The following is a 144,179-nucleotide window of genomic DNA, read 5'->3' on the forward strand; positions in this document are numbered from 1 at the left end:
AATATAGGCTTTTATAGTAAGATCTGATGATTTTTTGAATTTCCTCTGAATCTGTAGTTATGTCTCCCTTTTCATATCTGATTTTGTTAATTTGGACACACTCTCTGTGTCCTCTCGTTAGTCTGGCTAAGGGTTTATCTATCTTGTTGATTTTCTCAAAGAACCAACTTTTGGTTCTGTTGATTCTTTCTATGGTTCTTTTTGTTTCTACTTGGTTGAGTTTGATTATTTCCTGCCTTCTACTCCTCCTGGGTGTATTTGCTTCTTTTTGTTCTAGAGCTTTTAGGTGTGCTGTCAAGCTGCTGACATATGCTCTTTCCTGTTTCTTTCTGCAGGCACTCAGCGCTATGAGTTTTCCTCTTAGCACAGCTTTCATTGTGTCCCATAAGTTTGGGTATGTTGTACCTTCATTTTCATTAAATTCTAAAAAGTCTTTAATTTCTTTCTTTATTTCTTCCTTGACGAAGTTATCATTGAGTAGAGCATTGTTCAATTTCCACGTATATGTGGGCATTCTTCCCTTATTGTTATTGAAGACCAGTTTTAGGCCGTGGTGGTCCGATAGCACGCATGGGATTATTTCTATCTTTCTGTACCTGTTGAGGCCCATTTTTTGACCAATTATATGGTCAGTTTTGGAGAAAGTACCATGAGGAGCTGAGAAGAAGGTATATCCTTTTGCTTTAGGATAGAATGTTCTATAAATATCTGTTAAGTCCATTTGGCTCATGACTTCTCTTAGTCTGTCTACGTCTCTGTTTAATTTCTGTTTCCATGATCTGTCCATTGATGAGAGTGGGGTGTTGAAATCTCCTACTATTATTGCGTGAGGTGCAATGTGCGTTTTGAGCTTTAGTAAGGTTTCTTTTTCGTATGTAGGGGCCCTTGTATTTGGGGCATAGATATTTAGGATTGAGAGTTCATCTTGGTGGATTTTTCCTTTGATGAATATGAAGTGTCCTTCCTTATCTTTTTTGATGACTTTTAGTTGAAAATTGATTTTATTTGATATTAGAATGGCTACTCCAGCTTGCTTCTTCTGACCATTTGCTTGGAAAGTTGTTTTCCAGCCTTTCACTCTGAGGTAGTGTCTGTCTTTGTCTCTGAGGTGTGTTTCCTGTAGGCAGCAGAATGCAGGGTCCTCGTTGCGTATCCAGTTTGTTAATGTATGTCTTTTTATTGGGGAGTTTATTGGGGAGTTTTATTGGGATGTTGAGAGATATTAAGGAATAGTGATTATTGCTTCCTCTTATATTCATATTTGGATGTGAGGTTATGTTTGTGTGCTTTTCTTCTCTTTGTTTTGTTGCCAAGACGATTAGTTTCTTGCTTCTTCTAGGGTATAGCTTGCCTCCTTATGTTGGGCTTTATCATTTATTATCCTTTGTAGTGCTGGATTTGTAGAAAGATATTGTGTAAATTTGGTTTTGTCATGAAATATCTTGGTTTCAAAAATCCCTGAAAGAATTCCAGGAAAACACAATCAAACCGTTGAAGGAATTAAAAATGGAAATAGAAGCAATCAAGAAAGAACACATGGAAACAACCCTGGATATAGAAAACAAAAAGAAGAGACAAGGAGCTGTAGATACAAGCTTCACCAACAGAATACAAGAGATGGAAGAGAGAATCTCAGGAGCAGAAGATTCCATAGAAATCATTGACTCAACTGTCAAAGATAATGTAAAGCGGAAAAAGCTACTGGTCCAAAACATACAGGAAATCCAGGACTCAATGAGAAGATCAAACCTAAGGATAATAGGTATAGAAGAGAGTGAAGACTCCCAGCTCAAAGGACCAGTAAATATCTTCAACAAAATCATAGAAGAAAACTTCCCTAACCTAAAAAAAGAGATACCCATAGGCATACAAGAAGCCTACAGAACTCCAAATAGATTGGACCAGAAAAGAAACACCTCCCGTCACATAATAGTCAAAACACCAAGCGCACAAAATAAAGAAAGAATATTAAAAGCAGTAAGGGAAAAAGGTCAAGTAACATATAAAGGCAGACCTATGAGTATCACACCAGACTTTTCGCCAGAAACTATGAAGGCCAGAAGATCCTGGACTGATGTTATACAGACCCTAAGAGAACACAAATGCCAGCCCAGGTTACTGTATCCTGCAAAACTCTCAATTACCTTTCTCTTTAATGTGCTATCTAAATGAACAATGGCCATGGTCAATTTTATCAGTCAACCTTTTGTTGATGTGAACAAATGTCATGATCGATAACTTTTTACAGAAGGAGGAGTTTATTTTAGCTTACAGTCCCAGAGAGAGATCCCGGTAAGGGAAGAAGAGGCACGGCAGCAGGTGGCCAGTGTGAGCAGCTGAGAAATCGCATCTCAGCCACACACAGGAAGTAGAGAAAGCCAGCAGGAAGCGGATTGAGGCTGTAAACTCTCGATGATTGAGTTCAATGGCAATACTTCCTCCAGCAAACCAGTTCCTCTCAGCAGTTCTGTAACCTCCCCCAAATCATACCACCAACTGAGGATCAAGTGTTCAAATACATAAGCCAATAGGGGACACTTTTTATTTAAACCACCATACCAAGAATAGAGAATGCAGGGCTGGAGAGATGGCTCAGCGGTTAAGAGCACCTGACTGCTCTTCCAGAGGTCCTGAGTTCAATTCCCAGCAACCACATGGTGGCTCACAACCATCTGTAAAGAGATCCGATGCCCTCTTCCGGTGTATCTGAAGACAGCTACAGTGTACTTATATATAATAAATGAATAAATAAATCTTTAAAAAAAAAGAATAGAGAATGCAAAAATAGTCCTTTAACAGCAAGTGTGCAGAGAGGAATAATGAACAAACAGGAGAGTCAACAATATATTCTCTAGTGTATAACTGGATGAGAGGGATATTTCACAGCTCTAACAGTTATATGAAGAAATTTTCTGTTGCCCATATTGTTGGGTTTATTCAAATACCACTGTGTACATTAAAATACCATGGCGATTAGGATTTAAGCAGTTCTCAGGACATAACGTAAAAAGAATCTGAAGCCCAGGGATTGGCCCAAAGAAATCAGTAAGATAGTATTGTGTCTCCAAAGGAGCCAGGTTAGGTCAAAGAAATGTGAATATGTCAGTTCCTTTTGTTATTGATGCTACAAAATATCTGACAAACTACTGAATGGGAGAGAAGACATTTAGGCTCACAGTTTAGGAAGGTTGAGCAGCATACAGCACTCCATGTCTTAGGGATAAGCCAGTTCAGCGACTATGTTATAAAGACTCAAGTATCCCAGTGAAGGGGCTCACACTTCCAGCCACATAAGTGAGAAAGGAAAGTCTTGTTCCAGCCAAGCTTATCTTGGCTTACACCTACCCTTTGATATTGCAACAAGTTGTTGCCTACAAGGTTCATGCTTGAGAACTGGATAGATAGATAGATAGATAGATAGATAGATAGATAGATAGATAGATAGATAGATACATAGATACATAGATACGTAGATACATAGGTAAATACATAGATACATGGATAGATTCAAGGATACATAAATAACTACATAGATAGATAAATAGAAATATGCATTTATATACGTATATAAATATGTGTATATATCTATGTATGCATATGTATATATGGCCATATATGTGCATGTTCATATATGTGTCTATCCATATTTGCAAATAAGTATATATGCATATATGTAAATATAACAAAATATATGATTGTATACATAATCTCCATGAGAGTGAATACTGCTCTTACAGAGGAACTAAGTTCAGTTCCCAACACCCTATTTTAGCAGCCGCAGCCACCTGTAACTCCAGTTCCAGAGAAATAGGCACTAGACTCATACATGTACAAACCCATACATGTGTGCACACATATACACATAATTTAAAATTAAATAAAAAACCACACATGAAAAACATCTTGTGTTCACTTTGTTTACAACTCTTTGTGTGGTTGTATTCAAAGCTATTTTAGGGTGTTAGTAGCCACTGGGCAGCGGAAAGTCATAGTCCTACCTAGATGATTACAGCCTCAGCCCACACCCAAACCCTTTGAAAGACTTTGAGTTAAAATGCCTAGCCTGTCGGCCCAAGACCTTGGTCCACTGGAGCTTCTGGCTCCTAACAGAACAGAGATTACATTACTTACTGCAACAATACAGACTATTCTTAATAGATTTCTTCTTCTTTTCTCTGTTGGGTATCTCGATTCCCTTACTTTTGCTTCCTGGTATCACCTCTCAAGTAAAGATTCTACAGCTACGTTTTTTTCTCAGGCTGCCATTCTAAGGGAGAATCTGAACAAACAAACATCTCGATGAACTTGGTTTGTTTTGCACATTCATGTGGTATTAATAAAAACAGTTTAGCTGAGTTTGCTATGGAGCATACCTATAATCCCAGCACTTGAGAGGCAGAGGCAGGGGCAGGGGCAGGGGCAGGGGCAGGGGCAGGGGCAGGGGCAGGGGCAGGGGCAGGGGCAGGGGCAGGGGCAGGGGCAGGCAGGGGCAGGAGGCAGAAGGCAGGAGGCAGAAGGCAGGAGGCAGGTACAGGGGGCAGGGTACAGGGGGCAGGAGGCAGAGGCAAGAGGCAGGAGGCAGGAGGCAGGAGGCAGGAGGCAGGAGGCAGGAGGCAGGTACAGGAGGCAGAGGGCAGGGAGCAGGGGGCAGGGAGCAGGAGGCAGGAGGCGGGTACAGGGGGCAGAGGGCAGGGAGCAGGGAGCAGGGGGCAGAGGCAAGAGGCAGGAGGCAGGTACAGGGGGCAGAGGGCAGGGGGCAGGGTGCAGGGGGCAGGAGGCAGAAGGCAGAGGCACCTTAGTTGTGTTTGAAGCTAGCCTAGTGTACACAGTAAGATCCAGGATAGCCAGAGCTACATAGTGAGACCCTGTCTCAAAAAACAAACAAACAGGAAAAAAAACCCAAATAACAAACAAAAACAAAATAGAAAACACACACACACACACACACACACACACACACAAACTAAAAACAAAAAACCCTCCAAAATAGTAGTAGTAGTAGTAGTAGTAGTAGTAGTAGTAGTAGTAGTAGTAGTAATAGTAACAAAGCAATTAAGCAAAGTAAACTAGGTAACATTTTTGCCCTATAGGGGTTTATGGTTGCTATTGTTTTTATGTTTCCAGAATTCCAACAGAATAGAGTTATGGATTCTTCAAGGCTTCCCCAAAACCGTGGACGTTACTTAACAAGCTTTGTATTTGCCCTCCCGGGTGTTGGTCAGCAATTTTCAAACATGTGCCTTTCCCACTCTCACAGCATTACAGACCATTTGAGATAACCATTGCTCAGGCCTTTGAGGGAAGCTTTTCTGACAGCCTGGTCTTGGCCAGCATAACTACCCTAGTCTGTTTGCAGGAGAGCCAGAAAGAACCAGTATTTGTTCTGTTCTGTTCTGTTCTGTTTGGTTTTGTTTGTTTAAAAAAAAACATAGGTTCTATAGACATACTCTAGAGATGTCTTGATTCCTTTCTGGGGCCACGGTCACCTCTTCCTTTAGCCGTGTCATGCATATTCTCTTGCTGTCCACGGAAACCTGGGAAGCCTGCAGAACATGAAAGTTTTGGTAGGAACCCCCAACAAAGCGTTGTCACAATGCTTACGATATTGTCACAGTGTCACGTTTTCTCTGAGCCAGGCTGTGATGAATGAAGGCATGCTTGTATTGCCTAACAGGCATTTTCCAAAGGTTCGTCAGTGACATGAAATTAGACAGCTGTTGTGTAAAATGTATTTTTCCCACAGAAGCAGCTATTTCTAGGGTAATGAACTCCTAGCACTAATATCCCATGTTCCCAAATATCTCCTGGCTTCAGAAATTAAGACAGTTTGTCAGACTAGATCAGTTCTTTTTTTTTTTTATTAACTTGAGTATTTCTTATATACATTTCAAGTGTTATTCCCTTTCCCGGTTTCCGGGCAAACATCCCCCTCCCCCCTCCCCTTCCTTATGGGTGTCCCCCACCCAACCCTCCCCCCATTGCCGCCCTCCCCCCATAGTCTAGTTCACTGGGGGTTCAGTCTTAGCAGGACCCAGGGCTTCCCCTTCCACTGGTGCTCTTACTAGGATATTCATTGCTACCTATGGGGTCAGAGTCCAGGGTCAGTCCATGTAGAGTATTTAGGTAGTGGCTTAGTCCCTGGAAGCTCTGGTTGCTTGACATTGTTGTACTTTTGGGGTCTCGAGCCCCTTCAAGCTCTTCCAGTTCTTTCTCTGATTCCTTCAACGGGGGACCTATTCTCAGTTCAGTGGTTTGCTGCTGGCATTCGCCTCTGTATTTGCTGTATTCTGGCTGTGTCTCTCAGGAGCGATCTACATCCGGCTCCTGTCGGTCTGCACTTCTTTGCTTCATCCATCTTGTCCAATTGGGTGGCTGTATATGTATGGGCCACCTGTGGGGCAGGCTCTGAATGGGTGTTCCTTCAGTCTCTGTTTTAATCTTTGCCTCTCCCTTCCCTGCCAAGGGTATTCTTTTTCCTCATTTAAAGAAGGAGTGAAGCATTCACATTTTGATCATCCGTCTTGAGTTTCGTTTGTTCTAGGGATCTAGGGTAATTCAAGCATTTGGGCTAATAGCCACTTATCAATGAGTGCATACCATGTATGTCTTTCTGTGATTGGGTTAGCTCACTCAGGATGATATTTTCCAGTTCCAACCATTTGCCTACGAATTTCATAAACTTGTTGTTTTTGATAGCTGAGTAATATTCCATTGTGTAGATGTACCACATTTTCTGTATCCATTCCTCTGTTGAAGGGCATCTGGGTTCTTTCCATTTTCTGGCTATTATAAATAAGGCTGCGATGAACATAGTGGAGCACGTGTCTCTTTTATATGTTGAGGCATCTTTTGGGTATATGCCCAGGAGAGGTATAGCTGGATCCTCAGGCAGTTCAATGTCCAATTTTCTGAGGAACCTCCAGACTGATTTCCAGAATGGTTGTACCAGTCTGCAATCCCACCAACAATGGAGGAGTGTTCCTCTTTCTCCACATCCTCGCCAGCATCTGCTGTCACCTGAGTTTTTGATCTTAGCCATTCTCACTGGTGTGAGGTGAAATCTCAGGGTTGTTTTGATTTGCATTTCCCTTATGACTAAAGATGTTGAACATTTCTTTAGGTGTTTCTCAGCCATTTGGCATTCCTCAGCTGTGAATTCTTTGTTTAGCTCTGAACCCCATTTTTTAATAGGGTTATTTGTTTCCCTGCGGTCTAACTTCTTGAGTTCTTTGTATATTTTGGATATAAGGCCTCTATCTGTTGAAGGATTGGTAAAGATCTTTTCCCAATCTGTTGGTTGCCGTTTTGTCCTAACCACAGTGTCCTTTGCCTTACAGAAGCTTTGCAGTTTTATGAGATCCCATTTGTCGATTCTTGATCTTAGAGCATAAGCCATTGGTGTTTTGTTCAGGAAATTTTTTCCAGTGCCCATGTGTTCCAGATGCTTCCCTAGTTTTTCTTCTATTAGTTCGAGTGTGTCTGGTTTGATGTGGAGGTCCTTGATCCACTTGGACTTAAGCTTTGTACAGGGTGATAAGCATGGATCGATCTGCATTCTTCTACATGTTGCCCTCCAGTTGAACCAGCACCATTTGCTGAAAATGCTATCTTTTTTCCATTGGATGGTTTTGGCTCCTTTGTCAAAAATCAAGTGACCATAGGTGTGTGGGTTCATTTCTGGGTCTTCAATTCTATTCCATTGGTCTATCTGTCTGTCTCTGTACCAATACCATGCAGTTTTTATCACTATTGCTCTGTAATACTGCTTGAGTTCAGGGATAGTGATTCCCCCTGAAGTCCTTTTATTGTTGAGGATAGCTTTAGCTATCCTGGGTTTTTTGTTATTCCAGATGAATTTGCAAATTGTTCTGTCTAACTCTTTGAAGAATTGGATTGGTATTTTGATGGGGATTGCATTGAATCTGTAGATTGCTTTTGGTAAAATGGCCATTTTTACTAAATTAATCCTGCCAATCCATGAGCATGGGAGATCTTTCCATCTTCTGAGGTCTTCTTCAATTTCTTTCCTCAGTGTCTTGAAGTTCTTATTGGACAGATCTTTTACTTGCTTGGTTAAAGTCACACCGAGGTACTTTATATTATTTGGGTCTATTATGAAGGGTGTCGTTTCCCTAATTTCTTTCTCGGCTTGTTTCTCTTTTGTATAGAGGAAGGCAACTGATTTATTTGAGTTAATTTTATACCCAGCCACTTTGCTGAAGTTGTTTATCAGCTTTAGTAGTTCTCTGGTGGAACTTTTGGGATCACTTAAATATACTATCATGTCGTCTGCAAATAGTGATATTTTGACCTCTTCTTTTCCGATCTGTATCCCCTTGACCTCCTTTTGTTGTCTGATTGCTCTGGCTAGAACTTCAAGAACTATATTGAATAAGTAGGGAGAGAGTGGGCAGCCTTGTCTAGTCCCTGATTTTAGTGGGATTGCTTCAAGTTTCTCTCCATTTAGTTTATTGTTAGCAACTAATTTGCTGTATATGGCTTTTACTATGTTTAGGTATGGGCCTTGAATTCCTATTCTTTCCAGGACTTTTATCATGAAGGGGTGTTGAATTTTGTCAAATGCTTTCTCAGCATCTAATGAAATGATCATGTGGTTCTGTTCTTTCAGTTTGTTTATATAATGGATCACGTTGATGGTTTTCCGTATATTAAACCATCCCTGCATGCCTGGGATGAAGCCTACTTGATCATGGTGGATGATTGTTTTGATGTGCTCTTGAATTCGGTTTGCCAGAATTTTATTGAGTATTTTTGCATCGATATTCATAAGGGAAATTGGTCTGAAGTTCTCTTTCTTTGTTGTGTCTTTGTGTGGTTTAGGTATAAGAGTAATTGTGGCTTCTTAGAAGGAATTCGGTAGTGCTCCATCTGTTTCAATTTTGTGGAATAGTTTGGATAATATTGGTATGAGGTCTTCTATGAAGGTTTGATAGAATTCTGCACTAAACCCGTCTGGACCCGGGCTATTTTTGGTTGGGAGACCTTTAATGACTGCTTCTATTTCCTTAGGAGTTATGGGGTTGTTTAACTGGTTTATCTGTTCCTGATTTAACATCGATACCTGGTATCTGTCTAGGAAATTGTCCATTTCCTGAAGATTTTCAAGTTTTGTTGAATATAGGTTTTTATAGTAAGATCTGATGATTTTTTGAATTTCCTCTGAATCTGTAGTTATGTCTCCCTTTTCATTTCTGATTTTGTTAATTTGGACGCACTCTCTGTGTCCTCTCGTTAGTCTGGCTAAGGGTTTATCTATCTTGTTGATTTTCTCAAAGAACCAACTTTTGGTTCTGTTGATTCTTTCTATGGTCCTTTTTGTTTCTACTTGGTTGATTTCAGCTCTGAGTTTGATTATTTCCTGCCTTCTACTCCTCCTGGGTGTATTTGCTTCTTTTTGTTCTAGAGCTTTTAGGTGTGCTGTCAAGCTGCTGACATATGCTCTTTCCTGTTTCTTTCTGCAGGCACTCAGCGCTATGAGTTTTCCTCTTAGCACAGCTTTCATTGTGTCCCATAAGTTTGGGTATGTTGTATCTTCATTTTCATTAAATTCTAAAAAGTTTTAAATTTCTTTCTTTATTTCTTCCTTGACCAGGTTATCATTGAGTAGAGCATTGTTCAATTTCCACGTATATGTGGGCATTCTTCCCTTATTGTTATTGAAGACCAGTTTTAGGCCGTGGTGGTCCGATAGCACGCATGGGATTATTTCTATCTTTCTGTACCTGTTGAGGCCTGTTTTTTGACCAATTATATGGTCAATTTTGGAGAAAGTACCATGAGGAGCTGAGAAGAAGGTATATCCTTTTGCTTTAGGATAGAATGTTCTATAAATATCCGTTAAGTCCATTTGGCTCATGACCTCTCTTAGTCTGTCGACATCACTGTTTAATTTCTGTTTCCATGATCTGTCCATTGATGAGAGTGGTGTGTTGAAATCTCCCACTATTATTGTGTGAGGTGCACTGTGTGTTTTGAGCTTTAGTAAGGTTTCTTTTACGTATGTAGGTGCCCTTGTATTTGGGGCATAGATATTTAGGATTGAGAGTTCATCTTGGTGGATTTTTCCTTTGATGAATATGAAGTGTCCTTCCTTATCTTTTTTGATGACTTTTAGTTGGAAATTGATTTTATTTGATATTAGAATGGCTACTCCAGCTTGCTTCTTCTGACCATTTGCTTGGAAAGTTGTTTTCCAGCCTTTCACTCTGAGGTTGTGTCTGTCTTTGTCTCTGAGGTGTGTTTCCTGTAGGCAGCAGAATGCAGGGTCCTCGTTGTGTATCCAGTTTGTTAATCTATGTCTTTTTATTGGGGAGTTGAGGCCATTGATATTGAGAGATATTAAGGAATAGTGATTATTGCTTCCCGTTATATTCATATTTGGATGTGAGGTTATGTTTGTGTGCTTTCATTCTCTTTGTTTTGTTGCCAAGACGATTAGTTTCTTGCTTCTTCTAGGGTATAGCTTGCCTCCTTATGTTGGGCTTTACCATTTATTATCCTTTGTCGTGCTGGATTTGTGGAAAGATATTGTGTAAATTTGGTTTTGTCATGGAATATCTTGGTTTCTCCATCAATGTTAATTGAGAGTTTTGCTGGATACAGTAACCTGGCCTGGCATTTGTGTTCTCTTAGGGTCTGTATAACATCAGTCCAGGATCTTCTGGCCTTCATAGTTTCTGGCGAAAAGTCTGGTGTTATTCTGATAGGTCTCCCTTTATATGTTACTTGACCTTTTTCCCTTACTGCTTTTAATATTCTTTCTTTATTTTGTGCGCTTGGTGTTTTGACTATTATGTGACGGGAGGTGTTTCTTTTCTGGTCCAATCTATTTGGAGTTCTGTAGGCTTCTTGTATGTCTCTGGGTATCTCTTTTTTTAGGTTAGGGAAGTTTTCTTCTATGATTTTGTTGAAGATATTTACTGGTCCTTTGAGCTGGGAGTCTTCACTCTCTTCTATACCTATTATCCTTAGGTTTGATCTTCTCATTGAGTCCTGGATTTCCTGTATGTTTTGGACCAGTAGCTTTTTCCGCTTTACATTATCTTTGACAGTTGAGTCAATGATTTCTATGGAATCTTCTGCTCCTGAGATTCTCTCTTCCATCTCTTGTATTCTGTTGGTGAAGCTTGTATCTACAACTCCTTGTCTCTTCTTTTGGTTTTCTATATCCAGGCTTGTTTCCATGTGTTCTTTCTTGATTGCTTCTATTTCCATTTTTAATTCCTTCAACGGTTTGATTGTGTTTTCCTGGAATTCTTTCAGGGATTTTTGTGTCTCCTCTCTATGGGCTTCTACTTGTTTATTTATGTTTTCCTGGAATTCTTTCAGGGATTTTTGCAATTCTTTCAGGCATTTTTGCGATTCCTCTCTGTAGGCTTCTACTTGTTCTCTAAAGGAGTTCTTCGCGTCTTTCTTGAAGTCCTCCAGCATCATGATCAAAAATGATTTTGGAACTAGATCTTGCTTTTCTGGTGTGTTTGGATATTCCATGTTTGTTTTGATGGGAGAATTGGGCTCCGATGGTGCCATGTAGTCTTGGTTTCTGTTGCTTGGGTTCCTGCGCTTGCCTTTCGCCATCAGATTATCTCTACTGTTACTTTGTTCTGCTATTTCTGACAGTGGCTAGACTGTCCTATAAGCCTGTGTGTCAGGAGTGCTGTAGACCTGTTTTCCTCTCTTTCAGTCAGTTATGGGGACAGAGTGTTCTGCTTTCCGGCGTGTGGTTTTTCCTCTCTACAGGTCTTCAGGTGTTCCTGTGGGCCTGTGTCTTGAGTTCACCAGGAAGCTTTCTTGCAGCAGAAAAGTTGGTCTTACCTGTGGTCCCGAGGCTCAAGTTCGCTCGTGGGGTGCTACCCACGGGCTCCCTGCAGCGGCATCAACCAGGAAGACCTGTGCCGCCGTTTCCGGGAGCTTCAGTGCACCAGGGTTCCAGATGGTCTTTGGCTTTTTCCTCTGGCGTCCGAGATGTGTGTGCAGAGAGCAGTCTCTTCTGGTTTCCCAGGCTTGTCTGCCTCTCTGAAGGTTCAGCTCTCCCTCCCACGGGATTTGGGTGCAGAGAACTGTTTATCCAATCTGTTTCCTTCTGCTTCTGGTGGTGTCTCAGGCACAGGGGTCCTGCCGCTCCTGGGCCCTCCCCCACGGGAGCCCAGAGGCCTTATACAGTTTCCTCTTGGGCCAGGGATGTGGGCAGGGGTGAGCAGTGTTGGTGGTCTCTTCCGCTCTGCAGCCTCAGGAGTGCCCACCTGACCAGGCGGTTGGGTCTCTCTCTCACAGGGTCTGGGGGCAGAGAGCTGCTGCGGGCCGGGATGCTAGATCAGTTCTTAACCTGCGTGTCATGACCTTTTGATAAACCTCTATCTCCAAAAATATTTTCACTATGATTCATAACAGTAGCAAATTAAAGCTATGAAGTAGCAACAAAATAATTTTATGGTTGTGGGTCACCCCAACATGAGGAACTGTTTTAAAAGGTTGCAGCATTAGGAAGGTTGAGAACCACTGACCTGGATATTTCTGTTTCTAAGCTAGTTCATAGGGGCCTAAGAATCCTTGATAAAGCTAAAAATTTACCCCGATCTCAGATAATTCCTGAAACGTGGATAGGACAAGATTAGAAGCTGTAGTGAGTGTGAGAATTTCCAAGCTGGCAAAGGAAAAAAACAAGATGGTTATATTTCACAGAGAACTTGCTGAGGCAAGGACAACTAAGGACAGAAATGTTTCATGTCTTCCAAGGACAGTGCAGAGCACAGACCCATCACGAGAAATAGGTAGAGATGGGGGGAGGGTCCCTCAGGAGAGAGGAGAATTGGGAGGACAGCTCACATGACTCATCGATATCACTCAAAAAGAGGAGTCTCTGCCGCCTCAGGAAGGACCGTTCTATCTTGGACTGTGTGAGTGTGTGTGTGTGTGTGTGTGTGTGTGTGTGTGTGTGTGTGTGTGAGAGAGAGAGAGAGAGAGAGAGAGAGAGAGAGAGAGAGAGAGAGAGAAGAGAAAGAGAGAGAGAGATTATTTACTGTGCCTCATGCCTGCCAGCCAAACACCCTGTCACAGAACTACACTCTCAGTCCCTCTATTGGGTTTTTAAAGTATCTTCTATATGACTAGCAGATGTCAGGTGCAGTTCTGTAGGATATGCAATGCAGGCAGGCTCTGGCTGGCCACACATGCCCTTCTGAGGGATATGAAGGCAGCAGGTGGAAAGCAATCTCAGCCTGTGTGAAGAAGTCAGCGTCACAGAGGCTAATATGTAGGGCCCATCTCTGGCCTGTTTACATTACTCAGACATTTAAACTGCTGGCCATGGATGCCAGCATATAGATTACCCCTTTGTACCCTTGAAGATGAACACTCCTCCACAGATGGTCCTCTGCCTCACAACTTCCCCTCCTTGCTCTTCTGTCTCCAAACACCAGTGTGTGAGTCCCTCACTTGACCTGAGGAGAAAAATTTAACCAGAAGAGGGAGATGGCAAGAATGGGTTGGGGAGCAGAGTTAATGATGGATTGTGAATGTTTAGGTGCAATGCTGGGACAAGCTGGGAGTAGGAAGATAAACTGAAATAGGAAATATTTTTAGGAACAAAATTGCTGTTCTGGGACTCAAGAGGAACTATAGGAGGAAGCAGAAGCCAGAACCTTTCTATGGGAAAGATGGATATTATAAAGTTTTTTTATTTTAACTCAGGCCCCATATCCAGTCCATCTGTCTTGTTTCTAGGAATTCTCCAATCTATGGTGTCAGTGGGATGTGCTATCCAACGTTTACTAAGCTCAGGATAAAATCCTCGCTTTTCCCATCCACCGCAGAAATGAAACCATGCGTTACTTCATTTAGCATCATCATAATGAAACCTCTGAGGCTAGCCACCTTTCTAAAAAAAAGTCATTTATTTAGCCTTCAGATCTAAAGGGTTTAAACCCACATCTGCCAATGGTCTTGCTGACAGAGTCCCAAGGTGGCTTTTGGTTATGCTCTATGTTCATGTTTCTTGTGTGCATGTCTGTATGTACTGGGGTCTCTTCTCACAAAGCCACCAGTATTCAATCCTAGAAGCACCATAATCCATTTCTAATAGTTACCACCTCCTAAATGACTCACCTTGAAACAACCACAGCAAGATTAATTCCCACCCTCCTAATGCCTCACAATGGATGGGAGCTAAATTTCCATTCATAAAACCTTGGGGATGCACACAAACCGTATCTGAACTACAGCACGGCCTGTAACCCACACTGGCCAGTCAGGCGAGCACAAGCTCCATGGAAGTATGGCAGCCATTCGGTGGCTCTACTGCTTCTCACAGGCTGTGCTTGTGTGGGTCACCAGCAGGCCCAGCCCTGAGTATTCTCAGCCTTGCTTGGACTGGGGTTGCAGACAGACAGACAACATTGGACCACATTATCTGTCCAGTTATTCAGACTCTTGATTTTTTAAAAGAAGCTATCCTTAAATTAGCCTTAATTGTTTGCCATGAATACTCCTGATTAGGTTAAATCCCTCCCCACGTTTTAGTACAAATCTGTAAATTTCTACATGTTTTCAAAAAACTTAGATCTGTCTTCAAAATCTTAAAGCACAGGCAGATCCAGTTTTTGTTCCCTAAAGACAAACTTTTCCCAAGGACTATTAATACTTAAAATGTAATTGCAATTCCCATTAGGATAATAGTGTATTTGTCAAAGTTTTCTCTCATTGGGCAGGAGAAATCCAACCCATGAATTGGAAATCTGAAGACATTTTTCATTGACCTACTGATACAGTAATGTAAGGAAATCAAAACAATTGATTTTGTTTTCAATTATTTTCACAGCAAGATGCCTCTGAAATTCATATAATTGGATTGAGTGGCACTGGCGACGAGTCTTCAGATGCGGGCAGATCTGGTCATGCACACTAACATTTGCAGAAACAAATCAATTTAGCATGCTTTGCTCAGTTTCTGAGATTAAAGATTATGTTCAGATGCACACTCATTTGCATTTCTGCCTATAAAATGCTTTCCAGTTCTGTCTCGTTGCTGGCATCCTATGGTACTGCGGATATGTCAGTCACTGCTTAGGTGGGAGGACACTCATGGCATTCGTTGTTAGATGGAAGATTAGACTCGAAAGATGACGATAAATCACACTTGACCTAGAAAAGTGAACATCCAACTTTCAAACGCAGTCTGCTTAGCTTGGGCGGAATATGTTTCTCTTCACCCCATTATTGTTTTCCCCAAGAACACGATCTCAGTGGCATCCTCTCCATTGCTGAGTGAGTGCGTTTGGATGACTGTATAAACAGCTGCTTCGTTAATACTAATAGGATATTAATTATCCGCCTATTGTTGATTAAAAGAAACAGTTTATATGTGATCATAAAAAGTAAAACTGTGGGACTGCAGAGACAGCTCAGTGGTTAAAAGCACCTTTGCAGCCACACCAGGTAGCCCACAACTGTCTCCTGTTCCAAGGGATCCAGCGCCCTCTTCTGGCCTCCATGGGCACCTGCACTCATGTGCACATACTGAAGACAGATGTAGTTAAAAATAAATCTGTTTTTTTCTTCCATCTTTATTAACTTGGGTATTTCTTATTTACATTTCGATTGTTATTTCCTTTCCAGGTTTCTGGGCCAACATCCCCCTAACCCTTCCCCTCCTCTTTTCTATGGGTGTTCCCCTCCCCTTCCTCCCCCTATTACTGCCCTCCCCTCAACAATCACTGGGGGTTCAGTCTTGGCAGAACCAAGGGCTTCCCCTTCCACTGGTGCTCTTACTAGGCTATTCATTGCTACCTATGAGGTCAGAGTCCAGGGTCAGTCCATGTATAGTCTTTAGGTAGTGGCTTAGTCCCTGGAAGCTCTGGTTGCTTGGCATTGTTGTTCATATGGGGTCTCAAGCCCCTTCAAGCTCTTTCAGTCCTTTCTCTGATTCCTTCAATGGGGGTCCCGTTCTCAGTTCAGTGGTTAAATCATGGCATTCGCCTCTGTATTTGCTGTATTCTGGCTGTGTCTCTCAGGAGAGATCTACATCCGGCTCCTGTCGGCCTGCACTTCTTTGCTTCATCCATCTTATCTAGTTTGGTGGCTGTATATGTATGGGTCACATGTGGGGCAGGCTCTGAATGGGTGTTCCTTCTGCCTCTGTTCTAAACTTTGCCTCCCTATTCCCTGCCAAGGGTATTCTTGTCCCCCTTTTAAAGAAGGAGTGAAGCATTTTGATCATCCTTGAGTTTTTCATGTGTTCTATGCATCTAAGGTAATTCAAGCATTTGGGCTAATAGCCACTAATCAATGAGTGCACACCACGTGTGTTTTTCTGTGATTGGGTTACCTCACTCAGGATGATATTTTCCAGTTCCATCTATAAAAATAAATCTTAAACAAACAAAAAACCCCAAACACACAAAGAAAAAGGATGTCAGTGTCAAAATGCAAAGAAGTCCTGTAATTTTGGATCAGTTTTAGCTCATGTCACAGCCACTCAGTGTGTTAAAAGAGCAAGGAAAAATAGAAAGTAATACTTAAAACCCTCCAGATGATATTGAGGGAGACACTAAGGTCCTGCAGAAAAAGGTGGTTAGGGCTCACTGCAGAGAGAAATTGGCTTGGTTGCCTTGGGTCAGATCTGGTCCCTAGTCACTAGACAAACAGAATATAATTTTCCAAACCATAAGAATAGTAGCTAATACAAAGGGAAGTGGTTATGAGGACTAGGTAGAATTCATAGCATTAAGTCATGAGTAAGACAAGACTGATGGCTGCCCACCCAGAAGAAATGTGGTACTACTGAAGATGCTGTTGAAAACAGGAGCTAGAGAGGCATCCCCTGAACACAGCCTGGGCCAGGGCACCCTAGGCTGCTGGGTAGAACAAGGATCGGGGGGCAGGCTCACTGTATTGGCAGCCCCCTAGAACTGTTGATCTAATAAAAGGGTGTGGGAAACAAAATTCCAGGAAAGTGTGTGTCTTCACATTGTCTGAGACCCTGGGCCATGTGACCCCCACTTTAATGAAGAGGCAGAGAAAGCACACAACAGACCACTGTAGAGAAATCTTTACCGTGTGCACCTCGTGATAGACAGAGTCTAGAGCATTGGTTCTCAACCTTCCCCACGGGTTTCATATCAGACATCCTGCATAGCAGATATTTCCATTGTGATTCATAGCAGTGGCAAAATTAGAGTTATGGCGTAGCAATGAAATAATTTTGCGATTGGGGATCAGCGCAGCTGGAAGAACTGTATTAAGAATATACATTATAATATAATATAATGTCACAGCATAGGAAGGTTGAGAATCACTACTTTAGATGGAATTCGGGAGCCTAGTGAAAGCACCCCAAGGGACCTTCCATCTTGAAGCATCTGTCTGGAGTCCTCTACTGATAAACGTTAGTGTTACTAGCTGCCAAAGGAAGGCTCTGGTCACATTGAACAGGGGCGCATCTGAAGCTGAGAGGCGGGAAGTCGCTACTCCCACAACATGCTGTGCTTATGGACCCCTCATTTCAGTTATCCATTAGACGGGAGAGAACTGTCACAAAACAGAGTGTCTTGTAAATGGCGACCTTCCCATGAGTCTGTAGGCCAATGGAGTTGAGCTGTGAGTAATGTGATGTCACTCCGAGGACTGAGTTTAGTCACTCAACTGGGCTAGTTCAGAGATTGTTTGCATGCGTGGTGTCTTCAAGATGGCTGGAAGGCTGGGTTGTGTAGTGATGTACTCCCCCACATCCAGTCTCCACCTCTCTACCCTCCCCTCCTTCTCTACCCTGTCTCCCTTCCTTCACCACTTTGGCTTACTCTCCATGAAATATGGTACTTATTTACCTCTATGTACGTTTTCATCTGGGTTGTCTACACAACCTCTTCCGTACAGACTTCTTAAATCATGGCTTACACTTTCCAAAAGCCCCAAAGCAGATGTTTGCAGGCTTTCTCCAAGGCCTACCCCAAGAATCAGCACGTCACTCCTGCTGAACGCTAATGGCTGACGTGAGCCCCAGGTGAAGGCCAGATTTAGTGTGTTAGGGAACTACAAAGCAGGCACACACCCAGGGAGGCCAGCTAGGTTGGCCTGTCTATGAATGTCAAGCTTAGCCATCTGTTTCCTATAAAATGGAATCAATATTGCCTGACTCACAATCATCACCATTTTAAAATAATAACCACCTAGCAGCAACATTTTTATAGAGATTAAAAAGGACATGAGGAACGCCCCTTCCCCCTCCCTCCCCACCCTTTTGGCTCTCGGGAGTTATTGAAAACTTCCTTTCATGTGCATCTATTCATGCCTTGGCCACTAGGTGGCACACTGGTTAAACATTATCTTCATTCACCTCCAGGGATTGCTGCCGGAAAATGCCAAGTTTACATCTTGAAGGAAACATCAGTTCCTTTCACTTTCAAATAATAATTTTGCTAGACTGAATGTGTCTAGCAAATTCTCTTCTAATAATTTATGTGGCTCTATAGGAAATGAGTTAGATATAACGAATTTCCCATCAGTGCAGATGTGTAAGTAGAAGCTGGCCAATCATTTGGCACAAGAAAATTGCTAATAGAAATATTTTAACTCTACCTCCATATCTATTTTCTGTAAATAGTGGAATTACCTTTTTTCAGACTACACATGTCCACTATCTTCATCTGCTTTTGTGCTGACGTCACGGAGCTGAGTGGCTGGCCCAGAACCCGCTGAGGTTCTCCCACTTTATCTACAGAACCCAAAGCACGAACTCTCCAGCTCTTTACAGAGACAATTTGCAGGCCTCTGGGCTAACGTGCAAACTTAGAACCAACTCTTGCTAACTGCCCTATTAAGGCCCCTTATTTGGTTTGGTCTAGGATCCAACCCAGTTGCTTAACTTCTGTTGTCTGAGAAGTTGATCTTCCTTTCCCTTATAACTTTGAGACCATTACGTGAGTCAAGTCAACAAACTTCTGGATTATAGAAGCAGCATGCACGGTGCTGGCCATTGCTGTTGCTCCTGTCCTGGTTTTACTTTTCATTTAAATATATGCATATCTTTCAAGAAGCAATACATAAGATCATTACAAAGTTTAGATACTACGAATGCAAAAGAGAAAGCTGTGAAACGTACATTGAATTCCCAATTCCTGCAGAGGTAACTGCTCAATATGTTGCAAGCAGCTCCACGGGGCTGCAAAGTTGCGTGGGCTTTGCAGACTGTTACAATACAATGACACGCAATTACGAAGATATTTTTGTGTTTGTGTATAGAATAGATTCCCCAGAGCTAAACGTCAGAGGATGTACCTTTAGTTTTTGAAAACTGTCATTTGCATTCTCCTCAGTTTATTCCCCTTGCTCTCTCAGTAGTAACAAACAAGACAGCTATTTTATGCAAATGTGATAAGGGGGGGATGCGCGCATGTGTGCGTGTGTGTGTGTGCGCGTGCGCGCGCGTGTGGGGTGTTTGCGCGAGTGTGCACGTGCACGTGCGTGTGTGTGTGTGTGCGCATGTGGGGTGTGTGTGTGTGTGTGTGCGTGCGTGCGTGCGTGTGTGTGTTTTCTCAGGGACTATATGAAGTGCTTGATTACTGTGGTATATTGTGTTGGGTTTGAGATTCAAACAGCAGAGGTGCATATTTAATATACCAAAGTGGACCTGGCCTCCAGGTTCACCCAGCATCCCTCAATCCCTACTTAGCAACCAACACCCTCTACCCTGAACTTCCCAGCCCAGGGGCTGGCTTTGCCTCCCCAAGAGGCTCTTTCATATATAATACAGACATTTTAGTCCCCATCTTCGCTGCTGCTGCTTCTTCGTCTTCTTCGTCGTCGTCTTCTTCTTCTTCTTCTTCTTCTTCTTCTTCTTCTTCTTCTTCTTCTTCTTCTTCTTCTTCTTCTTCTTTTCTTCTCCTTCTTCTTCTTTTCTTTTCTTCTTCTTCTTTTCTTCTTTTCTTCTTCTCTTCCTCCTCCTCCTCCTCTTCCTTTCCTTCTACTCCTCCTTCTTCCCCCCTCTCAATCTCTCTCCTCCCTCACCTCCACCACTCCACTCTCCTCCTCTCTTCACCTTGTCCTCCTCCCCTCTGTCTCCTCATGGATACCTCCCTGGCCTTGCTCCTTGGGACTAGTGAGCAGAGAGTAGTTTCCCAATAAACCTGTCTTTCTATAAACTTTAATCTGGCTTGAATTGGTTCATGTCACCAACAGAGAAGTAATTTATCATATTGAAAGGCCACATGTAAGATTATTATTTTATGGGCTTGAAGAACTGTAATTTAACTTCAGTGGTACCTATTATTAGCAAAGATGAACAGCATTTGTTATAAAGAGTCTACCTCATTTCTTCTGTGGATGCACTGTTCCTATCTTTTGACTGATTAAAAAAATAATTGAACATTTTCTGATATTTATAGATTTGACAAATTGAGAAAATTACTCCATGACAGAAGCTGTACATTTTTTCCCAAGTGACAAGAAATTGTTCATAATTTCTGTGTTTTTGTTGAGACAGGATCACATTCTGTAGTTTAGGCTAACCTGGAACTCTGTAGCCCAGGATGGCCCCAAACTTTTGGTGACTCTCCTTCTGCCTCAGCCTTCTGAGTGATAGGATGAATTTATGAGCCATCATGCCCAACCACTTACAATTTTTTAAAAATTGCTTGAATTTTGACATAATGTTAATATATTTTATGGACATTTCCAAATTAGCATAAAACTCTTAGATGATTATTCTTTTGCCTTTGTTTTCCTCTTTCAGGGGAGGGGGGTTCACAACTTGGTGTGTATTTTGCCTAACCAATCACACTACACTTACACCCTGGGTGGTAAAAAAAAAATCTGTGTACGTGTCTTTGTGTCTGTGTGTCTCTGTATGTGTATTGTATCTGGAATTAAACCTAGAACCTTGTACACGGTAGGCAACCATTTTACTATTGTGTCACACCCTGCTATAAAATATTTTATTTTATTTTATCAAGACAGGGTCTTTTTAAGATCGGTTGGAATCTTGTGGCCTTCTCACCCCTGCCTCTCAAAGTGCTGGGACGACAGAGTATGCTTTCATGCCCAGCATCAGAAAGCATCTTGACTAACATTTTCCTCCTAAAATATGTTGGCATTTTGCTATAATAACAATTAGAATGTCCTATGCCAGAATCTCCAAGAGAGGCTTAAGGGGACTGAGCACGTTTGAAGCAGACGTATCCCACTTGAGGAGCACTGCACAGTGGCTGCAGAATCAGCTGACTGGGAAGACCTTTCTTTGTGGTAATTAGAAGGCACGGCTGCCCATCTCCCAGTTGTCAGCATCCCGTGAATTACAGTCAACCATCTTGAAGCCTGTGGCTGTGCCATATTCCACTTCTAACCCTAAAGGAGCCTGGCCTCCAAACCAAGCCAGCAACAGGTTGGGAATCGGGTTCTGTGACAGAGTCATCTAACTTTCCTTTAATGGTTGTACAAGTAGAGTGTCTTTGATGGGTGTAGTGCATTTGGTACCTAGAAACTCTGCTAGCTACAGCAGGAGACCAGCCAGACATGAGTGGTGTCCCACTTTTGTCCCAGATTGGCACGGTAGGGAAAGACGATGTCATGCCATGGAATGGATCTTCTGTGAAACGAGTTATGATCATGAGGTACATTGCCGTGGAGGAGGCCAGTGAAGGACCCAGCCAGTTAATTCTATCTTGTTTTCAAATTCCATCTTATGTCCTCAGTTTGAACTTAGTAACTGGAAAAACCACAGCTTGTTCCAGGAACTGACACCCCCAAATAACAGCCACTCCACCCTTGATAAGGGGAAATGTCTAGTGTCATATCCGGGGCAAATGACTCACGTTATAGCAAAGTGCATGATGCTAGCTAAAATTTTATGCAAACTTTGCTTTCTGAAATGTCAACCAGTGATGCAACTGCCAAGTTGAAAAGCCCATTACCCAGCTTAAACTGTAAATAAAGCAAGACAGATACCAGCTCAGCCCCAGAGATCCGAGCTCAAGCTTGAATAAAGACTCTTTGCTTTTGCGTATGAGTTGGACTCCTAATGGTCTTTGGCAGTCTGTGGGGATCCCGTGGTCTGGGCATAAAACCTAGCAGTCATGCCCTTGGGTGAGGCTAACCTTCTGAGCCCAAGTGTCTTCAGAAACATAGATGCTTCATCCTATAGAGGTCCTGAGATCTCCTGGGATTTGAAGATCCTCCACTTTTGGTATTTAGTTACACACTGAAGGGCCTCCAGTGGTACACACAGCCTTGGATTCTAATATTATGCTAACAGTATCTAAGTGTCTAAATACTTCATGGATTATAACTGGCTGGGTCCTTCACTGGCCTCTTCCACAGCAATGTCTTGCCTTGGCAATCATGCCTTGGCATGCTCACAGAAGATCCATTCCATGGCCTGGCTTTGTCCTTTTCTACAGTGCCAAATGGGCCCTGTCTTAGTCAGGGTTTCTCTTCCTGAAGAAACATCATGACCAAGAAGCAAGTTGGGGAGGAAAGGGTTTATTCAGCTTACATTTCTACATGGTTCATCATCAAGGAAAGTTGGGACTAGAATTCAGCAGTCAGGACACAGGAGCTGATGCAGAAGTGGTGGAGGAATGCTGCTTATTGGCTTGCTTCCCCTGGCTTGTTCAGCCTACTTTCTTATAGAACCTAAGACTACCAGTCCAGGGATGGCACCGCCCACAATGGGCCCTCCCACCCTTGATCGCTAATTGAGAAAATGCCTTAGAGCTGGATCTCATGGAGGTATTTCTTCAAGGGAGGCCCCTTTCTCTGTGATAACTCCATTGTGTCAAGTTGACACACAGAACCAGCCAGGACAGGGCCAAATGTCCTCTTCTCATTCATGTCTTGCTGGTTGTGAAAATTTCTCCAGTCTTACAAGTAGTCTTTGATTCATGGAGTCATCCTCAAAAGAGTGATTGCTTCTATAAAGGGAACTGGTCATTTTATCAGCTGAATTTGCCCTCACTGTTCACTTATTCTGTAAGTGGCCTCTAATGACCTTTGTATCTCTTCCCTCTCCCAGGCTTCTATCATGAGCAACTGAAGGAAGCAGGAGACCCTTCCTGCTTAATCAAAGCTGTTATGAGATCCTGAAGAAATAGGTTTGGGTGGTAGTTAGTTACCTTGTAGGTACAAAGGGCTTAGGAAACAGAGAGAGGCGGGGGGGAGGGGACTAGTTCGATTTAATATCCTTTAACATGGGATTTAGCTCTTTTTCACTTCCTGATGACACCTTTGATATTCCAACCATATATTTTATATCTTTCCTTTCTAATCTTGCTACACTTGTCCAAAATGCTCTTTATGAGACTTAACCAGAGAATAAAGTTTCTGCTGGGTTTTTTGAGACTTCCTTTGTCTATGCAATTAATATAAATCTCTTTACCTTAACCTCAGGTAGACTCTTCACACAAGGGCAAAATGCAGCCACATTCTTCACCAAAATACCACAAAACAGACTCTATGCCACACACTGAAATTCTCTTCTGAAACCTCTTGGACCGGGTCTGCACAATTCAAACTACTCACAGCAACAAAGTCTTCCATATTCCTACTATTGTAGCTCATTAAGCCCATTACAGCATTCCACTGCTTTCCAAATCCAAAGTCCCCAAATCCACATTCTTCCCAGCAAAAGCATGGTCAGGTCTATCACAGCAATACCCCAGTCCTTGGTACCAACTTCTGTCTCAGGGTTTTACTGCTGTGAAGAGACACCATGACCAAGGCAACTCTTATAAAGGACAACATTTAATTGGGGCTGGCTTACAGGTTCACAGGTTCAGTCCATCATCATCAAGATGGGAGCATGGCAGCATCCAGGCAGGCCTGGTGCAGGAGGAGCTGAGAGTTCTACATCTTCATCTGAAGGCTGCTGGTGGAGGACTCACTTCCAGGCAACTAGGGTGAGGGTCTCAAGCCCACACCCACAGTGACACGCCTACTCCAACAGGGCCACACTTCCTAATAGTGCCACTCTCTGGGCCAAGCATGTACAAACCGTCACATTCATTGTGTGGTTTCTATTCATTTATTTGAAAAAGAAATGGACCTTCAAAAGACAATGTGTGCCCTCTAAAGTATTCAGACATAGTGGGGGGAGCTCGAGGAAATTGAGGTGTTTAGTCTTGGCTCTTGAGTTTGTGATTGTCAGAAACATTACAAAACTAGCTCATGCTAATGTCAGATATCGAAGTAGCTCAGAACATGTTGAAGCAATGAGAGTCTTTGTGGCCCAGCAAGTATGATGAGAATTAACAGTCATCACCCCTGGATTCTGAAATCTCAGCTCCCAGGGGAAGGAGGGAGCCCTGTTTATAGATAGGGGCTTTCTCCTTTATGACCAGGGTATTCTTGTCATCTGCTGATGGGAATGTCTGCAAAGTTTGCTAATAAGCTTTCTGCCTAGTGACAAGCAGAATGATCTTTTCTGCATGCAAAACATGCCATTTGGGGCTGGGGATTTAGCTCAGTGGTAGAGCGCTTACCTAGGAAGCGCAAGGCCCTGGGTTCGGTCCCCAGCTCCGAAAAAAAGAACCAAAAAAAAAAAAAACCATGCCATTTCTGGACTCAGAGCGCCCTGTACTCTTCATGAGTAAGTCACATGTGATTCTTTCCACTTTCAAAATGTCTGTTCCCACCACACCTATTCTGTGACTTGACTGAGCTATTTTTTTTTGATAATACTTTTGTCCCTGTCCAGACCTATAGTATCAAATTCTTTCATGACAAGGGCCTGGGACTCTTCATCTTGGAATGAATGTATCTGTTGTCTCTTAGGAGGACTGACATTTATCCCATCCTAAGGCTACTTCCCTCACAGGTCAGGTTTAAAATGACTGGCCAGGGCTCAGGCTGAACACTCTGTTTGGATTTATGCCTCTGAGAGTCCTCACATAAAATAAATAAATTCCAGGGTGGGGATGTGGCTTAGTCAGCAGAGTGTTGCCCCGGCAAACCAAAAGACTGGATGCCAAAACCCAGAGCCTACTTAGAGAAGCCAGTTGCAGTGGCGCATGCCTTTAACCCCAGTAGTGTGTGCCTATAACCCCAGTGGTGATGCCAGTAACCCCAACGGTACATGCCTGTAACCCCAGTGGTGCTTGCCTGTTACCCCAGTGGTGCTTGCCTATAACCATAGGCTGCAGAGGCTGCAATGGGGTGCGCTTATAAACCAGTTGTGCATACTTATAACCCAGTAATGCATGCTTGCCAGTAGTCCCAGGGGCTGCAGTGGTGTGTGGCTGTAACCCCGGTGGTGCATGCCTGTAATCCCAGGGCCAGAGGAGCAGAGGCAGGTTTATCCTTAGGGCTTGCTGGAAAGGCAGCCTCGTCTCACGGCGAACTCCAGGTCAGTGAGAAGGTCTGTGTGGAAAACTGATGAGCAGCATTAGAGAGTGTCCTCTGGCCTCCACATGTATACACACGTATGTGGGCCCACACAAACATGCACCCACACATTTGAAAACGTGTGAATAAAACACTTTTTACTCTTTTATCAGTTTCAGAGCACACTTCCTCCGTGAAACATTTACCATCATCCTTTGCTCTCTGCAATCCCTCCAACTACGCACTCAGCCACACACTCCTTCTCCCTTTCAACATCTTGAGCTGCCTCTCTGCCAGGAACTTCACTTCATGGACTTTCCCACACTTGCCCCTTTGTCCTGCCACTCCAATATGTGGGCTCCTCTAAAAGGTAAGTGTCCTTTTAGGCTTTAGGCTAACCTGCCCCTGGTACCTAAAGGATACTTGATGGGGTGGTTCCTAGGTAAATACTGTTTAAAATCCACCAGCCTTATGATTAGTAAACTCGATATGACTTGAATACAACATAATTTGGTATTCTTTGCACATATAAATTGGTACATTGAAGTTTTTCATGTTGATATGTGTAGTGGTATTTGGTCTGCATGCTTATGTGTGCATCACCTGGGTTCCTGGAACTTACAGAGGCCAGAAGAGAGTGTTGGATCCCCTAAAACTGGAGTTACAGATGGTTGTGAGCTGGGAATCGAACCTGGGCCCTCTGGAAAAGCAGCCCATTCTCTTAACTACTGAGTCATCTCTCCAGCCCCATAAATTTGTATCTTAAAAATATTTTTAAGTATGACATCCCTCAAGACATGAGAAGCAGAAGAGTTCATATATGCTTCAGGGTAAGCAATAGTTTCTTTTGAATTCAATCATGTCACATGACATGGCCTGTAGTTTCATGAATGACATTAATGAAAAACCTATGGGTGTTTATACTTTTTACTTAATGAGAACAGGATAGGGAACATGGATACTTACATGCCTTTCTATGGATTATTTTTACCATGTAAGCCAGTGGTTCTCAACCTTCCTGATGCTGTAACTCTAATACAATTCCTCGTGCTATGGTGACATCCCCCACCATAAAATTATCCCATTGCTACTCCGAGACTGTAACTTTGCTACTGTTATGAGTCATAATATAATATAATAATATTTGTGTGTTCCAATCATCTTAGGTGTCCTCTGTGAAAGGGTTATTCTACCCTCTCTCCAAGGGGTCAAGACTTACAGGTTGAGAAACACTGCTATAGGAAAAAAAATCATCTACAAGTGATTGGTGTATTTGTCTTGGAGGAGGACATAAGATGTCTGTCACTGTAAAGCATCCAGCCAAGCCCAGAGGTTATTTTATTTAGCGCTCTGACTCAGTGCCATGGGATTTTACTGGGTGCCTAACCTGACACTTCATTCTGCTCATGAAGCTGCTGGTGGGGTCGTGGTTATACAAATCAGTGCAAAACACTCAAGTTGCCAGGTGCAATTCACCGCACAGTGCTTGAGTTGGGATAAGTACTTGCCCTCATTTTCCTGAACCCCGTACTCTAGAACAGCAAACCCCTTCCCCCCGTCCCTCTAAACAGACTATGTACTTCCATAAAGGTTTTCAGAGCTTCCCATGAACAAGTTCCTCCCTAGCTCAAGTGTGGCTAGAAACAGCTCCTGCCGGATGTCCCAAACCAAACAAAAGAGCGACAGCAACAAAGACAAAAGCAAAAACAGCAAACACCTTATTTCAAAACTGAAATAAGGAATAAAACTTTTCCTTCGGTTGGTCATGAAAGGCTATGACTTAATTTGACAGAGGTCAATTTGGAGTCTGTTCAAGACTTTCGGGAAAGGGCTCTTTTTTGCAGAGAGCAGCAAGTGCTTGTGGTCATGAAGGTGTACAGAGCCTCTTCAGCCGTGAACAGCAGTCATCCCAGGACCCGGCTTTCTCCTGTGTCTGGTTTCAGACCCCACCACTTTGTTTCTCTTCCTATCCACAAGCCATGCTGTCTTTGTCTCAGGACAGCCTGACAGAATCTAGGCCAAAGGAGCTGTCCTGTGTATTCTGCCCAGTTCCATCTTTTGAAAACCCATTTTTTGCTCTGAGGGTAAAGCATTTCTTTTCTGAGTGACAATGGATGTATTTTCCCAGCAAAGCTGTCATCATAAAGAATGCTTTGAACTGCCTGTCCTTAGTCCCATTCTAACCAGACTCAGCTATTACAGAAGCACAAAACTATCAAAAGATGTACTAAATTAATATATGTTTACAACGACAGTGCATCCTAGGGATGTGGCTGGACAAAGAAGTGATGCCTGACCAAGGGAATGCATGACCAAGGAAATGTCTCTTTATTAATGCGAAAACAGAGAATGTTTCCCCTTTAGCCATTTTTCATGAAAAATTTTATACAATAGACTTTGATCATATCCTTTCCCCTCTCCCAATGTCCCTGATCCTCCCCACCTCCATTCCCCCCGACTTCTTGCTCTTTCTCTCAAAAGGAAAAAAAAATGATTAAAAAAATGCCAAACCAAAACAAAAAGACAACAACAACCAAGTAGAGTTCATTCGTTGTCGGCCAACTTCTGCTGGCCTTGGGCCTGCCCTGGAGTATGTTTGACATAACTGACAGGACAAAGGATGACCTAAACCCCATTTGTCTCCATTTGAGGACCAGGCCTGATACAGAAAAGAGGGTCATAAGTACCAAATCCAGGAGCAGACCATAAAATCCAGGAAAAAGGTTTTAAAATCCCCTCCCGAAGAACAGCCTGGGAATAACCACCAAAATAGGGAAATGTCTTCTCTCAGGAAGGGCCATCTGCACCGGGCAGTTCTATCCCATCCTATGAGTAAACATCATTGGCGTAGGAACGCAGACCACTGACCGCTGTGACTCCCTAGCACCCATCAGTGAGGTTTTAGATTACCCAATCCTTCTAGAGAGTTCCCCAGCTCCCTCTATGGTCTGTGCGCCTTTGTCTGGGGTCCCCATTTCAAAAACTGGTTGAACCCCCCCACATGCTGGTTGTTCTGCAAAACACTCTTTGCTTTGCATACTATCTGAGTCTTCTGTCAGTGGTTTTCAGACCTTTACAGTAACCATTGACGAAGAAAACTGATTTTCCCTTTGCCAGAAAGTATCAATTACAAATAGCTTCTTGACCAGGTGGGACCTCCTGTCTGCTTCCCCTTCTCTGTGCTAAGATTTTTTTTTTCTGGTTTAAGCATGTGCAGGTCTTGTGCAAGCTGTCAACATCTCTATGAGTTCATGTGTGTCAGTCCCATTATGTCTGATAGACACTATTTCCCTGGCATCATCCACTACCACAGGCTTTTATTGTCTTTCTAATTCCTCTGTGGGGTGACCCACAAATATTGTATTTTCTGGCTGTGAAAAAGTGTGTCCTTGTGTTTTCGGTTGTTTTTTGGGAGTGGCCTTTTGGGATTTGTAAAGTCACCCCCTCACTGGCCTTTAAAAGAAAGGCAAGCTGTTCCGGGAAAGTAACCTTCCCAGCCAACTGGTTGAGTAATAATGTAGTTTTTTTTTCCGTATAAAGAGCTAGCAGCTGGGGTTGGACAGGAAGTTTCAGCATAAAGTCCAGGCAGGCAGAGAGATGGAGAGAGACACAAGCAGATGGTGAGAGAGGCAGAAGCGAAACAAGAAGCTAGGAAACAGGCAGTGAGAACCACTCTGAGAGACGGAATGGCGAGGAAGTCTGGTTAGGTTAGACACCAGCTGAGAAACTGCCCAAGCAAAACCAACAGCTTTAAGCTATGTAGATTCCTCTGTGTCTTAATTAAACCTCAAGAGGTAACCCAAAAGTCTGGCATAGATCCCTGAGCATTGAGAGGAGGGAGAGGTTTCACTATGGCATCCCATTTAGGATTGAGCAATCCAAAGGTTTCCTTTTTTTGTACATTGTGTATTTGTGGGTTTCTGTTTTAATTATCATCTACCATGAAGAAGCTTCTCTGAAGAGGGTTGAGAAATACTCCGGTCTATGACTATTGCCATAGATCACTAGAACATGATTAGAATATTATTATGTTCCTGTCCCTGAATAGTGGTGGTGAGATTTCCTATCTAATCTCAGGTTCCTTGACACTTTCATAGTGTCTGGTATGGATCGCGTATCCTGGAGTGGACCTGAAATCCAATCAAAAAGTGGTTGGTTGTTCCCATTCTGTGTGCCACAATTACATCACTATATCTTGCAGGCAAGTTTCTGTTGTAGGCCCAGAGTTTGTAGCCCCTTGAAGAATAAACTGATAACTATCTTCCTCCTCCAGTAGCATGCAGAGTACTTTCTGGCATCGTGCATGCTAGTCAATAGGTGTGCAGCTTTTAGCTGGGAACCATCTTGATTTCTCCATGTTTCATGGCATATGCAAATGGTCCTTCAGTAATAGGACCGTCAGGGTATAGAGAGTAGCCAGTAGCTTTGGCAACAGCCTGTGATGTTTGAGTGGGGAGTGTCTATGGGGGCACTTTGGCCAAGGATTTAACAAGATGGAACCCATTCCTGGTACCGAGTGTTTTATTTTATGGTATAACGTGTCCAATTGTACAGTTGGAACATTCCCTTTCTCCCATCATATGGTGAATCCTATGCATGTATGTATATATGTATGTATGTATTTATGTATGCACATATGGTAACATACCTATAAAGAGAATTTGAATATATATACACTTTATGTAAATATATATACTTTAGTAAGTATATATGTATGTGTTTTAGGATTAAATTTGTATTTTTAGAATTTATATATAGTATATGTATGTATACATAGCTAATATGCATGTGTATGAAAACATTTATGGAAGTAAGTTGTCAAAAGGTCTTTGGTGTTAGTTGTCCACATATTTCCTCCTTTACCCTCCCACCCCCCTCTATTTACCACTTCCATTCTTTGAAAGATTTAAACAAAAACCTCCTTTTGTTGGTAATGAAAATTTACTGTTCTGTTCCACTGAGTAATGACTTCATGGATCCCTGAAGTGCCTGTCACTCTCCTGGATTTCATGTCTAAATCTCACTTTATTGAATCATTAATTCAGCGCTGTAAAAAACTGTATCTGTTAATTGCCATAACAGAACGCAGTGCCCTCAAATTGGACATTATTATTATTGCTTATTATATTATTATCGATGATTCACATTCATGGAGTTTCTCTTCTGGATATGTTTACCTCAAGTACTCTGTAAAAGGAAAAAGTCAGCGTTGGGTGTGGTTGTTTATAGTGTAATCTCAGTATCTGGTATCGGTAAGAGGATCAGGTCCTTCTCACGTACCCAGTGAGGTTAAGGTCAGCCGAGGCCACGTGAAACAGTTTCAACCCTCCACACCCCTCCCAGAAGAAGAACAAAGTGTGTAAGGCCTCCCTCCATGCCGGGTAGGGTCTCTACCACTGTGATGAAACACCATGACAAAGCAGTCTGGAGAGCAAAGGTTTCTTTCACCTCACAGCTTGAAGAGCATCCCGGGGGAAGTCAGAGCAGGGACTTACCTACCTGCAGGAACTGAAGCAGGGGGCATGAGGAATGCGGCTTACTGACTTTGTTCCTCCTGGCTTGCTCAACCTGCTTTCTTATGTAACTCATAATCACATGCCCATGGGTGGCACCACCCATAGGAAGCTGGATCCTCCCATATTCATTGTCAATTAAAAAAAAAAACCTGAATGAACAAATGCCAGCACAGCTTGCCCACAAGCCAGGCTGGTAGGGGCACTTTCTTTCCATTGAGCTTCCCTCTTTCCAAACGACTCTACGTTGTGTCAAGCTGACATAAAACTAGCCAGCCCCAAAACCCAGTTCAGTGTGCATGAGACAGGCAAGACAAAACAGACAGCCGTACAATAAGTCAAATAAAGGAACTTTATTATGGTGGGCACTAGGAGACAATATGACCAGAGGTTTTGCAGAAATAGGGGTCCCCCAAAGTTCAAGAGAGCTGCCTAGGTAGGGTAGGCAAGAGTCTTACAGCATTTGACATGTGCTTCAGCTGAAGGTCCTGGGGCTTTCTACCCAAGGGATGGGATCCTTGGGCCACCTGCATCTCAGAAACCCAGACAGTTCCTCAGTTCTCAGATATGGCCCTCCCAACACAAACCCACATCTGTTCTGAGATATGGACTTGTTCTGAGAGCTGCTCAGGCACTGGGGATAGGGGTAAATTTATAGACCAAATCTACAACTGGCTTTAGGCTTCATGTTGTAAGTTAGAAACATGAACAGATAATACTATTAAGAAATCACATGTGGGATGTTTTATATCTAAAAGACCCTTAATATCTTGATGAATTTTGAGTGGTTAATTTGGATTAATATTTAAAAATAAACTGATACATATTTAAGTGGTCTAATTAATCTCCAGTGTGCATTCCATTTTTCCGGTCCTATCTCCTGAATTATGAGCCCCCAGGTGACTGGATGCTGTCTTACGGCTGCCTATGCAGCACATCACTTAATCCTCACGACCTGAGGATGGACACTGTTATCCCTAAACATAACAGGGACTTTTTCTTAAAACAAAAGCAAAAGACCAAACGCTGGGGACATGGAGACTGAGGACACTTCGCCTACCTCTGCCCCCTCCCCTGCTGTGGGAGGCCAAGCTAAGACTCAGACCCTAGCACAGTGCTGATGGTGACACAAGGGCCTTGGATCTGACACCTCATACAGGTACCCTAGAAACTACCAAGTTTCTAGAAACCACTTAGTAAAGCACAAATATAGAGTAAAATTTAAAGAACAAAATGGAATCTAATAGTAGTAAAAATAGACCAGGGCATCACAGATAAAGTGCTATTTTATAAAATTGGGCTTTAAGTTTTCGTGCCCATTTACAGTATGAACTTCTTCTTATCTTGTATAAGTAATAGTTTTATCTGACATTTCTTACATGCAGACAGTGTACTTTGGCCATCCTCACTTCTTCAAATTGCCCTGCCTTCCTTTCTCTCCCCTTGTCTATCCCTCCTTTACTCCAGAAGTCTCCCTTCTTCCTCCGTGCCATTTTGTCTTTTGTCTTAATTCCACAGATGAGGCATGGAACTGCTGTCTCTCTGAGTCTAGTTTTCCTTGCCATGATGATCTCAGGTTCTACTCATGCTCCCTTCAAGCCACACGGTTCTCATCTCTTCTGTCTTTCTTTAGTTTCTCCTGGTGTTTTAAGACAGGATCTCACTGTATGTCCCTGGCTGATCTAGAACTTGCTATGATCCACCTCCCTCTGCCTCCCAAGTGCTAGGATTAAAGGGACACACAGCCACGCTAGCATGACTTTCTTCTTGTGACTAAATTATACATATACACACAGGCGCTACATATTTTTACCTTGGCTATTGTAAATAGTGCTATAGTAAATCGGGTATGTGGGCGACTCTTTTATATGCTGACATGGAGCGCTTTGAGTACGCATCCTGGAGTGGAATGGCTGGACCACAGGGTAGTTACATTTTTAGTTTTTTAAATACCTCCACACTGGTTCCCATAAGTGGCTGTATTAGTTTAACATCAATCCAACCACCTATTACTGTACCTTTCCTTCTCTAGCATTGTTCTGGTTTTCCTGAGGACAGCATTCTGACCAGGGAGACAGGTGCCATCGATGCAATTTCGATTTGCATCTCCCCAGTGGCTGAAGAAGCTGCAAACTGTGAATCTTGTATGTACTGACAGTTTGTATTTCTTCCTTTGAAAAAGTGTGCACTCAGTTTGTTTGCCCACTTCTTGCTTGGATTACTTCTTTCTTCTGTCATTCATTTCTCTGGGCATCTGTATATCTTGATCACTACCCCTCTATCACAGGAATACTGGGTAAGACATTCTCCTATCTGCAGGCTGTTGCTTCCCTTGATGTGCATACGACGTGAAATTCTGTAAATCCCATTTGACAGTCCTTGCTACTGTTTCCTGAGCTACAAAAGTCCTCCTCAGAAAGCCTATGCCTCTGTATTGACAGATTTGCCTTACTTTTTTCTCTAGTGGTCTCAGGCTTTGGGTTCTTAAAGTCTTTGAGCCACCGGATTGATTTTCATGGCGGGTAACCTGTAGGGATCTAGTTTTGTTCTTTCGGATACGAGTGTCCAGTTTTCTTGGCATTACCTCTTAAAGAGTCTGCATTCTTACTTCATTTTGAAGATTTATTTATTGTGTGTGTGAGTACACATATTAGGTAGACGTCTTCAGGAGCCAGAAGACTGTCAGATCCCCTGGAGGATGTGGTTACAGGGCTGAGAACTGAGTTTCAGTCCTGTTAGCAAAAGCAGGAAGCGCTCTTAACCACTGAGCCATGTATCCAGCCCAGTGACTATTTTGTTTCTAATGCATATTTTTGCCACCTGTCAAAATTTACATAGATGGGTATAGCTGCATGGGTTTATTTCTGAGCCTTCTCTTCTATCTCATTGGTCTACATATCTGTGGTGATTTGGTTAAGAGTGCCCTCTCCAAGCTTATATACTTGGATGCTTGGTTATCAGGGACTTGCACTATTTGAGAAGGATTAGATGTGTGACCTTGTTGGAGGAAGTGTGTCACTGGGGGCAGGTTCTGAGGTCACAAAAGCTCAAGCCAGGCCCAGTGGCTCACTCTACTGACTGCAGATTTTGATGTAGAACTCTCAGCTACTTCTTCAGCACCGTGTGTCTGCCTGCGTGCCACCATGCTACCTGCCATGGCGATAATGAACCAAACTCCTGAAACTGGAAGCCAGTCCCAATTAAATGTTTTCATAAGGGTTGCCATGCTCACAGTATCTCGTCACAGAAATAGAACACCGACTAAGACTGTTTGTACCAATACCTTGCTGTTCCTCTAAGTGTGATTCTGCAGCACAGTTTTAAAGCAGGTATTGTGACATCTGTCATGTTGCTTTCTTTCCTCAAAAGTGGGGTATTTTATGTTCTGTATGAATTTAAGCTCAGGAAAGCGTGTTATTGAAATTTTGATGGGATGTGTATTGAATCTGTGAGCGTATTTTGGTGATGTAGTCTTTTTAGAATCTTTAAAGATTTATTTTTACTTATGTGCATGACTATTTTGCCCATGTGTGTGGATGTACAGTGTGCATGTGTTTGGGCTGCGGAGGCCAAGAAGACACTAGGGTCCCTGGAGCTGAAGTTCTGGATGGCTGTAAGCCACTGTGTGGTAAACGCAAGTGCTTCCATCCCTCCAGCCCCTCAGCTTTAGAATTTTAAGAATGTTGGTGATGTGTGAACATAGGAAGTAAGTCTTTGCGTCTTTAAGGTCTTATTTACTTTCTTTGTGCATTCAAGTTCTCATCATAAAGGTTTTTTAATCTCCTTGATTAGGTTAGGTTTATTGCTAGTGGGATTTATTTTGTTTGGTGTGGGTATGTATGTGTACTCCTGATTTTTTTAATTAATGAGTTGGTATATTAATTTTGTATCCTGCTACTTTTCTGGAAGCATTGATCAGATCTAAGAGTCTTCTGGTAGAGTCTTCAAGGTATTTTAAGTATAAGGGCATAACAGTTACAAACGGGAAAATTGATTGATTTCCCTTTTTCCCTTTTGTATCTCTTATTTCTCTTGCCTTATTACTCTGGCTAAGACATCCAGTTATATATTTAATAAGAGGGGTAAAATTAGATATCCTAACCTGTTCCTGATCTTAGAGGCAGTGCATTCCAGTCTCCCCCTCAGTAAAGTATTGGTTACAGACTTAATAGCGGTGGTCTTTATTGTGTTGGTGTGTGATGTTTTCTATTCCTAAGTTCTTCAGAGTTACTAACATGAAGCAGTATTGAAACTCATCTAAGGCTTTTCTGTATCTATTGTGATGATCTCATGACTTTTGTTCTTGATTATATCTCTGCGCTCTAGCATGGTTATTAATTAGTGGCTGCTAAACCATTCTAGCTTCCCTGGAATGAGACCAACTTAGTCGTGATCTTAATGTGTTGAACTCAATTCGCAGTACTTTATTATAATTTTTGTATCTTTGTACATCAAATAAATTGATATTTCCTTTTCTGTTGTTATCTGGCCTTTGAATCAGTGTGTCTTCCTTCATAAAATGAAGAGTTTTGATTCTTTCATTCCTATTTTATAAAATAGCATGAAGTGCACTATTGATAGATCTTTCTGTGTCTGATAAAATTCATCTGTGAATGTGTCTGCTCCTGGGCTTTCCTCTGAGGAGAGACTTCTTGTTCAATCTCTTTTCACCAACTGTTTGTTTAGATTGAGTATATATTCTTTATTCAAGGAGTAAACATATGTGTTTAGAAATTTCCCTATTCTTTCCAGTTTGTGAGAATGTAAGTTTTCAAGATAATCTCTAATGATTCTCTTGTTTTCAATGGTGTCTGCTGTAATATCTCAATTTCAACTCTAATTTTATTAATTTAGGTCTTTTTCCTTTAGTTGACTTAGCTAAGGGTTTGTTTTCTTTCTTTTCTTTCATCATTTAAAAAAATCAACTCTTTTTTTTTTTTTTTGGTTCTTTTTTTTTTTTTTTTTTTTCGGAGCTGGGGACCGAACCCAGGGCCTTGCGCTTCCTAGGTAAGCGCTCTACCACTGAGCTAAATCCCCAGCCCAAATCAACTCTTTAATTGTTCCTCTTTGTTGATTTTTTGGGGGTACTAACTCATTAACTTCAACTCTAAGTTTTATTTTCTTTCTATGGTTTTTAGATGTCTTTTATTTTTGATTTTCTAAGGCTTTGAGCTATATCATTAGGTTATTTGAGAGCTTTCTGGTTTTTAAAATGCAGGTTCTTGTAGTTATCAACTTCTCCTTAGATCTGCCTTTTCTACATCCCAATGAACTTATTTTTGGTATGACCTATATTTCATATTCTGGCTTATAGCATTTAAAACATGAAAAGTGGCCTGGAGATAGGGCTCAGGAGCTAAGAACACTTGCTGCTCTTGCAGATGACTTGCGTTCAGTTCCTAACACACACATCAGGAAGCTCACAACCGCCTAAATCTCTGGTTCCAGAAGATACGACATTTCCTCTTGCCTTCACAGGCACATGCACATATATGATGCACATAGTAGGCACTTGCATACATACATAAATTAAATACAAATATGCTTTAAATAAAAAAAAAGTCAGCGATGCCAAAACCAAAAGCATAGTGATCTGACTCCACAGGGATGAGAATGGTAGCTACGTTAGCAGATATAAACAGTTTAATAGGTCGGGGATTTAGCTCAGTGGTAGAGTGTTTGCCTAGCAAGCGCAAGGCCCTGGGTTCAGTCCTTAGCTCTGGAAAAAAAAACCAAAAACAAACAAAAAAACATACATAAACAGTTTAATAGAGGAATGGCGTACTTTGCTCACAATACCAGAGGTATCAGTCCATCATAGCAAGGAGGGCATGATAGAAAGATTTGTTTCATGGCAGACAGGAAGCTGAATGGAAAAGTAACAGAAAGAGGCCAAGGCAAGAAATGACCCCTAGTAACATGTTTCTAGTAAGCTACATTCTCCCAAGAGGCCTTTCCTGCTCTTGTTCTACCGCCTCCAAATACCATAATCTAAGTTTGAATTCATTAGTGGATTAAATTGTCACGCCTTGATGATCTAATGATATAGACATTATTTGCACTTCATGGACACAACGAGAACCTATTTTTACTAATCCCCTGATCAACCCAAACAAGCTGACAGTCTAGAAGAGCTGTTGCAGTGGTTTCGTTTAAGAATCCATGTGTAGTAAGTATCCTAGGACAGAAGATGTCAGTCGGCTCACAGCCAAATATCATAGTCAGTTTTCAGTCCATTACATAAAAAAGAAAAATGATTCATCCTTCATCCATTAAACTGATCTGACTTTCAACCAAAGCAAAGAACAAATACAACACACACCGATGGAAACACAAAGTCTCATTTATTGTTTTTTTTCTGATGCACAAAGGAGTTCACTCAATACATTAACAATAAGCAAATCATACAGATACTGAGGGGAAGGATGTCCCCTTGACTACATACACATATATGTATCTATTCTTAAGAACAGCAATCAAGAGGTTAACAATAATGGAAGGAAGAAGTAGACAGGTAAGTCACTGCCAAATAACACAAGTTCATAATGATCGGTTACTCAAGTAACCTGGCAAATGCCTGCTCAGAATTTACATTTACTTTCCTCATTGACTTTCTTGCCTTTGTGTTTCAGTGAATTTGGACTAGGTCCAAAAACTAACCCTTCAAAACTCCATCTCTCACATTCAGTGCTGAAGATGGGCAGGAAGGTGGAGTAGACTTGAGAACATGCATGATAACGAATGTCAAAGAGTTTTCTCTCAGTGACCTTTCCCCTGTCTGCTTCTTCCCACACCTTTAGAAATATTTTCATGCTTCCTCTGGAGACATTATAAAATGTATTGTGCGAAATCATATCTGCAGCAGCTAGTAGATTAGAAATTGCAAACATCTTTTTCGGTCTTTAAAAAAATTTTTTTTAAATCATAGAGACCCTGTAATTTAAGATTTATTTCAAATCATTGCTCATGATACATGTCTCATTCTACCTGCTAAGATAACTCTTTTCAGATATTTGAATAGTGCAGCAACAGCAACATTAAAGATGTCCACCAGGCTGTGGAAGCATCCGGTTCTGGGTGTCTTCCACATATATGAACTGATGGAACTGATACAATGTGCTTTCCAGGGTGCCTTGAAGGCTTTCCATATGTCTGCTTCCAAAGTGAAACAGCTTAAAAATAGAAATAATCTGGTAGAGAGTGAAGATTTAGAACACATTGCCAGATCTGGGAGTTGCCTCTGTGTGATTTCAGGGAAATTCGAGGGCACACCTCAAATTCAGCTAAGCAACAAAGAGGGGGGTTTTCTATCATTTCCTTTCCTTTATCTTGAAATGTTTTCACTAAAGAAGAAAAGAGACTCAGTGTTCACAGAACTTAGAAAGGCCCTCTCCTGGCATACCCTCTAGGATTCTGAAGTCTTTGACAGTGCAAGTAAAGAACCAGTTAAGATAATATAAGATAGGAATGCAACCTCTTTGGCCCTGTAGATTAGGATGACCTCTTGGGACCTCTTATTTTTAATGCCCCTAACCACCCCATTTTGAAAATCAAATTCAACTTGAATAGTCTACTTTTATGTTTTGGCGATAAGAATATTTTATAAATAAAACACACAAGATAACTTTTAATGCCTTCTAATCTTTTTACAATGAAGTCCATCAAAAACTCTACAGGAATTATTCAAATGGTGGTATGGAGTAGGCAGGATAATGTTTTAATCTTCCTGCCTCTCTCTCTTTCTTTTCTTCCTTCCCTCCCTCCCTTCCTGCCCTCTCTGTTTCTCTTTTCCTTTCATCTAAAGAGAGCAATCCACTTAAATATAAAGTGACAATAGTGCCTACCCATCATCAGGGAAGTCAACCTACAGTAGGTGAACACAGCATTTCAAAGTGCAGGACATCTGGTCCCATGTGCAGTACACGCCAACAAGCATCAGCAACACTCATGAACACTTACTTCACTTGGGGAACTAAAACACACATGTTATGAGTGATGCAGGGAGATCAAAGTACTCAAAGTACATGTAAACACTTCAACACCTTATTCTTATTGGAAGTTATCCATCTGGCAACACGTTATCAGGATGAATTGAATGCTTGACAGGATGGTGCTATATGACCCCTGTTTTTCCTGCGTCCAGGATTACACTTACTTACATTACTGTGTATGAGTCTTAAGTTTAAAAAGAAGCTGATGCTCAACATCACAATGCACACCCTTAAGGAGGACGAGTGTGGGATCTACAAGGACTGGAAGCAACTGGTGGCCAGCAGACCCAACACACACAACCACCTAAGCTCCTCAGCTGCCTCACTCTGGTTAGATACCCTGCAACTCAGTCCCTTTGGCAAGAATCAAAAGACACAGCCGAAAACACTTGCCAGCCTCAGAGAGAAATGGGGAAGGAGGCTTGGCAGATCATTTTGGTGTTTCTGACCTGCTAGAAACACTGGACATCCAGACTGAAACCAGAAGTTGGATGTACTCACTTATATCCCACACAACAAATTCTTTTAAAAAAAATAGAATGAAGTAAGGCCTAAGATGTGTACCATCTTGAGATGTAATGTATATATAACCAAATCTAAACGTGCTTCTACCAGGAAAATAGATCTGGACAAGTTACTGCTGAGTTAGCACAGACAGTAGAGGAACTGTGTATTCTTAGCCATGGAAACTATTGACTGACATTTTTCTGTTAGAAGATAAAATGAAAATTTACCTAAACCCTAGGAACGAAATGATATGTTAATAAAACCTGTTCCTGGTCCTGCTTACTTATAGGAGGTGGGATAAATTAAGTAAATAAAAATGTAGTATTTAAGTAGAATTCACATCACTACTTCCTAAGGCTCTGCCACATGGTTTTGACCTGTTCTTAATTCTGCTATGAGAAGGGACATTATATTAGTTAGAAATATGAAAAGGCCCTTTTTTGTTTAATATTCCATGATTGTCTACTACAGGTAAGTCCTAGAAACATAGACATTAAGTGGGATTATTTTTTATATCCTTTTCACTATTCTAAAATTTTAATGTGAGAAAAATCTTAAAGAATTACAGTGACAATTTGATAAATGAGAAAAACATAGTGTTTTCCATATCCAGGCCTTACAGAGCCTTATCCATAATTCTTCAAGGGACTTGCACTTGGCTTTTAAGTTCTAGCATATTGACAGGAGAGTGAACTTTACAGCAAGGATGACACACTGTGTTGGGTAGGTTTAGCATTGCAAAGAACCCTGTCCTGTCAGTGTTAACAGCTCCGGGGAATACAGTTCTTCCCCGGTTATGAAGACTCCAGTCTGCAGAGCGGCAATGCACACAGGGCTTGTTTCTCATCCAATAAGACAGAAGCAGCCACAACACCTCACAGCCAGGAGTCAAGGTGACTTTGAAGGACACAAAAACACAACTATTTATGCCACGCGGCTATGTGAATATTATCCCTAAGAGACTTTAAATCTTTAATACTCAACTTCTGTCAAACACTTTGAAGCATACAACAATATATGAAAAGCGGGCGGCATTCGGCCTCTGACATTCATCCCAAGAAGGGAAAGCATTAACAATCACACACCCCGAAAGGCAAACTTTACAAAGTGCAAATTTCCATAGACAAGGTCATTCTAGAAGCATGTTTTAAATCCAGGAAGTTCTCTTTTTACAAGAGTGTTCTCAATATCTAATTTCCAAGCGCAACCAATGATTTTCAATGATGTCTTTTCAATGTCTAGCTTGTGCCCTCTCATTAAAATCGGCTCATTGGTCCATACTGGGGCTTCCTAATTTTCCCAGTTATTAGCACAGAGTGTCTAACCACATAAGGAGATCTCCTCGCCTTGTATATCCCTATATGGAAAGGTTTTACTTCACTATTAGAAGCACATTGCCAGCTGTTAACACTGCCTTTTATGTGAGCTTAACGCAAATCTAAACAGCCCAACGGGAGGCACTGTCATGAAATTACAAATGCTCCTAGACCAGCGTGGAGAAGCAGCACACTCCCTTCAAACAATTTACCAAGCGAGCACTGGAAGTAGACACAGGAACAGAAGTCATCCAAAGAACACACTACTTTTTTTTTTTTTTGAATATACTTTCTGATCGGTCCCTGGGTACAAGGAAGATAGCAGACTCATGTCCTCCCAGGAGAGCGTCATGGATGTCCAAGGGCCTTACACGGAGCTGGAGAATGGAACGACCTGCTTTCCACCCACATAAACCTCCTCAATGTTTCGGTCATCTCCTGAGATTCAAACGGAAGAATCATTCGTACTGTACTTTGAGATTTCAAGTAAAACACTTTTAGAAAAAGAAACACAACCCCCCCCCCAAAGTAGAAACTTTATTTCTCCCAGATAATATATAGTCTCCTTGAGATGACTTGATCAAGACAAGACATTCTAGCCTGTTGAGAATTGGTGCCTCCATTCTGTATCTAAGGTTAAAATCATAGGAAGCTTAATAATCTCCCACCTCTGCCATTCTGCTGGAGGGGCTGGCTGGTGTTTCCAGTCCCAGGTGAAAGGACTGTTATAGACTCTCTTTACCTCTAGAACCATGCTCACACATTGAGAGAAGCAGCCTGCAGATGTGCCCTCGCAACGATGCCCATTGGCAGCACTGAGCTCATTCTATAGGAAGAGGGGCAGAGTAGACTCTCTTGATCCAATTATGTCTCAGGGAATGAAACTCTGACTGGGACTTCAGTTGTGTACCAGGATAAGGAGGTTGTGGGGCACAAGAGGTCTTGACACCAAGCTCTCTTTCCCTCTCCATCCCAGCTCAAGACTTAAATGTTCTTGGAATTGTTAGGCATTGAATACCATAGCATGCAAGCCCAGTGCTGAGAACTGTTTGTTTGTTTGTTTGTTTGTTTTTTAAAAAACGAGTTAACACAAATCAACATTCATAGAGTTTAATGTGCACCACAGTCTCGAACAAGATAAGATTGTATTTAGCCCAGAAACATAAATCTACCTACCTAGATAGAGGAACTTCTGGATAACAGCCTAAAAATAAAAAATAAAGGTGGTAAGGAATAGTACATTGTACCTTTAGAAATGAAATTTATGGGTCAATGCCATTGGCAAAGTCCAGAAATTGAAATTTATTGCTCAATGACAAAATTTACATTTTAATAAATAGTCTTATCAAAACCAAATGAACAAATGATAACCTAAGTCCAGAGCAGGCAAACACAAACCACATTATTAGCTATTAAGAAGTACTTACCTCACTTGGAGTTTGTCTATTGATTTTTGAAAACAGGGGCTTTCTACGTAATGCTGAAACTTGCTAAGTAGACCAGGCTGGCCTCCAACTTAGACCTGCCTGTCTTTGCCTCCTTAGTGTTGGGATTGAAGGAGTGGGCTACCATACTCTGCTTATTCCTGGAATATTCTTGACAGAAAACCGTAAATTGTCAGAGGCAAAGTACTACACAAATCAAAGAAATCATTACGAAAAAAAAAAGATGTGAATGTGTCAAAAGGGTATTACAGAAGAAAAGTAATGAACTTAAGGAAACAAGCCGTATTTCTCAGAAGTTTTCTCTAATAATAAGAATGAAAGCCAGTTTACAAGGATGCTTGAGTACACTCTCCTCCAATCAAAAGCAGGAAGGACACTTGGCGTTTTCCTTCTCTCCTGAAGCAGGTCCTAACACCTCGAGGAAATTTCTGGACTTTTCCTGAATCAAAGCCTATGGTGCTCCTGTGGACTTGTGAGAGCGGGCAGACGAAATGTGCTATCCCTACCCCAGGCCATCCTTGTCTTTGCCTTACAACTTGAGCAAACAGGTCTAAGGCTCCCAACTTAAAATCCTTACACCAGATCCATTTCTCCTCAATTCTCCATCACACTCGGCAGAGGAACACTCAGGTTAGTTGGGATCTCACTTCTTTTATGATTTCTTGTATTATAGAGAACATGTAGCTGTGTGCTTTGCTCTGGTTAATAGGGATTACTAGTTTGAACCTGAGCCGACAGAGGGACAGACAGTTTGTTTCCCCTGAAACAATAAATGGAACTAACTTCAAATAATCTGGTCACATAGTCAGACCTTGTCGAAAAACAAAAACAATCCCAAAATCCTAAACCATAAAAATTTAAAAACAGGGCTGGTAGGATGGCTCAGTGGTTAAGAGCACTGGCTGCTCTTCCAGAGGACCTGGGTTCAATTCCCAGCAACCACAAGGTGGCTCACAACCAGGATCTGATGCCCTCCTTAGTGTGTCTGAAGGGAGTGACAGTGTAATCACATAAAATAAATTTTTAAATAAAGATTTAAAAATAACAAAACAAACAACAACAAAATCCAAGGATTAATTTCTCACGAAAATTAATGAATACATCTTACTAAAGATGGTTAGTTCAAAAATAACCCCCCTCAACCCCTAAATGCATTTTGTTTAACTTTCTTTTACTTACCTCAGAAATATCACCAACGAAATCCCCACAAAACAGATCAATGGGAGAGTCCGATGCTCTGGGGTTGATCAAGAGGGCATCAAAATCCTTGCCGACCTCAAAGTTTCCAATTTCACGATCAAGCCCCAGGGCTACAAAGGGACACAAGTGACCAACAGTCAGAATTACCACAGAGTTATTCCCATGTCCTTGTTTACATGAACGGACTCTGCCAACATATAATTAGACCCTCCAAAATCAGCACCTTATTCGTGAAGCAGAAAAGTACTCCTGTACCAACAGGTCACAAGCCTATGCATAGACAATGGGGAACAGAATAGCTCTGTTCATTGCCCTGTCATAGTCCTGATGAGGTCTCCACTTCAGCCCTGTCAGTGCGCTCCACTGAGCCTTCAAAGCAGCAAGCCTGACACAAAACCTACCTACGCCATCCCTCCCCCTTCTCTCCAACACTTCTTAGCTTTACCTTTCGCTCCATAAGATACTTGGTTATGTGTATTTTCACTGTAGTAAATTAAACCTCCTATTAAAAAAAATAACTGCAAAATTTTCAATACAAGTATACCCATCAGGAATCCTTTAATATAAATATTTTGAACAGGAAAAAAAAATCCATCTCAAGTTTAGAGACTCTAACTCAAGAGTCCCAGGGTCTTTGTAACTTCCAAGGTATTCTGGTTGCACAAGAAGAGTGGTTTCCTAAAATAGGGTACACGCCAATAAAGTCTACTGGCTTCCCCCAGCTTACAGCTGTACAATTCATGTCCATGGTTTCTGGAGGCCAAGAAAGAACATGTGTCATTTTTATAATTTATTAAAGAACTGCAGGTGCCCAGTCCTGCTGGCCATGGTGCTGTTTGATTAGCAGCTGCTTAAAGGCTGCATTCTGAGCAAGAAGTGCACTGAGATCACAGTCACGTGTGCTATTGTCTATTCCAAGATTTATGTCTGTTGCATCCTGTCACTTCCAGTGTATTTTATGATAGGGAAGCATTGGCTAGATTTTTCTTTTCTTTCCAGGTATGACACAGAGTCTGACATGGAATATTTCTGTGCACAGGCATCCCAAGAACATGACAACTTCCAGAACAGCAAATTAGAAATCATACTTGTTCTTCAGACATTACCTAGAGATTCTTTTTCACTGTCTGTTAAGAAAGGACTTTTTAAGCATGTTTCCAAGGGCTGTGGCTGCTCATAGCCATGGGATCTCCAACTGCATGCCAGAGTAACGGAGAGACTTTGACAGCCCAGGTTATCACAGTGCCTGCTGTTGCCACTCAGCTCTCCTATATGTTTTTCCACTGGAGTTATGAGCTGCCTGTCCTTCTGTCCTGTGGTATTCAAAACAAACTTTCCTTCTGCAGTGTGCACTTGGGCGGTTCTTGGAAGAGTGAGGAGACAGCCTGTCAGCCTCTGCTCATTAACCTAAGGACCATGTGACCAGTGAGGTGGCCATCTTGTGATTTGGTCTGCATTATTTGTTGGAAAAATGCCACAAGAAGATCACACTGGGATTTAGAAGTTTCTGGCTAATACTTAGCCAGGTAGCCTTTTGTGGCCAGATTGGTCTACAAAGAGAAACAGCATTTTGGAAAAGTGAAATACCTTTGTAACCTAACATGCAATTGGTTCAATAAAGACTTCAAATTTCAAAAAAAAAAAAGAATAATAACTGTTAAAAGCATCAAGATGACTTCTGGAAGAGCCTGGTGTGAACCAAAACACGGACCCTTTACATTTATTGGTTGCACGCTTTATGCCCTTGACAAAGGAGCAGCACCCCACTTTGAGGGGTTTTATTTATTCGCTTGTTTGGTTGTTTGTTTGTTTGTTGAGACAGGATTTCTCTGTGTAATCCTTGCTGTCCTAGAACTCTATCTGTAGGCCAAGTTGGCCTTGAACTCAGAGATCTGCCTGCCTCTGCCTCCCAGAGTGCTGGAATTAAAGGTGTGAGCCACCCCCATCTGGCTTACACTATGAGTTTTCAGTGACTGCATTCAACCTGAAATTGCATGTACTTAGTAGGTCACAGGAGCTGACAGAGTTGTGAGGTCCGAGGGTCTGGGGATATCTAAACTAAATGGGCTTATTCCTAAGAAAACAGCGAGTTCAACGATGAGCTATGTGAGAAACAAATGGCAGCTTTTAGTGAACTTGCAAATGGATGTAAATCTAGATCTTTCCATAGACCCAGCCAGGCTGGTCAGAAACTCAGTTGGCTTCAGGAAATGCCGTCAAGTAGCCCCTGCTTCTTAAAGAATGTTGGCTGTGTGGAGGTGGCTAACAGAAAATGTGTGTAAACCTTGTGGCAGAGCTGGGAAATGTCACACTTTAAACAGGAATGACTTTCTCCACTTCACTCAGGTTATACTCTATAGACAAAACCAAGAAAAGTCCCGAAAAGTAACCAGCCATTGCCAAACAGCAGTGATTTAAAAGTTACACTCCCGGGGGAACGATTTGGCAACTTCTCACAGCTGCTTGATCAGAAACAGCCACCTAGCAGAGCGGAACACAGAGCCTATGGTGGGAAACACCACTTCAGTTCAGCTCAACCTCTTTTCATCAGTGGGTGGGTAGCAGACCACTGAGCTAAAGTATATAGCATATATTATGGTGCTGTGGGAGCAGGGCCACACTTAAGAATTTCAGAATTAAATAGATGGCCAAGGAAAATACACAGGATGTAACTATGATTTCTCTCCCTTGAAATGCTCTTTTGGTGTTCATGATATTCTAGAACATGCAAAGATGATATTCCTGGCCTTCCACTTTTGATTTAGGGTATGTCTCATAAATGTACATAGATCTGTATATGCATATTTAATTGCTCTAGAGCGCCAGTGGTTCAAAGTTACTTTCACTATATCATATTTCTAGAACAAATCAAAGCGATTATTTCAACTATAGTCACATATGAGAACTAAGGAAAGATGATGAACGATAACTGTCCATCAACTACACTGTTATTCTTTCTTCATTTAAAGGCTTTGAGTAATCAGTGCATGGATTAGGTAGGAATTTACATGGGGAAGACAGCATAACGAGGTCCAATTCTACACTCCGGGTCAGTGCTTTCTGAGTGCAAAACATGGCACACTACACCTTGGCAGCTGTGTGTTACTCGGGTTCCTATTCTGTAAATGAAATTAATGACAGTGGCTGTGAGGAATGAATTGCCGCACACGTCCAGGGCATTCACCATTCTGGCCCATGGAAAGAATACAATTATCTTGTCAATCACTTTTATTGATAGCACTATTATTCAAGAAAAGATAGTACTTGACTCAATGGAAGAATAGATTATCTTAACTCATATGCTTATGGCTAATGTCAGTATTCACTAAAAGAATCAACATGGCAACAGTGCATTAAACCCTTAAACAGTTATCCATCAAAGACTGAATTCACTGAAAGAATGGTTGCTCAACCACATGACTATGATTTGGGTACGTTACATGACATACATCAGTAGTGAATATAGGATTTGTCATATTTCACCATGGGTACCTTCACACTATAGCCAAAGACAGATGTACACAGCTGTATGTGGTGTGCGAGAGGATGAAATTAGTCGTTACCTTGGCTTCCTCCAAGAGTGGCTAGTCTGAAGACTTCTTTGAGGGTGAGGCTTTTCTCATTCACCTTATTAATTAAGAGGACGTTGGAAACCATCACTGCTCTTCGGATGGCGTCAAGCATGGAATAGGAGTAACCACCAGCCACATCTGTGGTAGGAAAGACAGAATGGTGACTTTATTAAGGTGGGTGAGATAACAGGTATACATGTCCCCCCACCACGCTGGTTTTAATGGCAAACATTTTATCTTTCCATTTTGAAAAAGTTCCCACCTGTAAACATATTAACTGTAAACCAACATTTAAATGAATTCAAAATTTGTCATTTGCATAAAAGCAGAAAGGGGCGCCATTTACGAGACGGAAAGGGATAAACAAGAAGGGGGCATGAGACAGGGGGACAAAAGAGAACAAAGTAATGGCCGTACACATCTCAAAATGACACACATCTCAAAATGGTACACACATCAATATGCTTATTGCTTTGCATGATGCTTAAAACAAAACACCTGACATTAAAATCAAATGTATTCCAAAATTAGCCTCCAGGACCGCTCAAACCATCGCAAGCCTGTGGCTTAACACAACAGAAATCCTTTCTCTCCCAGTCACTTTTGGGGGACAGAAGTCTAAAATCCAAGTATTGGTGGGGATGGCCGGGGAGTTGTTTGCTGTGTGCTAAGAGTGTGCTGAGACTGCCAAGGGCAGGCTTTTAGACCCCAGCACCACCACAAGTGTCAGCAAGGACCTCAGCCTTCCGAAGGTCCGGGAAGTATCCTGCTTTGTTCCTTCCATCTTCTCAGGACTCATGGAAATCTAGTCTCCGTCCACATTCACACAACCTTCTTCCCTCGGGTCTCTGTGACTTTCATTTTTTGTCCCTTCTCAGCATTAATCATTGTGGTTAGGAGCTCCCCAGTTCAGAATAAGTTCATCTTGCCAGCTTTTCCTCAATTCTACCTACAAAAACCCTTAGACCTAATATTGTCATAGTTATAGGTTTAGTAGACATCTTTTTTTAAATGTGTAGACCAAGTTAGTCTCAAACTCAGATCCACCTGCCTCTGCCTCTTCAGCATATCCTACAGGCCTGCACCACCAGAACTGGCAAGTAGACATCTTATGAAGGCTATAACTCAACCCACTACAGTAGCCTCATGGTTAGTAAAGGGAAATGTATCTATTTCCTGAACACTCACAGAGATTGTTCAAATAAGGGGGAATGTGAAACATTTACAATGTGATTTAACATAAACTTACAGTTGGACACATTAAGAAAACATCTTAGTTTTAATTCTAATCCAGATGAAAACTTTAGAAAATTAAAATGCCATTTTTTTAAACAATAATTCTCCAGGAAGCTTTAAAAACGGACACATGGTTTGGAGACTTAGTATGATCAGTAATCAAAGCTGATGCAGAATGCTTTCCATGCTGGTTGGCTTCACGGAATGAGAAATGAGAGTTTGGGTGACTTTGATTAAGTCCCTAAGGATAATTAATTGGAACATTGCCTTTGGCAGGAACAAATGCATGTCATCAAATAAGTTGTTATGATCTCAAGTAAAATAGTATGTTCTATTAGAGAATAAATTTTATAGCTAATCAAATAACCATTGGAGTTTAAGTGTTCCTGTCATTTCTGGTAGATGTACAGATCATTAGTGCCTATAAATATTACAAAGATCAAACAGAATTGGCTATTTAGTACCAATTCTGGATTATAGCTCAACTTTATGTTCAACTGTCTTGTGTGTCTTAAGTAAACTTATATGAACACTTTTTTTGGCTTGGTTTTGATTTGTTTTTTTGTTTGTTTGTTTGTTTTTTTTTTTGTAAATACTTTTCTTTATCCAGATCAGTCTTGTGAGGGGATCATCTGATACCCAGAAAAGTTTTATTATAGCTACTTAACTTATTAGTGTCTAGTAATATGAAATACCCAAGCCATTAAAGTACTTGCCTATGCAAGCATGAGAGCCTGAATTTGATCCCCCAGTCCTATGTAAAAGGCTAGGTGTGTTGGCACACTGGGAAGGGACACACAGATACCCAGGGCTTTCTAGACACTCATGTAGTTTAATTGGTAAGCACCAGGTCCCATTCAAATATCCTGTAACAGCACCTAAGGAATGATGCCTGAAGTTAACCTCTGGTCTATACAGACATGTGAACACATGCATGTACACTAACTCACATGCATCCACACGCACATGCACATACACACACACACACACAACATAAGTACAAACACTTGGACACACATAAATAAATAACAAGAACCCAGTAGGTCTTTTTGTGTGTTAATTATTTCATATTACTTAAAAAGAAGTGAATTAATTATAAAATAAAAAGGTAACTCAATATCCCCTGTCACAAGCCAGTGTTGTATCACACCAAAAATCACTGCAATAACAACATTGACTTAAACAATCCTCCACACAAACACGTAAGGTTTCTGCTATTAACTCCGTTTTAGAGTAAAAAATATCAAGGTCCAAGGACAAGGTAACATGCTATTCAACTACGGTATCATGACGCACCAGCTAGTGGTAATGTGGCAATTCACATAACCTCTAACAACGAAGGCTCTCAAACACAAGCTTTTGGTCAAGTTTATCTTGGAGATGTTTTGTTAGACAAATGTTCCAGGTTCCCTTTGTAAAGCTGCTGTGTTAGAATCAGTGAGGAGTAAGTACCAGCATCTGTCTTTTAGGGTTATTTTTCAAGTTGATGGCTAAAAATCGTACACATGGGGCTAGAGAGATAACTCAGTGGTTGATAGCACTGGCTGCAATTCCAGAGGACCTGGGTTCAAATCCCAGCACCCACAGGATGGCTCGCATCTGTAATTCCAAATCCAGGAGATCCAATACCATCTTCTAGCCTACACGGGCACCAGGCCCACACATGATGTACAGACTTATGTGCAGATAAAATACCCACACACATTTTTTAAAGTATGCATTTATGGTATACAACACATTGAATTTTTGTTTTGTTTTTCGGTGATATGGTTGGACTTCGGGGCCTCGGGTGTTCTAGGCCAATGTTCTGTCATCTTGGCCTTCCTACACCATTCTGATGTCTGGATGCATCATGGCGTGGCTCACTCAGGCTATTTAACTTAACTTCCCAGCAATGAGACCACTGGAAATGTCCTCTTAGCATGTTCTGAATACCTTGCATATTTTAGTTATAGTTTCCACAATATACAAAAGAACTCTCAGACTTTCTTCTGTTGTCTAACTGAAAGTTTGCAGTCTTTAACCAATCGATCACACTGTATTAAAAGAGCACAAAATAATTCTAACATGATCTGCTCTGTAAAGCACGCTCTGTAAAGGCTACTTGTAAAGCTGAAAGCTCCATTTAGTCAAATAGTTCCTCTTAAAGGTGGTTGAGCTGCCTACCCATAATAGACATTAGATTGTTTGAGATGCTGATTATCTATCTATCTATCTATCTATCTATCTATCTATCTATCTATCTATCTATCTACTCATTTAGTTTTAATTCTTCCTATTCCTGCATGCAAGTCTACTTTACATGGCATGATCAGTGCCCCAGATAACACAGACTAGACTTTGAACACATTAAGTGTTCCACTATTTTGTCTCCTACTTCCTTTATTTTGGCATTACTAGACCGAAATCCTCAAGAAGACCAAAGGTTGTTGCTAGGGAGAATGTTTTAGTTAGGTTTCTATTTACTGTGATAAAGAGCATGACCAATGCACTTTGGCGAGGAGAGATTATTTGCCTCATAGGTCACAGTCAAGGGAAGCCAAAGAGGGATCTCAGGGCAGGGACTAACAGGAACTAACAGAATCATGGTAGAATGTTGCTTACTGGCTTGCTTCCCCATGGCTTGTTCAGTTTTCTTTCTTATACAACCTTGGACCAGCTACCATGGTGATCTGGGCCCTCCTACGTCAATCATTAATCCAGAAAATGCCCCACTGACTTCTCTGCAGGCCAATCTCATGGATGTGGTTTCTCAGTTAAGTTCCCTTGTCCCAGGCTACTCTAACTTGTGCCAATTTGAGAAAATCTAAACACCACAGAGGGTGGTGGAAAGGTCAGCTCAGGGTGGGGACAGCCCTGGGAAGTGGAACAGTAGCTGCAGGTGCATTCTTTGTTTTGATGAGTTTGTACATCATGCTACATGTATTTGTTCTACACACTTAAACCTTCCCTTCAGGTTACGGCTTGGTGGATATTTACTGTTTATTTTGCCCTTTTCTTCATATTTTAGAGGGGAGGAATACTATTTTCAGAATTCTCCAAGTAGTTTTCTTTATACAGGGTAAGCGTTTGAGATCCAAAATTCTGAAATCTTAAATGTAGGTTATAGCACACTAGAAAATTCTGCATCTGATATCATGTGACATAGGTGTGCTAAAAGACATAATAAAATTCCCCCAGTCTATGTATATGAGCTATCTATGAAACATAAATGAATTTCAAATGAAGCCCTGTGTCCATTCCTCCAAATGTTTCTTCCTTACCCAGCATATATCACTTAATTCTTTTATGATAACATGTTAAAGACACACAAAGAAGTAAGGCATAGAAAACCAAAACTCGAGCATCTGATGCTCAGTTTCAAAACTAATGATCATGTGTTTCCACCAAAGGAAACTCTTCTTGACTTTATCATCACTGGCTTTTTAGAAATAGATATGCATTTAATACTGTCAACATATTCTCTTTACAATTTCGAAAATAATGTATGGTTTCTATAAGTGCTCTTAAACAAATCCGCTTCTCTGGATTCTGCAATTCCACTGTTCTTAGTCTGAACCTCAGCAGAGGAGTCACCAGCTCTGGTCACCCTCCTTCTGTTATTATTATTAACACGTATTAAGTGTCCAAATGAGAAGGTTTTGGCATAGCAATTCCATAAATGCACATATCTTGTCAATCTTTGATCATGTCTACTCTCCCTTCTTCTACCATCATCCCACCCTCCCCCTCTCAGACTCACACAGTCCATTTTCTGCTCAGGCCATCTGCTTCGTTTTTTGTTAGTGCTTTGTTGGTTTCCAAATGTGGGGAGCATGTGAACACGCCTTCCTATAACTTGTCGCTTGGCTGGTGACAGCTCCCCAAGACTTCCTCCTAGCATCCCTAAGAAATGACCCTTCATTTTGACTCACCCCTAATGATAGAGGCCTTCGAGTCATTATTTTCAAAGGGGTCATAAGGAGAATATTTTCCAAGCCTTTATATAGCTGAGGAGTTTGTTGCTTTTATACATGAAAGAGAGATGTCCACATATAGAAATATTATTTTTGATTAATACATCTTTTGCTTTCAAACTCTTTCTTGTCTTCAGTATCTTTTGTCCCACCAACAAAAAACAATCAACTGCAAGAAAAGTGGCTTATTGCTGGTGGTGGTGGTGCTGGTAACTTTTTACTTCTCTGGCTCAACACTGTGGGAGCATTTTTGTTTTTCTAGAAAGCTAAATATTTTTTTTCTTTTTTTTATTAACTTGAGTATTTCTTATATACATTTCGAGTGTTATTCCCTTTCCCGGAAAGCTAAATATTTTGACACATGTTCAGTTACAGTTTAACACCCAGGAGGGTAAGTTCTCTCAACATTTTTATTTTTCAAGCTCTGATTATGACCTCCGCTTCTATCCCAGTTCCTTATCAGTCAGGAACACCTGCCTCTGTACCAAACCTCCAGCCCCACACCCATGCTTGGCTTCTACCCATCACATTACCCTGTAATGCTCATGTGCTCTTACTCTGTTCTATTCTCCATACACTGACTACATTTTCAGTAAGGTAACTTAATTCCTTTTTTAAAGAGCTTATTTTACTTTTCAAATTATGTGCCTGTGTGTGAGTTTATGAATGTGAGTGCCAGTGCTTGTGTTGACCAGAAGAAGGTGTTACATCCCCTGCAGCTGGGACAGTTGTGAACTGTCAGACACGGGTGCCCAGTTTCTAAACAATGAACAGGGACAACAGCTTTTGTGGGAGTTGGGGGTAACAACTTCAAAACTTCTCCGTATTTGGTTGATGTTTATTAAGACACTGATCCCTAATAAAGCTAATAACGCTCATAGCCTAATACCTGCAAGTCAGTTATATTAGCATGGTATTCATCAATCCAGCTCCAGATGGAGGCTGCTTACCTGTCCCAAGCCCTATCTTCACTTTATGCTTCAGGACATCGAGCACGTTCAGTAAGCCACTGCTCAGCCTGGAAAGAAAGAGGATGTGAGAACAAGCAGATCTCGGTGAGCTGACGGCAGAGGGACCCTGTCAATAAAGATGATGATGTCCTTAAAAACTGATTCTCATCCTTATTATTCCAAAGGTCAACAGTCGGTCAGACCAGGGTAGGAAAACAGTTAAGTAGAAAGGACGACAAAAAAATGCTTTCTGGCCCAGGTCACTCCAGGGAGTGTTGAGTTCCCTAGAAGAATTGGACTCAGGATCCCACAGAGGTTACTGGTTGACACTCTTGACTTCTTCCCTGTGTGTCAAACTCCCCAGTAGTCCTCTTCAAGATCAATACACCCCCCAATACACTATCTGTACAACTATAAGTTTCTAACCGAGCACCAATGGCTAGAATCATGTTGTCCACAAGTCCCCTAAACATAGACACAATATTTCTATGTCTATAGGCTGTTTGTTCGTTTCTTTTGCTGGAGAAACAAGCCACAACTTTCAGCTGACTCATGAATTTATGACCTTTAAGAAGGTTAAGAACATATTACAAATGAAACTTTCATATCCTGAGGAACGAAATAAGGTGAAGTCCTTCCTGGGCTCTCCTATATGAGTTTCATCTCACCACGTTCAGTAGCATAACAAAGCTATAAGTCCTTTCTAAACTCTGGAGTAGACCATTTCCTGGGGACATGCATCCTTTCATTGTGCTGTAAAACCTGAATGCAATTTGTTTTAAACTCTGTAGATTCTACTCCCTATAGCTGCACAAATGTGTGTGTGTGTGTGTGTGTGTGTGTGTGTGGGTGTGTGTGTGTGTGTGCGCGCGCATATACATGTAGAGATTTCCAGAGGTGTGGCACTCTTTAAATGTATACTCTGCAACAATGCCCTCTTCCACATACCTTCTTTCTTCACCTTAGAACAGGTGAACACCCATCTGCTTGGTTCCTTCCTCACTCACACCAAGAATAGAAACAGATCCAAAGAAAGAATAACTAAGAAAAACAAAAGAAATGCCAACCTACGCTGCCCACTAATAATCTACCAAGCAATTGTTGTCTACTTACGACAGATTAGAGTTGGGACAATGTGCAATGGATGCTCCTCGTTCACTGAAGACGTTCAGCTCTTCTTCAGAAAGGTAGCAGCCATGAGCCATCACTGTCTAGAGAGAAGAATATGCAGCATGGAGTTTACTGCCAGAAACGCTTGCACTAATACTCAGGACTAGACACTGCAAGAAGACACAGAAGCAGTCGCCTTCACAAGGACAGGTGCTATTATTTGAAAGGACAAATTCTCTGCATCCAAAGATTCATTACAAAGGCCTCAACAAATTTGTATGTTTTAACTATTGATCAATCAATGGATTGATTGATTGATTGGTTGGTTGGTTGTAGTGCTGGTGGTGATCAAACCCCAGAACTCTATCATTGAGCTCCATCTGAGCCCTATCTCTTGCTTTTGATTCTTTTTGCTCATTTACAACACAGGAAAGGGTCAGTCAGCTCATTCATGGCCTAGAAAATTCTGCCAGGTTGAACACATTATGATTTTTTTCATCTGTACTGTAGAAAAATTTCTGGCTGCTTTTCCTTTCTAAATCAATATGATGTGCTTCCAGTAGGCTGATGGTTGCTTATATTTATCAGAATTTTCTAAAAGTACATGGAATCTGTACATATGATTTTGTAAAGAACTGTGGGTTAACTATTGTAGATCGTTTGTTTTGGAGACAGGGTCTCGATAGAGCCCAAGCTAGCCTCATACTCATAATCTTCCTGCCTCAGCCTCTGGGTTGCTGGCATTTTTGGCACGAGTCACCAAATCTGAGAGAATTGTTCTTTATTTCTCTTACTAGTTTCAATATATATCAATGATTCTTAACCTAGACCATTAGTACATATAATTTTTTTTTTGTTTGTTTGTTTTTTGGCTATGTCATATCATAACAGATTTTAGTTAAGGAGGTAAAACTTTTTTTTTAGGTTGACCTTTTTTTTAATTTATTTAATACTTAATAATAATTCTTTGGTTTCCGGGCAAACATCCCCCTCCCCCCTCCCCTTCCTTATGGGTGTTCCCCTCCCAATCCTCCCCCCATTGCCGCCCTACCCCCAACAGTCTAGTTCACTGGGGGTTCAGTCTTAGCAGGACCCAGGGCTTCCCCTTCCACTGGTGCTCTTACTAGAATATTCATTGCTACCTATGAGGTCAGAGTCCAGGGTCAATCCATGTATAGTCTTTAGGTAGTGGCTTAGTCCCTGGAAGCTCTGGTTGCTTGGCATTGTTGTACCTATGGGGTCTCGAGCCCCTTCAAGCTCTTCCAGTTCTTTCTCTGATTCCTTCAACGGCGGTCCTATTCTCAGTTCAGTGGTTTGCTGCTGGCATTCGCCTATGTATTTGCTGTATTCTGGCTGTGTCTCTCAGGAGCAATCTACATCCGGCTCCTGTCGGTCTGCACTTCTTTGCTTCATCCATCTTGTCTAATTGGGTGGCTGTATATGTATGGGCCACATGTGGGGCAGGCTCTGAATGGGTGTTCCTTCAGTCTCTGTTTTAATCTTTGCCTCTCTATTCCCTGCCAAGGGTATTCTTGTTCCCCTTTTAGAGAAGGAGTGAAGCATTCACATTTTGATTATCCGTCTTGAGTTTCATTTGTTCTAGGCATCTAGGGTAATTCAAGCATTTGGGCTAATAGCCACTTATCAGTGAGTGCATACCATGTATGTCTTTCTGTGATTGGGTTAGCTCACTCAGGATGATATTTTCCAGTTCCAACCATTTGCCTACGAATTTCATAAAGCCGTTGTTTTTGATAGCTAGTAATATTCCATTGTGTAGATGTACCACATTTTCTGTATCCATTCCTCTGTTGAAGGGCATCTGGGTTCTTTCCAGCTTCTGGCTATTATAAATAAGGCTGCAATGAACATAGTGGAGCACGTGTCTTTTTTATATGTTGGGGCATCTTTTGGGTATATGCCCAAGAGAGGTATAGCTGGATCCTCAGGCAGTTCAATGTCCAATTTTCTGAGGAACCTCCAGACTGATTTCCAGAATGGTTGTACCAGTCTGCAATCCCACCAACAATGGAGGAGTGTTCCTCTTTCTCTGCATCCTCGCCAGCATCTGCTGTCACCTGAGTTTTTGATCTTAGCCATTCTCACTGGTGTGAGGTGAAATCTCAGGGTTGTTTTGATTTGCATTTCCCTTATGACTAAAGATGTTGAACATTTCTTTAGGTGTTTCTCAGCCATTCGGCATTCCTCAGCTGTGAATTCTTTGTTTAGCTCTGAACCCCATTTTTTAATAGGGTTATTTGTCTCCCTTCGGTCTAACTTCTTGAGTTCTTTGTATATTTTGGATATAAGGCCTCTATCTGTTGTAGGATTAGTAAAGATCTTTTCCCAATCTGTTGGTTGCCGATTTGTCCTAACCACAGTGAAGGAGGTAAAACTTAAGAAAGCAGGTGCCACACATTTGAGACCTCCCTAAACTTTCATCTTGCTAAGATTTATGGGTTTCAAGTATCAGTTAATTCTCTAAAAGTTCTTGTTTTACATGAATATAAAACTTATACCCAATTGTTTTCTCCTTTAGGAGGCATAGTTCTATGTGCAAAATTATTAATATAAACTTTCTCAACCTCTGTGCAAATAAAATTAACATGAAGATATAAGGTTAATTTATTAATCATATGGTAATATATGTAAAGAAGGATGAAACTTTCCATGTAAAATTTACATTATTTATGCAAATTGTTAACCTTTCAAATCACTTACACTCATATCTCTTTTTGTGTAGTTACTAAGAAATTACTTGCTGCAATAAACTCTCTAAGCAGTGTGTTCATGGAAGAGCAGGGCCAAAGGGTATATTGCTCTAATGAGGCCTCTTGCTACTCATACTGATTTTAATTAATTATAGAAGTAATACATTCTCCTTTTTCTAAACCTCAGAGTTTAAAGAATTAGTTCTGACATTCACTATGTATCGCTGGACAGTTGTCACCTGTGACAACATGCCAACACATATGCACATGTGCTTCCGACCAGATTGAGCCTTCTTCTGCAGAAGCATGCAAGCTTTGCTTTTTGTGAATGCTGGATGGAATTCTAATCATGTACATTTTATGATTGAGCCAATTTCTTCAGATTATTCATTTTCAAACTTCCCTGCATTATCAACATGCCTATTTCTTTTATACTCTTTGAAGAATTAACCCTTAAAATGGATATTCTGACTTGAAGGAGAGCACACTGATGCACCGATGAGCTAACTGTGAAAGCATCATTGGGGCAAAAGGTCATTCTTATCATCCCATGAAAAGCTTAGATTTAATGGTAGGGCTGAAACTTCAGACCCAGATTAACTGCATACACACACGTGCATAGAAAGACCAACACATACCATGCACACACATATATAGATAAGCATATGCATACATATAGGTTGGCAGGTAGGTATATAGAGAACTATGGATAGGGAAAGGGAAAGGGGTAGGGAGAAGATCGATGGTACACACCATGTACATATATCTATAGATGTACACATACAGAGAGATACACACACACTGGATTTACTCTAGTTCAGAAAATGCAGAACGCAGGCTGCAGAACAGTGGTCACTCCTGAGAGTTTAAAACTTAAAGGGCACAGCCTACTTTCCACAGATTATATCACAGTCCTGAACTTACTTTGTTTGTCAGAAGATTGTTTTTATCATAGACATCTGTGTAGTTTTTGTAGCCAGGGTATAAGCTTTTCACAGCTTCAATTTCTTCACGATTTTCACTTATATGGCTCTGCAAACAAAGAAATAATGTTTCCATTTCTTTCTGCAAAATAATTAATGCTGTAGCTCCCATCTCAACATGCTGTTGGTGGCTTCTGCTTGCTGCTTTTGTTGATGTGAGGGATAATGGATGAGAACATTAAAGTCTGTAGGTGGATTTTATTTTAAATGATTATATGCATTTTCTATGACAATTTATATGACAAAGGAACTGAATGTCCTGAACATGGCTCAGTTTGTGTGTGTGTGTGTGTGTGTGTGTGTGTGTGTGTGTGTGTGTGTGTGTGTGTGATATCTCTCAAGACAAATAGTTTTATTCAAGTCTTGAAACAAGTCTATAGCAAGAGCAAATATAGGTTCTAGTTCTCTTTAAGGGTATCCAGTGCCTTACCTGTAGCAGAATAGTTCAGTGACTATCAGAGGACAAATCTATAGTTTGTTCAAAAGAAGAATAAAATTGGAACAAAGAGCTGAATTCTGAGCCTAGTTATATGTCTTTGGGCAAGTCAATTCTTCTCTTAAGCTTCCACTTTTCACCACTCAATAAAAGTGTTGGGCCAGTTAAGTGATTTCCCATCTCTTAGCTGAAGATGTGAAATCATATTTCATGTGTGAAATTTTACAGAACCCAGTGCATTGGAGGCAGAAGGCAGACTTGGCTCGGGGCCTGTCCTCAGTCTGCCTCTTTTCTTCACCTTCTGAATGATGCTCTTATAGGAAACAAAAAGTTAAAATGGCAGATCTGGATAATCCTGCCTTCATCAGGAAGGAGCTCATGGGAATTCACACACAAACCAAGTGAGTCTGAGGAAACCACACCAAACTTTCATGAGGGCACCTGGAATCTGAGGGGACACAAAGTGTCTTCCACTGGAGCAGCTACCCAGTCTCTACAAAGAGCATTTCAGACTAATGGGTAGTGACAGTATGTCGATAAAACAATTCATGAGCCAATGATCATTTCCAAGACAACTTTACCATGCCTCTTTTTCTGTACCAAGAGGAGACATAGCAAGATTAGTAAGAGAAAAGATGAGCAAGGTTCTAACAGGTGATTTACATACATCGAACTCTATCTACAGTCAAAAGTAAATCCCAGTCTATCAGTGAAATGCATGGACCTAGCATGAGAGGAAGAACAACCAGGTGACGTGATTGAATAATACAAGTAAACGCACATCATCCTTTCCTCTAATTTGTAGCCAAAGATAATCTTGCATTTCTTTTCCTCCGTCTTCTGTGTGCTGTGCCATCATGCCCAGTTTATGCAATGGTAGGGCTCAACCTCAGGGTTTTGTGCATGCTAGGTGAGCGCTCTATTAACTGCACTACTTCTCCAGCCTAAAAATAGACATTTTTACATGTTCTTTTCATTTCCTTTTCCTGTAGCTTTAAGTATTGTTTGCACACACCCCCTAGCAAAAGAAAAAAAGAAAAGAAAGAAAAACATTCGGTTTCCAATGTGGAAATACTATCCAAATCCAGAACTTTATCACCAGAGAATAATTGTTGGAGACCGAATCCAAAATTCAAATACCACAAACAAGAAACAATAATCATGGGGAAGACACACTAATGGATCCTATGAATGTACAGTTTAAAAATAAGAAAATAAAAGGTAAGAAATCAATATGTTGCCTTCACCCCAACTTTGCCTTCCTTCCCTCTAATCCTGTCAGCTCAGAAAGAGGGGAGATTTTACTGCAGTGTGTAATTAAGTTTGAGTGGGGGAAGGGAACTCCTAATTTTAACCCAGCTGTGAGATTTTTAAAAAGCATTTTATTGCTAAATTGTAACAACTTAATGATAAAGGAAGATATACTTTTTGTTCCTGGTTTTAAATTAAGAAACTCAGAACAAAGGGATTTTAACTCACTTCTGTAAGGTAGAAATTAAGTTCTTTTTACTTTTCAAATAATAATTGGTTCTGCCACACATGAAGGTTCTAGAACATCAGGAGAGCATCAAATACAAGCAGGAAGGAAATGTATTAAATGCATTTTACCAAGAATGGGTAGTCTGATTGATCTTGCTATTCTTTATAAAGCTGTCTTGGCCTGACTAAGACTGATCAGCGAATATTGAGGATGAAAACAACTTTAGGCTTCTGACCTACAAAACTGACCAAATGTGTCAGTTGACATTAGTAAAGGTACCTCCTGGTGACATCAGTCAGTCAGGTCACCCCCTGCCCTGAAGTTCTTTGACTCTAGGAGATCTCAGTAGAACTACAGGTTACTAGAGATGACCTGAGGGTACCAAGGGATCTCGCAGGTATAGCCCGAGGCATAAACCAAAGACAAATGCCTACCTGGATGTACAGATCATGAGTCTTGGCGATGTTGCCAAGTTCACTCATCAGAGTCTCCGTGCAAGAAAGAGAAAATCGCGGGGTCACTATGGGTTTCACCCTTGAATACTGGAAATAGTAAAAAAGATAGGGGTGAGAAAAATGTGAAGATTATTGAACACAGCACCTTCCACAAACAATGTGATTTTATAAGTTTTGTATGAGTGAAAATCCCCAATTTCTAGTTCACAGAGGTTCTGGGTTCCAAAAACGGCTCGTCACTGAAAAGAGAGGTCTTCAGCATCAAGTTTGCAGAAGAAAGTTCTATGTCTAATTACAGGCAATTCCCTCACCATTACCTCAAATGATATAACTTGTAGAAGGTGGTAGCTCATTTCCTTGCTTATACCTTGAGGAGATGTGCTGGCTGCCTCCTCAGAACTCCTTGGTAATACCTCAGTGTATGGCTGAGGATACTACTAGAAGGGTAGTAACAGATAGGGTCTACAAGCATCACCCTAACTCTCCCAGGATTAAACTGGAAGAAATTCTGAACACTTCTATGGTTTCCAATGTGACAGTGGAGAGGCATAAATAAGGGAAAGAAGGGCTAGGTTTAGTAACCTATGAATCTATTTGCTGAGCCATAAACCAGTTTCCACACTAGGCTTGGAAGCAAGAAATAGCACTGTCTTCCCAGGCCCTAGAATGCCAGGGCAAAGCAGATGCCTGGCTGACTATGCATGGACTATGATGTACCACAGGACCATGTCTGAACATAGCCTGTTTTTCTATCCACACTGGAGACTAGCAGCAGACAGAACCAATGGAGAGGGGGCTATCAAACAGGTCCTCAGTGCCCACATGCCACCTATCTTCATGGATCAGGCAGTCCTCCCTCCTCAGAGACCAATGTTACAAAATTAGACCAGGAAGGAGAAACGCAGTGGAGATGGGAGGGCTGAGTTGAGAAGGTGACTCTTGAGGACACTGACTGGACCACCATACCTTAAATGATGGTTTGTATCTTAAATGTCTCACAAACTCATGTTGGGGGAAGGATCTTGGCTGAGAGTGCTATTGGGAGATGACAAAACCTTTGTGACATAGAGCCATTGAGGAGAGAATAAGCTGTGACCTCTGGGAAGCCATGAAGTGAGCAGCTTCCTTCTGCCTACCTCCTCTCCCATCATGCTCTGCCTCACCATAGGCCTACAAGCCACCAGACCAAGTGATCATAGACTAGAGCTGTCTGAAACCAGGAGTCAAAACAAACCTTCCTTTCTTATAACTTGCTTACCTCAGGTATTCTGTCACTGTGACAGACAGTTGACCAATGCACTTAGGCTAAGAGCTTCGTGAACTTGGGATGGAGCTCATATATCTGACTAAACTTGGGTTCTCTGCCACAAATAGACAAAGGGCATGGGAACCAAAAGTAGGTGCACGCAATATCCCTGAAGCTGTAAATAAGTGCGGCAAACATAAAGTTTGTAGCACATTTTAATACTGAATAACCAAGTCCACTAAAATCAGGTAATTATTCCTGACTACAAAACTGTACTTCAAAAAAAAAACTCTAAATATAGTATCATATGAGTCTTCACCAGAAAGCAAAAACCAGAAGCGTCTATGAATTTGACAGTTCAAATTTGTATGTGTAAATGAGACCATGCAGTATTTCTCTTCTGAATTGGGTGTATTTCATTTAAATAATACAGTCCAGATTCATCAATGCTATCTCAAATAACAATATCATTTTTACAAATGAATAATATCCCATTATTGTGCACATATGTGTATAATATATATGAAACATTTAAATTGTATACTATCCCACATATATATAGATGTTTGTGTAAACATATATGTATATAAAATTAGTTTTTTTTATCTATCCATCCATAGGCTTCTAGATTGCTTCCATATTTGGGTTATGGCAAAGAAAGATGCAGTAAACATAAGTGCACATATCTCTCCAAGATCCTGATTTTGTTTTCTTTATAGACACCCAAGAATGGGGTTTCTGGATCATATGAGATGTTGACCAAAGGGCATGAGTTCTCATTCATAAAACGAACACATTCGCCAGACTTTTGAGCAGTCCTGTCCTTACACGTGTAACTAGATCTCGCTGTGACCACCTTCCAACACTGCATGTATGTGATAGGCCATCACCCTGTACATCCCAAAACTCATGGTCTTTGCCAAATATTTTCACTGGTAAAAATCTGACCTGTCTGAGATGAGCCACCAGGTATGCTGTGTTACCAATCAATGGTTCTAGGAAAACACCTCTTATGAAGAGGCAAAGCCATAGGCACACAGATTAACTTAACAAATCCTACAGTTAACAGAGCTGCATGCCAGATGAAAATGGAACAAATTCACTTACATTCTTTTGAAGCATTTCTGACACAAATCTGAAATGAAGCAACAAATGCAAAGTTAGAAAAGTTAATTATTTGCAAATAAATGTTTCTAACAGCGTGGGGGCTCACCACCACTACCTAAAGGTTAACAAGGAATAATTATTCAGCTTTTTCTTTGATAGCAAAAGAGGGAGAGGAAAGTCACAGTGAATATTGTCCCGTGACATCTTGTGGGTCATTCTGAACATCCACGCAGGTCCCAGGCTGTGCTATTGACCTCAATTCTGTGTGATACAGTTGCAGCAAGTCATGATCCATGATAGGCACAGACTCTTAGGCACACCCAGGTACTTGGAAGCCTTGGACTCTGTACTTCTAATCCCCTCTTATGTGGAAGTTACTTATGCACACAGTATCACTATCAGTCTCCAAGGCCAGCGTCTGACAAGGGGTAGATATTAGAGGAAGGCGAAGGACTATGACAGAGGTATTTATCTGCAAAGTGTATGGAGAAAGGGACAAGTGGTGAATCTGAGGACTTCTGCCTGCTCGAACAGTAACAATTTTCCTACAAAATAGTTAATTCTGTCCTGGCCAGAAAAGATTGTCATTAGTTGCTTCCTTCTGGGATGCTTTCGGACTAAAATGTGAATTGAGAGCCTGGGGATGTAGCTTTGGGATAGACACTTCCCAGGTGAGAACAGAGCCCTTGGCTCCATGTTTACTCTCAGGGAAGACAAATTATGGGTTAAGGTACAGTGACCACGGCAGGGGACTGTGCAGAAGCCGAGCATAAGGCCAGTGTTGACAACAGAGAGGCTGCCATCTTCCAGGGATTATATTCGTCTCTCAACCTAACACTCCAGAGGAAACATGCTCAAAGTGAGAGAAGCCCATACAATAGAAGCAAGACGGGGATTTAAACTTAGGCCTGGAAAGTGTGAACCTAAAGAAATTGCTCCTGTGTATCTCCTGATTATCACAATGCAATACAGTGGCATTCCTGTTTCAAGATGACGTGAAAAAGCTCTCAAAGATCACGTGAGAAAAGGCAATAACGTCCCCAGTGTTATATGAAACTGAACATAATGGAAACTCAGGAACTAACATAACCCACCACCAAAAGTCATTTAGGAGGCTGTGGATATGATCCAAGTAGTTCATATACGCCTATAGAAATGTCACAGCATGGGACATTTGCAAGTATTATTGAACATAATTTAATGAGCAGGGCACCATACTTAACAAATCTGGTCTTCTGGAAGAACCCTGGCCTAATACGGGATACTTTTTATTTTTTTTAAAAAAAAGCATAATTTTTTAAAAGAAAGAATTCTTCATTTATGGAGCTGAAGAGATGGTGTAGTACGTAGGAGCACTTGCAATGCCAAGCATGATGACCTGATTTTTGAACCCCCAGCACCAATGTAAAAAAAAAAAAAAGATCCGGGCAAGCCTCCAATGCCAGTGCTGGGGCTCAGAGATCAGTGCATGCTCAGGACTAAAAACATGCAGTTCCGTGAGACCCTGTCTCAAGGGAGTAAGACAGAGTGGCAGGGCAGGACACCCAGCATCCTCCTCTGACCTCCACGGATGCATATACTAGCACACACAATTTCACACAACACGTGCACAAACATAAACAAATGTACACTTTTCAAAAGAAGCTCCAATTTTATAAAATGGTCTAAATCTGCTTAGTGATCTTGGCATACTAGAAGGGGGACATAATTTGTTTTTCAACTTTAACGCTACATCTGAAGAAGACTCTAGAATATCCCGCTACATCTCTTGGACTTTAAAAGAAATTGCTTCTTCACATGATCCTCTCCCTCTTTCTTGAAACTTCTGTTGTGGGGGTGGGAGTGGGGGGCAAAAGCAGGAGGTTGGGTATGACAGGAGATGAGAGAAACACTGTAGTAATGAGAGGGTCACAGTGTGGGAATCTGGGAAATGCTCCACTCTGTTCTTACAATGTCCTTATCAAGAACCACTTTCTTATGATTTCAAAAGCAACCCTTCCAAACTATGCACTCAAAACTCTAACCTTTCCCACTTGACTCTTAAAGAGATTGTGCACTGGAACATATTTCTATTTTTTAAAATCATTTTTAGTGAAGTATAATTTACATATTATAAAGTTCATCCATTTTGATGTGTTCTATTCAATAATTTTAGCAAATTTACTGGGTTGTAGAGTTATCATAATAATATAGTCTTTGAATTCGTCTCCAGAGAGATATCCCCTGGGTATGTAGGCAGGCTATAGACAGTTGTTTCCTGGCAACAGCAAACCTCTCCCACTTTATGTCTCATGCATGGACCTGCATTTTCTCTAAACTCAATATACACGAACGTTTATAAAGTGTGCCCTTTTATGTTACCCTTTTCTTAGAATAATAATTTTAAAGTTCATCATGTTGTAACCACTTTTCTTTTCTCATAGCTGATCAATTTTATTGTACATCATATTCCCTGCATCTACACACCATATGTGTAGACATGTCAGATGTGTGTCTGATAGCCTTGGTCACATGATCCTCTCCCTCTTTCTTGCAACTCCCAGGATTAACTGAAGAATGGCTGCAAATCTGACATCTGGAAATTGGAGGAACCAGACCCTCAGCCTAGGTTCCTCTGAGAACAGGATACCTTGTGTTTTTTCCTTTTGTTTTGTTAATATTATTTCATATGTGCATTTGTCTGCATATGTGAGTATACATCTGCATGTAGTGCCTTTGGAGAGCAGAGGAGCATATCAGATACCCTAGAACTGGAATTACAGATGTGTATATAACCATGCGTGCTGGGAACCAAGGCCAAGTTAGGTACTGCTGAGCCCTCTCTCTAGCCCCATCCTGCAGTTTTTTAAACTCAGTGAGCCAAGTGTCCACCTGGACTAAAACCCCAGCTAGAGTGTGTTTGAGGGTTCCCCACTTTAGTGCAATTCTGGCTATATATAGATGAGTCTCCATTCATCCTCAGCAGCTCTGCTGAGCATTTCGAACTAGCCTGCTTGGGGTCCTAGGCTTCTACTCTCCCCTGTTGTCTATCTGTGACAGAGAGCCATGTCATGCTGAACTTGTAATATAGCATGGATTATCTCTACCCTCTTGCAACATATTGCTTAGATTCCTGTCCTGGAACTGACACTGGTAAATCTGGGGCACCTCCTTGAATGTTGCATCTATGAGAGGTGACTTGACAACCAGCCACATTAGTCTCTTCATGTGCACCTGCTATGTTGTCTCTGTCCACACCATGGGTTGACATTTCTATCTGCATATGGTGCTCTATCCTCTATCCTTTGAGATACCCCAAACAAGCTATTCACATCCTCTGATGAACTCACTCTATGCCCAGAAGCCCTAGAACAGGCACTTTGGTCTCTACCACTCAGTGTCTCTTGTGACTGTATGTCATAGTTGAATGTGTCTAGATCTTTTACTATGTGTCCACAGGTATGGGGTAAGGGTACATCAGGAATACAGCTGTGTCTGTTCTATCTCCTCATGTAACAGTTGTGAAGAGGAGAGATTCTAGTTCAGTACTTGTATATGCTGTGGTCATTCCAGGATTCATACAGATATTTTTCTTTCTAGGACAGGATATAATGATGGTGGTGCTAGGTGGTTATAACACATGGACAACCCACGGAAAGGACACAGGGTAAAATCTCACACTGGTGTTTTTGGGTGACTTAACTAGAGAAAATGTCTCTGCTTTGTACCTCTTCCTGATTCTTTGTGCCAGAGAAGCACATCTTCTTTGGTTGTTTAAAACAATACCTTTGCTTTGGTTTTGATAAAGGGTCTCACTGCATGGCTAAGGCTGCCTTACAACTCATGATCCTCCCCTCTCAGTGTCTCACATACTTGGATTGTAGGCATGTACCATTGTGCCTAAGACATTTTTACGGAAATGTCTGTCACTTATTTACCAATGTAACATTTTCCATAACCTCCCATGTTTTCTGTAAGTGATCCCTCACACCATTGTTCTTGAGCATGGGTGTGCATAGAAAATGCTTTTATGTATGCCTCTGACTCTTCTTTCTACATTAAATATGACATGAGACCCATGTCATCCTAAAAGGAACTCTACATTTAAAGTCATAGAGATTCATTGTACTAAATTCTAGCTCTGCACTTTAATCTACACTATGAACGTGGTTTGGATGAGTGTCCAACAAAGGTTCATGTGCCAAAGGTTGGACTCCAGGTTGGTGCTATTAGGAAATAGGGTATCTTAGAAATTGGGGCCTGTTGGGACATCTATAGGTCATTGGGAATGTATCCCTAGGAGGCTACATTTTAGGGTTCTGGTCCATACTCTCTGTACGGCTGTCTTTTCTCACTCGTGAGATAAGCAGTATATCTTTCCATTGACTCCTATCTCATCAAAAGCATGTAAGCACTAAACCATACACTGAAACCTCTAGAACAATAACCTCGAAGAAATGTTTTCTCTTTATAAAACAATTATCTCAGACATTACATCGGACTAATATAAATAGACTACACAAAGGATACGGACAAGTTACCCAGGCTATGTCGGATCCATTTTCTTGTCATTAAAATAAAACAAAAACCAGACACTTCATGGGGCTTTCTATGAGGGTCAAGAATGGTATGTGAGTGACCCACTGAACAATATCACATGTTTGAGCATTGTGGATTAACGAGATACTGCAACAATCTGAAAATTGTCACTGTGCTCAGATCTCAAGTGGGTCATAATGGTATCTACTTTCCTATCTCCATTTCACACTCCATCAGAATAGCAGATAAATCATCCAAAATATAGATCAACTCCACCCCACCCCCCAAAGCATACTACCTCTCTGTCTCCTTGACTGACTCCTCGGTGGTCTCCTTGTATTCTGGAACAGTGTTATTTAAATCCATGCATACTTTGCCCACAAATGCTCGCTGCCCAAATTTATCTGTGAAGCAAACAGAAAGAATCTAAAAATGTGCTTCTTTTTTTTTTTAAAAAAAAAGAAAAACCACTTTAAAAAAAAGAAAAACCACTTAAAAAAAAAGAAAAACCACTTAAATTAAAAGTCACTCTAAAAAGTAAGAGTGTTAAGAATTGTCTATCTCCACACTGTGACAATAAGAAAGCCACTAAATTCAACAAATAATAACTAGTCTTCCATCCAGCCCCCATCCCATTCCCAGCCTGTCAGGAAATAACCAGGTATTTTACACTTCTTATTTGCCGTTTCCTTTTGGTTAAACAGTTTGTCCATGTTTCTAACAATATTATAACTATCGTGACACTCATCTTCCCTTATGGTACCAAAGAGGATAAGATTTTCAGATCCTAGAAAATGCATTAATATTCCTCATCATAGCAAGTTTTCTCCTTTCCCCCATTTGGTTGTCTACCTGCTACCCTCCTGCCATCACTAGATGCATCCAGTGCCCCTATCCTAGTTAAACACAGCATATGAAATGTTAGGAACACTGATCCTGAGTAACTGACTTGGATTTGACTCCTTGCCCCTGTGATTACTCCAAGATGGTAGCGACACTTGTGATTCTGTTATAGGTACCAGACATTGTACAAAATACTCAGCCCTAAAGGGCTGTCTGTTGTCTACTGATGACCTCATAGCACAGACAGCTTAACTAAGGCACAAAGATGTTCGCATGTTCACATAGCTGGGAAGCAGAACTGAGCCTAGATTTCCACATATATCCAAGTCCTGCTTGTCTGAGTTCTAGACTCCAGTGTCCCAGAGTCCACTGCGCTGTGCAGGATGGTAAGAAATACAGAAGGAAAGAACCATGAGGCGCATGGTTCTTAGATGCTCCGGCCTAGCTTCCCCTAACCACAGCAGCGCAGATACTGTTATCATTGACTGAATGCCTAACGGTGCTGGCAGTGAAGGACCTTCGTCAGATGTCCTGGGGGAACTTGTATTTCAGTTGAGCTACATAGGTGGCCTTGTTTTACAACGTTCCTTTGTTAGCATTTTGTCTAAGCCAGGTAAGCCTGACTCACTATAAAAGGAGCTGCTAGTCCCACCCCTCTTGCTCTTGTCTTCCTGCCCCCACCCTTTTCCCACCCTGCATTCCCTCCCCCCCCTCCACATACTCATGATGGGCCTCTCTTCCTTTCTCTGCTTCTATTACCCTCTCAACTCCCCTCCCCATGCCCTGAATAAACTCTATTCTATAACTTACTATCATGTGGCTGGTTTCTCAGGGAAAAGAATGCCTCAGCATGGGAGGTACCCTCTTCCCCTATACCTCACCACACATTCATAAAACATATCCCCTCTCTTTTTATCTTTTTATAAACACATCATCCTTGCTGTCACGAGCCTTTGAAAAGGCTTTCTGCCACTCTCTCCCTGGGGGGTTATTTTAATATTAGTCATCATCAGATTAATCCCTAAACATCTTTCTTATTATATCACTCCTTTTGAGTCTCTGGTGTATATTCAAGGCCCTCTGTGGTCTGAACATCCTCACCTGCCTTTGCCTCTTCTGAGAACTTTCATGATCATTTTTAGTGTCAACAACCAGCCATTGGTATCAACTATGTTGGATCCCAACAGCATGGCAAATACAAAATCAGCCAACAGTGCTTGCCAAGTACTTGCTATATGTCAGACACTGCCTTGGGTACGTGTGGAATCATCAACCTAAATCTAGGCTCAGTTCTGCTTCCCAACTATGTGGACATATAAATATCTGGCTTTAATCTATCTGTGCTAAGAGGGTATCAGTAGATGTCAGACGGCCGTTTAGGGCTGAGTATTTTGTACAATGTCTGATACCTATAACAGGTGTTACTAAAATTATTAATTAATATGTTTAGGTATCCTTTCTGATTCTTTTAGGACAATGATTATCTTCTATATCACTGTACTCTAGCATCGAGCACCAAGGCCCTGAATCTAGCTAACTGCTAAGACCTATCCATGGATTGCAACGTAACAAACTGTTGTCACAGCTCCACTGATAACGGTGCTCTAAAGAGTCTCGAATCAAAACGCAAAATTCCCATCTATAAATATTATCTTGGAATCAGAACCCATATAGAAACAATTAAATCATTTAAACAGTAAAAATCCATTTAAGACTCTGGGATATTCATTGTCACTTACAAAGTAAAAATGCTCAAATTCTAGATCCAAAGGCACAGTTTCCCACCATATAAGCTATTGCTAGGCACGCTCTGGTTGTCTTTGCTTGATAAGCCCCTAAATCTTGTTTTAGCTGCTCACCTGTAATTTCCGCAAGGATCAGGGATGAGTCAGTGTGAATTGTTCCAAAGTAGCATGCCGTGGTGGTGCCGTTCTTTAGTGTTCTCCTCTAAAAATAAACCACAAGAAATCCTGAATCGCATGTGCTCAGAAAAGTCACATGGCACACATGGATGAAAATAGAAGTCTGGTTTTTAATTTTAAGATGTGTTTATTTAAAGGTATGCCATCTTGATGTGGAAGAGACTAAGTAAATGGCAAGAGTATTTATAATCTAAAAGTGTGAGCTTAAGAAGTTGGCGCTTCTGATTTCCTAGATTTACATGCTTGGGTGTTCCAGAGGTCATAAAATGAGATGCCAATTAACTCCTTTTTCCTTGGGACTGTTTGAGGCTATTTGGATTTTTAATCTGCGAGTCTACAAATGGGATTTTTTTCTGTGTATGACTAAGTAAAATTATTCAGCTAGACTTTTGCTTCAACCTGGCAGAACAAGTAACATTATGTCTTTTTTTCCTTAGCAAATTTTCCTTAGCACTTGCACTGCAATAAGTGAGAGCAGCATAGATTAATTCCCAAGAAAAACACAAGATGAAACAACAGCAGAGGAAACCACGGAGAAGATGCTGGAAACCTTGGGAAGAGAGTAGCCACTTGCGGAGCTAGCAGGACACTAGCTGGAGTCTATGCAGTCACTCCCTTCCTGTAGTAGCTCCCCAACCATTCCTAACCCACTCTGTGTACGGAGTCATTCTCCTTAGAAACTGCTAAGTGTGGAACGGGCACAAATCCTCAATAACAAGATGAAGAAAGGATTTAAGTCGAGATCTAGCTGGTGGCCAGGGTCCCCAGAACACCGAGTATGTCACTAACAAGAATTCCTTCCTGGAGAAAATGTTCTCCAGTGACACTGAGGCCAGTGTTTGCTCCCTCCAAAGTTGATCCTGTAATGAGGTTTCTCAGTCAGTGTTCACATGGGTATCAGGAAAGACCTCCAGCCTTGGTTTTCCTGAAGAAAAGCTTCAACTGGATGAGAAGCTGCAGTTTCACATTGGGCTAGAATGAGCTAAAGACTCTAGAAAACTCAGAAATCTATGCAAAGTACAGTCAAGGGACAAGAGAGGGAGAACACAGGAGGGAAGTAGTTGGAGGAGCGGAAGGGAAGGAGGGGTGCCAACTCTCTTAAGCAGAAGTCAACTCCACCCTAATCTTTGTCGGCATGTGTAGGCCTACCCTAAACCAGAACCATAGGACAGGTCTGGCAAATAAATACTTGTCCGGGGTAGACCAGTTTGGAACTCACTGAATTTAAATACCTACATAAAGAAATATGTATGGATATTGCCTGAAGGACATATAGTCCTTGGTGCTCCATCTCAAGTGTAAAAGATCCGATATAATGGAATTTCTGCTTTATTTCTCTTCCTCCTCCTCCTCCCTCCTCCTCTTCCTCTTCCTCCCTCTTCCTCTTCCTCCTCCTCTTCCTCCTCCTCCTCTTCCTCCTCCTTGTCTTCCTCCTCTTCTTCCTCCTCCTACCCACAATCATCTTTACAACTGTATTTTAACACCATAATATCCACCCACATTAAGCAATGTTAGAATTTTTTTAATTTCAGTATAAAGAATGCATTTGCCTTCCCCCCCCCCAAAAAATGCAGTTCTCAAAATTACACACACAGTGGATTTCATTTCTGATTTCCCTGTCTACATCATGTGCTAGAAACATAGAGCTAAATCTGTAACAGACACTACCAAGACTTTGACTTTGGGGTTTTATTTCTCCATTCCCCTCTTTTTCCTCTGCTGTGATTTGATGAGTCATTTTCTTTTGTTTCATACTATGCAATTTTAAGCAATTTCAACCCCTTTTTAGAACAATGAGAGGTATAAATACATTTTGAGGATAAAGATTTAGTGTGGTTAACACAATTCATTTGCACCATGTGCTAGTCAATTCATAACCAGCTTTTAGCCTGAAAAGTTTTTCTAGTGTCACATGGGTGCAGGCTAAAATATAAGTCCCACAATTATAATTAAGGAAGACAAAGGAATGAATGTAAGCACTCGCTTCTATTCTTGAAGGCTGGAATGATACTGGCACAATGGCTAAGCCAGTCCCTGCAGAACGTGTGTGGCCAGTACCATAGAACTACCAGTAAGTCCAATAAGAACCCAAGAACATAGTCCACAGTGTTCACTGCAAGAGGCAGAGGCCAGATGAAAGCATTTGTATTCTGTCTTCTGTACTGCACATGGTTTTCCAGTGTCTGAGAGCACTCTCATTCTGGAGCTAGTTTTTTTGAAAGAGGAAAAGGTGAGGACTTTTCCCAAGCTATCAGCATGCAGTGGGCACACACTGCAGCTACTGCCCAGGGACTGAATTGACTTCACTGTTCCCACTAATGCTGTCAGTGCTCACATCCCATTGCCGCCTATTCTGCAATGTGGGACCACACTGTCTTCCCTCCTCGAAAACCTACTGAAACAATGTGCTATCTTCCTAAATGTAATTTGAACTTTATTTTTCTTGAATATTAAACAAATATAGAGAGAAGTAGATAGATAGATAGATAGATAGATAGATAGATAGATAGATAGATAGATAGGGTAGGTAGGTAGGTAGGTAGATAGATAGATAGATAGATAGATAGATAGATAGATAGATAGATAGATAGATAGATAGATAGATAGATAGATAGATAGATAGATAGGGTAGGTAGGTAGGTAGGTAGGTAGGTAGGTAGATAGATAGATAGATAGATAGATAGATAGATAGATAGATAGATAGATAGATGTAGATCTTACCATGTTCTAGGCGATATTTTAAGTAGCCCACAAATATTAACCTGGTGTATTATCATAATAATCCCATGAAATAGGTACTATCATTATCTGAGTTTTACAGATGGGCACAGTGAGTCACAGAGTCTTTTAAAAGTCACACAGATATTCCATTTGGTCCTCAGAACAGGATTATGGCTGCAATGAGAGAAAGCACCCAGAGGATAAGACTAAGAGAATGGTGTAGAATCCACCAGGCTGAGACGAGGGTCCTAAGACTCAAATTCTCTTGTCACTGTGATGGTAGCATGGTCAGTGGATTTTGAAAAGAGCTAAAACTGTTGCAGTCCTTGCCAACCTTAACGTCCTCTGTCTTATACCTGAAGTCTGGTCCTAGAAATGAATGTTTGCACAGATGAACAGGCATCACACAGGACCTTACACACAATACTCACAACGACTCTAGTGTAGACTTCTTCAGCCACATCGGTGCTCTGGAACCTTTTTTCTGTAGGAAATGTATACTTGTTCAGCCAATCCAAAAGTGGCAGGTCGACGTTGCTTCCAGCAAAGGCATACTGAGGGGCATGGATGTGTGTATCAACAAGGCCTGGCATGAAGAACTCACTGAGAAACAAAGAGAAAAGGAAACCATTGAATAGCATCTTTAGATGAGGGTATCATTTACCCCATAAATTTACAACTTGAAGTTTCTTATTTTTAAGTAAAATGTTGTGCTAAAAGAGAGAGAGTGCACTTAAGTTGCAATGTGTACAGTTCTAATCCGAGACCATGGAAGAAAGGAAACATCAAAGTGCACATACGTCAAGCCGCTGTAGCAGAAGAAAAGAGAGGGGGCACAGGCACATCCTATGACTCTGTTTTCACAACTGGACAGAGAGCAAAGGTGGGGGTGGGGTCTTTAAGCCTCAAGATCTGGGCTGAGGGACAGACACACATGTCACAGAGAGGGACTAAAGTTAAGAAACAGTGATCTAAGGCTCAGTGGCTCTCTTCATCTTAGAAGACTGCGAGAAATCCTTGTCCTCAGTGTGTTTAAAGGCTGAGCTCTCAACAGAAGCATCAGGAACATGCCTGGGCTGGTCTGAGATCCTAGATCTCTGCCAGGAAAGTGTAGACATGAGCTGTTGGTCTGAAGGTGAGGTACTGAGAAGGGAGATGCTGTGACCACCATCCAAGCTTCTGTGTTTCTTCTTTCCTTTTTGAGACATGATTTTGCTGTATAGCCCCCGCTGGCATTGGACTCATATTTCTCCTCCGTCTTCCTTCTCGGTGCTCAGATGACAGGCATGCACTACTGTGCACATCTTCATACTGCTGATCAGCTGAGCCCCACCCACTACCCAGCCACATTTCTGTTTATTCTATATTTTAGATGGATATTTTTACGTTGTCAGAAGCACTATCCACAAAAGGGAGGCAGGCCAATGCTAGTAGACATGGATGAGCTAACTCAGTGCCCTTGGGCAGTCATTGCATCAACTCGTCCAATCACATATCTATTAACAGATGATCTATATACCCTATTACTGTCACCGCAGCACCTGAAAAGTCACCCAACGAACCTGAACTCAACACTTGACACCACAAGAAAAAAAACCGTGGCCAGCAAATAAAATGCATCCATACATCCAGATGTAAGATGCAGTCACGAGCAGCTTTAAAATGCTCTATTTTAAGAAGAGAACTAGAAGTGGTGGCACGGCTGCAGTTATTACAGCTAACACTGAATGTGTGCATGCACCGGAGCTGGGCACAGCATCCTCTGAGCGTCATGCCACTTGTGGTAGGCAGCTTGCTATGGCAGTTACATATATACAGTCTAGATCAGACTGTCTGAGTGAGGACTCACCATTAACCAGCAGTGGGATACGTGTCATGTGACCCAGTCTCTCTGAATCTCACCTTATACCTCATGTAAAACAAGGAAAGTGTTATGACCACAAAATTGTGGGGAGGACCGAGTTACTGGATGTAAGAGTGGTGCCTAGGCAAGGCAGAAAGCATCAGTAAATGCTGCTGGTGGTGAAAACTTAATGCTCAAGAGTAGGCAAGTCACATCCTCATTTGTATTACAATAAACGTAAACTCAGGAAGTGTCCTTAGCTTGAAAAGGCTAATTTTTAGCTTAGGAGCTTTGTCTTCTTGTTCAGTACACTCTATGTGACAAAGAACAGTGACAACTCATGAATAAGAAAAGAACACACATGGTATGCACTCACTGAGAAGTGGATATTAGCACAAAAGCTTGGAATACCCAAGAAGCAATTCACAGATCATATGAAGCCCAAGAAGAAGGAAGACCAAAATGTGGATGCTTCAGGCCTTCTTAGAAGGGGGAACAAAATACTCCTGGGAGGAAATACAGGGACAAAGAGTGGAGCGGGGACTGAAGGAAAGGCCATCTAGAGACTGCCCCACCCGGGGATCCATCCCACATGCTGCCACCAAACCCAGTCATTATTGCTGAGGCCAAGAAATACTTGCCGGAGGAGCCTGATATAGATGTCTCCTGAGAGGCTCTGCAGGGCCCTACTGATGTAGATGAGGATGGTTGCAGATAACCATTAGACTGAACAGGGAACCCCAATGGAGGAGTTAGAGCAAAGACTGAAGGAGCTGAAGGGGTTTGCAACCCCATAGGAAGAACATCGATATCAACCAACCAGACTCCACCAGAACTCCCAGGGACTAAACCACCAACTAAAGAGTACACATGGAAGGACCCATGACTCTAGCTGCATATGTGGCAGAGGATGGCATTGTCTAGCATCAGTGGGAGGAAAAGCCCTTGGCCCTGTGAAGGCTTGTTTCCCCAGTGCAGGATAATGCCAGAGTGTTGAGGTTGGAGTGGGAGCATCCTCACAGAAGCAGAGGGGTATGAGAGGGGGAAAAAGGAATAATATTTGAAATGTAAATACATAAAATATCCAAGAAAAATATTTTTATAAACGAGAAGGGATACTACAGTGTGAAATGTGTCAGTCACTGTCCTCTCTGAGAACCTCTGTCTTTGGGGCTCTTACTCTCTTTACCACCACAAAGTGAAACAGCTTTGAGTTCACATGCAGTTGAGTACTCTTCAGTTACGTTTAGGAAGCTCGGCTAAGGTTTGTGGGGAGTCTACAGGGAAATGAGGCATTTTCTTGTCTTCAGAGACTTCATAATAGTTCAAGATATTAGGGGAGTATGTGGGCATGTGTGTTAGAGAGAGAGAGGAAGAGAGAGGGAGAGGGAGACAGGGAGAGGGAGAGATCTTGTTACACGGGATCTTAGTGAAAATTTTCACTCTTCAGTGTCTACTCAGGAGAAATGAAGAGTAAGTTTATAAAACAGATTGTGCAGGAATGTTTGCAGCAGTTCTGTTCATATCATACATAGCCTCAAGTTAGAAACAATATAAATAACTGTCATGGGAAAATATGGATAAACAAACTCTGGCCCAGTGGAATACTATTCAGGGAAATAAAAAGCAAGTGCTCTTACAATATGAATCACTTCCAAAACATAACGTTGAAGGGCCTGAGAGATGGTTCAGTGGATAAAATGCTTCCCGGGCAAGCCTAAGAACCAGAGTTCAAATTTCTCATACTCAGGTAAATACCAGGAGGGCATGGTGGCTCACCTTGCACAGGGGAAGCAAGCTAGCTGAGTAGATTAGCTGAATTGATAAGCTCTGAATTACAACAAATAAGGTGGCAAATGGTTGAAGAAGATATTCGGTATCAAACTCAGTTTTTCCACGTGTACATGCATGTGCACACACATATCCTTATACAAATATACACATGATAAAAATACATGAGCTAGGAGAGTCCTGAAGCCTTCTACATGCAAAGTTTCTAATAAAGGTCACAGTAATGGGAATGGAAAAGCAAATGATCAATACGAGAGGAAGAATATAGCATTTTTTCAGACCCTAGAAGCAAAGGAGAGGAGTCAGAGAGATAAAGTTTTGAGCATATGAGGGTGAACACACAAAGTACAGAGAACCCGAGTACAGAGTCTGGTGTGCAGAGTCACATGATGTCAGCCTAAGCCAAGTGTCAAAGTATGAGGCAGTTCACTGTTTCGTATTTCTGCAACAAACTACCTAAGGGTAGATACTTTACTTTTAAAAGAGGTTTATTTAGCTCACACTTCTAAAAGTGTATATGCACAATCTAGGCAAGGGCACACCTTGCTGCATAACACCACACAGAGAACTATAAAAATAACCAGCTGCATACAGAATAAGCCAACTGTATGGAATATAGTCACTTTAATTCAACCCACTCTCACAAGAACCCCCTCACTTTGTGCGATCATCACGAATCATCTCTAAACAGGTCCCACCATTCTAAAGTCCTACCACTTCTCATTAGCGGTACTGTACACTGGATCCAACTTCTAGCATATGAACCTTTGAAGGACACACTCAAACCACATCTAGTCTCTAGTTTGTGACTTCTACATGTCCAAGAAGTTACTGATGGTGTGGGATAAGCTGTCACACAAGAGTTAAAGACAGGATTCAGGGTTGAGAAGCTTCTCTTTAAGCTTCAAATGGCAGAAATTTCTGTAGAAATAAACAAAGCTAACTCTTGAGCAGCAGTGTCCATTTAAGGACAGAGAAAGAAAAGAAGACGCTGACTGACATTGCCAGAACTGTCACCAAGAGAAAAGAGGGGAACCAGGAGATAACAGAGAGGGGGGGTGGCCATTGTGACAAGAATCTGAAGGCAAGGGATATGAAGCCTTAGAGAGACTATAGAACTCAGGATGCAGTGACCCCACAGTCATTGAACTATGAAGGGATTTACTCCCTGAGGCTCAGATTACTTTAACTCTGTCCAAGGTGCTGAGGAGTAAGGGGCTCCCCATGTGGGTGATAGAGAAAGAATTGGGCATATTTCATAGCAACAGTCATGATGGGAAGAGTAAATGGGACTTCATGACTTTACTTTATATGCAGGGGGAGCCTGTGTGTGCTTATCAGGACTCAAGAGCAAAGGAGGTGCTTGAGGGTGCAGTATTTGAGAGCAGAAGATGGGCTAGGAAGGACTTACTGTGGCCTGAGTGTGGCTTTTACCACACATAAGGAGTGCTGGGATGGGTCCCCACCAAAACCCACACACTCGAGGGTAAGCATGCGGTTTGCCGAGATAGAGATGTAAGAGTGTGGGATGTGAGAGATGTGTGGAACAAAGTTCTTAAGTGCACTACCTCATTTTACAGAGACAAGATGCAGTTCAGAGATGGTTACAGACTTGTAACCTGTCAGGGTAGAAGTCAGTTCTCCATATGACTTGGACCTGGATGCGAGCTACCAAGAGCCAACTCGAGGCAGAGCAGAGAGGTGGTTCACTGGCTTCCCCTGAAGGAGGTGAAATAGCTCTCCTCTCTTTGCTTTTTGGTTTTCTCCTCCCCACAATATTTAGTCAGCATAACTCCCTTAGAACATCAACTTCACAATTTAAACCTGAGCTGGGATTACAGGCATGTGATGGCATTCCCCGTCCATCACTCATGTTCTATACAAGTGACAAGCACTGATACAAGCTGTACAATAAGAACAGTTGACTGAGGGCCTAGGCCAGTGTCACACAGTCTGTTTGAACACTGTCATTAGTTCAGTGAACTTCCAACTCCATTACCCTAAAGTCACTTTCCAAGTTTTAAACGGATTTTCAGACTAAAAAAATGATGGTGCCACACTGCCTTCTGAAATTCGATCAAATATGTCAACATGAGACAAGTGTTCTCATTTGTATATAACAAATCAGTCAGGCCATGGAGACAGTGAGCCCTCCATTAGAAGTGCATTTTACGTAGGTAGTAAAGACCATAAAATTGCAACTCAAGTGCACTCTGAACACAGGTCCTCCCTAATCACACCATCAGAATAGCTTCTCAAACTCTGTTCCTTAATACTTTCCCTGTTTTTGTCCCTCCCCTCCCCCATCTTATATGGGGCTAAAGACTTGTTAAGATTCTAACACTGCACACGAAACACTCAATAGATGTTTGCTAAAGAAATAAAGGAACAATGGCAGCCTCTGGTCCTTAAAGTTTCTATCCTTCAGATGGGCTTCGCCTCACCCATCTTCCTCACTAATGGCTAACTGGTTAGCTAGAAAGCCTCCCCTCTCTCAATGAACACTTCTCATTGCTTGAACCTGATATTGGCTTCCAGCAGTAGGGATGATGTTGGCAGAGACTTACTGGTGGCTCAGCTCTCTGATCTCACACGGTTTGAAGCACCATTCTTTGGCCAGCTTTTCTTGCTGAGATGATTCTTCTAGAAACACTATCTTTAAGAGGAAGAAAGGAAAAAAAAGGTCAGATGTTAATAAATCATAGCCATTTGTTGACACAAAACACACTAATGGTTTCGAAGCAGAGTGATGCTGAGTTAATTTTAAAAGATATTTGGTGCCAAATGAGATTAATTTCGGAGGGAAAAATATGTCAATAGTTTGTGTTTGGTCATCCTTAGAACTAAAGTGCATCCAACTTCTCTTCTGCAAAAATGTAGACCTGAGATTTCAAATGTGTTCTTCCAAAGACTCACACTGACAAGGACAAGGGGCATCATTTATCCTTCATTAAAGTGATTACGGGAACTACTGTGTGGAAAAACACCCAACTTGAACCTAATAAGAGTCTGCTGTAGGCTGTTAGGGGAAACACTGCCTCATGTTTGTGTGGAGACTAAATATGATATAATTCTGGTGATGAAATTAGCCTGTGCCCAATACATGGGAAATGGTCAAGTCTGTTTATGTCTATTTTGCACACTGTGACTCATTTCTCTATCAAGTAGATTGTTCATCAAGAAAAGATAGGAAGTCATGAGGTTAAAATGCAGAAAATATCCTGTTTGGTGTCTTTGTTTGCTTTGTTTTGCTGTGTTGGGCAAGATCTACCACCGAGCCAGATCCTAAAGCCCTTCCTGTTTCAGTTTTAGATGCAAAATTATGAGAAAAAAGGTGTTTCATTAAAAATTAAAACTTGAAAAACCTCTAGAAAATTAAAATTGTCTATCTAGTAGAGTGAGAATTAAGGCAATATACCTCAGGACAAAATAATTTGTATAACTGAAAAGAAAAAAGTATTTCTTTGTTCATTGAGACATGCCTTTTAAAAAATTGTGATATTGATTAGAAATAATTCCTAAATTAAAATAATTAGATAATTATAAAGATACACTTGAAACGATAAAGATTTAAAAAGGAAGATTGAACACTCATCAAAGTCTATCGCATAATTATTTTAAAAGTCATAAAATTAAAATTAATCAATATTTTTCAAAAATGATCTAATATAAAGTTCATAAATAGGTAGTATGATAAAACTAACAGATGTGAAATATATTAGGAATAAATAGTTTTGAGCAAAATAAAGATGAAAACAATTGGAAACTGGCAGTTTTGCTACCCCTGTGAGAAGTTCAGAGTTAACAGTGGTTTTCTACAATAAATAGAATCTCACAGAATCAAACCCTTATGTGGTGATATCTTATATAATACATAACCTCCTGTGCCTGGCACTCTGTGAGACTTCTCTAGGCCTTTGTTGTCAACAGAACCAGCTGACTGGCAGATGAACTAATTGTTTATCACCCAATAGAGGATTAAAATTAACTTTAACTATTAATATACTATTTTAACCAAATAATTTAAACGTTCAAGGAATGAGTCAATAATGCTACAATAATTTTTTCTATCTCCATTCTTTTGATTTATATAACAATGGTTATCATTATTGATATCTATAAAAATGGAAATTAAGAAAAATTTTGCTGCCTTTGTTTCCAACCAGAAATAATCAATGACCCATTATGCAATTGTAGGGAGTATCTTTTTACTTGTATGTAACAAATTGCTTTTCAATATAGACAACAGACATTTTAAAACTTCATCATGTTCCTGGGAAATTTCAATTTATGCCCATGAATGTTATAGTAAGAGCTATTCAATAAGACTTCCAAGAAGAAAATATCATGCATTAGATTAAAACTGTGTACGGGATTAGACCAGAATTTAAAACTCAGTAGGAAAAGGGGAACTGTATAGCATTTCAAACCATAAAAAGAAGAAAATAAGATATGGGGAGAGACAGGAAAGAGGGGCAGAGAATCAGGAGAATGAATAGAAATCTGCAGCTTCTGGGGATTGGGGGGTGAGGGAATCTCTAGGAAGTCCCAGAGACCTGGGATGAAGGAGGCTCTCAGGAGTCAATATGGGAGACCTTAGGTGAGGTACATAACAATGGGAATGTGGAACCTAAAGGGCTTACCACCTATAGCCAGGCAGAATCCCCATGGAAGGATAAGAACACCAACCTACCCCCAAAACTTTTGACCCAAAATTTGTCCTGTCTAAAAGAAATTCAGAGACAAAGATGGGGTAGAGACTGAAAGAATGGCCAACCAATAACCTGTCCAACTTGAGACCAAGGGCAAGAACCAATCTCTGAGCAATCTCTGACCAATCCTCTGTTATGCTTACAGACAGGAGCCTCGCACAACTTGTCCCCTGAGAGGCTCTATCCAGCAACTGACTGAAACAGATATAAACACCCACAGCCAAACACTGTATGGAAGTCAAAGACTCTTATGAAAGAGTTGGAGGGCGGAAAACTCTGAAGGAGATAGGCACTCCACAGGAAGACCAACAGTCAGCTAACATGGACCTCTGGGAGCTTCGAGAGACTGAGCCACCAAGCAAAGAGCATACACGAGCTGGACCAAGGCCCCGAGGACAGGCAGGCAGCTCAATCTCCATGTGTGTTCCCCAAATAACTGGAGCTGGGGCTCTCCCTAGAGCTGTTGCCTGACTGGAATCTGTTTCCCAACAGGGTTGCTTCATTTGGCCTCAGTGGGAGAAGACACTAACTCCCCACAGACTTGATGTTGCACCAGAGTGAAGGACTACCTAGGGGGAGGGGCCCACTCTCTCAGAGGAGAGGAGGAGGAGGAAAGGGGGAGGAACTCTTGGTGGGGGACTGAGAGGAAGGAGCAGTGTTTGGGATGTAAACAAACAAACAAACAAACAAATAAGAGGGAGAAAAGAGAAAGTCTACATGTTGGTCTCACTTACATCACCCTGGCAGGGTTGCTATGTTGATCAGGCTGGCTTTGAACTCTTAGATCTGCCTGCCTCCACCTTCCAAGTGCTAAGATTAAAGGCACATGTTACTACATCACCCCTGCTCCCATCCAGGAAATTTTAAAGATTGTGGTTTAATTTGAAGGAGTGACTACTTCTAAAATGCTAGAAATAATGTACTCTACATATCTACATCCGACAAGTCATTCATACCTCCAATGTTTAAAAGTTTAAAGTCTTATACTGCTTATAAAAATTCTTTTTAGGAAGATACGAGATTTTCTTTTAAGAGTGAGGAGTATTTCTCCCGGGAACTCACAGTGTAGACATTCACAATGCTGGTTTTATAGTTACCCTCTTTACAAAACTCTCACTCCATCTATCCTCAAAGTCCATACCACACATAATCAAAGACTATTATCTCAAAGTCAGAAAGGACTAGCTAGATACAACAAAACAGAAGAATGATTAAAATAATGGAGACATATCTGCTGAGTGGAAAATTATCCTTTATATAATGTTGAGGTTTGGTCTGTTGCTTTGTATTGTGATGCTAACTGCAGGCCCTAAGGCCTAGTTCCCCCAGAGATGAGACAGTCCACGTGTAGACCCAAATGATATGTGACCTTGTCCCCAAGTTATTTTAGATGCTGACAGCCTGGGCAGAATTGAGATAGGCGGGGCTTGGTGTTTCTGGCTTTGGGGTTGCAGGAGACTATGAGGAGGAGAGAAGAAGGAGAAGGAAGAGAGGAGAAGCCAGCAAGGAATAAGAATCTTAAAATAATGGCCATGTGCTTGGTGAATTGGTGTAAGAGCAGCCCAGATAAAACGTAGCAAATTATATAATGGGATTTTTAGCTGGGAAATAAACATCATAGCATAGAGCATAGATATCTGCCCAGTTCTAAGGCTGATTACAGTGCTGATTAAGGCTTATTATACATATAAAAGTTGTGTGTTTTTTTACCTGGGAATTAAATGGCCAAAGACAGGATAGAAACACAGGATTGAGATTAGATATTTTCAATAACAATATAATGTTAAGGCATCTTTTTAAAATCTAGATTACTAGATTATAATGATGCTTTTGATGATAATATGGTATGGGTGTAGATATGGGCACACATGTGAACATGTAGGTTGAAGTCTGGTGTCTACACACAGAGCCTATGGCTGGGGAGGAAAAATGCACCCAGATAGGTAAAGAGTAAGATATACGTGGAGGGGAGGGCGCATGGTGGAGCCCTCCTCCACTGCATCAGAGGGAGGGACAGTGGTGCAGGCAGGAAAGGTCTCAGGGAAAGGTCAGAATTGGGCAGTAAGAGGAAGGAACTGATACTTGATGAATATCAAGTGGAGGAAAAGGGTTGGAAGGGGCAACCACAGGAACAGAGGCGAGGAAGCGACAAACAATAAGAGGCACAGCAGCCAAAGGCATGCTGCCCACGCTATCGGAGCAGTGGGTGGGGAGAGCATCAATTCCCCATCCACCCCACCTTCTTCTTGCTCTTGTTCGCCTTTTTGTCCATCCAATACCGTCCGTGGACCTCTGCTTGAACAGAATTATCGAAGGAGTTGGGAGCAATCAATTCATGGTGGGTAAGACGCATATGGTGTTACTATGACACATCGTAATGGAAAGTGAAAAATGGATGGACCGAAGGACGAATGCAATGGTCTCCGGGAGAGATACTGTTTAAGCATGGATTTTCATGATGGGGTGAGCAACCTGAATCCTCTGAGGAAAGGTCAACATGGGGTGTGTCCAGAATGCTCAGAAACACCAAACATACTAGCGGAGACCCAGCTCAGCACTAGGAAAACACGTGGAAGGAATCCAGACCAAAGGTAAGCACACACTGTAAGTCATGGTCAGCCTTCAGGGTTATTTTTAGGAAATCTCTAAAAATCTGCAGGAAAATATGATTGATGCATTCTTCCTGGTTCAGTGGCTTCCTTACCTCTGGACTCTCAGGGCTCAGGATGCCCTTGCTTGCTTGTTCATTCAAGTGCCTGGCATGGTCTCAGTCTAGGCAAGGTGTCAACCACATACACGGATCATTAAAAACAAGGTTTCCGGGAACCATAGCAAGTTCCAACCAGCAGGGGCTTTCTCAGCCAAACTCTTAGTTATCCAGATGAGGAAATCAAGTCCCTTCTGTTAAGCAAACAAGTCCAAGTGCCTCTCGTGTGAAATGAGGGCTATTTAGGAGTAACGATAATTTCAGAAAGACTTAAGCCAAAAGTAGATGAATAATGACTATCAGCTTATGATACAAGTCCCTGTAAGATACAGGCTTCAAACACCAGATGGAAATTTTTTGGGCAAAAGGCTTGTTGCCATGATGTAGAGTAAACTTCTAGACAATTATGAAATAGTCAATCTATGCAACAAAAGAAGGTAGCATGTGTCTGTACTCCTCACAAAAATCTACACAAGTCCCTTTGAGTCACTTGTGGGAGATAAGAACAGATGAAAGATATTTTACTTCAAAAACTGCTGAAGTCCTTGTCAAAGACAAACATTGGTATATTTGTGTAATTCCTATCTAACTGATTAATGGAAAGTTGAGATTGGTTTGAAAAACAAAAGTCAGTCTATTAAGGCAACATGAAGTGAAAATTACCACAAAGGGACCAAAGAATATCATGAGGGACTTAGGTTTTCTGATCTAATATTCTCTTTGTAAATATGAGAGCACACCGGGCTGGGTGTCATTCCGGGTTCAGAGCAAACAGGGCTGTTTGCTAAATCATCTGCCTAGAGGTTATTCCAGACAGCTGACGGTGTGTCTGGTCATATAAACTAGAGGTGATTTAAGAAACAAACTTCTCCAGAAGTTTGTATACTACATTTTTAAGTACAGGGGGACACAATCATACATTCTTTAGTAGACCAATAAATAAGCTGCAATACTAAAACATGAAGGAAATTCATTGAAAAAATAAGGATTTGAAATCCATTATGAAACCAAATGCTAAACCCTGGATCTGAAATTTGGTTACACAACAGGATATTAAATTATAAAAGTACCCTCCCATAACATTTATTTTACAAAGAAAATAGTAGCTTCCCAGTGAAGAAACACGGCTAAGACCACGGACATTGCTAACACCATCATTACCAATAAGAGCACACACCTCCATGTTCTGGCAAGACTCTCTAGGAACGTCACATTGATTCTGACATTCCTTCTCACATGTATCAGCTGAAGTTCATCACGAGGAAACATGCGCACCAAACTGAGGGTCAGTGTAAGAGTTCTGAATTCTTGAAAAGTGTCTGGCACACAAAATATGAAGAAAGACAAAGACTTGCCCCCAGGTGAAAGGCAAGTAAAGAAGTGTGACCCACAAATGGGACTTGGGATTTTCAGAGCCGATTCTGCCCCAGACGGAGGAAGGGACATTTAAAGGCATTACTGAGACCATGAAGAAGGTCGGAAGGAGTTCTCATTGTCTAGTAGAATTACACATCAATTTCCTAATCTGCATGGTTATGATTATTACATAAGGCTTCATCCCCAATGTTTAGAAAGGGTGCAATGAAGGATTTAAATGGGAATGGTATCTTAGTTTCTTGTTTGCTGTGATAAAAATACTCTGACAAAACCAACCTGAGAGAAGTCACTTGACTTAGAGCATAAACCAAACTTACAGTTTGTCTTATTTTGTTGTGACAAGACAGTGACCAAAACCAACTTGGGGAAGAAAGGGTTTATTTGCCTTACATCTGATCATGGTCTGTCACTGATGAAAGCCAAGGCAGGAGCATAAGCAGAACATTGCTGATGTGAGTAATGATACACGGAGATGAGAGCCTAACATAACTGACAGGCTCTGCCCAGCAGCAGACTGAAACAGAGGCAGATACCCACAGCCAATATGAAATGGAGGTCAGAAGCATTTATGGGAAAGATGGGGGAAGGATTGAAGGCCCTGAAGTAGATGGGAACCCCACAGGAGGACCAAAAGAGTCAATAATCCTCCACCCCTGGGAGCTCTGAGTCTATGCCACCAACTAATGGACATGGCAGTCTTCATGGCTGCCTTGTCTGGCCTCAGTGGGAAAAGATGTGCTTAATCAGGCTGAGACTTAAGATGCCAGAACTAGGAGAAACAGAGGTGGCCACGCCCCACCTTCTCAGAGGAGAAGGGGAGGGGGAAATAAGGGAAAGGACCTCTGTGAGGGAGAGTCTGGGAGGGGGAACAGTGGGATGTTAACTAATAAAACAACAACAACAACAACAATAACAACTGCAGCTGAGATTATAGCAGAATGCTGCTTGTTGGCTTGCTGGCTTTGCTCAGCCTGCTTTCCTGTAAGACGCAGGACCACCTGCTCAGGGGCAGGACTTCCTACATAGAGCTGGACCCTCCCATATCAGTCATCAATCAAGAAAAAAATCCCCACAGACTAGCCTATGGGCTAATCTGCTGAAAACACTTTCTCAGTTGAGGTTTCCCTTTTCACAGATGATTCTATGTTGTGTCAAGCTGATAAAAAAAAATTACTGGCACATAGACAGTCTGCCACAGTGGGAAGTCATAGTGGTAGGAGCCTGAGGGAGCTGGTTACATTTTATCTATGATCAGAAACAGAGAACAAAGAATATAAACAGGCTTCTTTGTACTCAATCACTTTCTGCAGGATACCACTGTTCAGCATCCCCTGACTAGGGAATGGGACCACCCACACTGAGTGGGTCTTCCCATCTCAATTAATGTAATCAAAACAGTTCCCCACAGATGGACACACAGACCAACTTAGTCTAGACAAGTTGAGATTTTCTCATTGAGATTTTCGTTCCAAGAGACTCTAGATGGTATCAATTAGATACTTTAAACATCACAACTCTACCCCCTGTCAACTTTGCACACAACTTCACACTTTAAGCCATAACCTTCTACCCACTGTTCCAGAAGTCTTGTGCTTGTCTCATAGTGTATAACACAGTACACTTTTAGTCCCCATGGTCTTAAAACTTCCAATTTTAAAAACCTGAAGTCTGTTAACTCTGAGCTCCTATGGAAACCAAACCATGTTTTAGACTTCCAACATATAATGGCACAGAATAAACCTTTCCATCTCTAAAAAGAAAGAGTTGGAACATAACAAAGGGCGATCAAATCAATACAACATCCACAGCTCTGTACCTGACATCTAAGGTTTGTAATGGAGTCAACTGGCCTCCACAAACTCGGGCAGCCTTACTCCTTAAGCCCCACCATCTGAGGAATAAGAAGTTCCTCAGGCTAGCTCTACTCAGCCTGCCATTCTTCTTGGCATATATCCCATAGTCCTGGCATCCCCAGTATCCTGGGGTCGTCACTGCAACTGAGACTTCTTCTTCACAGCTTTACTCAACAGCCTTTTGGGATCTCTCCATGGGACTCCAAATCCTGTCACACATAGCCTGGCCTCAGCTGCTCTCTAGGTCCCCTCAATCCTGTATCTTTTATCTTTAAAAGCAGAACTACATGACTGATATTTACTGCCAAGTTCTGTTACCAGCTCAAGGTATATCCAGGCCCCCAAGGACCACAGCTATATCAATTTCTGTATGATAACTCCTGGGAAACAGTGCTAGACAGCTGCTTTTAAGACATAACATACCACTTTAACTTGAGGGGTTTTTATATTTTATTTTATTTTGAGTGTATGTGTGTGTGTGTGTGTGTGTGTGTGTGTGTGTGTGTGTGTGTGTGGTTTTGCCTTTGTGTACATCTGCACACCATGTGCATGCCTGATACCATAGAGACTAGAAAAGAACATCAGATCCCCTAGAACTGGAATTAGAAAAAAATGTGAGCCATGTAGGTGCTAAGTATCAAACCCAGGTCCTCTGGAAGAGCAATCAGTGCTCTTAACTGCTAGTTATCTCTCCAGCCCAAGCTTCCTTCCTTAAAATAAAAGTGTCTCTTCACAAGAGGGAACCTCCTTCAAAGGACAGGGTTTTGCCCTCAGGATGCTTTTCCATTCTACCAGTGTCGTGAGAGTGGTTTCTCTACAATTTGTCTCTCTGTCAGTTACAGCCACCAGTCTAAATACCTTTCCATCTTAAAATTTCCCCTGTCAACAAAATCAGTCCATTATCTTTAAACTAAGCACTCAGGTGTTCAAGACCTGGACAAACTGAAGCCAGGTTTTTAGCCAAAACAGGATACAAATAGCTCCTCTCCCAGTTCCTGATACAGTCCTTGACCCCTCTGAAACTTCATGGTCTTGGCCTCTTTATTGCCCAAAATTTTCTCAGCATCTCGTAGAAGGACCCATTATGCTCTGTTTCCAGTAGTCGATTGCTTTTCTAGTTCTGAACTCTTCCACATTTTCCCCACAGAACTGTCCCAAAAGTCTGAAAGCCAAATCAATTTATATACAACAATGGTCCCACTTCTTAGTGCCCATTTTTAGTTCAATGCCCTTTCCTATAGCTGTGATAAAATATCCCAAAAAATCTTAAAAAAAATATGGGATATTTGGGGCTCACAATTCCAGGGTCTATTATTGTGGGAAGTTAAGAAGACAGTAACTTGAAGCGGCTCTACATTACATATGTGGTTAAGAACAAAGACCACGGAATTAATGAAAGCATGCTAGTACTAGCTTGCTCTCTCTACTCTTACACAGTTCAAGATCTCCTGCCCAGGGAAGGGAGCCACTAACAGTGAGCAGGTCTTCCCACCTCAATTAATACAACCAAAACAATCCACAGATATTTCCACAGGACCATCTGAGCTAGACAATTCCTCACTGCGACAGTTTTCTCTGGTGAGTCTAGATTTTTGTCAAGTAGACAGTTGAAAGAAATAATCACAAATGGGATGTCTACTTACTCTTAGCTCAGAAAGGCATAACTTGTGTATATGCAGGGGTTCTCGATCTGTGGGTCATAACCCCCACAGGGGTTACATATCAGACATTTGGCATATCAGACACTATATTACACTTCACAACAGTAGCAGAATTATAGTTATGAAGTAGCAGAGGAATAATGTTATGGCTGTAGAGCACCCCAACATGAGGAACTTTGTTAAAGACTCATAGCATTAGGAAGGCTGAGAAGCATGGGTCTAGAGATGCTGGGGGAAAATAGAAAATAGTTGGCAAAACGTTAACCCTAGGGAAACGTATGACAGTTATTTGTATTCTTCTTACAACTTTTTACAAATCCAAAGTAGTTTAAGAACTTTTTTATTTACAACTAAACGGTATGTTATGTAGAAACATAAATCTATAAAGTAGGTGAATAAAGATAATTAAGAACATTACAGAAAAAAAATGTAGGATCTGAGCGGTGAGGATAAAAAGAGACGGGGATATGTTGGGAGAATCTCGGATGATGAAGGGATGCTTCTATTGGTCATTGCACCTAACACAGCCAGAAAGTGTCCTTCCTTCTGTTAAATGAGTTAATAAAAGCAAAGACTCAATTAAAATCAAACAAATTTACCAATATTATATGAGCACAAGCAAATTTTCTAGTATTTAACAAAACACTATATTCTCTTTTGAGAACTCAGGATTTGTTTCTTATGATGCACACACATATGGACTGGCCATATGACTAGAAAGAAAGACCACAGGAGGGGTATACACAATGGGATGCAGAATGGCAGCTATGGGAACATTTACAGCATCCTAGCACCAGCCATCTGAAGTCAGGTCATGTTCTGCCCCTCGGCTTGCCAAGCAGGTGGGACCGTGCTGAACACTTGGATGCACTTCACATACTGCAAATTGCTTTGACATACAAAATGTTATACCCTAATTTTTGCTTCCTGCATTTGGAATCCCTTGATGCCTCCACCAACTATGGAAGAAGGAAACTGCTCAGATGGTATCGAATTAGCACTAAGCATTGAGTGAAATTCACCACAAATGTCAGACACAAAGTTAAGTGATGCATTTGAATCCTGAAATCATTAAACAAGTGAATAAATCCAGCAGCTGCCTCAAAAAAAAAAAGTCTTTCAGAGACTATATTCAGCAAGCCGAGACTGGGAACGATTCAGGAAAAACCCTGACTCGGCCTTTCAAAAAACCAAATGGTGACATGAACTGACCACAGCAATAGACCACAGAAGACACAATGATCTTGGTAGCGATGGGGCTTGGATAAAAGAGCTCCTTTCTTGTTTACTTCTCTTACAGTCATTTGTTCAGGCATAAAAGTTACCTTACAGCTCCATTGTTTGAATTGGATGCCACCTTTCCAGATATTATGTGAAAGCCCTAACTCTCCCAGCAAGGGATGAGACCTTGTTTAACAATTAAGGCCTTTACAATAATAATCAAGTGAGGGGGTCATTGAAGTGATCCTTAGTCTAACATGATTGGTGTCCTTTTGGGTTCAGAGACACATAGAAACAAGACGGTACAAAAGACACAGGGAAAAGTAAGTCTTCTTCAGGCAACAAGAAAGACCACAGCACATCTTTTTCTGTATGACTCCAGAATGACCCTGGTACTGATGCCTGCATCTTAGACTTCCTACCTTAGAGGACAATGGCTTTCTCTTAGTTAAGCGACTCTGCTTGTGGTACTTTGTCACAGCTGCCTTGAAACTAATACAGACCCTACAGAAAAGTAAATCTCAATACTGGTCTAGTCTAATAACTCAGTAATGGGTAAATACTGCAGAAATTCCTTTTCACTCCCATGTAGTGACCTCCTTTGTGAGGTCCAGGAGGTAAAATTAGACTGAATCTACATTTGAATCAAGGTTCTGTTGTTTACTGACTCTGTTAACACAAGCAATCTCCCAAACCCTCTGATTTACTGTTCAATTAAATGTGAGAGTGCTCTGTCATCTCCAACTACAAACACCATCACTTCCTACTCAAAGGACTGGACTTGGGTCTCGGGAGACAGCTTTGGTAAAGTACATGCAAGACCTGAATTTAATCCCCCAAAGCCAGGCTGCATGGACTTGTAACCAACACTAGGAAGACAGAGCCAGGCAGATCTGTGGGGTTCCCTGGCCAGACATACACACATAGACACAGCATACCACACAAACACACACACACACACACACACACACACACACCCCTACCACATTAAAGGAACTCCTAGAGAACTATTTTAGAGATATTTTATAGCTATCTTAGAAATAGCTCAAGAAATATTGACACTCACAGGATTTGATGCTGGAAGAGCATCCTGACTTCTAAAGCAGGATGACAAGTTGCTAAGGAGATGCAAAGAAGCTCACTCTGTACGTTACACAGCAAGAAGGTGGTAGTGAGCACTGTTCAAACTATTCTTGGAACTCATGGTTTATTTCTACAAAGAGAATTTAATTTTCTAGGCTTCAAATGTTTTAAGTTAGTGTACTAAATGAATACTATGTTAACACTTTTGAACTTCAGCTTCAAATTAACTCTGTGTGTGTGTGTGTGTGTCTGTCTGTCTGTCTGTCTGTCTGTCTGTCTGTTTCTCTATCTGGTCTCTTCAGGGCCTCACTGTATAGCCATCTGGAACTTACCATCTAAGACCAAGCTGGCCACGAACTCACAGATATCCACTGTCTTTGCCTTCTGGGTGCTGGGATTAAAAGTATGCATGACCACTCCCAGCCCAGTTTTAATCTTGTAACAGAAAATAGTAAAGGTCACAGAATCACTATTATCTTTGATACCAATTAGTAAGATTTGCATATTTTCCATGTTCACAGCCACACTTTGGGGCCTGTAATCTATAAGCAATGAAGACTGCCTCATGGAGGCAAAGCTCATAGTATGTCTTCAGGTTTGGAGGAACAAAACAAATGGGAAGAATTTTAGGAGGAAGTGACCAGAACAAGAAAATCATGTAAATAAATTATGAAAGTCCTTCATGAACTAGATAATATTTTCTCTGAAGAAAAATCGAGATTATCACAGTCACACTTTCTAGAAAATAATATATCCCATAAAGCCGAGCCAGCTCTAATAATAAAAGAGTCAGTAACCATGTTCAAGTTCATGAATGGAAGCTTCTAACAAGTAAAATGGGATTGAAGTGACATCCACTGACTCACACACTTCACTCATAGCTGCAGTGCCACGCTGAGGTTGAGTGGCCATCTGCTGGGATGCTAGAAGCAAATTTCAGCCTCTCTGAGGGAAGAGGGAAGTTCCAAACCATGCCCACAGAATGTCTGACAGCCTTCTGTCAAGGACAGGAGCCTAGTGCCCTTCTTGACCCTGAGAAATGCCAAATGCATGTGTTGACATGCTCCAAATGAGGTGTTCAGCACATGGTGGGACTTCCCAGGATTCCTGAAACAGTTGGTCAACATACACCGTGTGAATGAACTTACCTGGGAGGAGGACCCTTCTGTCCCAGTCAAATTTCCAAATACCTACCAAGTGCCCCCTGAGCCCTTGATCTGAAGTTCTCTAGAACCCATGGCCCATAAAAGTTATAAGGATGATGGTTTTTATTGTTTTAAGACACCGATTTGGAACATTATTTGTTATTCAGCCAATAAATATTTCAAACAAGAGTCACATATGAAAAAGGACGGTTGTAAGGTAGGCTAAGTGGGAAGTTTAGGGACAGCCCTTTGTCAATCATTTGAGTGGTCAGATGTAGTGAAGAGCAAAGAGAGAAGAAAGAGGTGTCAAAATCTTTGAAAACATGAAAGGTCAGACCTAAGGAAGACAAAGCCAGGCTGCATGTGGTATGCTGTGTGTGTGTATGTGTGTGTGTGTGTGTGTGTGTGGCCAGGGAACCCCACAGATCTGCCTGACTCTGTCTTCCTAGTGTTGGTTACAAGTTCATGTAGCCTGCTTTGGGGGATTAAAGTGTGGGCTATGGGACTATCAGAGTGATGGAGTATGCAACAGAGCTAGGCAGCAGCATGTGGGAACACAGCCTGCAGCTCTCAGGACAGCCAGGCTCGGAGACGGGCGTCCTCTCTGCACAGGTGAATGTGAGCTCTGAACACGATGATGCACATGTGAGAGAGTGACATAACGCTTCAGACTCAGGGCTACTTTACAGTTTAAAGGAGTGAGGGAAGGCAGGAGGGAACAAAAAGTTTTAGTCAGAACAGAGTTACCAACTCAAACTATACCTATCCAAAGTCCCAAAGGAAAAAAGGAGAATGTGTGAGGAAGGCAATATCAGGAGAGAAAGGGGCTGAGCTTGTCAGAACTAATGTAAAATGCCTGCCCAGGAGCACGGCGAGCAGAGCATCCTCTGAGCGGAATGCACAGTGGAAACAAAGGCAAGGAACAGACATGGAGTCTCAGAAGCAACAGTGGGAGTCTGAGAACAATTGACAATGATTTTCAAAACGCTCAGAGTCGAATAATTGTCCTCTTAGACGTCGGTCTCCAGCAGAACTGTTTCAAGGACAAGGGCACAATGAAGACGTTTTAAACTTTAAAAGCTAAGGGAGATTGATCTGGAGGCTGGGGAGAAGGGCAAGTGCCTGCCACTTCAGCGCTCAAGAGACACAGGCAGGAGGATCAGGAATTCAAGGCCGTTTGGGGATACATAGTGAGTTCCTGGCCAGCCTGAGCTATATTATCAAGGCCTTGCCAGAGCAAAACTAAGTAAGTAAATAAATTCTAAAGGAAGTTTTGAGACCAGCAAACCTATACACTAAAGGAATTCTAGAAGATGGATTTCAGACTATGTCCACAAGATTAGTTATCAGGGAAGGAGCAGTAGAAGACACGGCAGAGAATGTATAGAGAATCAAAACCGGTAAGCTAGAAGCGTGAGGCATGAGCGTTAGAAATGTAACCCCCTAAAGTGTTCATGAATTAGAAAACATTGGCCTGAAAGTGTCTTGAACAAAGAACACACAGGATAAACAAGACTAGGTCACCAGCTTTCTCAAGCCCTGGCTATCTTATCTTTCTCCATTCTGTTGTCTGATCACGTTTCCTCCCAAGTGGTCACGCACTGCCTCAGCTCTTCAATGGTGCTCTTTGTGCTTTAGAATGCCATTTCCTACTACTAAACTCAGGCTGCAAGATGCTACTTTACCCATGCAGTTCTATCAAAGTAGCACTGATGGGACTAGCTCCCTCTACTCTCTATTCCCTGACAACTGCTTTGTTCTTGGTGGGCTGCCTCTGTTAGAGACAGTAAGCAGGTAAGCTATGCTAATCGGGGGTCCTTTATACTTCCAGTAACCTGCAAACATTTAAATTGCTTTTAGGATCAAACTTTAAAATGAAGAAGACCCAAGATGATTACACTCATCGTTATAATTTATCGGCACAAGTCTTAAAATTAAAGTATGACTAATATAAATTATATATTTGTATATAAACAATATATATTCCAATTACAACTACATATTTTAACAAAGGCATCATGAAGGTCGTAATTATTCCATAATTATTTATAAATTGGTCAAAAATGTGATCCCCAGTTCCCTAATCAAAAAAATTCTTAAATGATTTTTAATTAAAATGTCTGAGGTGGGCAAAACATTTTTCTATATGTTGCCTTACTTTACCATTGAAGTACCTATCACAGATGACCTATGTCATGGCCATGGGCGATTCACAGGAACTTACAAGAGGTCAGACAGTGTGTCTTTGTCTTATAGTGTCACCTATAATAGTCTTGCACACGGTAAGAACTCGATACATACTGGCTGATCCGAAATTCTTGATGATTTTCTCATGAAAACGATTTATAAAACTCAAAGGGATTAGCAGAGGCCTGACTGAAATGGTCGCTCTGGTGCCTGTTTCATCCATGTGTTAAGATGCTGCCAAGCCACACTCATAATCCTCGGAGAAACAGAATCCCTGGTAGAGCCTAGCTATCCCAATTGGTAAGCCGAGATCCATTATTATTTTACTTAGAAATTTTCCTTTATGTACAGCTTGACAAAAACCTCGTTACTGGGTGCTGAGAAAACCTGTTTGGGTACAAGGGCAGCAGCTAAGCTTCGGTTTTCACCTGGTCTTTTACATGCATTGCTCACTTCTCTAGGGAACACCTGCATCTTGTTGAGGATTGCATCCACAACCCAGAATAAGACCGCTAGAATCACTATGTTTAAATGTCGTGCTCCAAGATCTCCAAGTTAGTTAGGGGCTCAGCACTTCATTGATGCTCCTGAACAACTGCACTTGCTAGTCAAACAGATTACTTTTTTCTTTTGCAGATACCAGAAAATAATTTGTGATGTCTACTCCTCAAGTTTAAAATGACAATACATCCTATTGTCCCATATGCTTGTCTTTTTTTTTTTTTTCCAGCCTGCTTGGTCACCGGGACACAACTGTATAGCCTAACAGAGAACACTTCCCCCCAGAGCCATGGCACAAGGGTCCTTCTTCCTATCTGAGGACTTGCTGTGGCCACGAGCCCCACCACTTTTATGGCCAGTGACCTGGCTACTTTTATATTACCTTGACACAGGCTAAAAGATCAGAGAAGAGGGAGCCTCCATTGCAAACATGCCTCCATAAGACTCAGTTATAGGCAAGCATGTAGAGCATCTTCTGGATTACTGATGGATGGGGGTGAGCAGCCCATTGTGGGTGGTGCCTCCCCAGGGCTGGTGGTCCTAAGTTCTACAGGCTGAGCAAGTCAATAAGCAGCACCCTTCCATGACATCTGCATCAGCTCCTGCCTCTGAGTTCCCGCCCATCAGGATTTCCTGCCCTGACTTCCTTTGATGATGGGCTGTGATGTAGAAGCATAAGTTAAAATAAACCCTTTCTTCCCCAAATTTGTTTTGGTCATGGTGCTTCCCCTCAACAATGGGAACCCTTATCTGTTATACTAATCTCAAAGCCATTCCCAGTTCCTCTGGAAAACCAAATATTTTATACTGGTTTATTTTTACCAGGCCACTGTGTCTGAGGAGTCAGGAGGTAGCAGCTAAGTGTGGTCCTGTTGGTTTGTACTTAGCAAAATGCTTTGTGCCTTCAGAGACAGTCTTCAACTCAATCACATGAGGAAACCTATGCCAATTTTGTATATGAATCCTGCTTATAAAGTCAACAAGAGCATAGAAAACAACGATGCTGGCCACGAGGGAGCATGGCTTCAGAAGAGCCAAATTTACTAAGGTCTATTCTTTATAGACTTTTAAAAGTGTGTGTGTGTGTGTGTGTGTGTTTGGGGGGTGCTTTGCATGCCTGTATATCTGTGTACCATAAACACGTAGTATTTTCCTGAGGCTAGAAAAGGGCACCGAGTCCCTGGAACTGACTTTATAGATGGTTGTAAGCTGCCATATGGGTGCTAGGAATTGAACCTAGGACTTTTAGAAGAACGTCCAGTACTCTTAACCACTGAGCCATCCCCAAGAATATGTTTTGTTTTCTTCTGAATATTTTTAAAACAAAATAATGGAGACAATTTCCTCCTGGAAATTCAGCTACAGGGATCTCTTACCTGAATTGGTAAGAATTACCTGAATTGAAAGGGTTCTACCTCAGGGGTGGAAGATAAACTTTATAAAAACAAACAAACAAACAAAAAACATTTTTTCTGACCAATTCTTATTCCAATAAGAACTATTTCCTGTGACTTGATACTGTCTCCTTGCATATATTCTTTGTGGTAGCTCTGGAATAGACATGGGGTTGGGTTTCACAGGATCAACACACTGTTGGCTTTGTTGAATTAGCTTAGCTCAACAGCAACTGCAGCTAAGAAACGAAACTCAGGAGGAGCCCAGCTCCTGGCCTTGCAAATTCTTCTCCTGTGTAAAAGTCCTGGCCACACAACTTTTAGTTGACTTTCCTCCACTTCCAAAACTCACCTCAACTAATGTTAATGCCTTAACAGGGAGCTCAGTGTGTGGCTAGAGTCATTACCTAGCACGTATGAAGTCCTGCCAGCTGTCAGCTGACTGTCCACTCTGTAAAGACAAAGTAGATAGATATGATGGTAGATGGCTCTAATGTTCGTGTAACAACATGGACAGTGTCACTGGGAATAATTAGAAATTTGATTTTTTTTAAATTAATGACCTTGGAAGGGTCACATAATTGCTTCAGAAAGTTCACTGACATATTGCAAGAATGCCTCGAGGTTTTCCTGGCAAGACAATAAGGCAGAAGATAATGAAAACACACAAGGGCTGATGGGCTGTAGCATAAGATGATCATGCACCTCCAAACATTTAAACACAGGTATAATCTTCAGGTGTTTGCATAGCAGAACAGCTATAAATAGCCCATAGAATCAGGCTGTTAGACTGAAAGTGCCTTCAAGAAAGAACTCAAACTATTGGTGACTGTTTCTTCATCAAAAAAAAAAAACAAAAACAAAAACAAAAACAAAAACAAAAAAAAAACCGCATATAAACAGTAAGTAGCTTACAGAGACCCTTCGATAAATTACATGAGATAATAAATTGAATTTTGAATCAGTGCCTGGCATATGGCAACTGTGGCTTTTCCATCACTGTGACAAAAACACCTGAAATGATCAGTTTATAAAGAGGAAAAATTATTTTGGCTCAGTGGGTCAGTGCATAGATACCTAGGCCTATAGAGGTGTAGTACATTGTAGATATTAGTGTGTGGTAGAGTGGCCCTGCTGATCTCTTTGCCAACATGCAAAGAGATGGAGAAGAAAGAACTGGGGACCCAACATCTGATCTCACACACACACACACACACACACACACACACACACACACACACACACATGAGATACTACTTTCTAAAGTTTCCACTGCCTTCCGGTACCAGCATCAGTACAGACTGAGTCTTTGGGGGACACAGGGTCATACAGTGATTTACCATTACTAGCAATAATCATTTTCCAACCTATCCCACGAATGTTTGCAGAGCACATTCTAAGTCCCTAATTACATGCTCCAGCTGCAGAATATGGTGCAATCAATGCATACTCACAGAATTGGTAGACCATAGCAATTGGTATTGGTGGCAATACCAATTTGAAAAAAAAATAAATAAAATTTTTATAAGGGCATATCTTTGCATCTTTCTTATTCACAGATTGTCTCAAAAATATTATGCTAAGCTTTGCTTGTTTTTCAACTGCTTTTTCTAAATCTCTCTCTCTCTCTCTCTCTCTCTCTCTCTCTGTGTGTGTGTGTGTGTGTGTGTGTGTGTGTGTGTGTGTGTGTGTGTGTATGCATGCATGCGCCCTCAGAAGCCCGAGAGTGCATCTAAACCCTTGAAGCTGGATTTACAGGTAGTAGCGCGTGACTGGTGCAGGCACTGTGAGGTGACCTTGAATCCTCTGGAAAACAACACAAGTGTTCTTATTCAGTGAGCCATTATCTCTCCACCCCTTCCAGAATCTTCTTGGTACACACACATGCCACGATAAGATTACACAGAGGCCCTTAAGCTACACAGATAATGAAGAGATAATGAACAGTGTGGTCAAACTATAGATTACCTTCTGGGTTGATCAGCAAAAAGTCACAGCTGTGTGTGACAGGGCCTCTGACAATCAAATCCTCACACCTAGAGCCTGGGAGCAGAAATACCAAGACTGGACAGAAGTATGATTAATATGTTCTTGAATACATTTTTGCTGTGTCCAAAAAGGCAGCACATCCAAGAATCTGGTATTATTTAAGTCATGTCATACGCCCATGTAGCTGCTAAACGTTCAAGCAATTGTGCAAGAACTCATCTTGGGGGTTGACTTTCTGGTTGACATAATGAAATTCTTATGAATATTTGAAATGGAGACTAATGCATAGAAGTGCATTTTTAAGCATCAGATCGGCATCGTGGACTGAGTCGTGGATGCTCTCAGAAGCCACAGTGAGGGGTTTCTGGGAGTGGAGGAGTGACTATAAAGCAGGGCCATTGGTGGTTGTCAGAACATGGTCAAAGGAATGGCGCATGGTGGACAGCGCCTTTGGGGAAACTGTGAGCGAGGCTCCAGGAAAAAAGGTGGAGGGCTTTTACCCCATCTGCATTTTGTTTCCTGGATGGTTCTTGGATGTGATTTCTTGCCTCCTGCAACAATTATTTGCATTTAGTTTATAGGACATTTTTTTTTCTTGCTGGATGTCAGAGCACAGTTATAGAACCCAGTCTGGTTCTGGTGGTTCTGAGAGTGCTGGGCTCAGCATATGCTGCAACTGGATATGGCCTTCAGCCCTGCTTTCATGCTTCCCTGGATATAATTTATAGGACTTGCCAGGCACTGAGAAGGTTCTGGAAAGGGCTGCTCTGTTAACATGTGTTTATTTACATGCTTTTTAAAATTTTTTTTCTGATCATGTTTTTCTAAACTCAACCTGAGATCACTGCTTTCTTTGTTACATTTGTGTATAAAAGTACACTGAAACGGAAGTAAGACTGCCTACAAGATTACTTACTGCAGCCTGCCTTATTCTTTAAGGTCTTCAAATCTCAGGGCTCACAGACAGATCTGTACAGATCGGGAAAGTCAACAGAGGGTGTGGACCAAAAGATGGAAAATTCAACGATCTGAAAAGTTGGTCCAAAAGTTTGCCTTGCCTGGCTTGCTCCATTATTCTCTCTACCTTTTGACCTATCCCTCACTCTCTCTAACCACATGCTACTTCTGAAGCTCCTAAATCCTGCCTGAATTACAAGACAGTTTTCTTTGTTCTCATTTCAATTGCCATAAATGTAGCAAAAAAAAAAAAAAATCCTGTGTTCCTTCTTCCCACTTGAGTGTTTGGACAGATGGGGATGAGAACGATTGTAGAGGCTTCCATTCATGCAGCCAAAGGTTGTGATTTCCTTCTTAACGTGAGTCACTGGTAAGTTGTTTTGCTCAACTGGATTAAATCATTTTCCGTGTAGTCATCACTGGGAGGGAGGTGCAGAGAGAATAGGGAGTCTGTTCTCAGTTCTTCAAGAGAAAGGATACATTTTCAAATGCTTCCCTGGAGCCCAGGGTTTTTCTGTGTTTTGATGTCTTTGTTCTCAGTGCTAAGGACTGTACACAGGGTTCAGCACACTCTAGACAAGTCCTCTATCACTTATCCATGTCCCTAGCTCTGCAATTCTGAATAATGGAGACATCTAACTCTACCGTCTTACTTGGTTGTATTTGTTTATTTCATTGTAAAACAATTTTATTTTTATAGGAAAAAGCATGCCTGTTTGACCTTTAGAAGTGAACCTTCTCTTTGAAACAAAGATACTAATTGTATCTAGCATCTGAGAGACACAAGATACTAAATTCTACTCCTAAGAAAAGGAATAACACACACACACAACACACACACACACACACACACACACACACACACACACACACACACACACACGCTGTAGCTGTCTTCAGACACACCAGAAAAGGGCATCAGATCTTATTACAGGTGTTTTCGTGCCACCATGTAGTTGCTGGGATTTGAACTCAGGACCCCTGGAAGACCAGTCAGTGCTCTTCACCACTGAGCCATCTCTCCAGCCTGGAATAACATATTTTTAAATTTTGTGTTTATAAATACTTTGCTAGCATGTATGTGCCTATGCATGCAGCACGGTAGAGGACAAAGATGGTGTCAGATCCACAGGAACTGACATTATAGGTGATTGTTGTCAGCCTCTCCATGGGTGCTGGGAACCAAACCTGGGTCCTCTGCAAAAGTAGCAGTGTTCATAACTGCTGAGCCATCCCTCCAGCCCTCTTATTTCATTTGTACCAGGGCTACAATTACTTCTGAACTCTAACATTTATGTGTGTCAATGCTGTGGCATCCACTTAAACCAAATCCTTACAAAAGGGAAAAAGAAGCATTTTAAAACACAAACACAAACACACACACACACACACACACACACACACACACTCACAAGTTTTGATCATATCCATGCCCACTCTGCCTTCCAACTCCTCCAAGACCCCCCTTCCAACTTCATGATGTATTGTTGTTTAACATGGAGTCAACTTAATACCAAAAGCAGCATCTTAACTTCTGTAGTACCCTTGGAGAGAAATTTCCCTACAGCTCATGGGAAAGCTAGAAAACACTGTGTGAACTAGGGCTGTGTCAAGGGAACTCATAATCAGTGATATGCATGTATGTGTGTCACTTGAAGTGAAAAGAGCCATAAAATATTAGCACGGTGTTTAAGTCTCCAGGGCAGGGAGGTAGGTACTCATGCCACAGTGGCAAACGCACAAACATTTGCGCAAAAGTCCTCTGATAGCCACGGGGACAATCGTTCAGTGTGGCTTGCCTTATCTCTCCAGCTCCATCGCAGCCTTTCTGCTTCTAAAAGTTTCTAGTTCCTCTCCCCTCTGAGTCTTTCTGCCCACGTGCCTCTCCGATCTCTCTCTCTTTCTAATTAATATCTCCATAACCTTCAAGCAAAGCTCAAATGTGCTTTCGTCAGAGATGCCTCTTTGAAGCACCTCCTCAAAATAGGCCAAGTCCTCTGGACTTAAATCTCTACACAGCCTTCAGTACTTCCCCCCTTGGTAGATATTATAGACCAACTCACATGCATTTGACTTCTGTGAGTCCCTGTTCTAATGCTATGAGGAGACACCATGACCACTACGACTCCTATAATAGAAAGCATTTAACTGGGGGCTGGCTTACAGTTTCAGGGGGTTAGCCCATCGTCACCATGGCAGGGAGCATGGAGGCATACAGGCAGCCACTGAGCAGTAGCTAAGAGCTACATTCTGATCTGTGGGCAGAGAGAATGAGTCCGGGGCTGCCGAGGGCTTCTGAAAGTTCAAACTCACCCCCAGTGACATACCTCCTCCAACAAGGCCACGCCTCCTAATCCTTCTAATCCTTCTCAAAATGCCAATCATGGTTGACTAAGCATTCAAAAATATATGAGTCTATGGAGACCATTTACATTCAAACATTCTAGATTCTCCTCAGTTATTGTCAGCCTTCAGGAACTCAGAGCATAATGGCTCCACAGGCTTTGCCGGAACATAAAGTCTGAATAGATCTACTGAGCTGGGTATTCAAAATAACTTCCACGTTTTTTTAAAAGGGGAGGGGGCTCAGGCTTTCAAGCATACACAGCCCCATGTACCTGTTCCTCTCCACACAGAAAAGCAAAACCCAACAACAGTTACTGGGCTGAGTAGTACAGGACAAAGCTATTTGCCTTGCTGTGTAGAGGCACTAATGATGCTACTTCCTAGGGCTAAGCACACTGATCAAAACAGCCGGGACTAGTAACTGTGCCTTGTCTACTCTATGCTCTGAATTGCAGTCCGTTCTGTTCATTCTTTCACTCCGAAGCACTCATTGGATGCCAGTTTTCGGTGTTTTGAGTTTTTTGCAAAAGTACTGTCAAATGCTGTGAAGAACAGGACACGGCTAATAAGAGCTCTTATTTGCAGAGGGTGTACCATGTTCCAGGACTATAAATTGTCAAGTGGTGATTTTCAATCAGCGCTCCAAGTTAAATTGCCCTTTCATAAAAACCAAAGCCTCCGCCACACTGTGGAATTAGAGGACTAAGTGGCCTTTGTGATCTACATTATGCCTTTTACTTAAGTCAACGGCATAGAGAGCTGTGTGCGAGGTTTCAGGTCTAATTAAAAGTCTACTTTTTCAAGGGTCTTAATTATATACCGGGACATGAGACCAGCAAGAGCTCCCCTTGCCAAATGCGGTGTTACTCAGTATCTACTCTGCAAAATCCCAGAATTCTCATTCAAATCCTTTGGAAGACAGGGTTTTCCATTTTGCCAAAATCCATTTGACTGGTATGTAAAGTCAACTTTTCCAATCATGTTAAACCATGGTAAAAACAAAAGAACAACAAAAAAGCCTAACATTGTTTACCCAGCATATCCTCATCAGAGTGCCTACCAGATTCAAGTATGGTCTACACAAAAGTATGAAAGCCAAGGACTCATCTCAAGGTTAGACTATGGGGAAGATTCCTGAACTCAAAGAAAGGCCATAAAAGATTCTAAGCAAAAAAGTAGAGCATTCAAAAAATGTCAGGGGTCTGCCTTGCCTGTGCTGAAAGTTAGGAGTGCCGTCAGCAAGGACCTCATTAAGGAAGTGAGGGTTAAATTATCAGATTTTTTTTTTTTTTGGTTTGAGATAGAGTTTCAGGTAGACCAGGCTAGTCTCTAACTCATGATGTAGTTGAGACTGAGGCTGGCTTTGAACTTCTTCTCGCCCTCCTGCCCCCATCTCCTGCTTGCTGGGATTATAGGTGTATCTAGCCAGGCTCAGTTCAAGTCCTCGAAGGAACATTCTTACAGAAGATGGGAGGTGAAAGGGGTATGAACAAAGACACGAAGCATACAATATGGAAGCCTAGGTGATCAATAAGGCCAGATGTAACCCACAGTGAGGCAACTGGGAACCATGAAACTGTGTTTTCGAAAATAAATTGGTTTTCAGAATTTGTGGATAAAATGTTCATAGAAAAACTGTTGACAGTAGCCAAAGGGCATAAATATCCCAAATGTGCCTCCGCTGAAGAACAGATTTTTTTTTTAAATATGGCATAATCAAACAACAAAAGAGTATTGAGCTGTAAAAAGGAATGGGTTTGGACATACACCATGACACAATAAGCTTCGAAACAGTACAGGTAAATAAAGCCCTACATAAATGGTAGTCCATTATCTGTGTCCCTTTCTTAACAAAATCCAGCACATACAAGTCTATGTATACAGGAGGCAAGTTGGTGGATCTAGTGGAATGAGGGGAGTAAGTTTGGTGCAGATGCTCAATGGGTCATGAGTTTCCTGTGGGGGAGTGAACAACTCCAGGGCTAAACACAGCTGACGATAGTGCTAAATGTCCAATGCTCTGAATACAAGGGACAAACCGAATCATATTCTTGAAACTGTGCGGTGTATGCTGTACAATTTAAAAAAAAGAAAATACAAAGTTTAAAGTAAAATCATGGAGGTTAATAAAAACCAATCTAACAACACAAAGGGTTAAAACTACTCCTGAAATAATCAACTTTCCAGTCCTCTACTATAAAATAAAGTGTTTACTTTAGTTTTAATATTTAGTTCAGAAGTTCAATATATGTATTTGTATATGTATATACTTGTTCAAAAGTGAAGAAAGGCTTCTAAAATAAGAGTAGCATCCTATGCATGGGGATTTAGTCACTACCTGGTAATGAAATAGTGAATATTTGGATTATAATATTCCCCAGAAATCCTTGTCACACGAAAGAAAACAGAACAAGGTTCTAAAACAACTGACATTAATTGTTCTAATACCTGAAATTGAGTAGGACCTCAATTTTCTTTTAAGATTTATTTATTTTATTTATAGAAGTACACTGTAGCTATCTTCAAACACACCAGAAGAGGGCATCAGATCCCATTACAGATGGTTGTGAGCCACCATGTGGCTGCTAGGAATTGAACTCAGGACCTCTGGAAAACCGATCAGTGCTCTTAACTGCTGAGCCATCTCTCCAGCCCCCTCAAATTTATTTTGTTAAACATTGGGAAATGTTCAAAAAGTAGACGTAGTAGTACGCGTCTAGTGTGTTGTTCCGGTTTGCTTTTTGTTGCTGTGATAAACATGACAAAGAGCAAGTGGGAGAAGGAGGGGCTTTGCTGCACCAGCTCCAGTGGAGCCTGTCTGACACGAAACAACCGTGGACAGCAGGCCAGAGATATGTGTTCCTCAGAACCTGGTCTCCTGGAGACACTTGGCCACTCCTCCTTGACTTTCTGCCTAGCTGATTGAGTTACATATTTGCTCTTTTGTTTCTTTTTCTACTAACAGGAACATAGTTACATGGAAGAAAACATTATTTTATTAGAGGAAGGTGGTGGGCCCCTCCTTTAGGTAAAAACAGCATTTTTTTTTTTTACCTAAAAAACTACTGCAGAGCCATTGCCCTACACAGGGACATATGATGAAGAAGGTGATAGATGGGTTAATATTGATGGAAAGAGAGTACTATATTATTCTTTAAATTTTATAGAACGTTTGGCCAGATCAGGTTCCCGTGCTTGCCTATTATCAAAAGGAACTATCCTATCTTTAAAAAGACAATTACATAAATTTTGGCTAAGAGAGAGTAAAAGACTAAGGATTCCTTACAGCTGGCTGTCCTGTTGTTATCCGAGAGATGATGTTTAGAGATCAAGATAAATGAGGTTTATGATCACTGTCTGGCACCAGTCTGATTCTCAGGAAAGTTTATTTCCTGTTTTACTTTCTATTCTGAACTTCATGTAAACTGTTAAACTTTTTTCTTGGTTATTGTTTGAGTGTGCCCTGGCGGGGGGCCGAAAAATTAGCTCCTGTTCAAGCATTGTATATAGCCACAAAGCAGATTTCGGTAAAATCGCAGCAGATTCAAACCACCCTAGTGTGTTGTGTCTGTCTGTCATCGCACCAAACCTGTGCCTTCCTGAGTACCAGAGCCCTGCTTCTCAGGCGGTGTCCTCCGTCTGAGTGGTCCATGGCAATAGTCCATCAAGAGAAGCCAGCATAGGAACTCAAGGCAAGGACATGAAGGCAGAACCTGATGCAGGAACCATGGAGGAACCCTGTGCATACCTGCTTGCTTTCCTCGTCTTAACTACTTTTTTTAGACAGTCCAGGCCTACTTGCCCAGGAATGATACTGCACATAGAGGGCTGGGTCCACCCACATCAACCAGCAATCAAAAAAAAAAAAAAAAAGCCACTTAGACTGAACCACCAACCAAAGAGCGTACAAGGGCTGGACCTAGGACCCCTACACATTTGTAGCAAATGTGCAGCTTGGTCTTCATGTGGCTCCCCTAACAACCGGATCTGGGGCTGTCTCTGATTCTGTTGCCTGCCATGGGATCCTTTCCCCCAAACTGGACTGCCTGGCTGGGCCTCAGTGGGAGAGGATGCACTTAATCCTGCCACAACAGGATGTGTCAGGGCAGGATTGCACCCAAGAGGAGTAAGGTGATGGGGGTAGGAGTATGTGAGGGTAGGACTAGGAGGAAAGGAGAGGTAGGAGGGGGTGCAATTGGGACGTAAAGTGAGTAAATTAATTAAGGTTGCAGTTGTGAGAAGGGTGAGGATATTTTGATACATCCAGATGTTACTTAGATTTGATGGGCTATGGGAACTGATAGATAGGAATATCCTTACCGACAAGAAATGGAAACACTGCTGAAGGAAGAGTCCAAGAACGAGGTATCACAGTTCCAAGGGGAAGGAACAAAGAAGGGATGACAGGTCAGAGATCTTAGACACCACTGCGGAATAAATGATGGGTCTCCCTGTCTGGAAATCATAGGTATAGGATCAAGGAGGCAGAATGGAAAGGAAAAGTTAATGTTTCAGTTGCTGAAATATACGTAGGGTCGTGTGTGTGTGTGTGTGTGTGTGTGTGTGTGTGTGTGTGTGCTCTGTCTGTATGAATATTCATGTTTATGAGTGAGTATATACACACACGCCATGATGCAGGGAGGGTTGTAGAGGTCAGAAGATGACCTGAGGTATTCCTGCCTTTGGCCTTGAGATGGGGTCTCTTGTTTTTCTGCTGCTTACAGTAGATTAGCAACCCCAATGTCCATTCTCCTGGGAGGGACTTGCTGGTCTTACTGGTTGTGAGGCTCATGTTTTAACAGGTGATCTCTATCCCGGTCCTGAAGGAGGGCAGGTGTCATTTAATCAGACTCAGAAAGTTGTGGATGCTGAAGAGAAAACAGATTTGGATTCAAACCCCAACATTGCTCTGTATCTCACTGAGAAAGCCACACCACTTCTCTGGGCTTTCTGTTACTTGCCATTGTAGTCACAAATGGTGTTATTTTGAAGTCTAATTTTCATTGAAGAAAATTAATTCATTAAAAATTTTATTTAAAAATTGTCTTGAGTTTTCATAGAAAAATCTATATTGTTTTGAAGCTGGAACATATTGCTCCTGAGGAATTGGTTAAGAACCTAGTTCTTTGGTATACCAAGCATGTATAAACAGCAGGCACTCAATTTCTGTAGAATAAACCAGTAAAAGTATGATATATTAGAGGGAGCAAAATCAGAAAAGCAAACCTTAATTCTTGCATTTTATCATAAAACAAAATCTTCTTTAAAATAACATCATTTACAAAGCAGAATGAATTTAATCATCATCACGGCTTCTGAACATTTATATTTTGTTCAATAAAAATCACTCCTGAGACCATATTGAATTATATCCAATAGTGTTCTTACTAAGGCATGTAAGAAAGACAAATTGTATAACAGTTGCTACAGTTTTTCAGAAGACTGGAGAAATATCTACTGAATACCTATACTATTTGAAAGAGCCTGTGTTGGCTAGGAAGTTTCACATATTTTCTCCTTCTTTACAGATGCAGCATGAACATAAACTTACGATTTGAATGAGAATGGACACAAATCAGATAGAGCTAATGCATATGAGTTTTCTATAATAAAAAAAGACAATAAAGTACATCGAATGGAGGAAGAAAAAAACAATAAAAAGTTTTGTGGTGGTGATGAATTGAACCTTGACCTTTGAGCACACAAGAAAGGGAGACAAACATCTCAGAACTGACACACCTTCAATCTTAGTCCACATCTCCTGCTGGTTTTACAGCACTGTGAATGTGGTTATTCAAAGAGAGTTGGCAGAGTCCTGAGGTAGTGCAGAGCACCATAGAGTGAGACTGGGTGTGTGTGTGTGTGTGTGTGTGTGTGTGTGTGTGTGTGTGTGTGTATTCTTGTCTTTCACTTATAAAAACACCAATTTTACAATGGGAAGTAAACTCTAAGGATCTTACCCAATCTGATTCACATATCAAGGACCACACCTTCTAAACCTTATCCTCGAATCAAGTGTCTGCCCTCTTAGTACCTCACAATGAGCATTAAACTTCAAAACATAACCCTCAGTTGTGGAGGCCAAGATACATAAGGAAATTTGTTCCAGATAAGTGAAAGAGCTGAGAGTTAAATTCACAATCTGGCTTCAGAAGTCATCTCGTAATTACTAAGAAAATACTTATTTGAAGCACATGCAAAACTGGGCTGACAAGGAAACTGTTATCCAGTTGCGAAATGGTGACCAGAGGAACTTTGGAGAAACTAAAACCAAGGTTTAAAATAGTAATATTCTATCTCATGCCAGTCAGAATGGCTAAGATCAAAAAACTCAGGTGACAGAAGATGCTGGTGAGGATGTGGAGAAACAGGAAGACTCCTCTATTGTTGGTGGGATTGCAAGCTGGTACAACCTCTCTAGAAATCAGTCTGGAAGTTCCTCAGAAAATTGGACATGAGAACCCAGCTATACCACTCCTGGGCATATACCCAAAAGATGCTCCAACATATAACAAAGACACATGCTCCACTATATTCATAGCAGCCTTATTCATAATAGCCAGAATCTGGAAAGAACCCAGATGCCCTCCAACAAAGGAATGGATACAGAAAATGTGGTACATCTACACAATGGAGTACCACTCAGCTATCAAAAACAATGACATCATGAAATTCATAGGCAAATGGATGGAACTAGAAAATATCACCCTGAGTGAGGTAACCCAATCACAGAAAAGCACACATGGTATGTACTCACTGATAAATGGATATTAGCCCAGAAGCTTGGAATACCCAAGATACAATTCACAGACCACATGAAGCTCAAGAAGGAGGACAACCAAAGAGCAGATGCTTCAGTTCACCTTAAAAGGGGGAACAAAAATACACATCGGAGGGGATATTGAGACAAAGTTTGGAGCAGAGGCTGAAGGAATGGCCATTCAGAACCTGCCCCATCTGGGGATGTGTGTGTGTGTGTGTGTGTGTGTGTGTGTGTGTGTGTGTGTGTGTGTACACGTCCACCAAAACTAGACAATATTGATGAAGGCAAGATGTGAATGCTGACAGGAGCCTGATATAGCTGTCTCCTCAGAGGCTCTGCCAAAGTATGACAAATACAGAGGCAAATGCTAGCAGCAAACCATTGAACTGAGAATGGAGTCCCCGTTGGAGGAGTTAGAGAAAGGATTGAAGGAGCTGAAGTGGCTTGTAACCCCATAAGAACAACAATACCAACCAACCAGAGCTCCCAGGGACTAAACCACCATCCAAAGAGTACACATGGACAGACCCACGGCTCCAGCTGCGTATATAGCAGAGGATGGCCTTGTTGGGCACCAATGGGAGGAGAAGTCCTTGGTCCTGCCAAGGCTGGACCCCTCCCCAATGTAGGGGAACATCAGGGTAGGGAGGGAGGAAGGTCGGTTGTTGGGGAGAGGGACCATCCTTATAGAAAAAGGGGAGAGGGATGGGATAGGGGGCTTATGGACAGGAAACCAGGAAAGGGAATAACATTTGAAATGTAAATAAAAATATCTAATAAAAACAAAGAAAAAAATCAAAAGATTTCAATGTGACACAGGTGCAATGGAAACTGGGATGCAAGAAAAAGAGGGCTATTCTAGACAGAGACACAAATCATGGGAGCATAGAAGGGCCTAGTGTCATGGAATTGTTCCTCGGCTTATGCCTGCTTCATGGTGTGAACGAGTCATAGTCAATCTATTCCATTTGACAGAGAAATGGCATTGGAAAAACACATTAGAAAGACTGTCATGTCTAAAATTCCTTCTAAGAGACATTCGGACTTTACAGTCAATAGTGCGCCACCAATGGCTGCAGAAGAACTACCCATGATCCAAGAAAATGGCGGTCAGTCCTGTGGAGGAAACACTAGGGAGAGAGACAAGAGGCTTCAATAATATCTCAGTCAAGAGACAAGGGACATTTTGGAGAACAACAGTGGAAATGAATATGAATGAACATTCCTAGGCAGTGTGGCTGGGCATGGCTGGGTGGGAGTGCCTGAAAAGACATTGATAGTTGGGAAGAATTAGAGCCAGTCAGAAGACAGTGGGGAAAACAGCTATCAATCCTTGGGAAGGAATGAAATTGCATCCTTAGCAGAATTAATTTCACCTTCCTTTACTAACCCATAACAGCCCCCAAGGCTAAATACTAGAGATGTGAACATTCTAGAAATGGGGTCACCTTAGTTTCCATCTTCGATTTAACATCGCTTCTCTTTTGCCTGTCATCCTAAACCTTCAGGGAGACTATACTTAGATAGTTAAGATATTAATTATTGAATGACCTCTCCCTAACCCTAAGAACATCCAATGAGCCCTGAAATGCCTCTCTGGGTAGAGACCTGACGTTGTAAACTGGCCCCAAATATTATAAACTATTTGGATCAACTGGATTAGATGATGGCTTGGGCACAGTAGAACATTATACTTGACCATCCCCTCCTTTAAGAGATTAACCCAACTGAATCTGGCAATTACCTAGATGGGACACCACCTGTTAGGAAAGCTGATGTACCTTGAAGACCAACAAAAGGAATGGGAGGAATAATTGATAAGATAATATACATTTCAAGAGCCCCTCTCTCATGCTATTGCTTATAGATCACTGTTAGGTCTGCCTAATTTCTGGGTTCTAACTCAAAAGGCATAACTTTTCCCTTCATCTTTCTATCTCTTTTGATACAAGCCAAGATCCTAAGCACACTTGCCCCGGCACACAAGATGTTCTCACTCTTTGGAGACACTCATCCCACCCTACTTCAGTATGGCTGCTTGCTGATCTCCATCGCTGAGTCTTAGACCCTAACCTGAAAGGTACCATGGTCTCTTTTTCTCTAGCTCCCAGCAGCTGCTGAGATTTATAGGTTTACTACTCTGTTTCTCTCAAACTCTAAGATAGTTTTTTTTAAAAATGATCCTTGAGCTCCCTTCAGAATCCAATGCTTTTAATTTCCTTTATCATTGAGACTAAGAAGTCACAAAATGAAACCATGACTCCAGGGCTACAAACTTTCTATGACTGGCTACTATCATAGTGTATCCTCAAGCCCAGTACATTAGAGGCTAATCAAAATCAGTGTGTGTGAATAAAAAGGTAGTCATGGCTCTTGAGTGAATAACCAAATTTTTGCCACACTTTGTGTGTGTGAATATGCTTCGTGTGTGTGTGTGTGTGTGTGTGTGTGTGTGTGTGTGTGTACACCTGTGTATGTGTGCTGTAAGTATTGAATTTGCATTATGTGGGAACATGCTCCTATGTGTGCACAAAAGGGTGTAGAAGAGGTTGTGTCTTTCTTGATCACCTCCCATTGCACTGCTTGAGACAGGGTCTCTTACTGAACTGGAAATCTACTCTTAGGGTTAATCTAGTTGGTCAGCATGCTTCCAGGATTTGCCTGCCTTCACCCTTGACCTTATTGCTGGGGTTACAAGTATATGCAGCCAGGCCACATTTTTATGCTGGGGATTTGAACTTGGGCAAATACTCTTACCCACTGAACCATCTCTCCAATCCCTGCTAAGAATATTTTAGGTGGAGAAATTGGTTCTCAAGACCTCAGAAAGTCACAGGATACTCCTGTGATAACTTGAGCACAAATGTATCGTTTTATAAAACCCATGTTCCTACCCCAGCAGCCTCCTCCCTAGGATGGTTACATCCAATTTCTCTCTACAGGACTAGGACAATATTCTGAGTTTGTGAGTTTGGCAGGAAAGTAGCTCTTCACCCTCCCAAGCAGGAGGAAGGGATGACTCAAAGCCAGAGATTTATCATTCAGACTGAGAACTTCAGCAAAGCAAGATTATAAAGCAATGGCAGATGAAATAGGACTCTTTCATCCTGTCAATTTGGGGAACTAAAGAACCCTTTGCCAGATCTACCGAGTCTTTCTCTGCATGTTCAAATTCTATCTTTTCTTTGAGGTCCAGATCAACGACTGCTTCCTTTACAAAGACTTTTCTATCACTGGGCAGATGCTGCCTCCTGCACACATCTGCATATTCTTAGACAGCATTGGTATGTACTGTCTACATGTGTTTATAGACATGGCTTCAGGCTCCAAAAGCTAGAAATAACACGATGTGCACAAGCCATCACTCAATCCAGTTGACTTGCTCTAAATAGCTGCCTATTCTGTCCACAACTAATCTTTTCCACGGACAACCAAAGCTGCTGCTATATATTGGCCCTGGACAACCTGTATGGAATTATCCTACATAATGTACACTTATAAAATAATTCAATATGTCCTACTACCTTATGAGATAATAATAAGAATAAGGATAATAAAATCCTAGAAATCGGAGCATTGAGTTGACCAGATTCATATGGGTGTAGGTGACAAAGACAGCCTTAGGAGTTCATGAACACTCTGATTCAGGTAACCCACTGTAGTGATCTCCAAGCTCCCCTTCTTAGCCTATCCACATCCCCACGCATTCTTTATCCTGAAGAATTGTCGTCCACTTCTGCATAGCTCCCACCCACCTGCAGTGTATTATACTGTGGTATCCTCCTCAACTTGTGGCTTCTAAATTACCTTTGCCTTCCATCCCTTCTAACCCCAGGATATTTTCACAGGCCATTTCCTCCATCTAGAAAATTCTTATAGGTTCCGAATCTAACCTGCCGATGGATCTCTATTTACCCTGAACATCGTTATTTAAATGTCACGATGTGTTGTTCAGCTGGAGAAAACCTTCCCTCTACACTCAGACCAGTCCAATTCTAACAGGTCACAGTGGATCTGGTTAATATCTCACTAGATTATAGATCTCTCTAGGGCCATTTGCATACTCCACTCATTTGCTTATCTTCAGGGAGGAACCCAGTTTTTGATCTTTCTTTTATTACCACAAGCTTGGTTTATTGACTAAAATGGTAGTGTGTGTGTGTGTGTGTGTGTGTGTGTGTGTGTGTGTGAGAGAGAGAGAGAGAGAGAGGGGGGGGGGTGTGCATATACAAAATGGGTGGAGGAGATCGGGTCCTCTAGAATTAGAGATACAGATAGTTGTGACCAGCTGTGTAGATGTTTAGACCTCTAGAAGAGCATCCGGGCTCTTAACCCCTAAACTATTTGTTTTTAATCCAGTGGCTATTCCCTAGGGAAGCACACTGGTATGGGAAATAGAACATGGGTGTTGGTCCAAATTTCAAAAGCTGACTATCCCACCAGATCTGTAGATGTATGATTCCTCCAACCTGCTTCTTCACTGTAGTGGAAGCCATACTATGAGGATTCAGAAATCCTGACAATAATGGTCCAGTGACCTAGCAACTAAGGACCATAAGATCTTCCCAGATACAGCTTTGTGTCATGATGCACTAATGGCTGACATGACCACAAAAAATGCACAGCTGAGGCCCGGCAACAGTGCTTCTTGCCCAGGTTTGTTCCAGACCTCAGCTTCCTTCTCTATCAATCACTTAGTTGCACATGCAGAAAGATACAAACATGCCAGGATGGGCAAGAGGCTTCGGGTTTACCAGAAACAGAGGAAAAGAGTAGAGGAAGAATGATCATAGTGTGAGCAAAGTCTCAACTAAGTGCAGATGTGTTCACACCTCAGCTCGTTCTGTACCTGATTTAAATCTGACTCTATAAAGGAAGAGGCTGAAGCTTGGTATAAAAGTAACATTAATTTCCAGATATAAATATCATCTTAGAGGGTTAAGGCTGAATAAGTTCACCCTTTCTAGCTCTTTCTGAACTCTGGCTGGCTGCTTCAACTCAGCTGCTCTGGCTCAAACTCTTCTCTAAGCTGACTGACTCGATCTGGCTTTTCTCAGCTTCCCACTGAATTGCTCTGCTTGGACTCAAACGAACTCTGGCAATTTGTTCTACTCTTCTGGTTTCTTCTGATTCTCTGGCTTCAACTGTCGCTGGTAACCTGCACTGAACCACATGAATTCATGAAGGAACTCGGCTCCACCTCACTGCACTGACTTCCAACTGACTGACCTCCCCCTACACTGCTCTTAAATAGCTTGTCTCCTGTGCTGTTCTCCTGTGAACTGGGCGTATCCTATCTCTGACTCTTCCTGTCAAATCTTACTCTGATTCATCACTTAGATTGCCCTTCAATTAGATGTCACTTTCGACCATGGCTGTTTCCTTCTACAAACTAATTTTACCTTAAAGGTATGTAGTAAGTATGTGTCTTTATTCTAGCCAGAGGGATTAAAGGTGGTAGCATGTCTGCATTCCAGCCAAAGCACATAGACCTAGGTCTTTGGATGTGATCCATTGCCAACCATGTTGCTTGATTAAAACTTCTCTACAGCCTGGGAGAGGTTCATTTCTCATTCTTAGTCTCAAAGCAGGTAACAAGTGAACGTTGTTACCCAGGGCTTCGTTTCTACACAGAATTTGCTTCTACCACCCAAGACACTACCTCCAGGCAGTTCTCTTTCCTCACTCTGGGTTCTCTGTAAGTGCACACTGAAAGTTCTAATTTTTGATTCTTTAGAGTCAACTTGACCCTGATGTATGTGGGAAGAGCTAGGTAACAGTAATATTTGAGCACACTGTGTTTCAAGATAAATGAAATATTTGAAAATGAATTTCAAATTCATCTTGGAGTCATTTTTTTAAAAAAAGCTACATACTTCTTGAGTGTAAAAATTAACTCTGAATTCTAAGTAATACCAAAATGTTGCCTGCAGAGGGTTTTTTTTAATATTGTTTTGCTTTTTAAATGTATCAAGTAATTTTTAATGTGCTGTACTTGAATGAATTAAACATAATCATTATCATTCTTTAATCTTAAATCCTGAAATGAGGGGTTAGATCTAGAGAAAAGACAAGAAATGCTGCCCCTTTCCTTCCCTGAGATTTTGCCCCAGACCTAGGTCTGAAGTGAAGTGAGATTTAGACATTTCATACAAGGGATTTGCCAGGACCTCTCAGAAGGTGGGTCACATGCTCGCTGCCTTGCCTGAGCCTCCAGAGATGCCTTTAAGACTCCACCCAAGGCCTGTGGGTTCTCTGAGGATACTGTCCAGGAGCCAGGAGTTTCACAAGCACTTCCAGATATTCCCAAATCCATCCCAAGCTATGTCCTGACACTAGCTCAGTAAAATTCAGAGGCAACTAATGAGAATTAGCTTACTTCAAGGATATTCTAGTTTTCATGCACCTTTAGGTGTTCAAATGATAAATATGTAAATAAGCGGTTTATCTTAGCAAATCCCAATTGTAAAACACTCTCTATTTTAACACAAGGGAGATCAAATACTGAAATACATGCAACATCCTCTCCCTTTAAGCCCAGGGAAGGGGTAATTTCCTGTCTTACACTCAGAAGAAGAACATTAGCTAACAATCCCGTGACAAGGGGGAGTTTCAGCTTTGTATCTTGACTAGCCCACCTCTGTGGTGGCCAATTTCTGGTTAATTTTGTCTCCTGTGGTAATGGCACACTCTGCAAACTAAGAGTCTCAGTATGCTCCCAGAGGAACGGGCTCTCTGACTCAACCACTAATTGCATGTTCAGGACACTCTTATTCTTCCGTATAAACTCAAGGAACGACTCATTTTCTGAAAACGTGCTTCCTTCCCTTACTTATTTCCATCATGCCCCCGAACATACTGTTGCATCAGTTACTCTATCAGAATTGAGGGGGTGGGAGATTAATTCCAAACAGAAAGCTACGAGCTTGAGAAGCTTCTATGGCCAAACTAGCATCCCCTCTCTGTCTCCAGCCTCTCAGTGTCTGTATTTGGTTTCTCGGGGACTTTACACAGGACCATACCCCAGGCGTGGAGTGGATACGCATGCAGGTCTCCAGGTTTACTGAAGTCTCTCCATTAGGTGAGCTCTGAGAATTTTATCACCTTGGAAACGCAACATCATGCTTCCCAATGTACCAACAACAACAAAAAAAATCAAGTACCACAAGATTGGAAGCCTGTGTGGTGGCTCAGCATGTAAAAGTGCTTGCCACCAAGCCTGAGGACCTGGGTTCGGTCCCTGGAATCCATGTGGACTAAGGAGAGAACCAACAGAGAGAGCACATTGTTTTCTGACCACACATGTTACTTTCAATATTTGTATACACACACACACACACACACACACACACACACACACACACACACAGATGTTTAAAAAAATCTTTAAGAATATTAGGTTTGGTTACTCCCAAATCTAAGTCATAATTCAATACTGTCAATGTCAGTGTCTTCAACTTGGCAGACCACAAACTGGTATAATTTGAGAAACAATTAAAAATCCTCAAAATGACATGACTTCACTTATCAAACTGGCCAGGACGTTGCTAATATATATAGTCACCATCTGTGTGACAAAGAAGTATCAGACAGACATCATAGGACACTTGTGGAAATCGAATTTGGGGGGAGGGCATAAAAATCTATAAACTCAGAAGGCAGTTTGAACCTTAAAAATGAAACAGCTTGTTTTTATTCAAATGGCTGTGTGTGTGTGTGTGTGTGTGTGTGTGTGTGTGTGTGTGTGTAAGAGAGAGAGACAGAGAGAGAGAGAGAGAGAGAGAGAGAGAGGTTTTCTCCAGTTTCTCCCTTCCAGCATTAAACTTGTGTAGCACGTAGTGTTAATGCATTGTTTGATGACTTAGCCCGTGAATGAAACCAGGTGCTTTTGCTTATTCTATCTGATGAATACAGCAAACAACACTAATCAAATGATCCCCCACCCCACCCTGGTCAGCTCTGTCGCAAGGCAAAAAATTCAACCATGTTTTCTAGGGATGCCTACAGTGCGGTGTGAGTACTCTGCTGTTCCAGGCTTCTGGGGTGTCATTCCGCCCTAGCCAGGCTACAAACCCGGTGACCAGATAGTCTGACTTCCCTAGAAGTCAAACGCCAAAGTTCAACTCTGGAGCCACCGTGCTCGCTCTACAGGAGCGAACCCTGAACGCGCGGTGCCTCGCCAGGGTCCCTCCACCTGTCCGCGGTGCGCGGGACCCGATGCCCACTCACTTTGCCGCTGTCGCTCACGCCAAGAAGGTGATCGCGAAGCACCTCCATGGGGCAGGTCCAGGTGGAGTGGACGAAAGTCCCTCGGAAGATGAGCGCCAGCTGCGGCGTCCGAGCCGCACACATGGCAGCAGCGGGGCAGCGCAAGTTCACTGACCAAAGAGGGTGCACCGGGCGGGCGCAGAGCGGTCGGTCCCTGTGGCTGCAGAGCGGGAGCTGCTGGCTCTTGGGGCTCGTCCTGCCCCCGCTTCCCCAAGCGATCGCCTGCCCCCTGCAGGCCGCGCCCAGGGGCTGGCTCCCTGCCTTCTGGATACCAATAGGATTTTCTCCAGCGAGTTGGCTCCAGCTCCTTTGGGGTGTGGTTTCCCTCCCCACCCCTGCGTTGGTTTTGGATGTGTTAACTCCTTGAGTTATCGACATCAAGCCACTCTACCTTGCCTTCATTGTACACCTAGACTGTCTTCTCTGAGTCTTCTATACTCCTAGGGCTCAACTTGAGCACCAGATTCCGAACGTGCACCAAACATGGGGAAAAGTGAAATGTCAGTTGGAACAGTACACCTTGTAGCCAGCTTCCCTTCCTGAGTGTGAGGGATGCTGACTATGGGCTCATTCTTTGTGGGGTTCTGGAAGCTTGACTTTTATGGAACTTTACAGGGATCTCCACCCATCAATGTTTAATCTAGATCTCAAAGTCCCTCTCTTCCACTGAGGTCAATATTTTAGTCCTTTTGCCCACCCATATACAAGATAACATTCCCAGCAGCTGTGAGCCGAAGTACAAGGGTAGGAATCTAGAGACCAATTGCAAGTTTCCAGTCTAAAGTCCTCAATTCCTCTTTCATGATATCAGAGCCTAGGTCAAGTCACTGCAAAACCTGTCCGGGTTCCCTCCCCAGACAACAGCCTCAGGCTCGTGTACTTAGGTCCTGCAGGCAGGACTTTCTGGTTACCTTCAAAGTGTGGATCTCGGGCTTCTTCTACTGCTCCCCACAACGCTGGGCTCCCTCTGAGTCTGAACCAGGAAGTCTCTCTTCATTGCTTTGCCTCAAGTGGTAACTCCATGCTGTGACTGTCCCTGCCCAAGAGTAGTTACATGTCCCCTACCCAGAAGTTGACATCCACGAATCCATCCTTCTCCTGCTACTTCACGGGTCATATCCATTTCTTTTTAATGTTAATATTTTATTTCTTTGATAATTTCTTACAATGTATTTTGATCATATTTACTCACTATCCCACACTTCCTCCTAACCCCCCCCCCACCAGAGGAGCAAGAATTTGCTTCAAGAATTTGTCATCTATATGCAGGAAAACTGCACCATGTGATCTCCACAGTATAGCAGACCTGAACACCAGCTAACATTTTAGCTGACAATCAAGCTTGGAAGTGGGAAATCCCACAAGGCCTCTCTAGATGAAGCACTACAGGCAATTAATGAGTGCTGAGAGGGCCAGTCAGCCTTCTTCGGGGATGAGCCCTGTAATTAGTTATCTGGTGCCAAATGGTCACCTCTATAAACACATCCATATGAGCAAAACTAAATGGGCTTAAATTTAGGTATGTGTACATGTAGCAGACTATGTTTCTGTCACCACCCCAGAGAAGAATTTAGAGATGTAGATGGTCAGCAATGACTACTCTCAGGAAATATTTGGAAAAGTTGTTAGTGAAGCTAGGCTGAGATGTTTTTACCACTGGCTCTGTTGAAAAAAAAAAAAGCCCTTAGGGAACAATCTGAAGTGCAGAAAGACACATTCTTTACTTCACTCCTTCTTTAAAAGGGGAACAAGAATACCCTGGGGAGGGAATTGGGAGGCAAAGTTTAGAACAGAGGCAGAAGGAACTCCCATTCAGAGCCTTCCCCACATGTGGCCCACACATATACAGCCACCAAACTAGATAAAATGGATGAAGCAAAGAAGTGCAGGCTGACAGGAACCGGATGTAGATCTCTCCTGAGAGACACAGCCAGAATACAGCAAATACAGAGGCGAATGCCAGCAGCAAATCACTGAGCTGAGAATGGGACCCCCGTTGAAGGAATCTTAGAAAGGACTGAAAGAGCTTGAAGGAGCTTGAGACCCCATATGAACAGCAATGCCAACCAACCAGAGCTTCCAGGGACTAAGCCACTACCTAAAGACTATACATGGACTGACCCTGGACTCTGACCTCATAGGTAGCAATGAATATCCTAGTAAGAGCACCAGTGGAAGGGGAAGCCCTTGGTCCTGCTAAGACTGAACCCCCAGTGAACGTGATTGTTGGGGGGAGGGCGGTAATGGGGGGAGGATGGGGAGGGGAACACCCATAAAGAAGGGGAGGAGGAGGGGTTAGGGGGATAGTGGCCTGGAAACTGGGAAGGGGAATAACAATCAAAATGTAAATAAGAAACACCCAAGTTAATAAAGGTGGGGGGGGGGGAAGAAAGACAGATTCTTATTAGTTAAGCTAGGGAAATTTTATGATCAGAGAACAAGAACAACAGCAGCACTGGCTGACGTGACTCTCACTGAGGCTGCACTGGAGATAAGTGATTTCTTACACCCATGTTTGCCTCATCTTACTGATATGATTTAATAAGGACTGCTAATGAGCAGATGTGCATTTTGAGGACTTAAGATAGATATAACTGGTTTTTTTAATAAAAGTTTCGATTTGTGATTCTTTTAAGACTCTTACAAGATTACTTTTAAAGAGAAATAATGAAACAATTACTTCTTTCTTTGTAACTGCAAACTGCCAGTGAGAGAAACTGACTGAGAAAAACTACCTTGCCTTTGCTTACACTTTGTTAATCTATAAAGAGTTGCTTGGTTATGAATGTATGTGGGTTTTTAAGGATAGTTTGTGTTCTTTACCTGTACCATTAATGTAATGTTATTTCTTGTATAAATATTGGAAAGCACACTGTTTTTCATAATCATTTATTAGAAGAAAATTAACACGTAATCCTATTATAATTAATTGTATACTGCTTGAAAGATTTTGCTGGGCTTTATAAGCTATGGAAGAAAGAATAAAGTATGGTGTGACTGGAAATATGTCTCTCCCATTCACCAACTATGTGTGTATGTATAAAGTTTGTGTGAATGGGGCTTGGAACATTGTTCCTTCCATCCACCAATTGTGTGTATTTCTGCATGTATGTGTGGAACACTTGCAACCTGCTTGCTCAACTTTGCTCTAACCATTCATGGTGAATAGATACATGTCTGTTTATAGGTCTGTATGCATGTATATATGCATGTATATTTATGTGTATGAAGCTATTGGACTCTGACCTTTGTTTCATCCATTCAGTCTCTCTGTCTCTCTGTCTCTCTCTGTCTCTCTCTGTCTCTCTCTCTCTCTCTCTCTCTCTCTCTCTCTCTCTGTGTGTGTGTGTGTGTGTGTGTGTGTGTGTGTGTGTGAATTTTCTCTCTTTCCTTCTCTTTCTCACCCACCCTCCCAAAGTTAAAAGATTTCAGTTTTCCCACTGGCCACAGAGAATGCCAGCCCAGTAAATTAAGCTTTTTGCCCTCAGTAAAAAAAGTCTATAGAGCAGCTTCTCTAATCGCTGGCTGCCTTTGGCAGCAGCCCCTGTAGGTATCTGGATTCATCCTGTCAGCAGCTCTAAGCCCCAGCCCCAGACAGCTGCCTGCCTCGGTTTACCCACCACATGGATGCCTCAGCCAGCCATTGGCAAATACGAAGGTAAGTATTTAGAATGTAGCTTGAAATTTTACTGGCTTAGTAAAGTGGAAATGATAGGTTATGTGGCCTCCCCAGCAATGAGTACTCGGCCAGGTTGGATCAAGACTGCAGCCTGGAGAAGGCTGACATCCAGGCAGCTAGGAGGAGGCTCTCAACACCCACCCTCACAGTGACACACCACTGGAGATTTGATTTGTGCTTACATGGGAATTCGCACACCTGCTGCAGGACCCTGCCAACAGTTGGTTTTTTTTGACTGGTCAGTGAAGAGCCAGAGGCCAATGGCTGGGCAGTGGGGATAGAGGTGGGACTTTTAGGATTTCCCAGCAAGAAGTGCAGAGACAAGAAGAGGGATTCCACCATTAGGAGGGCAAAGGAGACAGACCATGTGCAGAAAAGAGAGCTGGTGGACTTGTAAGAATCAGAGAAAGTGGCCCCAGGGGTCACTTCCCCTATTGGGTTTGGGGTAACAGAGATGAAACACAGATTTAACGAGTATTAACTCAGAAATATTGGAGGGGGTGTGTTAGCAATGTGAGGTTCAAGAGTGGTTCAACTATTGAACTAGTCAAGACATATTAAGTATAAAGGGTGTGTGTGTGTGTGTGTGTGTGTGTGTGTGTGTGTGTCCTTCATTTGTGAATCCAGAGCTTTTGGGCAGGTGCAGAGCCAAATGCACACCCACCAGGAGCATACACACTGGTTTAAGTATTTACCACAACAAGACACTTCCTCCAACAAGGCCACGCCTCCTAATAATGCCGCTCCCTGGGCCAAACATATTCAAACCACCACAGTAGGCAACACAATTGGATAGGACTGTTGACTGAGATTTCTTCCTTGGCAACTTGCACAGCACCTTCTGACATTCTGAGAGCCAGACCTTAAAGCTTTCAGGTCAATCCAGCTTGATTCTTCAAACTTCTGTGACTGAACTCTGTGGAGGCTTCAGCAACAGGGAATTAACTTCAGCTCTTGGTGGCAACCAGGAACAATGCAATAGCCTGTATTGTTTCTATTTTGTGGGGGAGGGATCTCTTGGACTCTCCTGAACAACAACTTGAAAAGAGATTTTTCACGACTCACAGTTTATTTCCATTTCTACTATCCATATGTAGGTGCACCGGTACACATAACAGAAATGCCAGAAGAATAAAGGGTCTCCCCAATGCTTGAACAATGGCTAGTGTTCCCTGCGTATTTATGAAACGATTGGGTGTACTTTTTTTTTTTTTTGTAAACAAACTCTAATAAAAGGGCAAGGCTTATTGCATAATCGACTGGTTTCTTGGAACTGAAGTTTTTAATGACACAATCCTGGCTTATGTATAAATGATTCATTCTTTCCCTACTCAGTCCTTTCACTTCCTCTCCACCAAAGTCCACACTTACCGTTTCATCCCAACTGGCACTGAACTTGCCTAATTCCAACCTCTAACATCTCAAGATTGGAGAGAACATTCAGTCCCAGGCACATGAAGATGACCACACCCAGCCAGTGACTCCAGATTCAAAACCCTCCAGGCCACACTCTGTGTGCCTATTCCTTGGAGAATTCAGCTAAATCACCATTATTTTCTCTTGACTCTGTAAGCCGGCTGTCCTCCTTGGGTCCCATTATCTAGTACAGTGGAAACATTTCCTCACCCCAAAGCTTATGTAAACACAAAACCTCAGCAGGACAGACGCAGAGAATGTCTGAATTTACTTTGAAAGGGGGTTAAATGTTTCCAACAAAGGCACTTACACCCTAAAACAGATACAATTAGTCAGCTTTTCAATGAAAGCTTCCTCAGTCCCAACAACTGAGACCAGATGGGTGAATTATCACATCATATACACTGTAGCTAGACACAAGGACTCGAGTCTGCAATCCCAGCTACCAAGAAGCCAAGATAAGAGGACCCCTTGAACTCTCAGCTCAAGGCCAACCGAAGTACTGTGTAACCACACTTGAAACGTAATTCCGTGTTAAGTTTATAAAACGCTATCTATGCTATAATTGGAGTCATAAAAGGCTCTGGGCATGTAGAATTGCTATCAGAATAATGGATATTGCTTTGTTGAGGTAATGAGATCAATATAGAATTTTGTCGATGCTCGTTTATACTATTATTATGTGCCTATAGAATGGAAAAAACATTAGGTAGCTTTATGTACAGTAAATCTTAATCAGAGGAAGGACATGGGCCCCTGAGTTACAGGAGCTAGCATCCTACAAAAAGAGTTGAGTGTTAGTCGAGTTGAGCAAGGCATGGTTCCATTCTATTCCCAGGCAACTTGTTGGCACACAGGTTCAGGATTCTAAGCCCAAGAACCAGCTCAAAAGTCGTGATCTTCCCACTCACTTCTGACTCTCCACTCTCAGACTCGAGGGCTTCCTACAATTTTGGATCTCATCCTGGTGTCCTTGAAGAAAAAAAAAGGTCTTCAGGATACTGAGGATGGAGTAAAAGAACCCACTATGCCTTCAGAACAGAGTATCTCCATGGCCTGAGCCCTGTGCTGCCTGGTTCTAGGTTAATTGGACACAGAACAGAGTCATTTGGGAATCAGGACCCTCCACTGAGGCAAATGGCATTCCCAAATTGGCCTGTGGGAAGGTCTGTTTGACTTTTTTTTTTTTAAATCAGTGATTGATCTGAGAGGGCCCAGCCCACTATGGGTGATACCCTGGGCACTTGGGATGTATAGAAAAAGCAAACTGAGCAAGCCACAGAGAGCAAGCCAGTAAGCCATCACCCCCATGGCTTCGGTTCCTGCTTGTCAGGTTCCAGCCCTGACTTGCTTTGATAAGGGACTGATGTCAAACCATAAACTGAAATAAACCCTTCACTCCCCAAATTGCTTTTATTACAGCCATAGACACCTAGCACAGACAGCACAGCATCCCACTTTCTTTCAGAAAGAAAGACCCCTGCATTGGCAGGGAACATTCCTGGGGTAGCCACTGGTCCCTTCTTCAGATTCATCTTCCTTCCTTCTGCCACAGGCCATGGATCTGCCCTGCTCATTTCCCCTGCTTTTTGCATCCTTTTTTACAAGCAGGTATCACACCTGAGTTTCTCATGACTCCGTACCCCTAGAGCTGCCATTGACCTATCCTCCCCACTCTTCCCTTGTCTGCTCTCTCGGATGTTAGGTCTCACTCTGAGATGCTGTTTCTTTGCTTGCTAACATGAGAAGATTGTGTTTTACCCTATCTCTTCCCTTCCTTCCTTTCCACTGATCTCCTTTAAATGGTGCCTGTTTATGAAGCGCTCAGAAGGTTAAGTGTATGGATATTGGATTTATAAAGATAACTCTAGTGCCCACAGTGTAATGACTAAATGCTAACAGGCAAAGTAGTGAGTTCAGGCTAACAGTGAGCAACTCATTGGGACCTCCACTTAAGACACACCACGATCTCACTTATTCCTTTATTTTTCCATAACTAAAAAGATCTCGAACACATAAAAAACTCAAATGCTTTATTTCTCAAGATCAAAATTCTTCTTAATTTATTTGGAACCAGAAGTATCCCCACCCAAAAAAAAAAATCTCAGATGCTGGTTGGTTTAAGTGTGTTGTGACCCTTCAAACTGTCAAGGCAAAGTATTGGATTGAAGCATGATCAATTGTGACAGCTGGCTGTCTGATTATCCCTGCAGCTTCCTCTTGCTAGCTAGAGAGAGCCTGAGGTTTGCAAAGGCTTGCCTTCTACTATTCCCCCTCGGTCTCACAACAGCCCTGTGAAATAATAAATATATGTTAAACATTTTACAGAGGAAACTGGAGTTCCTTAGCTAGTTAGCACAGAATGGACCTAGGTCTTGACTCTAATTCTCCTCCCGCACAGACCTGCTGCGGTCGACTGGGGGATTACACGTTAGGTTGAGCAGAAATTCCCTTGGTCACTGTCATGTGTTGTATCATCTCCAGGTTTCACACTGTACCACATTTCTAACAGTTACCGGTGACACTCAGCTAACCAGCTGGAAGGGAAAGCAACATGTGACTAGTGAATCTCGAGGAGAACAGCCGTCTAATCAGCACAGGTCACTAGCAGGGTCCGGTAGGAATAATTCATGTTTTCACGAAGCACAGATTGAGCAGGGCAAGGGGGTTAAATGCCATCTGCTTCTCCTCTCCCATCTAGGAGAGTTGTCACCGCACAGTCAAGTAAATGCCTGCCTATTTTATTTATTCTTTTCGTGTAGCTAAATCTATCAGTTTCCATGGCGCCCTGTGTTCACCATGGAAACTCTGACAAGCTCGGTATGCTTTAAGGGGGAAAGAAAAGATACACCGAAAAATTTGAGATGGGATAAATGGATTCCTTTTAAAACTGTATTCTTCTGAGTGGGAAGCTTTGATGAGGAGCAAATCATAAATGCTCACGATTTTCCAGTTTGAAGTGGGGAGCACAAGTTTACCTTTTTAAAAAAGACCCTGAGCCCTTCCCCCCATCACTTTATATGACGGCAGTTATGTCTGCATCTCTCTTGTCTGCAGACTGCTAGTAGGGATGTAGCCCAATCTGTGCCTTGATGATTTTGGTGAAACAATAAAGCAAATACCTAAACATATAGTTCAGGAAGCATTTATTGGGCCTCCCTACCCAGGGCACCATGCTGTATTTACAACCTGTTTGCCCCAGATATTTTCCTGTCTGTGTTGAATGTCCCTTAGCCTTGCTTCCTTGTGCCAGCTCCATAAGGAAAGCGAATGGTTTTCTGAGTGCCACCATAGCACAGTATAACCTGGTGAATGGTATAATTTTAGAAATGTCACATACCAAATTCTAAATGACATGAACGTCATCAACAGAGCAGGCACTTAAGACTAGTGCTGAAGGGACATATTGACAGGAATGCAGACATGGAGTATATATTTCTTAATATTTTAAAGAAGTCTGATGTTTTAAGGACCTACTACGTTACTTTTGTCAAATCAGAGCTTGTTCATTTTTTAAAGAGTCGAGCATGAAAGAAAACACCTACTGTTCCGTTTTCCATTTTCACCCCCGTTGCCCAGTTTTCTTGTGATGAGACAACACAGTCTAAGTTAGTGGGAGAAAAGTAAAAGACAAGAAAAGCCACCTCAAGTCTGGAGAACAATTAAATGTGTAGAAATGGCTACATTTTGCCTGAGTTTTAATAAAGGAAGGGGGGTTTCTCAATGAGAGGGTTGAGTTGGGATTGAAGTGTTATGCTTTTCGAGGCTGGAGGACTGTAAGGACTGAATAAGCAGAGGTCTCCTGACTGACACCTTGTTGGGGAGTCACAGCAGACGGTTCAGCAAAGTTCTGGTCATGCCTTTCCTGGTGTGACAGCAAGTTGGAGGTAGATGCCGTGGCCCTGGATTACTTAATGCATGCTTGCCCTCCAACAAGAAGACGATTCTAAAACCAAGGGGAAATGACAAATAGTACCATTACATCCCCATTCCGGCTCAGTCACTGGCCAGTGCTACTTGGAAAAGCCATTCGTGTGCTACGCAGATGGACTCTGTACCTTCAAGACTGGAGGTCACACACTGCCACTGCTTCCACATGCTTCTTCCCTTCCAGGGGACCCCCCCATTCCCTTTTTGGGGTACAGACATTATGTATCAAGAGCATGCTGTCTATCAAACAAGGTAACATAACAGATAAAATAGACATTCAAAACATCGGTTACATAAGTGATTTTTCCCAGTCAGAGCTTCTGGCCAGCATAAACTGCCCAGTATCCCATTGAGTTATGCAATCAACTCAGACAAAAAGAACAGCCAATATTTTATTTGACTTTCGAAATCTATCACTGGTTGGAAGATTTTATCAAAACCATGTGAAATGTTAGAAACGCCCTAGGGGACATCTGAATCTATTGGATCTTCCTGTGCAACATTCTGGACACTAGTTCCATATACTTTGAAGTAGGTTAGGGAAGCCACTAGCATAGCTTCTTGCATTTAAGGGAGTGGGGGGTAGTTGTGGCTCATCCTGCCTTAAAATAGAAGAATGAATACACTTCCACTGTGTCACACTGACTACTAAACACTCCAGAATAATGCTAGCAGGAACTAAGTTTTGAGACAGCAGAGAGAGGTCTTTAGACTCAAGCAGTGACCAGCTCAGCCACACAGTCAAGTTCAAGGCAGCAGTCATTCCACAGGAGGAAGATCCTCAGCCAGCTGACAAGCTGGGATGGTTGACATGCCAAGTTGCATCTGAACCTCACATTCTTTTATTATTATTATTATTATTATTATTATTACTATTACTATTACTATTACTATTACTATTTCTCCTTAATCTTATTTTACAGTCCAGTCTTTATCCCCCTCCCAGTCCGCCCTCTGACCGTTCCCATTCCTCCTCCCCCACCCACACCCACACCATCAGACCTCCCCACTCCCTGGGGTCTCAAGTTTCTCCAGCATTAAGTGCATTTTTTCTCACTGAGACAGACCAGGCAGTCCTCTGCTGTATATGTGTCTAGGGCCTTGGCCCAGCTAGCGTGTGCTGCCTGGTTGGTGGCACAGTGTCTCAGAGATCTCAGGGTCCAGGTTAATTGAGACTGCTGGTCTTCCTATGGGGTCACCCTTCTCCTTAGCTTCTTTTAGTCTTTTCCTAATTCAACTACAGGAGTCCCCGACTTCTGTCCATTGGTTGAGTGTAAGTATCTGCATCTGGCTCCTTCCGCTGCTTGCTGGGCTTCTCTGAGGACAAGCCATGCTGTTCCTGTCTGTGAACACACAGCATTGGTAATAGTGTCAGGCCTTGGAGCCTCCCCTTGAACTTGACATTCTTTGAGACCCCAGTGAATTAGACCCCCAGCCAAGCAGAAAGCCAAACACCCCTGTCACAGTAGCAACTGTTCATTCATTGTTCTCTCGAAGGTAGGAAATGAGTAAGGAGCATGAAGATGGACCAACAACATGATACTTTTGTTAAAAAAGAAAAGATCTGAGGAATTCTAGCAATATTTCCTAATAAAAGTAAACTTACCTGGGTGGCTATAAGTGAATGTCAAGGCTTCTGTTTGGGGCTATTTCCATAGGTTTGGGTTTTAGTGTCATTTTTAAATGATCTTCCACACGAAACATCAAAGTCACTAATCTAATCTTAATGGAAAGGAGAAAATACTTCTCAAAGAAAATTTTAGTTGTTGCTTTTTTAAGTTTGGTGTAGGTTTTCAGGAGTGTTGTAAAAGGACGTGTGATAGTGGAAAGGCTCAGGAAATTGTAGGCGAATTAATGTGATTTTAGCTACACTGAAACTCCAAATCAAGGGCTTCATTAGCTCTCTGGAACATTTAAAAAGCCATGGTGCACATGCTACTACAACATGCTGGTGAAGTAGGAATGTGTCACTAGGCTTGGGGATCCAATAATGCTGAATGTCTTAGAAAATGAGCCCAAGCTTTGCAGGCAGGTCACACAGGGGTGGGAATACACTGACTCCATAGCCACTGCACCCAGTCACTGCATGCTGCACTGACGCCACAGCCACTGCACCCAGTCACTGCATGGTGGCCACCCCATTCTGGTGCAGCTCCAGTCCATATCTGCAGTTCTCTGCATCTATCATTGACTCTGTGCCTGTCTCTGTCTCCCTGTCTCTCTGTGTGTCTTTGTCTCCCTCCCTGCCCCTCTTTCCCTGATCCCCTTTCCTGTCTATTCGACACTCCCTTCTCTCCCTTCACTTCTTCCGATCTCTTCTCCATGCCTTCACTTTCTGATCTCTTTTTCCCTCACAGATTCAAAATGGAAGCCTCAGTACCAGACTGTATATTCTGTCCAAGTCAACTAAAGGGAAAAAATTAAGCATTTGACTTACTACAGTCCCAAGGTTTGGTGTATGAGACAGTGTTTATGTTTATGTGTGTGTATATATGTTTGCATATGTGTGGGGGGTGCTTACATATGTGTATGTGTGCATATGTGCATGTGTCTATATACGTGTGTGTGTGTATGTTTCTGGATGTGGAGGTTTATTTTAGCCATCACACTACTTGGCTCAACTGGACTACAATTCAGCCCAAAACAATAAAATAAATCTTTGATCAGGCCAATGTGTATGGTGATAGTATGACCTGATTATATGTTCCAGTTCTCAGTTGTGGTTGGGTACAGGGGCTGAAATAAGTAAGTAAGAAATAAAATGAGCATAAGTGTTGACAAAGTTATACACAAAATAATTATAAGGTTTTCTTTTTATCTCTCAGTAAATCAAATGCCTTATCTACAAAGTATAATGCCACATGCTATGTTTTCCATAACAAATAAAATGACTGTGGGCAAGTCCTTGCAGAAGAGCCAAAAGTACTGAACTATATGACCCCTAAAGGTCATTTAGAGACTTCTCTCAGTGTATGTGTCAAACATAAACACGTGGATTTGGTTCAAAGACTTGTTCACAGTGGCTTAGATGTAGGCCCTGCTATTTCTGTGTCATAAGTACTTTTTGTGAACAGAAATTTTAGAGGGTTTTTTTTTTCTTTTTTTCGGAGCTGGGGACCGAACCCAGGGCCTTGCGCTTCCTAGGTAAGTGCTCTACCACTGAGCTAAATCCCCAACCCCTGTGAACAGAAATTTTAATGTGGTTATTTTCTTTTCACTCCTTTGATTTGTTGTTGTTTTTATATTTTTAGTCAATATCTGAAATGTGTGTGTGCGTGCGTGTGTGTGTGTGTGTGTGTGTGTGTGTGTGTGTGTAATAAGTCTTGGAAATATCTCTCTCCACAATGTACATAATAGATCTTGGTCATACCTCTTTTAGGTATGACCACGGCTGGTAACCACGGCTGCTGAGGGCTCATATGTGTCATGTTCAGAGGTGAGCATTCCAGGGCCTTCCTCCCATCCTCTGGTTTTACATTCCTGCTGCCCCATGATGTTCTTGAGCTTTGAGGGAACAGGTGATGCAGATGACCCATTTGAGGCGAGCATTCTATAACCCACGTCTTCTGGGAGCAGCATTGATCCCCCACTGTGATATGTCTATAGAGAACTACTTAATGCCCTAAAGCATATAGTATAAAACTGTCAACTTGTCAATTTACATATATCATTAATCTTTACAATCTTCATCCCTTCCTCTCACTGTATTCGAACTGCATATGAAATCCAGTTAAGTTTGCATTTAACTGAGTAGTTACACCAGAATAAGCCACATCAAAAACCCTCTATTTTCATCATTTCTCACCATTGAATTTTTCCCTGTCGATCATGTTTTATGAAGAATGATAGGCCATGAGTGACCCCTGAGAGTAAATATGCTTGCATGTGTTATCATGAAGGAGCATGAATATAGCAGCTATATTCAGTCAGATTCATAGATAAAACAAGATGCAGTGAAAAATCTCACTATATAGAGTCTACTTTTCCCCCAGTCAACCAAGCGTCTTCAGTTATGTCCTTGTTGTGGACTACTCTACCTCTTATCATCTCCCCATCATTTCCCTCCTCATGGATTTCATCAGCAAACACTTTTCTGGATTCTGGGGCAGTCTGCTAGACTTTGGGAATAAAAAAGATGTGGGTTTCACACTTAAAACGCTCACAAGACAATGCTGAAAATGGACAGGCACATGTGGCACTACCAGGGACTGTGTGGGAGATTTGCCCCTCCCTCTCTGCCCAGCCATCCCTCACCCCCGTCCTGGTATCCTCTGAACTTGTATGGCCTTTTCTCCATTGACAACAACTTAATGCAGTGCTTGGCATGCTGTAGATACTCAATAGATTTTTTTAAAAAGACTCACCAAGGACAGTGATGGCTTTATAATGCTTAAAATATAAATATTTAATAAATTCCTTATGGATCGTTTATCTTAGCAGAGTAGCTGCATAGACAGAGATAGATCTGAAGTAGTGACTTCAATTGAAAGTGGTTCTGCTCCCCAGAGGAATCCTGACAGTGTTTAGAAATATTTTTGATTGTCACAAGTGGGAGTTATGATTTGCTTCTGGCAGACAGAGGCCAGAGATGCTACTAGGCATGCTCTGAAGTGAAGGACAGCCCTGTCACAGGCAGTTGTTCATATGTTGGTAATGAGAAGGTTTTGTCAAGGAGCTATGTAACTGGATCGTCAGCTGTGGGCTATTAACGGCCTACTGATCTTTGAGCTGTAAGAAGGACCATGCCGTCCTAGAAAATGATGCAGTTGAAAATGTTCATACAAAGGATTTTCAAATCAATCCACCATTGTTATTCTTTCTGCCATAGTCTTGGAAAATGGCCTGCTATCACTTTTCCAGGGCCGAGGACTATGTTCTTCAGGTGATGGCCATTTGTCTGGTTAGTTTTAATTTTGCTTTGTGTCCTATGTTGGGGTAAAAGTTGCATTTCACAACTGCATTCCGATTTGTACCGGTTTCAGTGCGAGTGACTTGTGGGATATAAGGCTAGTGTGAGCAGTTCTGGCTGTCACGGTTTAGCTGTGAAGCATCCAACCTAAATACTCGATTGCTGAGGGTTTGGTCCTTAGCTGGTGAAGATAATGAGATGTGATTGGATCGTGAGGGTTTTCAGTGAGAGAAGCTAATCCACTGATGGGCTCACATGTGATCGAGAGTCACTGGGGGCATATGTTTAAAGAAAATCAGTATCTCTCTTTCCCTCTCTCCTTCCTTCTTTCTTCCCTCTCTTTCTCCCTCTCTTCACTCCCTCTCCTTTCCCTTCCCCATCCTCTCAATTTCCATGAGGTGAGCAGCTCTATCCACACAGTCTCTCCTTCATGATGATTTAGAGCAACATTTCTTGACCTGTGGGCTGCAAACCCTTCAAAAAGTCTCTGTCTCCAAAAATATTTACCTTACAATTAATAACGGTAACAATGAGTAGCAACAAAAATAATTTTATGGTTGGTGGTCAACACAACATTAGGAATTATATTAAAGGGTCTCAGCATTAGACAGGTAGAGAACCACTGTTCTAGAGAAGTGTGCATGCCTACACTAACATTGTAATAGTAATAGGAATACTTAAAGCTCAGTGAGTTTCCCAAGAGTCTTCAGAATTATAGTTTAAGGTCTCACATATAGTATAAAACTGTCAACCTGTGTGACCGGCTGCATGTCCTTCCCTGGACATGCATCCTAGGAGGTACCTGTCATGGATAAAGGAATTGGGGTCAATATTGTCATTTCCAAAGTCATAATGATAATTTTTTAAGAACTCTGGACTTTAGACCAGTAGTTTAAGGCCATTTTCCAATTAACTCTTGGCTCTTTCTGTGACCGGTGCTTCAGCACAAAAGACAGTCTGTAGGTACTGTCTGTAGGTACTGTCTGTAGGTACTGTCTGTAGGTACTGTCTGAGTGCCTTTCCCTGGTCCCTTCACTTGCCTCTCACTCAAGCTCTTCCGGCTCTTGTTATGCAGTGATTTCCGTCTTTTTCAACACTAGAGACTCTGACGGTTTTTATACACTAAATAAGAAAAGGGAAGAGTTCAATTTGTTACCCTAAACCAGACTACTAAACACTGAAATAGCATATTAGGACATCACTGTGAGGTTCCAAATCATCTCAGAGTAGGATCATAAACTGACCTTGATTCGCACAGCAGGCCCTAGCACACACACCCTGAACCTTGCTTAAATGTAACACCACACCCCCTTGTATGGATACTTTGGACCCATTTGCAGTGTGACAGCCATGTTTTATTGGTATGAAATCTCTAGCATTCTCTGTGATATTGATGGGAAGCCTGAACTTGCTGCTATATTATTTCCTGGTTCTCCTTCTATTATAACTAGAGTGAGTGAACATCCATTCTGCCCAGGAGAAATGAGGATGAAGGACTGACCGCCTTGGAGTTTAAAAGCAAATGGTTGGAGAATAATTGTTCCCTGGCTTGAGGTCACTCAGATAGTCTATATGCTAGCACAGTCCTAAGAGCAAGTTCACACAGATAAGCCCACATCATATCGAAATTGTTCTGCTGATCTTTGGAATGGCAATGTATGAAATGGCATAGTTGGTATGCTCCTGTAAATCAATATGTGACAGAGACTGAGCCAGGAGCAGGGGGCTCAATGGTTGCTTCGAAAGCAAAGTCTGCTTCTGGTTATCAGATCGGCATGAGGCACTCATTTGCCTCCTTTCTGGCCCTGCTCCACTTGGTTCTTGCAGAAGACTGGCCTGAATGTCTGGTCAGGTGCAGACAGCATTCTGCATTGCCAGGATTCAAAAGTGAAACAAAATACAGGACACCTCAGTTAGGTACAGGTTTATAATGGAGTTGGGGTAGTGAAAGATGAGGTAACTAAGAATCATTGCTACCAAGAACCAGAGCACCCTCGGTGGGCTGGGAATCTATCTATGGCTCTGGATTCTGTAGCAGTGTTCACTTGACTGGCTTGGAAGTCCTCAGAATGATAAAACAGCAAATGCAGGAGGTTACCACATTTGCCATTCACTGTCAAAATGGGAGAGGTCAAACAGAGTCTTCCTGTGTCTATTGCACATTGCTACCTGTCCACCATCCATTATTCCACCTCATTCAGTGTGGGTATGTATTTTTCCATGCTTGGAAGCATGCTTCTACAGCATGCTCAGACCTCTCTCAAGTTCCTGTTGGGGCATTATTATATCCCGTGTCCTGGGAGAATGCTCTCATTTTGGCACTCCCTCTTATCCAAATTTATCTTTCCCTCACCTTGATTGGTTCCCTTGGAATCCAGCCCCAGGCATATTCTCCATTACCTAGTCTTGAAATAGGACTAGGGGGATGTAATTCATTTTCCTTTAAAAAAAAAACAGCCCCGGTATATTTTTAGAAGAATTATTTTTATTACTTAACTGCCATTTCTTGACCTGATAGTTGGTTGGGAAAGTGATGTCTTATAAAGGAAAGAGCTCTGCACAATTTCCCCAGAGCAGCTGTGAAACAGAATGGCGAAAGCCTGCTCCTATGTCGTTTTGATTTCTATAGCTCCCCTTTCTCAAATATGTGACCGGTTGCATGTCCTTCCCTGGACATGCATCCTAGGACAACACTGGTGACAGCATTAACAAGGGCATAGCTGCCTGGGTGGCCCTAGAACAGCTATTAGTTCTGAGGTGTCATTCTGTGTGCTCTCACAGACTAATCTTGTAACCCTGAGAAGGAGCTTCACAGGCAGGGTGCTTGTCAGGGAGTGTACTGGGAATTTACTCTTGTTGTGGAGGCTATGGGTGAGGAAGAGACAGGAGAAAATCAGGGAAAGCCTGGGTTGCCATAACCACAGGGAGCCAAGATGCTAAAGATGGCTCTTCAGATGCTATCTGAGTCGAGAGAGATAGGGGGCCAAAGCTTCACACGCACCCCAAGGTACACAGTCATTAGTGGCATACCCCAGGAAGAATCATGAACTTTAGTGAAGCTCTCTTCCAACATGGCAGAAGGCTGGCAGATACTCATTATCTTTTGACAGCTGGGGAAATAAGAATACTTGGGGTAGCACTGCCAAACACAGTGGAGCTTGGTAGTAATTTTAAGACATGTTGCAAATGATTACAACGTGACGGCTGAGGAAAATGGAACACATAGGGTTAAATAACATTATCTCAGGGACACATAGCTTTGGAGGCCACAGAAACTACTCATCTTGGCTTTGAAGGCAACCGGAGATAATACTTAATTGAATGAGTATGGTGGTGTTCTAATAAGACTTGACCTTTATAAATGTGGTAGCCAGAATTGGCTTGCAGGCATACAGCTCTCTAACCCTTGTCTTAAAGCATCAGAAACTACAGCAAAAACATACTTGATCTACAGTCAGTAGGTTTTGCTGCAGGCTTAGAGAAAGACCATTTCCACAAGTGGGAAGACACCTATAAACTCAAAATGACTATCTAGGAGCAGTAAGGTTAGTGTTGTAACAAGAACAGTTTGGGATGTCAGGGCTATTGTGAAAGTCTAAGGGAATGGCTGTAGATAGGATAGGAGGTGTGGAGGTTTGAATAGGTTTGGCCCCCATAGACTCTTGTGTTTGAATGTTTGACCCATGGGAAGTGGCACTATTACAGGTGTGTCCTTGTTAGAATAGCTCTGGCCCTGTTGGAGGAAGTGTATAACTCTGGGGTGGGCTCTGGGACCCTCCTTCTAACTGACTGCAGAAGAAAGACTCCTCTTGTCTGCCTTCAGATCAGGGTGTAGAATTCTCAGCTCCTCTAGCACCATGACCTGCAAGCCACCACCCTTCCCACCATGATGATAATAGACTGAATCTCTGAAACTGTTAGCTAGCCTCCATTAAACATTTTCCTTTATAAGAGTTGCTTTGGTCATGGTGTATCTTCATAGCAATGGAAACCCTAAGTAAGAAAAGAGGTGAGAAAGACCGGCATAAGAGCCAGTCCCGTTCACCTACCTGGACTATTTCCCCTACATTACCTGTCTAGTTAAGACTCTACAACCTTGACAACTGAACACACACTACTATGCGCTTTCCAATAAAACCTTTCTTGCGTTCCTGGGTTCTGCCTTGCTATTCCCAAGGCAACATAGTGGCATCTGCTACATAACACCATCCCTGAGCATGCACTGTAGGAGTGGGTTTTATCTCTCTTACCAGCCTCCGCATTGCCTGGGCAAAATACCCTTATCATTCAGTGCCTGGCGTTCTCACCTTGTAGCTCTCCGGGTGATTCTGAACTGTCACTCAGCTTGGGAGCAGCTGCACTGGGCTGTGACTGCCCCTAGATAAGCCTATACTCGAACTCATCTTTCACTACTCAGAGTGGCACATAGTAGGTGCGCAATAAATGGTAATAAATCTCTGGATGAGTAAATGGAAGCTCGTGAATAGTGTGATGGGAATCAATGTGTGGAGATGACTTTAGAGAGATGCTTATCTAAATAAAGCTGTTTGCAGTAATAGCCTGTACGTCTTCTTTCGTTTTAAAAAACGCATGTGTGTGTGAGCATGTGTGCCTGCAGGTGCCTTGTGGGAGCCTCTGGAGCTGGAGTTACTGGCAGTTTTGAGCTGCACAATTTGGGTACTGCGAACTGAACTTAGGTCCTCTGCAAGAGTGGCACACACTCTTAACTGCCGAGCCATCTCTCCAGCCGCTTCTGTGATTTCTTTTTTTTAAAATTCATGCTTTCCTCTAGCTCATAGACCACTGTCTCTGTAAGCCCGTTCTTTTTGGTCCAGTGGGACTGTAATGTCCTCTCCACTTCATCACTCTGTTTTAAATGTGTTTAGATCATGGATTAGAGTATTAAGAATTGTAGTCGCATGATCAAAGCCTCCTCCATTGGACTATGGGTCCTTAAAAGCACAGACCGTGGTATATTCCTCTCTGTGTCCTCTGGGCGAGGCACGCTGCACATCTCATTTGCAGTTTGATAAATATGGAATGAAATCACTCGTTTCCCAAAGGTATGCGCTAATCAGAGTCTCCAGGCCCTCTTTTCCATCCTGTTTTTCTCTCATGTATTCAAGGGGGTTTGTAAGCCAACGTGATTGGGGTAGCAAACCCAAGCAAGCCGAGCAAGCCTCCGAGGGTTGCTACTCTAATGGAGATTTGAGATGTGGTCCCCTCCGTACCCTTGGGGATACGCAGAGGTTTGGTTTACTTGCCCCTACTGATGTCTCGGTTTCAAACAGATCTCCCTTTCCTCTCGCTCCTCTCTCTCGCAGCACTCTTATTATCTGGTAAATGTCAACAAGATGATAGAAGAGTCGCTCGCAGAGAGAGGGGAGAGTTAAGAAGAGCAAGCTCAGAGTTCGCCGCTGCTCTAGCAGTCGTGTGGGCTTCTTATATAACGTTCTAAATGATCAGGCTTGGTAAACCAAGCATTAGATCTCACTAAAAAATGTGACACACGTAAGTGCGCTGAGTTATGAGGTGGGCTTAGCTTCACTGGCTGTATCTATTCTGTAAGAAACAAACAAAGGAACCAAAAAAACCACTCAAAGATCCCACTGTGGTGGCAGGCACCTGTAGTCCCAGCACTTGGAGGCAGAGGCAGAGGGATTGCAAGCTCAAGGTTAGCCCAGATTACATAGCAGGAGCCTGTCTCAACAAAACCAATAAACAACCTCTAATCCATATAAAGTAGGCACAAAACAACACAGTAGCATGTCTGTTTAGAAGTCTTTTCCCCTTCCATACCTTTTTCTCTTTTTCTTTATAGCCTTAACATCACTTCTATTCCCTCACGATAAATAAAGGGAATTCACTTGGTATCATACTTCAGAAAGATGGTCAGTCGCTTCCTACTGTGAATGCTGTTGGACTAAAGGCATTTCATGACTCTGGGCTGTGTCTGCTGATCAGTGTCTGTTCAGTGTCTTGTAGTGGGGGGAGGCAGAAGCTAGGGACAGTACTGTCAGTGCTCATCCAACCTCGTCTGGCAAACACAAGCCACTGGAAACAGATCAGGAATTTTCCAGAGGAGAAATGTCCTAGCTTAAAAATTCACCTGATGGCTTCTTTTGAGCAAGATGAGAGGCCTGACCCCCGTCTCATCTAAGCTTTGCCTTAAACACTCAGTTCGTTCTGCCCCACCTCTCTTGCCCCCTTGCCTGGCTTTCTTACTTAATAGAAAACATTCCGATCAGCGCTTGTTTCATCATACAGGTTTTACTAGCAGAGAGGAAGTCTGGTTGGGGACATTTGCAATCCTTTTAGTCAACCAAATGCCCAGCAGTTTGAATCTTCTGTAGAATGAATTGTGAGCATTAATTAGTCATCTTAGATACTCTGGGGCCCTGATAGCTTCTGTATGAGACTAAGTCCATAATACATCATGTGGAAAACATACTGCCACAGGCAGCCTGAGCTGGGTAGGTCTCCTCCAATGATTTTTTTCCTCAATGACTCGCACGTATGATTCAACACTAACATGTCTTGGTCTGGAGCTAGCAGGATACCAATCATCCCAGAGGTCTGCGCGACCAAGGGTCTAGATGTAGAGTGGGGGGTCACACATGCCATTGGCCAGGAGGATCCAGGTAGTCACTGCGGGTCCCAACTCTACCCTCATGGCTTGCTGTTTTGCTCAAGACTTGTTCTGTTGAAAGCGAGAATAATTTTCTTAGGAAACAATTGGAGCAATTTCCCCTGTCTCTCATTGCCAGGTAACGGTCTATTTCAGACACACTAAAAAGGAACTACAGAGAGACCCACTCAATGTCTGAAGCATATTTAAATAGGGTGGATTGTATTGATTTCCACTGTTTTGTTTTTAACACCTTGTGTTGCAATCTGAAAATAAGCTTAGAGCGCAGGCCAAAATGTGAATCAGGCTCAAGTTCTGCCTATAGAAAGATGTAGGCCAGCCTGCCCCACCGGACTCCCAGGAGAGGTTAGAGCTGGCTCAAAAACTGATAAAGAATCTATTAAACTATGGTTCACTGCGATTGCATTGCTTTGTGATGTGGTAGGTATTCTTATATTTGTATGAGATCACTCTTATGGCTAGATATAGTGGTGTATGCCTTTGTTTCCAGCACTCAGGAGGCAGAGGTGGGTTAAAAGTCAACTTGATCTACACAGTGATTTCTGGGCCAACTAGAACTGTTGTGAGATCTTGATGTTTTAAAATAAATCTGAGAAAGATGGCATGGGATGGTGTGGCTGAGGAGGTGGGAAAGATCTGGAAGGAGTTGGAAAAGGAAACCATGAAGGGAATATATTATGTGAAAAAATTATTTTCAATAAAAAATAATAATTATAACCTCCTGCAAAAAAAATAAACCTTCAGGGAGTTGTCAGAATACTAATGAAAGTCATTAATCCACACTAATTATATTATTGTTATATATTTCCCATATTATATAACAATATAGGAAAGTGGATAATACTATCTGGCATCCTTACTGTTTTGAAGGTAACGGATACAAAAATATCGAAGTATGTGGGAGGTGCTCAGAAACAATGGTTGCTTTAAAACTAGTATCATTGTTGCTACTAAGTAGCAAAGTAATCCTCAATGAGTATTAAGATGTTTCAGAAAACAAATAGCAAGGGATTGGTTCAGAGTGCTCCAGCCACCGCCATTTCTCTCACTGCAGTGTTTGAGCTGCTCAGAAGTCCGGGAAGTGCAGAAGAGAAGGGAGAATGTAAATAACATTTGGCCCTTTCCATCCATTAAGAAATAGAGATAGCTTCATAAACATGTCAGAGGTAATGTGGTCATAATAGGCCCAGAAGCAGGCAGGAAATTGCATTTAATCTGTTTATTTCTTTACCATTTGCATTCATGCCATTCTGATGTAAAATAATTTCCCATTCATCAATGGTCTATTTTCTCTGGGGATGTGGGTCACGGATAGCCAAACCCATAAACAATGAAATCTGGAGCTCAAATGAAACCACCAGGCTCAGCCGTTGGCAAGATTGCAATAGGATTCAAAGTCCCCTAATAAATGGCTTAACGTCTCCCACAGATAAGAACTGGACCGCAGGGGCCAAACATAAGAGATAAGCAGGTTCATAAAAGTTAGATGTGAAACCCATCTTCGTCTCAGAACAAATCAGTGCTGGGTCATCAGTTGGTAGTGAGAGCCGGGCCTATAGAGCCTGCTCTTGGTGTCTCTTGCCCACATAGTGGAGAGCTGATCATGGCTGCACCAGCAATTCTGAGAATTCGCCTAAGTGACAGAAAAGCTGAAACCTTCAGCGTGTTGGCAACTCTCTGCAGGAAGACTTGCTTTCTCTACTCCTTTTGGAAGTGTTTTATTCCTTCTGAATTGTTCACTGCTGAAAAGAGCTGTCTTCTCATTAGCTAATATAAATTTAAAAACTGGTTACAATTCAACCTTGTTCAAATACTTATTTTAAAAAAGAAAAGAGTGCCTATTGTACTCCAAGTACTCAGTCCATGATTCCATGTAGCAAGTGCAGAATATAGACCGTACCCTTATTTATTAAGTATTGATCAGCCTAGATGAGCATGTTAATAAGTAGTAATTTATATAAATGTTTGTGATAATCAGGATTGCTTTCCTTTATTGTTTTCGGCCCATTTTCTGTACTTTCTCCCTTCCTATCCCCTCCCCCTCTTCTGCCCTCCCCTCATCTCATCTCTTCATCCTTCTTCTTCCCCCTCCTCTAGGTTTTTGACAATCTTACTATATACAAGCTGCCCTAGACGTCACTATGTAGCCCAAACTGGCCTTCAACACACCCACGCCACCCTCCTTCCTCTGACTTTTGAGTGCTGGGATCACAGATATGCATCCTCAGGCTCAGTTTCCTTCTTTTTTAGTTCTGGGTCCATAATAAATAAGATACCAGGACACTAAAATACAACAGTCAGTAACGCCATAGGCCCGTTTGACAGAAGAGCAGGTGCCCTCAATAGTATTGCCACAAACGCACTCACAGTAGTGTTCAGGGTAGGCAGGAATGGGCATATTATACAAGAGGCTCCCGCACTCCTTCCTTTGCCTACTGTACTATTAACGCAAAGAACCAAGAACTGAAAATCTCTCAGGAATCTTATTCTGAGAGAAGGAAAACACTGAGGCCTGGTGTGAGCCTTAGAGGGAACTTGTCTCCTCAAAGGAGACTTCACACGAAGTTCCTTCACATGAAGGAACATAGCACTGCTGAACACTTAGATCTGCACACCGCTTGCCTCCCACTTAAACCTAACCCCATGTTTGCAGTTGGAGATGGACATGGGGGTCCACAGGGACCCTTAATTCTTCTTTTTAATGTGATCACATTGAATGTATTGTTTTTACTGCTTTTCACTATTGATATGATGCTTTAATTGGTCTATTGAAGATGGGTTGCTAATGCAAGTTCTTTAGGGCTGGGAGGGCCCAGGCTCTGACCCTATTGCTGGTAACATTAGCGCCATCAATGGTATAAAAACAGGTGTTTCTTAAAAACAAAATACATATATGTGTGAGAATGAATGGGCCTACAAATATATACATTAGAATGACCACCTCGTGAAATCTTCTGACATCAGTGTGATATGCATTATTCCTGTCTTAGGGGCAGCAGTAGTTTTCAGCGTCGTGTTAGAAAGAACAAAGCAAGGAACACTATTGAGCCGCCATTTGGTGCCAGGCAATTTCGTGTGCTTATCTTTTAGGATGTTTCCAACACTCTCAGACATCACCATCCTCAATTTTAAAGAAAATTTCTTACTAGTGTTATGCTGCACATACACACTCAAGACACAGGCTTCGTGTGGAGGTCAGAAGACAACTTTACGTATTCAGTTCTACGCTTCCACCTTGGATACTGGGGCTGGAACTCTAGGCATCGGGAAGTACCTGGTCCACAGTGGCACCACCCAAGATTTTCCACTAAGACTCATCGACGCACTGTTGGAAGCTAAAGGCCTTCTTCCTACATGCTAAAAGCAATCTCTCCACAATCAAGACAAACACAGCAGACACCAAATTCCACACACATTCATATTTTACCATCACTGCCATTTTATGGTAACTTGTGACCTGTGGCATTTTATGGCTTCCATAAGGAGCAGCTTTTCTTTCTTTCATAGTAGCACTAAATAATGGTTCGTTTACAATTCACAGACTCTTGCATTTTATAAAATGTGATGTTACATAAACACACACACACACACACACTACTCTGCTATTTGACATTTATTCTTCCTTTAGAGTACTGTCAGTAGCTCTTAATTCTTCAAATAACTGACAAAAAAAATTTAAGGGCATTAGTGAATTCCCCCACCACAGCCTACAGAGACATCCTAATCCCCACCCCTGCGGCTGAATGTTGATATTTTGAGCATCTCATAGTAAATTTTGTCCTTGCTTCCTTCTCCTGTTGACAGTGGCAGGTTACACCACAAATGTTCTAACCTTAGCATGTCTTTAGATTTTAAGATCTATCCTCACTGGTTGTGGTGATTTGAATATGCTCAGCCCAAGGGAAATGGCACTATTAGAAGGGGTGGCCTTGTTGGAGGAAGTGTGTCACTGTAGGGTGGACTTTGAGGTCCCATGCTTAAGTTCCACCCAGTACAGAAGAGAGCCTCTTCCTAGCTGCCTTTGGATCAAGGCATAGAACTCTTGGCTCCTCCAGCACTATGTCTGCCTGGAAGTTGCCATAATGACAATAAACTGAACCTCAGAATCTGGAAGTCAGCCCCATTAAATGTCCCTTATAAGAGATGCCCTGGTCATGGTGCCTGTTCACAGCAAGAAAACCCTAACTAAGGCAAGGCTTTGCACTGTCCCTGAGTTATTCTGTTAATCAGATTCATTGAGCACATGAAGTTGTCTGACACTCTCTCATTATACTTACTAAGAAAGTGTGCAATGTCTGCTTTACAATGACACACAGAAAAACAAAAGGAGAGAACACCCCTGGGATGTGTTCTTTAAAGTGGAGAAATAAGAAATATAACTGCCTTGGGGGGGAGGGAAATAATTACAGAACAGAAGGGAGCATCTAAAATAAATTTATATGCAGTGTTTTGATAACATCTGAGAAAATGTCTTAAAGTAAAAAACAGTGTCACAGATTCACAGACAATTGGGATCAGAAAATATATTCTAGACTTAAAAATGTATGGAAGGATTTTAACAGGTTATAGACACCTCCCCTTTTGGGAATCTGCATCCCTCTCCCCACAGTCTGAGTGGAAGAGAGCTAGACAGAGATCACCTTTCATGCAAGTTAATAAAGCTTGTGGGATGGTGGTCACTGTGAGAGGGGGAAATGGTGGAAACTGAATCACACTGAGCCCATGTTGCTGGAGGTGTAGGTCACTGACAAAGCGTGTGTTCACCACCCATCACACCTGGGTTCAACCTCCTCCAGCATCAGAGGGACCCTCAACACAACGATGACAGCATTGACATCAAGAGTGACATAAAAAAATAAAATTTAAAAGGGACTATATTTTTCTCTTATTTGCTTTCCATGGTTTCTGTTACTCACGGTCAGCTCTACTCTAAACACATTAAATGGAGTAATAGAATTTTAACTTTGTGTTTTCTTTTTCTCAGGAGTATGGAATTCATCCCATCCAACTCCATTCCACATGGCAGGGACCATGGCAGCATCTGGGTAGACATGGTGCTAGAGCAGTCAAGAGTTCTATGTCTTGATCCAAAGGCAGCTAGGAAGAGGCTCTGTACTGGGCAGAACTTAAACCTAGGACCTCAAAGCCCATCCCACAGTGACACACTTTCTCCAACAAGGCCACACCTCCTAATAGTGCCATTTCCTTTGGGCCCAGCATATTCGAAATCACTGCAATCTGTGAGGATAAATCTAAATCAGAGTTCTCTGTCTGTCTGTCTGTCTGTCTGTCTGTCTCTCTCTCTCTCTCTCTCTCTCTCTCTCACACACACACACACACACACACACACACACACACACACACACCCCAAATCATGCTGCTTGGGTTCAAACACTCTTATATTATTTCATAATGTCCCCAAAGCACAACAGCAATCATTCTAGCAGTTCCCCTAAGCCAACAGGAGGCTAAAGAGAATTCTTTTGAAGTAAAAAAGACAATAGGATACGTTGAAACGGGTAATATCTATTTGTTAATCATTTAGTCTCACTAAATAATTATTTAGCAGATGATTTTTCTGTGTAAAATTAATTAATATGCTTAATAACAGATATATGTGTGTAGGACAGAATGGCTTGTTTAGAAATCAGCCCAAGCAATGAATTCAACAACCACTCTGGGGTTCGGGATGTGTTGTCTGTGGATCAGAGGAGCTATTGTACAAGCTCATTTTTGTCCTATCAGGTTGTGTGTGTGTGTGTGTGTGTGTGTGTGTGTGTGTGTGTCCCTGTGTATTTATGGATATATAGATATATTTGCTTTTTTACAATGGTGATAAAATGAGAGATTCCTGAGTAAGCACAAGAGGAAAGAAAAGCACAGATCTGACCCACAAAACATGTTCCACTGACAGGTCTTAGTGTTCATAAGGTCCCTCACAATAGGTTAAGTGATTTCCATAGGAAGGGCACGGTCATAAATACTTTCCACATGTATTTTCATTTAATATTTAAGGTACCCCTATCAGATAATAATGAATATGCTCTCCATTTTATATTTGATGAAAATGAGGACCCAGAAAGAGGTATTCTCAGAGAAATAAGATTCTACATGCTTAAGAGCCATGTAAGATCAAAAGTCCTACAAGCAACAGACATTCAAGTCTAAAGGTCAGGAGAGAGTTAGGCTCCAGAGACAGATGTAGGCTTTACCAGCAGTGAAAATGAACCCCTGAGGATAAATGAGATCTTCAAGGTGGTGTTCACAGTAAAGAAATGACAAGCCTGACCTAACTCTGATTATCCATAAAGAATGGTTATAGTTTGGGCATGAAATGCCCCTTCAAACACTCATGTGTTTAACACTTGATCCCAGTATTGCAATGTTCATAGATAGGGGCTCTGACATCATTGTTGTATTAATTCACAGGTATATATATACTTGAATGGACTACTGGGAGGTACCAGATACCCTCATCCCTTGCCACCTACGGAGGCAGGAAAACTGACCCTGAGGTCAGGAAAGCAGGAGAGCTGGCCCTGGCCCTCACCTGTGCAGCAAAGTAGAGCTGGCCCTGAATGTGGGGATTGCAGGTGAGTCACCACAAGGGTGTGAGTTTAGGAGAGTCAGCCCTGCCTTTTATCTGCTGTTCAGTAGTGTGGGCAAGGAAAAGAAGCCCTCCTCTCATCCCTCATTCCTCACCACCTACAGAAGGCAGGAGAACTAGCTCCAACGTCATGAGATTGAGAGAACTGGCCATGTCCATCACCACTGGACCATTCAGGAGAGGGGGGACTGAACCTCACTTGGGAAACAAGATAGAGTTGTCTCTGGTTGCGGGGTTGCTGGAAAATCAGACCCAGATCCAGGGCTTTGAGTTGTCCCCCCCCTACATCTACCCCATTGATGAACTGCATGAAGGGACCAGTCCTACTGTTCCAAAACTACAGAATCTTCATGACACAGGGCAACAACAGGGTATCTGAGAGGAGTCCCAGTGAGGTTTCAGTATCAATGGAACAGCAGAAGCCAGAGGTCTCATACCAGACTCATTGCAATGAATATTTGCAAGCAAAGTAGCATGCACAAAACGATATATCGTGGGACACACTGTGACACTCTGCAGCTTCCACAATGAGATTTTTTCCTTCTCTGATGTGGGGTAGGTTGCAATTGTAAAAGGCAGGTATGAGGGGAGGGAGAGATGAGTGAGATTGGGGTACATGATGTGAAATTCACAAAGAAGCAGTAAAA

General features: G+C 42.0%; 1 protein-coding gene, 1 long non-coding RNA gene and 1 other non-coding gene across 3 annotated transcripts; 2 read left to right on the plus strand and 1 right to left on the minus strand.

Annotated features, from left to right (window-relative positions):
- The first annotated feature begins 23,236 nt into the window (after nucleotides 1–23,236).
- On the plus strand, nucleotides 23,237–110,535 carry LOC120100000 (uncharacterized). Its single transcript, XR_010061210.1, has 2 exons — nucleotides 23,237–25,696; nucleotides 81,036–110,535. It is a non-coding gene; the product is annotated as an uncharacterized LOC120100000 (long non-coding RNA).
- Gda (guanine deaminase) lies at nucleotides 40,972–116,472 on the minus strand. Its single transcript, NM_031776.2, has 14 exons — nucleotides 116,304–116,472; nucleotides 78,746–78,834; nucleotides 72,976–73,147; nucleotides 69,761–69,848; nucleotides 67,357–67,462; nucleotides 62,541–62,568; nucleotides 60,167–60,274; nucleotides 57,758–57,865; nucleotides 54,126–54,223; nucleotides 53,013–53,080; nucleotides 46,862–47,008; nucleotides 43,278–43,408; nucleotides 41,830–41,857; nucleotides 40,972–41,091 (listed from the first exon to the last, which is right to left on the minus strand). The coding sequence occupies exons 1-14, from the start codon at nucleotides 116,424–116,426 to the stop codon at nucleotides 41,021–41,023; spliced, it is 1,365 nt and encodes a 454-aa protein (NP_113964.2). The 5' UTR covers nucleotides 116,427–116,472; the 3' UTR covers nucleotides 40,972–41,020.
- Nucleotides 44,446–44,574, plus strand: LOC120100370 (small nucleolar RNA SNORA44). Its single transcript, XR_005500134.1, has one exon. It is a non-coding gene; the product is annotated as a small nucleolar RNA SNORA44 (small nucleolar RNA).
- Nucleotides 116,473–144,179: the final 27,707 nt, after the last annotated feature.

The sequence above is a fragment of the Rattus norvegicus genome, chromosome 1, assembly GCF_036323735.1.
Source record: "Rattus norvegicus strain BN/NHsdMcwi chromosome 1, GRCr8, whole genome shotgun sequence".
NCBI lineage: Eukaryota > Metazoa > Chordata > Mammalia > Rodentia > Muridae > Rattus > Rattus norvegicus.

Excerpts from the sequence above, each read along its gene's own strand:
- Gda (NM_031776.2), bottom strand. The coding sequence starts at position 116,426 with ATGTGTGCGGCTCGGACGCCGCAGCTGGCGCTCATCTTCCGAGGGACT. Across the intron at positions 73,148-78,745 it reads ATCAGAGAGCTGAGCCACCA|TGAGTTCTTCATGCCAGGCC; the intron begins GTAAGTCTCTGC and ends TTTGTTTCTCAG. Across the intron at positions 53,081-54,125 it reads TGTCCCAACTCTAATCTGTC|GCTGAGCAGTGGCTTACTGA; the intron begins GTAAGTAGACAA and ends CTTTCTTTCCAG.